We start from the raw sequence: 102333 nt of genomic DNA, 5'->3' as shown, positions 1-102333 counted from the left end.
TAACTAATATAGATTCATGCAGAATGTGTTTTCATTCTAAGGCTTATACAAGACTATTAATTTTTTTTGCAGCTCCAGACATATTTGTTTTTTGTGTTTTTGGTCCAATGGGCTCTTTCAACATTTTGGGTTGCCGACCCCTGGTCTATTACAACAGAAGTTGTCTCTAGGATCTTTCCAGAGACCAGAATATAAACCCCCGAGCAATTATTACATAACATAAACAATGGCAGGTAAAAACTCTCCTAGTGGGAGAAAAACCTTAAGCCAAACAGTGGGAGTCAGTTTATTCAGGGTTCCCATGCATCCTGGAAAACTTGGAAAATGACGGGGGGGAAAAAAAGGTCAAATGCCCTGGAAAATCATGCTCCTCCTGGCCTGTTAGTGAATGTAAACGATTTAAAAGTTCTGCGTATGTACATCTGTCATCCCCTGATCAAGGAAACATTAAGGTGCAACATGGAGGAGAAGGTACAGTTAGAGCCGTTCTTCAACCCAGACTGTCGCTAGATTTGGCGACTTTTCAGACGCCGTTAAGGACTAAACGCTTATGGCACTTTTCCACTAGTACCTACTCGCCTTGCCTCGGTTTGGTTCTTTTCCACTAGGGGTCTAATGTGCCGAGTAGATACTTTTCTGTATCTATTCTGCCGAGGTTCTAAGCGGCTGAGTCGGCTGTATCTGACATCATCACACTACAGGCCACCGATTGGTCGGGGAGTTGGAGTCAGACGTCTGAGTCAGGAGGAGGAAATCAGAGAAAGAGACTCTGACGGATTTTTGTTCATTTTATTCAACAGGCAACGGCAGCAAAAGTCTGTTTCATGATCCAACTCTGAGGGTCAGATGTTCATAAACCTGGTGCTGAGGAGAGAATTAAAAAGGGATCTAGACGGTGATAAGGAACGACCAGATCTACCAGGAGCTCTGTCTCTTCATAACTGCTCACGACTCCAGCTGACTTTTCAGCAGCACAGAGACAAACGAAACAAAAAAAGCGTTGCCGCTTGAATCTTCTCTCACTCTCATTTTTTAACTTGATATGGAACACAAGCCACAGACCCAGCAGCACATCTATCATCTCCTCCAGGTTCTACATCTTTAGTGTTGTCTTCTTCATTTAGATACATAATCAAATACGTCCCAGCAGCTTCTCCAACCTCCTACTTCTGATCCAGGTGCTGAATCGTTACGGAAAAGAAACCAGGCCGAGTTGAGCCGAGTAGGTACTGGTGGAAAAGTGCCATAATAATCAGACAAAACTAGCAACTGAAAGTTGAAAAGTGTCGTTAGAAGTGAGGTTTGAGTTTTACACCGTTACATGTACGTTAGCTGCACTATTAGACCAAGTTACTTCTGTACATCAAAATGACAGAGTTGATCGGAATAGTTTTATGAATTAGTCTAAACATGTTAGTGGGGGGAACGCGGGGGAAAACCTATGCAGACACAGGGAGAACATGCAAACTCCACACGGAACCACCCAGTTGAACCAGGATCCAGTTGAACCGAGACCCAGCCAAACCACCTTGCTGTGGCACTACTACACCATGAAGAACCCAGGAGCTGCAGCAAGAACCAGCATGACCATGAGAGGAGGCGTCACTGCGGTGGGACATTTCAGGAGGAGAATACAGACAATGTAGATGCTATTAAATGATCCAGATCAATGAGTTGAGAGGGACGGGTGCAGATGCATCATGGGAGTGTTCCCAGCAGCCTCGGTGTGTGTGTTCTGACTGCATCTTTTAGTTCTGCTCCTAGACTTAAAGGTTTTATTACAAAGGAACCATTCCACCCTCCAATGCAGAGAGGGAAATTAAAAAGTGGAGTTTAAAAGCAGAAAGTAAAGATGGACCTCCATTAAAAAGAATAAAACAAATGAGATGCAAGAAATAAAGGTTGCAGTGCATTGTGGGAGATTACTGCAATGTAAATAAAGAGGTTTTTTAACTTTGATTTAACGCAACAGAGTTTCAGCAGCCCTGATGCATTCGCTCTGGTTCTGCTGCTGCAACCGCAGTGGACACGCCGTGCCGGGAACCTCCTCGTCACCCACCGCGACAACTGGAGAGTGACTGAGGACACAACAAATGAGTGCCGGGCCACTCTCCTCTTGGCCTCCACCTTCAGATCGCACCACTTCTTTTTTATTTCTGCCACAGATCTGTCCGTGGCACTCACGGCGTTTAGCGCAGCAACGACGTGCTGCAACTCACTGGCTTTATTTTTGTTAGTGATGCCACTACCGTGACCACCAAATAATGTGGTTTTCCTGCCTCCACCTCATCCACACGCATCTCCATCTCAGTCTCCGTGAAATTTAGTGGCACGGTGGCTCGACACGTCTCATTCATCCTGACGCAGCAGAAAAAGGCAGCAGGAAGCCGCTGCACATGCTCAGCAGGCTCATTCATATGCAAATACAGTCATGGACTACTTTGCATTGCCCATTTATGGTATGAAGTGGGCGTGTAGAGGGCGGGATATGAGGAGAATTCACCTGCGCAACCTTCCAGCTGGACTGTGATTTATAAAGAGAACATTGCGTGCAGATGTGCGTGCACATGGTTTTATAAATCAGGATTTTTTTGTGCGCACGCCATTTTCAGCTTTTGAGCGCACGTACACTTTTAGTATGAATCCTACACACTCTTTTATAAAGGAGGCCCCTGGTCTTAATGAGACTTGGGTAGCAGCTTTCTGGACTAACTGCATCTGTTTGCTTCCACCTGCCTGCTGTGTGCTGCTGACGTCCCTGACTCCCCCGGTCTGGCCTTCGGCAGGAGGGTCCCCCCTTATGAGCCAGGTCCTGCCCAAGGTTTCTTCCCTCCTAAAGGGGAGTTTTTCTTGCCACTGTTTGGCTTAAGGCTTTTCTTCCACTAGGGGAGTTTTTACCTGCCATTGTTTATGTAATAATTGCTCGGGGGTTTATGTTTATGTTTGTTTGTGTTCATGTTCTGGATCTCTGGAAAGCGTCTAGAGACAACATCTGTTGTATTAGACGCTATATAAATAAAATAAAATTGAATTGAATCTGTTTGATGGATGTTTGTCTGATAGCTGAAGGCTCTCGTGCCCTTTGTAGACTTCCAAACTCGTGGAACAGCAAGTAAACCAAGTAAAATTTAGGCAGCAGAGTGTTCTGCTGGGGCAGTAAGTTATAGATCTTTTTTGTGTTTGTAAATGATGATTACGTAAACTGTATGCACGCACATTTAGGCAACAGAAGTATGGCGGAGATACACAGCTTGTCAAGCGATACAAGGGGATTATCAACTAAAGATCGCAAACTTTAGCTTAACAAGTTGACTTTTGACAAATGGTGTCCGACTTCCAGATCCGTGTTCTATTAGTGAGTGGGTTAAAGACGTTAGTTTATATCTGGCTACTGTAAATGTGGCCACTTGCTGCGAAACCGAGAGAAATTACAAGCCTGGATGTCACTGGATGCTTATGAAAACATTCTGTGGTCACATACAGAATGTCAAATAACATGGGATAGACTCAGAGTTTTTGTTGTGAGAGCAGATTCTGTAATATATATATATATATACAGGTAAAAGCCAGTAAATTAGAATATTTTGAAAAACTTGATTTATTTCAGTAATTGCAGTCAAAAGGTGTAACTTGTACATTATATGTATTCATTGCACACAGACTGATGCATTCAAATGTTTATTTCATTTAATTGTGATGATTTGAAGTGGCAACAAATAAAAATCCAAAATTCCGTGTGTCACAAAATTAGAATATTACTTAAGGCAAATACAAAAAAGGGATTTTTAGAAATGTTGGCCAACTGAAAAGTATGAAAATGAAAAATATGAGCATGTACAATACTCAATACTTGGTTGGAGCTCCTTTCGCCTTAATTACTTCATTAATGCGGCGTGGCATGGAGTGGATGAGTTTCTGGCACTGCTCAGGTGTTATGAGAGCCCAGGTTGCTCTGATAGTGGCCTTCAACTCTTCTGCGTTTTTGGGTCTGGCATTCTGTATCTTCCTTTTCACAATACCCCGCAGATTTTCTATGGGGCTAAGGTCAGGGGAGTTGGCTGGCCAATTTAGAACACAAATACCATGGTCCATAAACCAGGCACGGGTAGATTTTGCGCTGTGTGCAGGCGCCAAGTCCTGTTGGAACTTGAAATCTCCATCTCCATAGAGCAGGTCAGCAGCAGGAAGCATGAAGTGCTCTAAAACTTGCTGGTAGACTGCTGCGTTGACCCTGGATCTCAGGAAACAGAGTGGACCGACACCAGCAGATGACATGGCACCCCAAACCATCACTGATGGTGGAAACTTTACACTAGACTTCAGGCAACGTGGATCCTGTGCCTCTCCTGTCCTCCAGACTCTGGGACCTCGATTTCCAAAGGAAATGCAAAATTTGCTTTCGTCAGAAAACATGACTTTGGACCACTCATATGCAGTCCAGCTCTTTTTTTCCTTAGCCCAGGTGAGACGCTTTTCGCGCTGTTTCTTGGTCAACAGTGGCTTGACACGAGGTATGCGGCAGTTGAAACCCATGTCTTTCAAGCGTCTCTTGGTGGTGGATCTTGAAGCACTGACTCCAGCAGCTGTCCACTCCTTGTGAATCTCCCCCACATTTTTGAATGGGGTTTTTTTCACAATCTTGACCAGGGCGCGGTGATCCCTATCGCTTGTACACTTTTTCTTACCACAGTTTTTCCTTCCCTTTGCCTCTCCATTAATGTGTTTGGACACAGGGCTCTGAGAACAGCCAGCCTCTTCAGCAATAACCTTTTGTGTCTTGCCCTTCTTGTGCAATGTGTCGATGGTGGCCTTTTGGACAGCTGTCAAATCTGAAGTCTTCCCAATGTTTGTGTAGGCTTCAGAACTGGACTGAGAGACCATTTAAAGCCCTTTGCAGGTGTTTTGAGTTAATCAGCTGATTAGTTTGTGGCACCAGGTGTCTTCAAAATGTAACCCTTACACAATATTCTAATTTTGTGACACACGGAATTTTGGATTTTCATTTATTGCCACTTTTAATCATCAAAATTAAATGAAATAAACATTTGAATGCATCAGTCTGTGTGCAATGAATACATATAATGTACAAGTTACACCTTTTGACTGCAATTACTGAAATAAATCAAGTTTTTCAAAATATTCTAATTTACTGGCTTTTACCTGTATATATTTACTGGATTTTCTGGACTATAAGCCGCACCTGCATACAAGCCGCATCCGCTCTATCTATAAAAAAGATATGCAAGCCGCAGATATTTATGTTGTTAGATTAGATATTTACTACATGTACAGAAGGATTTTGAACTGTAAATGATGTACATGTTTGTACCTAAATAGATCCTTTCCTAACAGTGTCTTTTAACACGGCAGAAACTTTGCTGATTAAAACGGGACAAGTGAAAATAACCGCTATTTATTTATCTATTTATCTGTTTGAAATCTGCTTCTACTTCTATCTGCTAAAGAAAAAGTAGCGTATTCTTTTTTGCATTTATTTTGTCTTAGTTTTTATTCTAATTCCGGTTATCACTCCCCCTAGCGGTGGAAGAAAAATCCACAGAATAGACGCACCTTTGTATAAGCTGCATGGTTGAAAACCTATGAAAAAAGTAGCGGCTTATAGTCCAGAAAATACAGTGTATGTATGTATATGTATATATATATATATATATATATATATATATATATATATATATACCGTATTTTCTGGACTATAAGCCGCTACTTTTTTCCTAAGTTTTGAACCATGCGGCTTATACAAAGGTGCGGCTATTCTGTGGATTTTTCTTCCACCGCTAGGGGGAGTGATAACCGGAATTAGAATAAAAACTAAGACAAAATAAATGCAAAGAAGAATACGCTACTTCTTCTTTAGCAGATAGAAGTAGGTAGAAGCAGATTTCAAACAGATAAATAAATACCGGTTATTTTCTCTTGGTTCTGTCCCGTTTTAATCAGCAAAGTTGCTGCCGTGTTAAAAGACACTGTTAGGAAAGGATCTATTTAGGTACAAACATGTACATCATTTACAGTTCAAAATCATTCTGTACATGTAGTAAATATCTAATCTAACAACATAAATAACTGCGGCTAAATATCTTTTTTTCTAAATAGAGCGGATGCGGCTTGTATACAGGTGCGGCTTATATATCTTTTTTTATTGTTTTCTTAAAAATAGAGCAGATGCGGCTTATATACAGGTGTGGCTTATAGTCCAGAAAATATGGTATATAGGTTGGTGGGACTCTGCGTTGGACTGCAGTTTGTGGGACTTTTATTTATTTATATTTATATAGCACTTTCAAAACAACAACAGCTGACCAAAGTGCTGGACAAGTGGAAGGAAAACCAAAACCAAAGCAGGTCAACGTAAAACATAAAACACATAAATAAAATAAAACAATCCTGGTGAGTTAAATGCTAGGGAGTAATAGAAGGATGCGGGCGTAGGTGCAGCTCGGTCCAGAGCCAGGACCGGTTCCTGCAAAGACCCGGTCACCTCTAGCCGGGAGGGACGAACCCTGGTTCCCAAAACTAAAGTCAAGAAACCACTCCAACACACAATCTCTTCATGAAAGGAGCTGCGTTGAACATTTTTACTGCACAAATGTCATTTCAAGAAAATTCTTAAAGGCAGAGGAGATACAATGTCATTAAATTTGGTTATGGAATCAGATTTACGTGAAGGTGAATAAGTCACAGGTGGAAACATGTACATGATGAAGGTTTGACAGACTGAACTTCCATCTTCTGCCTTCAGCAGTCCTTCCTCCTCCTCCTCTTGGTCCTCCCTGTGCTCCGGTACCCCACCCCCCCATCTAGGCCCCCCCTGCCAGTCTCTTCTCCAGCCGGTCCAGTTTGGCCAAGTTCTCCTTCAGCAGCTTGGAACCCGGGTTGAGAAGCAGAGCTCGCTGGTAGTACATCCTGGCCGTTGCATAGTCGCCCTACAACAACACACACACACATGTATACATTTTAAAAACACATACAAGAAAACTATTCGACAAATATAAAAAATAAGGACATATAAAGAACTAAATTTTCCTTCTGTATGTTTTCCTTTATTATTATTCTGTTCCTTATGTGATACATCATATATAATACAAACGTAACTCCCTGCATTCATGGCTGGTTATGGATCATCAATAAAGTGACTGGGAAATTACATTTTTGAGTTTAGGATGTTGTAGGAGGCTAGTTTAATTATTAATTTATGTTAATGTCACCTCGAAGGTCATTATCCCGCTTATACCACGGTCACTTACCAAAAAACATAAATATTAAATCAGTTATTCATGCTTTAAAGGTATTGTGACATCATTTTTAACATGCTTTTAACACTATTAAAAGTCTTGGCCAACATCCCTCAAATGTGTCTAAAAGAGTGTAACAAGAAAAACTTCACTCTTAGTACTCTTTTCCTGGCTTTTTATTACAGTGTTTTTTTGCGCCGTGAAAAATGCTTCCTTTCCCCCCTTTCCTGTCAATCATTGCTCCGCTCCTCCTCCAAACCTCCTCCTCCTCCAGCCATACGCTCACAGCGGCGTCGGAGCGACAGGCGAAGCATGCACGGAATAGCAGCAGGGAGAACCACAGCAAACAATCATAAAAATAAAGGCATGCAAGCAGCACTGTCCCCTTATCTTAAGTCCAGTCAGTGGCCGCGGGTCTTCTTAGCAGTTTTCCTCCGGTGATTAGAACAAAAGACGCTCTAAACAGCTCCGTGTTAAGCCTCATTTATGGTTCCGCGTTAAATCGACGCAGAGCCTACGCCGTAGGGTTCAGCGTATGGTGCGCGTCGCAGCGTACCCCTACGCCGTAGGCGCTGCGTCGGTGTAACGCGGAACCATAAATCAGCCTTTATGGTGCGCTGGAGAGGAGCGGAGGCAGGGAGCTGGGTGGAGGGGGCGGTGATTTAGCGGATCGTTACGTAACGATCCGCCACCAAACCAGATGAGCCGTTTTTGCACAGTTATGCGGAAAATCCCAGAAAGCACACAATACACTGAATGTTAAAAGTTTGTTGTTTTTTGGGTGTAATTGATGTCAAGACACCCAACAAAACACAAAAAATCAAGAAAAATGTGTTTTTCATGTCACAATCCCTTTAATGTGTTTTCAGTGTAAATCATTAGTTTTATAACCAGCCACAGCTGAGCGACTATTTAATCTCTCCTCTGCAGCCGTTGGAACCTGGTAAGTTACAACGTTTTTTAACAAGCCAGAACTCAGTTTCCTTGGTAACACCTGAGGGTCTGACTAATACCTGGAACCATCACTACCGTCCCATAAGGCGCTGGTGCTCATGGGAAACGTAGTGTTCTTTCTGGTAAAGCACTACCGCTTTTGTCCAAAAGATGCCGCCAAACTCAGAAAAGCTGAAAGTTACGTTGTGCTGCTTTAATGGACAGTGTTGATTCTCCAGAAACTAGGACGGACCTGAGATACGACTCAGCAACAGGAGATATTCTAGTCCGCTCGGCTCCGCTCGCCTAGTTTCTTTTCTCTCCTCTTCTGCATCCCAGTCATCAAAATTGTTAAATTCACCAAATAAATTAAAAGAAATTACAAAATCACTCCTGTCCTGTGGTAGCCGGCTCTTCTTCTCTGAATCTCCGTTGCCGTGGTTACCACCTGGCAGTTGATCCAGCGCAATGATATTAAAGTTATCAGGCAATTTGACCGAACTTGTTTTCTAGGTGTAGGTTATCACTTTTAACCCCCACCTGCCAGCCAATCAGAATCGAGTATTCACACAGACCGTGGTATACATTTTTTGTTATTATTTTGTCTTTTCTTTCTTTTCTTATTTTATTTTAATATTTTCTATGGCATATTATATGATATTGTGAGGAAGGGACAGGAATACATCTGCGTTCTGCTTCCTCCTGTTCCCTCTCCAACACATTATTTGATCTTTATTTCTGGATGAGACTGTTACATTGTTTTGCTTTCTTTTTTTTGACATTTTGACGCTTTTAATTTGATGGTGATTTGTTGTTGTTTGCGATAAAGCCAACAATAAATAAAAAAATAATAATAATAAGTAAGCTGATATGAGGCTGGGGTTTTCTCAGAAGGTTTATGGCCAACAGGATGAAAGGAAACTGGGTAAACCTGCTCAGAGCTGTCACCACCCAGGCTCCTGCAGCTGCTGGAGGTTACGTGGAGGTTACGTGGAGGTTACGTGGAGGTTACGTGGAGGTTACGTGGAGGTTACGTGGAGGTTACGTGGAGGTTACGTGGAGGTTACGTGGAGGTTACGTGGAGGTTACGTGGAGGTTACGTGGAGGTTACGTGGAGGTTACGTGGAGGTTACGTGGAGGTTACGTGGAGGTTACGTGGAGGTTACGTGGAGGTTACGTGGAGGTTACGTGGAGGTTACGTGGAGGTTACGTGGCTCCAGGAGGTACAACCACTACCACTGGTTTTGCTTTCTGGTATAAAATCCATTCAGAGTTAGTGATGATTTTTGAGTCAGATGTTGCTTTTAACTGGGACGAACTTCTTTTTGGGTTTGCGCGCCCTGTATCTATGGTTGTGGAATCAAGATACCTGTTTGGTTTGTGATTATCCTTCATTATATGATTGGTACGACTTCATTTACGATATCTTTGTAATGGAGAGGATAACGTTCTCTACGAGGCTGCAACAATCTGAATTTGAAGCAATCTGGGAAGATTGGAAAAGTTATATTTCCCTGAGACGCCCTGCTTTTGTTTGAGATGTATTTCATTTACCCATTTTTTCTTCACATAAAGTTTTTGTTTTTCTTTCTCTTGATCTTAATGAAAACATCCCTTGTTTACGTTTTATGTTTTTGTTCTTTTTTCTGTTTGCAAGAAAAATAAAAAAATAAAAAAAATGGATCGCAGTAGAGATATAATGTGGGTATGCTTATGTTATACTGCTGTAATGCTCGTGGGATTCTGAATAATAAAAAAAAAGAAAGAAAGGAAACTGGGTAAAACGGCTAAAGTTTCGACAGAGAAATAAATCAGATCACAACAGATGTATCACATTTCTGAAACCTGCTTCACACTGAACCAGAAAGCAGATCTAAGGAGACGAGTGGAAGCAAGGAGGGTAAAGTGAGACAAAGGAGGGCAGGACAGGGAAGGTCAGGCCAAACCCTTGCAGAAAGAAACAGAAGAAAACTGAGCCTGACTAAAAACCAGGGGAGATCTGAGAACGGATGTTGGAAAATGTTTGAGTGTTTCAGAGAGATGTGTCACCTTGATGTGCTGGATCCCTCCCATGTTCATCCAGGCCTGGGACTGGTCCGGGTTCAGCTCAACGGCCTGTTTGTAGCTCTAGCCGGAGACAGAACAGAGACGGTGACTGGAACGGGTCAGAACCAGCAGCATGGAGGTTCTGGATCTGCAAGATACCTACAAGAGGTGGCTTGAATCTAAACGGAACAACTAACCTGGAATAAGTTAAACACGACACCATTCTGTCCATGATAACCTCTCTAAGGTTCTCTGTTCTCTGGTCCAAGGAGCACAGAACTGTAAATTCAATTCAATTCAATTTTATTTATATAGCGTCTAATACAACAGATGTTGTCTCTAGACGCTTTGTAAAGAACCTGGTAGTGGTACCATAATGGAGCCCCGTCTAATTACTATTTATTTATTATTACATAATAAATACATTGTAAACCGGATGAACAGTGTTGAACTTCCCATAGAAGAAGCTCTGCTGGAGCTTCATGAAGGAGAACCTCCTCTTGCTCCATGCTGGTCTTCTCTTTCTTCTCTTTTTCTCTCTCTCTCTATATATATATAAAAACTTGCCTTGCCTCCTCATCATACTGGTTGCCGGTTTTATCTGCAATCTCGTTCTTTCAATCCCGACCCACAGCTCATTACCGTGGGTGAGGGTAGGAACGTAAATGTTCTGGTAAATGGAGAGCTTAAAGAGCATATTGCAGGTTAGAATTTTTTCAAAAATGATACCTGACCTTATGTGAAAATGACTATGTGAGAAGTTAATGTAGGATTTAATAAGTTTTACAAGACATAAGGGCACGTATTCAGAGGAAAAAGTGGCTGATTTTAGCCAAGCTCCTACAAACGCTTTTTTTTTTTCGAACACCGCGTCATATGACGCAGCACCAGGGAAACGTCTCCACAGCTCTGCCCCATCTGACTGCCCAGACCCGTACACACGTAGCCGGGTATCTGCTAAACCCAAGATATTTTCCTACGTTTGGACCTGTCATCCACATGAAAACACAAATAAACGAATGTTTAAAAAAAACTCCGGGCAAAGTGAAGATTTTTGAAAACTCCGTTTATGTAGATGCGTGTAGACCTGGTGTAGACAGAGACAGAGCAGTTCTGCGTTTTCAAACGTCACATTATGCTCCAAAACAACAACAAATCTGCTCTGAGTCTGACGTCTAACGTGCGACCCAGAACTACAGATGATCCACCATCTGTCCTCCAAGCTATTTATTAAATAAATGGTCTCTGCTCTTGACCACCGTTTACTGCGTTACACCGACACAGAGCCTACGACGTAGGGTACGCGGCAACGCAGCCCTACGCCGTACCCTACGGCGTAGGGCTGCGCCGATTTAACACGGCAGCTCCGTGGTGGGACACGGGGGGACTCGAGCTGGTTACCCGAGAAGGAGACGCCGCTCCCGGGGAAACTGCGCCGCGGAGGCCGGAAGACCAGATGATCTACAGGTTTGGAATGCTTATGAATGTGGTCGAAAACGCAGATCTTCGGTTATGTGTGGAAGGTTTTTTTTTTTAACAACGATGCAATGTGGATACACATTTTTTTATAAACGAAGGGGGGGAAGTATTCGGTTTTAAAAATACCCGGCTATTTCGGATGCATTTAATCAGAAAAAAGAGAAGATAATAAGCCTGTTTTCTGTTTAGAAAGTACAAACGTAGACAGATTACAAGTACCCACCCATTTTTAAGGAGTTTCAGAGTTTCTTTCAGGAGCACGGAGCAGGAGTGCTGCAGTGAATAAAGGCGGATTTATGGTTCCGCGTAAAATCGACGGCGTAGCCTACGGTGTAGGGTACGCGGCGCACGCAGCGTTCGGTGCGTCGCCGCGTAACCTACGCCGTAGGGTCTGCGTTGGTGTAACGCGGACCCATAAATCAGCCTTTTAAAAAGCGAGTTTCAGCTGTCAATCAAAAGAACGTGGGGGTCTAACGGGTTGGTAATTATAAGGCTGTGGCCCGTCATATTGGTGTGAACACACATTCACAACCTCTTCAGTGTCACAACTAACATTAAGATCCATCATTTTTCCTATTGTTGAATTCACCGCGCTCCCCAATGCGACGTCACTTCCGGTTCAGCTTTTTCAGATGCGGAAGTAAAATACTCTCACAAAAACAACTCCGGAGGTCACTGTAGTATATATTTATGCGTATTTCAATGAAAATTCAGTTCCTACATTATTTTCCTACACATTGATTCACAGGGGTCTCCAACCTGCAATATCCTCTTTAAGGCTCAAGCAACAGAGAGGAAGAGGAGCAGCAGTAACAGCAGCAGTACCTGAAAGGCCCGGTCCAGCTGCTGAAGCTCCCTCAGCTGGTTTCCTTGAGAGAAGTACAGCTCAGCTCTGACTGATATGTCAGGGGGGTTCTGCTGCAGGGCCCAGTCCAGGGCCTGGAGAGCCTGGTTAAACACACACACCTCAGGTTAGATTAAACCTGCCGTCTGAACCAGTAACCTCTGAAGATCACCTGCTCCGACACTCACCTGAGTGTAGTTTCCACGTTTGCTGTAAATGGCCGACAGCAGGCGGTAACATTCAATACAGCTGCTTTCTCTGGAGATGATGTCCAGAGTCATCTTCTCTGCCTCTGCACCGCGGCCAGCCACCGCCAGAACCTGGGCCTACACAAAAACAGACCATTAACCTTGGCTGGGACACAAATAAAGATCATTATGGTCTGCTGGGTGGCGCAGTGGGTTAACCAAGCGGTCGCAGGTTCGATGCCAGCCCTGTGCACCTTTGCTGCATGTCATCCCCGTTCTCTCTCTCTACCTGTCTGCAACTTTAATAAAAGGGCCACTAGAGCCCAAAATAATCTTAAAAAAAAAACAAAACCACCAACAGAGACCATTATGCTGATGCTGGACACAAATAGACATTAAATATCAATACACCCAAACCAAATGCAGCCGTTGAGCTTACCAAAGCCAGCCAGATGTCAGTACTGTGTGGCTGCAGTGCAGCCGCCTCTCGGTACACCTGCAGGGCCTCCTGGTACCGGCCTGTGTTGTAGTACAGAGCTCCCAGAGGAGTAAGGACGTCCACCTTCCTGGTCACCTGCAGAGCCCTGCACACAGATGTTGGGAGCCTGGTATTAGAGGGTCCTATAAGCCATCCAAACGCTACCTGTACCTGTTCCACATGTAGCTCCCAGAACTCAGTTGCCAGTTTTACCGGTTGCCACATTTGGATCCAAGGCCACGGGAGGCGACTGCAACTGCAACACATTGTCATCCGCTTTGTCATCCTCCTTTTAGCCTGATCTAAAGAGGACCTATTATGGCATCTAATGTCTATTTTAAACAGGCCTTGAATGTCTTAAAAACAAGCTTTTGATTGTTTTTGCTAAATAAATTAGAAATTCAGCCTCTGAGCCATGTCTTTATCTTCCCATTCTCTAACCTCATTATCTATGTGGGATTCTGAGTGGGCGGGGCTATGATAATGAGGCTCTGTGCTGATTGGCTGCCTGAATGACGCGATACACTGCTACGAAAATATGGTGGAAGCTCCGGCCGGCGGAGTTATTTACACCGTGTCCTAATAATAATAATAACTGCATGCGATGCGAGCGAGCACCCCCTACAAAATCAATTTCATTGCTTTATTTTCTATTGGACTGTCCTAACTGGACGTTTTGAGCTGAACATTTGTCGGACGCCCTGTTTCTATTTTCTTCCTGCCGCTCGCATTGAAAGCCGGTTGAAAGCGCTGTAGGAAACAGTCATGGATGAGGAACGGCTCATCCAGTTAGTTGAAATGAGATAATAAAGTAAAGTAATAAAGTGGCAGCTGCTGGAGGGAGATGGACAGAGAGCGTCCGATGTAACGCAGTGCTACGATAGTCGGACGCTCACATGCTGTTACACGGTTTTATAGTTGTGGGCGTGGTTGGCATTTTGGTTACGTAACGAAAATGCGCAGAATCTGAATGGCTCAATCCAAAAAAAGAAGTCACACACAAAGTACCGGAACTGGAAATGTGTTGCTACCAAGCAAACCAATCACAGCCATCTCGTCTGCATCGCCTCGACGCGTAGTTACATTGTTTGGGAGGTGCACGTCAGACTACGTTGTAGGCTACGGAGAAACTCCCGCGTAGCCGCACACCCTACGGCGTAGGTTTAACGCAGAACCATAATTCAGCCTTTATGTGGCTTAAAGTTTAGCTGCAGCAGAGAGTTTTAGGTGTCCAACTACATCAGTACCCCAGACTCATTATGACGGTGTCGTCGCACTTGTTAAGCAAAAGTAACAACAATCTCTTCTTGGAGTGACCTCAAAGATGGAAACCAGAAACTCTTCTTTTTTACTTTCATTTTAGCTAGAAAATGTTCATCGTCACCTGCGACTATAGGTAACTGCTTTTAGTGTTAGAGGTATGGAGCTAGAACAATCTCAAAGGTGACAAATGCACACGCCGATGCACAAATGCACAGGACAAGACTCACAAATGCACGGGATGATTTGCACGTGCGTAGGACAAGATACACAAATGTATTTTTGATGCCCACACAAATATACCTGATTTACAAAGGTTTTTTTGTCTGTGGGCTACGCTGCATTTGTGTGACTCTTGAGACTCCCCTGACGTGACTCGATCCACAAATGGGTTTTTTTTTAACACGGGAAGGATCTGCAACCAATCAGATATCCTCCTTTGTTTCAGCCGATCATAAGAGCGCACCCCACGTGGGGGACGATTTACTCATAAACTGCTGTCTTGTTTATTTATCTTTATTCCACCAGCTGGTTTATTAAACTACTACCAAATATTTAATCACTTTTCTAAGCAAATGGACGTCGCAACCAATTCCTCCACGAGCTCCGCAGACGTTGCTGCTGACGGGAATGGAGCTGTCACTCAAAATAATAATCCTTGTAGGTAGCAAGGGATGTCCATGCTCGTGTCAATGGAGACTGACTCAATTTTTGGTCAATTTCCCCGAGGGAACCTCCCAAAGGGATTTTAAAAAATCGTCTGAATCTGACTCATCTTTTAGAGTTTAAAATCTTACTGCTGGTCTACAAAGACCTGAATGGTCTTGGACCAAAATACATGCTGGATCTGTTAGTTCCTATGAAGCTCCCAGACCCCTGAGCTTCATCTGGATCTGGTTTGTTGTGGTTCCAGAACCAGAACCAAGCAAGGTGAGGCAGCGTTCAGTTATTCTGCTCCTCACCGGTGGAACAAACTTCCTGTAGACCTGAGGTCTGCTCCAACTGTAGATCCTTTAAATCAGGATAAAAACATTACTGTTTAATTAAATACTTACCTGCTGTACTCTACTGCCCTTACTTTTTAACAACTTGTGCTTTTTATTATTTTACCTCTTTTCTTATCATTTGATTTCATTTTATTTTTTATTTACTGTTTAATTGTGTCTTGCCGCTTTTAATGTTGATGTAAAGCACTTTGAATGACCTTGTGTTGAATTTTGCTGTACAAATAAACTAGCGTTGACTTTGGAGCCAGCCCTAGTGGCCAGAAGAGGAACTACAGCTACTCCTACTTTGGCATCACATTTGAAAACCAGAGGCTGATCTTTGGAGAGGAACTACTTACTCTAGATTTCTGAGGAGTGACGTGGAGTAAAACTGTTATTCTCACCTTTTGAACCAAGACTCGGCCTCTTCGTTGTCATTGGACGATCGCAGCAGACGGCCCAGGTTCACCATGGCAACATAATGGGCTGGTTTGAGCTGCACTGCTTGCTGGTAGTGGGCTGCAGCCAGCTCCCCTTCTCCTGGGGGAGGATTGTACAGGCAGAGGGAAGGAATGAACACAAAGAAGACAAAGACAAAGTATAAGACAAGGTGAGGATCATGTTACCAGATCTTCACATGTAAAAGGAAGACAGAACTAGACATTGCATTTAATTGGGACGAACTCTTCCTTGTACGTTCAACCACTGTAAGTTCTGAAACTAAACACTTATTTAGAATACTGAGCTTAGCTGCAAGAAAAGCAATAACAAAGAAATGGCTTAAGCCAGACATCCCATCTATAGATGAATGTTATAATATAACTTATGATATATTTGTGATGGAAAGAATTACTTTCTCAATGAGGCTGCAGCAATCTAAAGTCAAAGACATCTGGGAGCAATGGAAAATGTATATTTCCCTGAAACGCCCTGCTTTTGTTTAATTTTCTCTTCTTAGCTCTTTTAAACAAGATTTGTATCTATTTTCTTGTATTACTATAATAGAAACCACCCCATGTTCAAGTATTATGTTATAACATGTTTTATGAATGAAAAAAAAAACAAATTGGAGCACTGTGTTGAAACAAGTAACTATGCGATAAAGATGTATGTTTTGTTGACATGTTATTCCAAACAAAAAAAAAAAAAAAAAAGTAAAAGGAAGCCAGACAAGTGTTCTGCTCATGAAACAAGCTAAAAAGATGGGAGGCCATGTCTGCAGAAAAACACACTTCTGCTGGTTGGAAATGGACTCGTGCGGTTCAGCATGAGTCCTTCAGGTTAGACTAGTTCTTTCCAATCTCAGGGCTGAACTCTGTGGACAGAGCTCAGGTAAGACGAGGGAGAACAAGGCCCACAATCTTGTACAGCTAAAATACAATCCTTAGAAGCAAATCAAAAAGCAGATGACTGTCACCAATAGAGCTTTTATTCCCTCTAGTATAGCTCTGCTAAATAAATTATAGATGCATTATTAACTTCATAATCCACTAGGTTTGGTGTGAAGCACTTTAGGATCATTGTGTTAAGTTATGTTATTGTATAGTGTTGTATTATACTGCACTTCTCGTTCTCTGTCGAATTGTGTGGTATATTGTTCTGTTTTTCTTTGTTTTTGACCATGTATTCTGACTGCCACAGATGCGAAAAGAATTTCCGAAAGGACAATAAATTGAAACTAACTAACTAACAGCATGCCATGTACCCGGTGGAGTCAACTCACCTGTGTCCACCAGAAACACGCCGTAGTTGTTGTGGAGGTCAGAATTATCGGGGCAGTTCTCTATTCCCTTCACGTACACGTCATTGGCCTCAGCAAAGCGTTTCTGACAGAGAGCACAGGCAGAGTGGTCTTGGGTTAACAGCGGAGAGGAGGACGTCCGGCAGCTCGGACAGTGGGACGTCGCTGCCCAGGAAGTAGTGCTGGGCGATTCTGGCCAAAATGAGAATCTCGATTTTTCTCCACAAGAATCTAGATCTACGATTCTCAAACGATTTTCTGCTCAAAATGAGAATCTCGATTTTTCTCCACAAGAATCTAGATCTACGATACGATTCTCAAAAGATTTTCATTTTTCCATGAAAAATTTATTTTTTCATTCAACTACTTGCAAGGTAGCAGGCAACAACAGTGGAAGAAACATAAATGAACAACAACAAACTGCAAGCCAACTACTGTGGCTTCATTAAACAGTCACATTACTCAGTCAGTGCTGCTCACATAGTACATAATACATAAAATCAAACATCAAATTAAAGTGCTCTCACTCACTACTTGACCAACTACGAAAATGAATACCGGTAAGTAACAAACGCTTACTGTAATGCTGCCTCAGTGTCAGTGCTGCTGAACATAAGTTGCACACACTAGAGGGCTGCATTGGGATTGGCAACGCAAATCTCGCGGGTTCGGGCGGTTTGAATTTTGCTGCGGGCGGGAGCGGGCGGACAAAAAAAACCCCTGCGGGATCGGGATGTAGTCTAGCAACCAGATGGAAATAAATGATGGGAAAAAGAACCTAAAATAAGGTCTTTACAAAGCAAAGACAAAGCAAGGCCAGTCAGATATTTGGAGAAACTGCATTTAGTGTCTGTGGGCGCATGTTGGAAGAGAGACGCACGGGATTGGGACCTCAGTCGGGTCAGCAGCATTCTCTTCCTCCACAGCAATGTAATGGCCAAGTGATTCATTTGTTAAATTACAGTAATTCGTTTCATTCATTAACATTGTTTATTTTATGTTATTTATTAGTCTTATTTGAGCCACTTACAACCTACTCTCGTTGCTGTAACCACATTCACATAATTGATGCGTGCGCAAAAGGCGAGTTTTGCGGGTGCGGGCGGTAATGGTCAGAAATGCAGCGGGAGCGGGATGAAAAAAACAGTCCCGCGCAGGGCTCTACACACACACGTGCAGTAAATTAGTGCGTGTTGCCATAGCAACGGGGTGTTTGCACATGATCATGACAAGAAGAGGAGACGGACACAGAACACAACCACACAACTTTTAGTTTTTGCCTGGGATGATTCAGAAGGAAGGAACATAAATAAATAATGCAGCGTGACGTCACAGAATCCCCGTGATTCGATCTTATTAAAAATGAGATCGCATTAGTGTCTGAATCGAGATCGAGATTTAATAAACGATTATCCCCAGCATTACCAGGAAGTCAGGATGAGTACAAATGTTTTGAGGAGGTTTCACCTGCTCTGCGTAGAGAGATGCCAGACTGGAGTACGCGTCAGCAAAATGTGGGCCGTAATGGAGGGAGTCCTTCAACAGAGCCTGGGCCTCTTGGTCCTTCCCCTGGGACCTGGAACACATCACACCATCATCACCACCATCACCAACTTTTTCTTCTAAAGCCGCGGTGCAGGTGTGTTTTTTCCAGAGAAGAACATAGTTTTGGGTCGTTGTTGTCACTCTTTTTTCTCCTGGGTAAAAAGATTCTTATAACCCGACAAGCCACCATGGATTATATCTGAGACTGTAATGAACGATTCATCAAAGGCTCCCGCTCTTGAGCTGCTGCTGAAGCTCATTGGCCGTTCTCAGCTTGTTGCTAAGCAACCAACATTATTGACACAGGAAGTGAAGAAGCGGGGAGAATGTTTAGCCAATCAGAATGCAGAACACGATGCACAATGCAAATCCGTGAAGCAGAGACGTGAAAGGTGAACCGCGTTATAGCGAGGGACTACTGTACAAACACTTCTGTCTGGAGTTCAGTGTTCTACAGATTAGTGGCAGGTGGAAACATTAAAGACAAGTGCTTTATAAATAAACGTGACTTGTGTGCGTGATACCTGAGCAGGTTCCCCAGGTTGAACAGGGCCCGGTTGTGTTGGGGGTTGATGTCCAGAGCGTTACGGTAGTAAAGCTCCGCCTCCTCTGGGCTGCCGGTCAGAGTGCCCAGGTTGTTCATGGCGCTGGCGTGACGAGGGTACAAACTGAGAGACCACCAAGTGCAGAGTCACTGCTTTTGCTGATCTTTTGTAAGCCAGTTGTCCAACAGATGTTCCCACTCTCTGGACATCTCAGAATGATGGAGGTAAAAGCGTGCTGAGCCGTACCTGAGGGCCGTGTTGTAGTGGTGGATAGCTTCCTCGTACCGACCGCCGTCTTTCAGGAAGTTGGCGTAGTTGTAGTGGACCTTGGCGTTGTGAGGCAGAGTCCTGATACCTGAGCTGAAACAAGAAGAGGAGGTCATCAAAGAGACGACTGACAGCAGTCCCCTTTTGCACTTATTTGTACTATTTTCACTGTTATGTTTTACTGTATTGTTTTTATATCTTAACTTATTAGAGCTGTGATCGAGGGAACCAAAGAACCATTACGATAGTCGACAAAACTACAGAACCAGTAAGATGCTCAAGGTCTTTTTGTCAGTATATGAAGTATTACTTCCAGAGTACTACTTTGAGGTTCTAGAGCAGGGGTCGACAACCTTTTTTTTTTCTTTTTCTTTCTCTCTTTTTTTCTCCTTTTTTTCCTTTTGCCTTTCCTTTTGAATCTCGACATTTCGACTTTTTTCTCGAGGTTCTACTTCAACATTAATCTCGACTTTTTTCTCAACATTGACTTTTTTCACGAAATTTTCACTTTTTTCCCGACATTTCAGCTTTTTTATCGAGATTGTACTTCAACATTAAAGCAGCACAACGTAACTTTCAGCTTTTCTGAGTTTGGCGGCATCTTTTGGACAAAAGCGGTAGTGCTTTACCAGAAAGAACACTACGTTTCCCATGAGCACCAGCGCGTACTGCCGGAAAACTCCTGTCCCGTCGCGTGCATTTGTTTTGATGAGAGAAGACGTTTTTTTCTGTTTCACCAAGTGAACAGACGGAACGCAAAAAAGATGTTAAACTGCTGGAAAGGAACTGGAATTTACCGGGATACCTTAAACAAGGAAGCCAGGGAGCGGTATATGGAGAAAATAATGATTATTAACGGTCTGGATCCATATGAAATCCCTACTAAAGAATGAAGGTCGTCGGAGCGCCACTCTTTAGAAAGGATTTACTGCCGCAGTTCTGCACAACCCACGTCTTACTACCTTGTTTAGGAGTGTTTGGCAGCTGCTTTGGCTTTGGTAAATGTCTGACTCGCCATGTGTTTCAATAAATTTGTATAATAGTAGTACAACATACAGTACATGTTTTGTATCCCTCTTACTTCTCTTTTCTTTTTTTTTGACTGTTATATTATGCTGAAGAGGCTCCGAGGCGTGAGCAATATTTTTGTTTTCCTCGTGAGATTATTTTTTTCCTCTGCAGCTACAAATAAGAGTTAATATTTTTTCCTCAACAAACTAGTTTTATCTGAAGATTGGGGTTAATAGCACCGCAGAGAGCTGGCCAGCAACTGCGTTTAGCTGGCGAAGTGGGGAATAAAACCCGTGTTTTGATCCGACCCGGTGTGTGTGAGTGTTTGTGGTTTAAGGCTGATTTATGGTTCTGCGTTAAATCGACGCAGAGCCTACGGCGTAGGGTACGCGGCGACACGCACCGTACGTTGCGCGTCGCCACGTACCCTACGCCGTAGGTCTGCGTCGATTTAACCAGGAACCATAATTCAGGCTTTACTGTGTGGAAGGTGTTTGGTCGTTACAGCCGCGATCCAAGCGAGCCGACGACTCTTTCACTCTTTTACTTTGTTATATCAGATACTTGGCCTGCGTGGTTCTGCCTCCGAGCAGGAAACCGGTGAAAAGTTAAACCATTAGCGATCTTTTCCCCACGTCTGTTATGTGGAGCTGCTGCAGCCACAACGCAGCTTCTGCGGAGCTGCGCTCCACGCCCCGCCCATTTTCGTCTTGACTGCGAATCGGGAAGATGGGGGAAGTGACGTATGCCGTAAAGCAGTCAAAGTCGTAAAGATTTGTAGTTTTTTAGTGTGGCAGGGTTCCTACCATGCACCTCAAAGTTACATAGTGCCAGTGAAGGTGATACAGACCCCCTCAGACCATGACAGAGGTGTCATTAAACCTGTTGGAAGTTGATGTTCCATCACAATGACTCTGGAAATATGATATTAAGGTGGAAAAGTTACGCAGTGTCGCTTTAATCTCAACATTTTGACCTTTTTCTCAAAATTTTTACTTTTTTCTCAACATTTCGACTTTTTTCTCGAGGTTGTACTTCAACTTTAATCTCGACTTTTTTCACGAAATCTTGACTTTTTTCTTGACATTTCGACTTTTTTCTCAACATTTCGACTTTTTTTCACGTAATTTTGACTTTTTTCTCAACATTTCGACTTTTTTCTCGAGATTGTATTTCAACATTAATCTCGACATTTCGACTTTTTTCTAACATAAATACATGCAGCATGTGTTGCCTTCATTCTAAGGCTTATACAAGACTTTTCATTTTTTGCGGCTCCAGACATATTTGTTTTTCGTGTTTTGGTCCAATACGGCTCTAAAACATTTTGGGTTGCCAACCCCTGATCTAGATGCTTACAGAGTATTACAGAGTAAAACAGAGTGATTGTTTGAAGTCCTACCGGAATAGGGCCTCCCTTGAGAGCCATACGTTGTTCTGGGAGACAGTTTTCCAGGAGAATATCAGAAGGAGCAGCAGCATGGAGACACTGAGGAGTGTGGTGCCCCAACGACCTGCCACCGAACACAGCCGACCCATACCATGGACCACCAGGATACAGTAACCCATACTGGGGGAGTTGGGAGGGTGGAGGCAGAACAGGAGGGGGAAAAGGAAGAACATGGAAAGAAACATGAAGAAAAGAAAAAAAAAAAACATCTTTGGGTGGAGACTGAAAAAACAGAAAACAAACCTCTGTTAGAATCCCCCAAAACGAGTAAAAACCAAACAAAAGAAGATAATGTCTACCACTGGTCCCTGTGCTTAACCCTGTCACATATGTTCGATGGACAAAGTCACAGTCAAAATCATATGATGAATTCACGTAGGTCATACTTCTGGTCAGCCAGCTAACTCGGTTTGGATCCTTATTCGTCTGGGACACCCGGATTATCATCAATGAAAAACTTCTTTGGTATTTTGGAATAAAATGAATTTGTAACAATGTTGTGTAGATCCTAGGCCTGTGTATGATCATAGTTGTGAATAATGTGAGAAAAACAAAATAGTAGCACTGAAACTTTAATGTTTAAAAAATCGTGATGGGTTGTTTTAATTGATATGTAAGATACGATTTTTTCCACTAGTACCTACTCAGCCCGACTCAACTCGCCTCGCCTTGGTTCTTTCCCACTAGGGGTCTAATGTGCCGAGTAGATACTTTTCTGTAATTATTCTGCCGAGGTTCTAAGCTGCTGAGTCGGCTGTATCTGACATCATCACACTACAGGACACCGATTGGTCGGGGGGTTGGAGTCAGACGTCTGAGTCAGGATGTGACATCAGAGAAAGAGATTCTGACGGATTCTTGTTTTATTCGACAGGCAATGGCAGCGCAAAAGTCTGTTTCATGATTCAACTCTGAGGTGCAGATGTTCATAAACCTGGTGCTGAGGAGAGAATTAAAAAGGGATCTAGACGGAGATAAGGAACGACCAGATCTACCAGGAGCTCTGTCTCTTCATAGCTGCTCACGGCTCCAGCTGACTTTTCAGCAGCGCAGAGACAAACTAAATAAATAAAAAAAGTGTTGCCTCTTGAAGCTTCTCTCTCTCATTTTTTAACTTGATATTGAACACAAGCCACAGACCCAGCAGCACATCTATCATCTCCTCCAGGTTCTACATCTTTAGTATTGTTGTCTTCTTCCTTTAGATACACAATCAAATACGTCACAGCAGCTTCGCTCCAACCTCCTACTTCTGATCTGGGTGCTGAAAAGAAACGAGGGCAAGGCGAGTCGAGTCGGGTTGAGTAGGTTCTAGTGTAAAAGCGCCATAACACTCTCCCGTCACTCACATTAGAGTGTGTCAGATGGTAGGGGAGGATGCCTGACCTGGTGGGGCTGAATGTAATGTGATTCTGCTGAGAATGTGGAGCCTCCTGTCAGAGAAAGCTTCAACCACACCCCGAATGTTATTGAGTCCGGGTGGATCGTGTTCCCTGCCTTCATTGTAGAAGGAGCTGACCAGACGTGTGGCCGTAAGGTGGTTGGTGCCTGGCATGGCGGACACCAGCAGTTATGGATGCTGTCAAGTTGAAGAATCTTATCAGGCCTTTTGGTCCTGTTGGACTACAAAGGCAGCTGATAGGTACCAAGCAGAACGTTGTTTCGGGAGTCGCACCACAAAATTTAAAGAAAGAAACAAAATAAATAAAGTAGAGCTGCTGCTCCTCCACATCAAGAGGAGTCAGATGACCTGACTTGGGTACCTGGTGAGGATGCTTCCTGCATGCCCCCTAGTGAGATTTTACAGGTACGTCCCACTGGGAGGAGACCCATGACATGCTAGATGGAAAATGCCTCTTTATGATATCACAACACTAACACAACAATGAGATACAGGTTAACATGAAGACACAGAACAAGCACATGGAGACAAAGGACAACAACATAAAGATATGAAGACACATGGTAACAAGGAGAAGCAATATGAAGATACAGGAAAAAGACGAGATATGACAAACCCCACCCTGAAAAAAGGTTACTGACCTGGGCATGTAGAGGACCCTCTCGGCAACCACAAAGCCCACCCTGAAGAACAGGTTACTGGCGGGAATGAAGGGAAAAACCAGGAACAGCATTCCCACCAACACCTCCCAGCCTTCCTGCCTCTGTGGAAATGTGAGAATATGTTCACACATCACAGTTTTTTAACAAAACTTAACGAAAGCCCCCAAATGAAACCAGTTCAGACTGACTTAAAACCAGAATCAAAGATGAGCCAGAACAACCCAATTCACAGGGCAATAACAAAGGTACAGGACAACATACGAGCAGTCTGTATCTGCTGTGAATCATGGAGGAGTCTCATTTCGGTTCTGGAGCTGCTTTGCTGCGTCTGGTACAGGGGGTTTAAATCTGTGCAGGCACAATGAAATCTCAAGACCATCAAGACGTTCCAGTGACAAATGTGCTGTCCAGTGTCACAAAGTGTGGTCTCAGTCGCAGGTCATGGGTCCTCCACCAGGAAAATGACCCAAACACACAACTAAAACCAGCCAAGAACCACTCGGAACCAAACACTGGACTATTCTGAACTGTCCTTCTATTAGTCCTGATTTAAATCCTGCTGCACATCTGTGGAACCCCCTATAGCAGCCCCTACAGCTGATGACTCCAGACTAGGGTCCTGATCCAGTTACAGACTCAGGTCCAGGCTCGGATCCATATTCAGATACAGACTCAAATAAAGCATGGTGCTTACACTAGCTAGCCGGGAGTGGCTCAGATTTATAAGGGCCAGTCCCAATCCCCCCCCTACCCCTACTTTTAAGCCCTACCCTTAAATATTGCGCGTTCCCGTGATATGAGGGTAGTGGTGTCCCAATTCCTCTTTTCACCTAGGGGTAGTGGGGATATCGAGGGCGAGTGGTTATCAATCTGGCCCTTCACAGCTAGAGATTTCAGATACACACTAGCTGACAGAGGGCTAGAAAAATTTCCCAGAATGCTTTTCGTCGTCATTTGCGAACTGATTAAAAAAAAAAAAAAAACATGGCGGACATTTCTTATTTTTTAGTGAATAAAATCAATATTTTGAGTTAGTTTCTGTATAAAAATGCGTTTTGATTACATTTCTAGCGAGAAATATATATTTTACTTTCATAATATTCACTCAGTGAATGTACATAATCACTCGTTTGCCCGTTGTTGCAAAGTCTTTTTCAAACCTCGCTAGAATAAAGGCTGATTTATGGTTCCGCGTTACACCAACGCAGAGCCTACGGCGTAGGTTACGCGGCGACGCACGCCGTACGCCGTACCCTACGCCGTACCCTACGCCGTACCCTACGCCGTACCCTACGCCGTATCGATTTAACACGGAACCATAAATCAGCTTCCGAGCCGGCAGGCAGAAATCCCAAAATTTTCGGAGCAAATTTCTTAACAGGCGTAGCTACAACTGTTAGATTTCATCTATTAAACCAACATTTATCTTCCTAAATGATTTATTTCAGCCGGCGGTAATTCTCCACAGAGCTGCAGGTTTCTCCCCGGGACGACGGCGCAGTTTGACCCGGCGATCACGTCTGTACGTGAGCTGCCGCTGCGCCCCGGACCGGCGGCTCTTATCATCGCCGAAAATTTCTTAACAGGCTTTATTTGGATAAACTGAGCCCAGGTTGGGGATCTTAGCGGTTACTTTTACGCCTGAAAAAATATTCAAACTTAATAAAGTGGCATATTAACAGCGCTACAGCTGAAATTAAAACAGCTTTTAGCTCTGGGCTTCCTGATATGGTGTGACGTATGTGCAAACGTAACTACGCAGTCGCTTACGTACCGGAACATAAACCACGCAGTGACGTAGCATGCAAAATTTAGGGGTGGTGCTGAAAAGAAGGGGTAGTGGGAGTATTGGGACAGGCCCCTGGGAAGATTTCAAGTGCCCTAAAATCTGTGGCTTCTTTTTTTAGGGGTAGTGGTAGAAAGTAGGGCTAGTGGTAGAAAGTAGGGGGTGTATTGGGATTGGCCCTAATGTCAGCTAGCTAACTACATTCCACTGAGAGGGACATGGTTATGGTCTATAGGGGAGGTTGATGGAGCTTCACTATGAGTGAAGGTCACATTTGGTCCAGGTACAAGGGAGAAGTTGCAGATGCAAATAAATGTTTGGGTTTGGGTTCCGGTTTGGGAACCTCAGGATTTCATCTCTGCTTTTTGCAGATGATGTTGTCCTGTTGGCTTCATCAGACCGGGACCTCCAGCATGTGCTGGGGCAGTTTGCGGCCGAGTGCGACGCGGCAGGGATGAGAATCAGCACCTCCAAGACCGAGGCCATGGTGTGGACGTGGAGAAGTCCTGCCTCAGGTGGAGGAGTTCAAGTATCTCGGGATCTTGTTCACGAGTGAGGGAACAATGGAGCGTGAGATTGACAGACGGATCGGTGCAGCGTCCGCAGTAATGCGGTCGATGTACTGGACCGTCGTGGTGAAGAGGGAGCTGTCGAAAGGCGAAGCTCTCGATTTACCGGTCAATCTACGCCCCTACCCTCACCTATGGTCATGAACTTTGGGTAGTGACCGAAAGGACAAGATCGCGGATACAAGCGGCCGAGATGAGTTTCCTCCGCGGGGTGGCTGGACGCTCCCTTAGAGATAGGGTGAGGAGTTCGGTCACCCGGGAGGAGCTCCGAGTCGAGCCGCTGCTCCTTCACATTGAGAGGAGTCAGCTGAGGTGGCTTGGGCATCTGTACCGGATGCCTCCTGGACGCCTCCCTAGGGAGGTGTTCCAGGCATGTCCCTCCTCCCTAGGGAGGTGTTCCAGGCATGTCCCACCGGGAGGAGACCCCGGGGAAGACCCAGGACACGCTGGAGAGACTATGTCTCTCGGCTGGCCTGGGAACGCCTCGGACTCCCCCCGGAAGAGCTGGAGGAAGTGTCTGGGGTGAAGGAAGTCTGGGCATCCCTGCTGAGGCAGCTGCCCCCGCCACCCGGGAACGGATAAAGCGGGAGAAGATGAGTGAGTGAGTGAGTGAGTGAGTGTTAAAGTGATACCTGCAGAGAGGAGATGCAGCGTAGGGAGAGCACCAACATCACCCCGGCCAGCAGCATGGTGGCCATGTTTCGAACGTCACCGAGAGACTCCACAAGCGGGATGCTGCCCACCTGCCAATCGTAACAGAGGACGACTGGCGTCAGCAGCAGCCAGGCATTGAAGGATAGCAGGTACGAGAAGGTCAGGAACCTGAGAACAAGGAATGACGGATGGAAATGAAGGATGAGGAATGGAATGCCCGTTCATTAATAACAGTATTGAATACATTTAGGTGAATTGCTGAACCACATGAACATTTTTTTATTTTGTTTTTGACTTCCCACTCCTTGAACCGCCACCTTATTGTGGTGGAGAGATTTGTGTTCCCCGTATGCTCACTATGTTGTCGGAGGCATTACGCTTTGGTAGGGTCTCCCATGGCAAGCAGGTCCTAGAGCTTGTGGGGGAGGTTGAGAGGCACTGGATAGAGGCACATAGCTTGGGCTCTGGAACCCAGCTCCTTGAAAGGGGCTGGATCCTCCACTACTATGGAGTTGCCCAGGGTGAGAGGCGGCGGGCTGGTGTGGGCTTGTTTATAGCCCCTCAGCTCAGTCACCATGTGTTGGAGTTTACCCTGGTGAACGAGTTGGTCGCTTCCCTGCGTCTTCGGGTCTGGAAACGATCTGTTGGGCCGAACAGCAGTATGGAGTACCCGGCCTTCTTGGGGTCCCTGGGAGGAGTACTGGATAGTGCTCCAACTGGGGACTCCATTGTTCTACCGGGGGACTTCAACGCTCACGTGGGCAATGACAGTGATACCTGGAGAGGCGTGATTGGGAAAAACAACCTCCCCGATCTGAACCCGAGCGGTGCTCTGTTATTGGACTTCTGTGCCAGTCACAGTTTGTCCATAACGAACACCATGTTTGAGCATCATTCATGTCCGTTTCAAAACTGAGTAACTATGAGCCTCAATATGTGTTTGTCAGCTAACTGTATCATATATTATCACACCTAAAAGCACCATGGCCATTGCTTCTTATCTTTTTACAGATCATAGTGAAACAATTTAGGGCTATGGCCTCAATTCCACCTCTGCAGATATTGGTTAACTTTTCAAGCATTTGTGAGCGGCAGTATGGCTTCATGCCAAGAAAGAATACTACACATGCAGTCAGAGCCGACTGGGAGATTTGCGAGGCTCTGTGCGAAATGGCCGGGGGGGCTCACGCGCGCGAAATTTTTGGGTTTTTCGGGTCGGATCCGGTGTCTATGCGCAATTTTAACTCTCCAATTAGCAAAATACTGGATACCTTCCCCTGCCTCATCATCATCTCGAGTGCCTGGACGCGGGGCCCCACGGCTGCTTGAGACCCGGTCGGATCAGTGATTTTTGTAAAAAATGTATCTAATGAGGCTTTCAGAGAGGCATTAAACTCTTCAATTTTCTTTAGTTTTTTTTCTTTTTTCATCCCCTGATGGAAATTTCCTGAATTTATATCGTTCTCTCGACATTGTGTGACAGTTTGTTCCAACTCCACCCGTCTGGATCAGAGCAGCTTGTGTCTGCGCTTGGTCTGACGCAGTTGTATTGAACAACAGACACGCGCATCATTGCACATATATTTATTGATATGCACAGACTAGTACACATTTAGGTCTGTAATGGAACGTGACTGTTGATATTTATAAGGGAAAAAACGAAAAAAAAAAAAAAAAAAAAAAAAAAAAACGGCCCATAGCGCGAGGCCCCGTGCGGTCGCACGGTTCGCACACCCCTTGCGGCGGCCCTGCATGAAGTATTTGCTTTGAGAGTGTTGATAGAGAAGTACAGAGAAACCCAGAGGGAGCTTCATCGTGTCTTTGTAGATCTAGAAAAAGGTTATGACAGGGTATCGAGAGGAGGAACCGTGGTACTGTTGAGGAAGTCTGGAGTGTTGGAGAAGTATGTTGTACAGGACATGTATGGGAGCTGCAAGACGGTAGTGAGGTGTGCTGCAGGTGTAACCGAAGAAGTCCATGGTAGAGGTGGGACTGCATCAGGGATGAGCCATGAGCCCCTTCTTGGTTGCTATGGTGATGGACAGACTCAGTACGTGCACATGCAGCGATTCAACATGGTTGCAGATCTGATCAGATAATGACATGCAGAAGATTGGATCAACTTGTCTGATTACACATGCTGTTCTGAGATCAGACTGAATCAGATTGAATAAACCACTGTAACCAGAGCATGGCTGACTCCGTGACGCTAGGTGGCGCTGTACCCGAGGTAACCATGGTAACCATTTCAACAAAGAGCCACTTCCGGTTGACCTCCGCTTAACAACGAGGAAAGGAAAAAGTGCATTCTAAGGGCCAATCCCAATTCTCCTTCACTCGCCCTTCTTTTCTCCACTCGCACTTCTTTTCTTCCCTAACCCCTAAAAAAGAAGGGGGAGATTTTAGGGCACTTGAGATCTAGGGCACTTGGCCCAGGTGCCTGTCCCATTTCTCCTACTCCCCCTCGTTTTCATCCCTAACCTGATCAGGAAGCAGAGAGCCAAAAGCTGTTTTAATTTCAGCTGTAGCGCTGTTAATATGGCACTTTATTAAGTTTTAATATTTTTTCAGGTATAAAGGTAACTTTAAGATCCGCAACCGGGGCTCAGTTTATCCAAATAACGCCTGTTAAGAAATTTGACCCGATGTTTTCGGAGATGAGAAGAGCCGCCGCCCCCGGGGAGCAACCTCAGCTCACAGCCCGAGAAGAGACGTGTCCGCCGGGTCAAGCTGCTGCGTCAGCCCCGGGAGAGAAACTCTCTCTGGGACGCTGCTCTGTTGAGAATCACGCCGGCTGAAATAAATCATTTAGGAAGATGTTGGTTTAATAGATGAAATCTAACAGTTGTAGCTACGCCTGTTAAGAAATTTGCTCCGAAATTTAGAGATTTATGTCTGGCGGCTCCGGAGTTTATGCCGCGTTCCATTTACCTCGGAAATCGGAAGTGGGAACTGGGAATGGCAGCCATCTTGGAATGGTAACTCGGGGGTGGTGAAGACTCTCCCACTTTCCCAGTGGGAAACCCCACTTTGAGGGGCGTTCCAGTTGAAAATTCCGACTGGGGACTGGGAAATCCCCACTTCCGAGGATAAATGGAACGCGGCATTAGGTCCGCGTTAAATAGACGCAGCCTACGGCGTAGGGTACGGCGTATTTTGTTTTTTTTATGCCACAGTTTGCAGATTGATTGTTGATGCGTGGGCTAACGTGTCTGCTGGGATTATTTTGCGAGCTTTTGCAAAAGCGTGCATTTCCGAGGCACCGCACGGCACGGAACGTGACTCTGACAGCGAGGAATTCGGACTGGCACAGCTGATTTAGCGGAGCTCTTTAATGCAGAAACAGAGGATGAGACTTAATGGGTTTGATTAATGTAAAAACTGAAATAAAGTAGCCTACAATCAAACAAAGTTTTGCTCCCGCTGTATTTTTAAATATGCACACTCCTGTGCTTGTGTGTGTGTGTGTGTGTTCTTGTGTGTGTGCCGTTTCGGTCGGTGCGCCGTGTGTGTTTTAAATACAGAAATATGACACAAAAGACTGAGGCTATGCCTTTTCACACTGCGCCCGTATGGTCGCAAAAATACAGTATTTATATATGAAATGTCAGAATAGGAAATATTTTGACGACACCCCTGAAGCAGTCACACGACACCCCAGGGAGCTACTACTGAGCAGCGTTGCGTCGTCTCCTTTCACTTCCGGGTGAATCCCCTCCCCCGGGGGAAAACCCCACCCGGGGGAAATTCTCGAGCATGCGCAGACTGTAATATCCATGTCCCCGTTCACATGGCATTAACAAGGCGGTTGCGACTGGCTTATCTAGGTGCTGCAAGCGGGTTGATGAATCCAGTCTGATCAGATTACTTGACTGACTTAAGGTGTTCACATGCAGTTTAAAAGTCAGTACGATGTGTGCAAATGATCTCCAACCAGTTTGAATCGCTGCATGTGCACGTACTGACAGACAGATGAGTAAGACAGGAATCGCCATGGACCATTATTTTTGCAGATGACATTGTGATCTGTAGTGAGAGGAAAATCTAGAGAGGTGGTGGTATGCACTGGAAAGAAGAAGGATGAAGGTTAGATTAAGCAAGACAGAGTACATGTGTGAATGAGAGGAACCCAAGAGGAACGGTGAGGCTACAGGGAGCAGAGCTGAGGAAGGTGGAGGATTTTAAGCACTTAGGGTCAAGAGTCCAGGGCAACGGAATGGCCGGGAAAAAAAAGGAAAAAGAAAGGTCTACAAGACCAGCAATGTTGAATAATTTGGAGACAGTGGCACTGAGGAAGGGACAGGAGGCAGAGCTAGAGGTAGCAGGAACTGGAATGAGTACAACTGAGGGACGACACATGTTAGATGTTTGGACATAAAGTGAGGGAGGTCAGATGGTTTGGAAATGAACAGAGGAGGGTTAGTGAGTTTATTGGAAAAGGGATGCTAAAATGGGAAATGCCAGGCAGGAGGCCTTGAAGAAGACCAAAAAGGAGATGTATGGATAAAGTGAAGGAGGACACGAGGTTGGTTGGTTGGTGTAAGAGAAGAGGATGCAGAGAATAGGGTTAGAAAATAATAAAAGTATTCCACGTTCTGTTCAGCGCTGTAGCCAGGCTGAAAAAGAGTCACAACTCTGTTGAGCCGTGCATTCAGGCAGCTCTTAGTTGTGAAGACTTTATGAGCTTCTTTAACAGAAAATTCAGCAGAATTACAGAAGGAATCAACCAGGCCCACCCTGTAGCGGCTGTGGGTGTTTCTTCAGCTTTTGCAACTTCCTTCGGCTCCGACTTGACTAGATTCTTTTGATCCTCGTCAATAGAGCTAAATGTGTGCTAAGTGTACTGCTGTACTGCTGACAACAAAAATAAGTTTCCCCACTGAGGGAGAAAATAAAGGATATCTTATCTTATCTTAAATCATCCACGTATGTGTTAGCCCCATCCCAACTCGACTACTCAAAAATGTTCTCTTATTGGTACGATAAGATAATACTGGACCAGATCAACTTATCCCTAAACTTAGGATGTGTACCACAGGTTTTCAAAGTTGCAGTAATTAAACCTTTACTTAAAAAACCTTCTCTTGACCCAGACATTTTAGCTAATTATAGAACAATTTCCAACCTTCCATTTGTACCTATTTTTTTAATTATTTGTAAACACAGTTATTAGTTTCACCAAAGACTATAGGAAGAGCTCCTCCGGCTGCCACATGGATACGGACGTGTGTGTGTGTGTGTGTGTGTGTGTGTGTGTGTGTGTGTGTGTGTGTGTGTGTGTGTGTGTGTGTGTGTGTGTGTGTGTGTGTGTGTGTGTGTGTGCTCCTAACCTGGTGAGGACGTGAGGTGAGAAGGAGGCGGGGTTATCCTGTTCAGAAAACAGCGGCATGGAGCCGCCCATCAGCCACAGCCGGACTGACATGATGATCAGCACCTGTTGGAAGCAGGGGAAACACCTGAGCACTCATTTCAGAATAATCATGAGGTATACTCTTAGTAGATTTTGCAGAGGGCAGTCTCTTTTTTGTATATTTTGTTTTCTTTTGATGGGATTTACTTGACTGACCCCCTATTGTCAGGCCAGCTGATACAGTCGGTTTTATTTCATATGGTAGACGGTGAAATTTGATGGTATACAAGATGAATTTCATGGTAAAAAACTGTTAATATTGTGCAAATATCCTATTGTGAAACTCAATTTTAATCAATTTTCGATGTTAAGCCGGATTCCTGAGCAGTGAAAATGTCCAAATTTGGTCTAACTAAGATGTGGGCTCTGTAGAGCATCTGGACAAAGTCTAGCCTACAATACAAGTTGTCTCTAGGATCTTTCCAGAGACCAGAACATGACCCCTGATCAGTTATTACAATACAACAGCAGGTAAATACTCTCCTAGTGGGAAACCTTAAACCAAACAATGGCAAGGAGAAACTGGGGTGTGTGTTGCTTTTGGAGGTTCTTAGGTAGTAATGCAGGCGGGATCCTCACAGCGCTGCTGCTTTGTCCAGATGACTGTGGGTTGGTTGAAGCAGGTGTATGATGGGATCTTAAACTCCAACCCCACAAGGATAAGTAAACTGCAGTGGGCCGTGGAAGGTGCTTGTTTGCTTATTCGGGTGGATCAATAAAATTCTCTTCAGAACTTTCATGACCTGAGATGTTAGGGCTACAGGTCTGTAGTCATAAGGACATGATGGATGAGATGTTTTTGGTACTGGAACAAGGCAGGATGTCTTTCTCCAGGCTGAGGGGGAGGTTGAAGAGGTTCTGCAGAATCCCCCATACAATTCTGCTGCTAAAATGACATTGGTGACCTCTCAGTAGAGGATAAGGGTTGCTTTTGGGGGGGGGGCTCTGCCCTTATGAGTTGTTTGTTTGTTTTCTTTTCTTTTTTGTATATTGTTGATACTGATATATTAATTTATAAATGGGTATATTTATATCAGTGTATATAGGTGTGAGGGTGTGTTATTAGTGATATTCATATAACATTTGTGTGTGTGTATGTGTATATATATAAAAAAGTGCATGTGTATATATGTATTATATAATAAAATATAATTAATTTTGATTATAATGAAATGGAGTTTAGGGGGTAGGATTTTATACGTTTTTGCTTCTTCCTATTCCTTTTTTGAGCATATTAATTATGATGGATGCATGTTTTTATTTATATTTTTGCCTTTTTTTTCTTATCTATTTATTATTGATTATTATTGTTTGGTTTCGTTTTCACTACTGTTTCATGTTCAAAATAAAATTTAAATTTAATTCAATTCAATTCAAGGGCAGAAATATTTCTCCATAGAGACCATGAAGATGAGCCTCGAGGTTATGACACAACTGCCTGCATATATTCAATTCAAATCTACTTTGTTAATGCCCAAAGGGAAATTAATGATCACAGAAGGAGGTAATCCTGACACAGCAGACCAGAACCAACTGGGATTCAGCCTGAAGTTCTGCTTGTGTGGATCAACACGTCTACACCATCCACACATCACTTCACGTTGTGTATGATCACCATGGAGACCTGTTTCCAGAACAATATATCTCTTTCTCGGGTTCCTCAGCTAGACTCCTTTATGATAGGTGATATCTGAATTGGAATTAAGTTCCTAAATACAGGTCTAAAAATGTATTTGAAATATGAAATACCTCCTGCAAAAATGAGCTGGTTGGATGTCAATGGGGTCATTACTTACATAGCCAGAGATGAGGGCGGCTCGTTTCATGAAGGGGCTGCAGATGTTCACAAGGCCACTGGGTCTGGAGCTGGACAGGTGACTGAGGAACAGACAGACAACCAATCAGGCGGTACCCTTCACTGCACCCTTCATCGTCTGTCGGGCCGCGCTCTTCATCGTCTATGTTCCTCATCGTACATACAGCCTTGTTTAGTAAAATGAGGTTTCATAATTTAGCTGTGAACCTTTTACTCCAAACTACCTTTTTTACCTATGGCGCTTTTCCACTAGAACCTACTCAGCCCGACTCACCTTTGCGCTTTTCCACTAGGGGTCTAACGTTCCGAGTAGATACTCCTGTAACTATTCTGGAGAGGTTCTAATGGCACTTTTCCACTAGTACCTACTCAGCCCGCCTCCACTCGCCTCGTCCTGGTTTGTTTTTAAACACCCAGATCAGAAGTAGGAGGTTGGAGAGAAGCTGCGGTGACGTATTTGATTGTGTAATCTAAACGGAGAAGACAACACTAAAGATGTAGAACCTGGAGGAGATGATAGATGTGCTGCTGGATCTGTGAGCGGCGCTTCAAGCGGCAACGTTTTTTTTTTTTTGTTTGTTTGTGTCGGCGCTGATGAGAAATCAGCTGGGAGCCGCGAGCAGCTATGAGGTGACAGAGCTCCTGGTCCAGAGTTGGATCTAAAAACAGACGTCAGGAGGCGAAAATCAGCGAAAAAGCGACTCGCGGCTTCTTCATTTTATACGACAGGCAATGGCAGCGCAGAAGTCTGTTTCATGATCCAACTCTGAGGGTCAGATGTTCATAAACCTGGTGCTGAGGAGAGAATTAAAAAGGGATGTAGACGGAGATAAGGAACGACCTGATCTACCAGGAGCTCTGTCACTTCATAGCTGCTCGCAGCTACAGCTGACTTTTCAGCAGCGCAGAGACAAACTAAATGTTTTAAAAAGCGTCACCGCTTGAAGCTTCTCTCACTCTCATTTTTTAACTTGGTATCGAACACAAGTCACAGACCCAGCAGCACGTACAGGACTGTCTCAGAAAATTTGAATATTGTGATTAAGTTCATTATTTTCTGTAATGCAATTAAAAAAAAACAAAAATGTCATACATTCTGGATTCATTACAAATCAACTGAAATATTGCAAGCCTTTTATTATTTTAATATTGCTGATTATGGTTTACAGTTTAAGATTAAGATTCCCAGAAATTCAAATTCAAATTTTTTGAGATAAGATATTTGAGTTTTCTTAAGCTGTAAGCCATGATCATCTCCTCCAGGTTCTACATCTTTAGTGTTGTCTTCTTCATTTAGATACACAATCAAATACGTCACAGCAGCTTCACTCCAACCTCCTGCTTCTGATCTGGGTGTCTCAAAAGGTCAAAGCGAGTGGAGGCGTGTCGAGTCGCGCTGAGTAGTTACTAGTATAAAAGCGCCAGAAGTGTATAATATAAAGTATTACCATGTGTCTGAAATGTAGAATACATTGTTATTTTTCCCGTACGTCACTATATCAGAGAAGGATGGTCCTTACTGAGTGAGGGAGCGGCGGCAGAGCACCAGGGCATCGTAGACCACGCAGACTCCAAACACGGTGATGCCCGTCTCCTTGACCAGCATGGCGCTGGTTCCCAGTAGGAGGCTGAGCAGCAGAGACCCCGGAGACTCCGTTGATGGCAGGGCGTCCTCCGAGACACAGCGTCCCACACTCCTGAGACAACAGAGAACAGAATGGATGAGGACGACTACATGCAGACTCACCAGAGACAGAACTCGGACATCTCCAACAGGTTCTGGTGCTGTGGAGATCAGAAATGTGCCTCCAACACGTTCTGTTCCCAGCATTTCTTATCAAGCTTTTTTTGCACAAGTTCTTAAGAAATGCAGTTTGGGTTAATCCCAGCCAAAGAATTATTTAGCCATATCAAAGCTGCGTTCATTTCTAAGATTTCGGATAAAGACAAAGTTTCCATCTGTGCAGGCAAGGCAAGTTTATTCGTATAGCACAATTCAACATAATTCAAAGTGCTTTACATCAACATTAAAAGCAGCAAGACACAATTAAACAGTAAATAACAAATAAAATGAAATAAAATGATAAGAAAAGAGGTAAAATAATAAAAAGCACAAGTTGTTAAAAAGTAAGGGCAGTAGAGTACAGCAGGTAAGTATTTAATTTAAGAGTAGGCCTGTGTGAAAAAAATCGATTCTAAATCGATTCTCATATTAATTCCTAAATATCGATTCGTATGTCTAAAGATCTATTTTTTTTTTCACCGTTACATTTTCGCCCGGTGAACTTTAATCCCAGTAGTCACATGCTCGTGGTGTGAAAATATCAAACAATGATGGCATCGAAGAGTAGCTGCAGCGTTAACAAAGCGCTGGTTTTGAAAACTGAACTAAACTGAACTAAAACTTTTCTTTAGAGAAAATGCTGGATATTTCAGCTTAAATTTCTAAATGTTATATTAGTTCAATGAAGTTCATATTATCTATATTTAGTAAAGCTTGTTTGGTTTCTCTATTATCGGACAGTTTGTCTTGACATACCTGAAAAATGCCTGGTGCTTCATGGCAAGCTGTGTGTCTGGTGACAGAATAAATTAGACAAGCTAAAATTATTTGTTTACTGCATGAGCTGTTGCAATTTCTCTCTTTTTTTGCACTTTAAATGGATATTTATTTCTTAGTTATTTCACAATAATTATTGTGAAATTATTAGTTATATAATATAATCATATAATTCAGGCAACAGCTGAAAAAACATTTTTAATAACACTAACCCAAATCAATATCGGATCAAATAGAATCGGATCAAATCAAATGGTGATAATCTATTCTGAATCTTAATAATCGTAATCGAATCGATTCTTGACATTTGAATCGATACCCAGCCCTATTTAAGAGTACGCTTGAGTAAACAGTATTGTTTTTATCCCTGATTTAAAGGATCTACAGTTGGAGCAGACCTCAGGTCTACAGGAAGTTTGTTCCACCGGTGAGGAGCAGAATAACTGAACGCTGCCTCACCTTGCTTGGTTCTGGTTCTGGAACCACAACAAACCAGATCCAGATGAAGCTCAGGGGTCTGGGAGCTTCATAGGAACTAACAGATCCAGATGAACTTCAGGGGTCTGGGAGCTTCATAGGAACTAACAGATCCAGATGAATCTCAGGGGTCTGGGAGCTTCATAGGAACTAACAGATCCAGATGAAGCTCAGGGGTCTGGGAGCTTCATAGGAACTAACAGATCCAGATGAAGCTCAGGGGTCTGGGAGCTTCATAGGAACTAACAGATCCAGATGAAGCTCAGGGGTCTGGGAGCTTCATAGGAACTAACAGATCCAGATGAACCTCAGGGGTCTGGGAGCTTCATAGGAACTAACAGATCCAGATGAAGCTCAGGGGTCTGGGAGCTTCATAGGAACTAACAGATCCAGATGAAGCTCAGGGGTCTGGGAGCTTCATAGGAACTAACAGATCCAGATGAACTTCAGGGGTCTGGGAGCTTCATAGGAACTAACAGATCCAGATGAATCTCAGGGGTCTGGGAGCTTCATAGGAACTAACAGATCCAGATGAAGCTCAGGGGTCTGGGAGCTTCATAGGAACTAACAGATCCAGATGAAGCTCAGGGGTCTGGGAGCTTCATAGAAACTAACAGATCCAGATGAACCTCAGGGGTCTGGGAGCTTCATAGGAACTAACAGATCCAGATGAACCTCAGGGGTCTGGGAGCTTCATAGGAACTAACAGATCCAGATGAACCTCAGGGGTCTGGGAGCTTCATAGGAACTAACAGATCCAGCATGGATTCTGGTCCAAGACCATTCAGGTCTTTGTAGACCAGCAGGAAGATGTTAAACTCTATCCTTTGACTCACTGGAAGCCAGTGTAGCACATTTCTTTCTGCTGCAGAACACTTGAGCCCGTCCTGAAGCAGCCCTACTCACATTATGATGGCCGCACACTCTGGTGGATACACAGTCCTGTTTGCGTTGGACATCAATGATACTGATGACCATATGTTAATAATAATGTAAAAGGCTTTTAGGCACCACCTCTGAGTCTATGAATGACTGGTACCAGACAGCCAGCAACGGATGGAGAGTAAAATCACCCTTCTGGAGCTGGGATGAAGTGGACCAGAAGACGGTTTCATCCACACATTCCAGCAGACCTCTGAACAGGCCGCACAATCTGGTGACACAACTTAAACACTGCCAAAGTCCCATCATCTGGTTTTCTGATGGACCTTGTTACAACCAAAAACGTAATAATGGCCAATAACGTAATAACTGCCAATAACGTAATAATTTTGGCCATTTCAAATGTAATAAGGCCAATAGTGTAATAATGTGCCAATAATGTAATAAAACTTTTGAGCCAATAACGTAATAACTTTTTGCCGATAATGTAATAAGGCATTACATTATTGGCTGGTTATTACGTTATTGGCATGGTATTAAAAAATGATTACAAAATTATTACATTATCGGCAAAAAGTTATTACATTATTGACTCAAAAGTTTTATTACATTATTGGCACATTATTACACTATTGGCTTTATTACATTTGAAATGGCCAAAATTATTACGTTATTGGCCGTTATTACGTTATTGGCCGTTATTACGTTTTTGGTTGTAACAGACCTCATCAAGACTTATGGTGCCTATTGGTCGGGGGGTTGGCAGTAGGCTTGCCACCCGTCCCTTGAAATACGGAATGGCTACGTAATTGGGAATTAAAATTTGCAAAGTGAGATATTTCAAGCCTTGATTTGTTATAATTTTGATGATTATAGTTCACAGCTTATGAAAACGCCAAATAAAAAATCTCAAAAAATTGGAATATATTATGAAATCAATAAAGAATTAAATCATCAAAATTATAACAAATAAAAGGCTTAAAATATAGTGCTTTGCTGAGTGAAGCTCATGAAGAGTGAGCAGACCTGTTCGGAGACACCACAGTTCTGAAAGACAAGCAGCTGCTCAGCTGCAAGTAGTAACAAGAATCCTGGAAGAAGAAGTGAGAATGAACTGTTTAAACCTTGCCTGAGCAAAAAAAGGACATAAAAAGGAGTTGAGGGAAGCTATGCACTTTATTTTTTTTTTTTTAATGTTTATCAGTTTTATTTAGTTTTCTAAGCAAAAGATTCTAAGTCAGGCTTTGTTACAGCTGTTACAGCACTTTATTATTTATATAATAGAATAGCATGTTCAGTCTATAAGTGTGTTGAATTTAAAGGAGCATGAGGCCGGATTGTGGCAGGACTTATGAAAAAAATTCGTATACATTTTAAGTTTTCTAGTAATAATGTCAGATGAAGCGTTCCAAACCCAAAAGAATGATTCCTCTAGTGTATCTCTCCGTTGCCTTGAACAGGCTGTGTGCTGCAAAATGTGCTGCAATTCGGTCCAGAATTTCCCGCGCTGTCCTGCGGATGTGACGTCACATGACGCTGCATGCACGTTCTCCCCGTTCTCCCGTGCCGGCTTCTCTGTTGGCTGCAGTACCCCCAACGGCCGTCGTGGTGAAGGGTGGCGCTAGAGAGTCTCATTTCTTAAAAGGAGCCTCAAGCTCCTTTAATTGTTTTCCCTCTTGAAAGTGTTTATAACTTTATACACGTTACATTTACAGAATATTCTAGTGTTGTATTGTCATTTAATTTAGGTGCAGCTCTGTTTAACTGCCCAATGCAGGCAGACTTTGTTTCATTTATGATGACCATGCTCAGGTTCAGGCTGTCTGTACAGTCATGAAAGTTCAATGCTATTAAAGCACTTTAAACTGAGCATTTTGTTTTTTCATATTAAATATACACATTTCTATGCATTTTAGATGTTTTGGGGATGTCCCTTTTTTTCTATTTCTGAAAGGTGGCAACCCTAGTAGGCAGTCAGACATCTGAGTCAGGAGGAGGAAATCAGAGAAAGAGACTCTGACGGATTCTGGTTCATTTTATTCAACCAGCAATGGCAACAAAAGTCTGTTTCATGATCCAACTCTGAGGTGCAGATGTTCAAAAACCTGGTGCTGAGGAGAGAATTAAAAAGGGATCTAGACGGTGATAAGGAACGACCAGGGGTCCGTTTCACAAAGCAGGTTCAACAAACACTGAGTCTAATCCTGAACTCTTAGTTGATCTACTCTGAGATCGGAAACTCTGAGTTTTTGGTTCCAGAACAGCGGATTTGAGGTAATTTACTCAACTCTAAGTAGTTTCACCTGGAGTTAAGCGCGAGCGTGAGGGAAATAAAAAGCCAGCATCAGTAGCTCGCTGATACAAGGATTCACCATGGCAACCGGCGACACAAAAGAGCGACATACATTTTATTTTTTTTAATTTTTAACTTTATTTATCTTTTCAATTTACAAAATCCCTTTGAGGAAACGTTAGTTTGCATCTGAAGATCCACATACTTCACGCCACTGGAGTTAGAAGCATTAATACGTGCATATGGCGAGTATGAGAGCATATTTTTAAAAAGAAAATGAAATTTTATTGTCAATTAGATCAGGGCTGTCAATTGGGTACGGCAGCTGCCACACCTCGGCTTCAGGGGAGAATGTAAATGTTTTTTTTTTAAAATACATTTATGGAATTACTCTGTATCTATTTGTATTGATGTATTCTATTACTTCATACATATAAAATAACTACAAATGCATATCAGAACAACATGATGGATTTCAGTAGGTATTATCTATCCCAACACTTGTATACCCCCCTCATATCTGGAAATGTCCCAGCGTCCCTGACGACAGTGGTCGCTATCGATCTCGTTTTTAGTGCGCTCTGCAGATATAATATATGTCCTGCCATTTTCTTTTATTTTTATTTAAATTGATTTATTTTATTATATTTATGTTACTTATGTAATGACTTATGCACTTCATCCACTTTATGTCTCATACTGTATTTGTTTATTTAATTCCTTGATGCCTGACTGTCCACGGTCAATGTTCTGACTGTAATTGGAACTTTTAAATAAAGTTTTAAATAAAGTAAAAAAAAAAGTGCGCTCTGCAGTGTTACTAACTTACAAAAATTAAAATGAAGCAGACCACCACGCAATAAAAAAAAAAGAAAGAAGGCAAGTGATGGGTCCAGAAGATATTAACGAGGCTGTTAGCCACTGATGGATTAATTATGCAAGTTCATCTCAAAGTAAGATATAAATCCTCTTATACATCTGTTTAAGGGAAATATTTGACATTTTTTTACTCTCCCTCTCCTTTTTGCATTTGGACTTTAACTGTTTGAAGTTAAACTGGGATGTCCCTGTGATATTGTTGCACTGACATAGTGAATAAAATACGTTGCGTTTGTCAGATACGCCTTTTCTGCTCTCTAACTCTGCTGCTTGCTGTCCGTGGTGCAGAAAACGGATGTGTATTGCGTAAAGACCCATTGGCTGAATTGACGCCACTGAGGGAGGAGACGGAGAGAAACTCCAGGTTCGCTGAAATAAACCTGGTCCCGACCAGGTTAGGTTCAGAGAGTCTGTTACTACGGTAACTGACCAGGTTAGATTCAGAGAGTCTGTTACTACGGTAACTGACCAGGTTAGATTCAGAGAGTCTGTTACTACGGTAACTGACCGAGAGCTTAAGTTACCTCTCTCTGTGAAACAGGCTAGAGTTACCTCTCTTTCTCTGGTTTGAGTTACCTCCCTTTGTGAAACGGAAAACTCAGAGTTTCCCTCATTTCAGGGTTAACAGACTCAGAGTTCTCACTAAACCTGCTTTGTGAAACGGGCCCCAGATCTACCAGGAGATCTGTCTCTTCATAGCTGCTCACGGCTACAGCTGACTTTTCAGCAGTGCCGAGACAAAAAAAAAAAAAGCGTAGTCACTTGAAGTTTCTCTCACTCTCATTTTTTAACTTGATATCGAACACAATCCACAGATCCAGCAGCACATCTATCATCTCCTCCAGGTTCTACATCTTTAGTGTTGTTGTCTTCTTTGTTTAGATACACAATCAAATACGTCACAGCAGCTTCTCCAACCTCCTACTTCTGCTCCAGGTGCTGAATTGTTATGGAAAAGAAACCAGGCTGAGTTGAGTCGAGCCGAGTAGGTGCTGATGGGAAAGCGCCATTAGGCGGGGACATGCGTCTCACCTGACATAAGACAGGAATGTCAGCAGGAACAGCAGGCAGGCCAGGATGTCCGCCCTCCCCACAACACCCGACACCTGCAACACACGCAACAGAGACTCCTGAAGACACAAACACTCCAACCTCCATGAGAAAACTTCAAAGATGTCAGAGAAAACCTTTCATGCACCTTCCATTTAGAGCACAATGACGTTTTGATTGCAAATGGTTATCAGAACATTGGGTGGGACAAAGGGGAAATTTGAGGCATAAGGTGGACAGCTGGAAACCACATACCTGTCATTCTAGTCTTCCAAATGTCCCAGTTTAACGTTGGGACATTAGGGACACATTTCAGAGATGTTGTCTTTGTTGCCATCAGTTATTATAGTTACCGAAAATTAATACTAAAACTGAAAATTTGCATAGCATTTTTATCGAACTTAAAAAAAAAAATCTAAACTAAAACCCTAAACCTGACCCAATGAAACAAAATTGCAGGTAAAATTAACTTTTTCATTTCATGACTTGATTTTTTTGTTTACAGATTCATTTTTCTAGTTGATTCTTTTTTTCTACTTCAAATTACTCAAAATAACCCCAGAATAACCCCACCTAATCTGCGCCAAAGTCGACCGCACCTAATATACTTTATTAGGTGCACCTGTCCACCTGTCAGCCAATCACATGGCAGCAACTCAATGCATTTATGCATGTAGACATGATCCAGATGATCTGCTGCAGTTCAAACCAGCATCAGAATGGGGGAAGAAAGGGGATTTAAGTGACTTTGAACGTGGCATGGTTGTTGGTAGCAGACGGGCTGCTCTGAGTGATTCATAATAGGGCTGCAACGTCGACAATGAATTCCATTGTCGACAATTGTCGCCAGACGTGTTTTTCCAATGGAGTGAGGCATCTCACTTCAATACAATTTCTGCGTCTCAGCCGAGCAGTAGCGGGTCAACAAAAATGACGGCATCCTGTACAGCAGCTGCATGTAATAATAATAATAATAATGATGGCTTGGTTTTATATAGCGTCCTTCAAGGCACCCAGAGTAGGGCTGCAACGATTCGTCGACGTTGTCGACAAAAATCGATAATCAAAATTGTCGACGATGAATTCCATTGTCGACAATTGTCGCCAGACGTGTTTCTCCAATGGAGTGAGGCGTCTCACTTCAATACAATCTCTGTCGAGTCGCGCATGCACGACTGCGTCTCAGTGCAGCTGCGGGTAATAAAACTTCAAAAGTTTGGGAACATTTTAGCCTCGATACGGTGAATAAAAAGATACCTGCAAGGTTTGCAAAGCCGACGTTGCTTTTCACGGGAGCACGCCGGTAATGCATTTGAAGAGAAAGCACGTCGGAGTGTTGAACGAAACGGACTCGCCTTGGTAAGATTAAGCGTATTTTGGCTTTAAAAGACAGCTTTAACGTTATGCCTGACAAAGTATTAAATTAAGTCAGATATTTGGAGAAACTGCGTTTAGTGTCTGTGGTGCATTTTGGAAGAGACGCACGGGACCGCAGTCGGTCAGCAGCTTCTCTTCCTCCACAGCAATGTAATGGCCAAGCGATTCATTTGTTAAATTAATTCGTTTCATTCTAAACTTTGTTTATTTTATGTTATTTATTAGTATTATTTGAGCCACTCACAGCCTACTCTCGTTATAACCTCAGTCACATAATTGATGCAGCGCAAAGGGAAAAAAAAGGCTTGTGCGCTGATGACAATGATGGATTTGCATGTAACTTTCAGTCAGGTGCCTATTAACTGTCAATTATTCATCAAGCTCCACAATGATCATGTTAACATTAAATCAGATAGATTTGTCTGGACTTTTCTCTTGCGGGACGGGAGAAGACACTAAATCAATGCATCTTTATTGTGCGCTGTGTGGGCATGAATTCTCAGAGTTTTGCGGGAGGGGCGGGAGTGGAACACACACGTTGCAGGCAGTAATGGTCAGAAATTCAGCGGGAGCAGGATGAAGAAAACAGTCCCGCTATAGCAGGGCTCTAGTACGGAGCCCCTCTGGTGACATTTGAAAAAAATAAAGTAATGCGTGGCCACGCATTAATAACTCGTGGCCATGCATTGATTATCTCGTGGCCACGCATTATGTATCATGACATGACAATACTCTTGCTCTTTAATATAAATAGACTATAATTACCGTTATTAATGATGATGAATACCCATCCCACCAAGGAAGTTGCATCCACGAAGTCCAGACAGTAGGTTATAATGCCATCCACATTCAAACACATTCACACGGGGCAAGGTGGGTAAGGTGTCTTGCCCAAGGACAATACGACAGCAAACTGGGACAGAGCGGGATTTGAACCGCCGACCTTCTGATCATTGGACGACCCGCTCTACCACCTGAGCTACTGCCGCCCTCTAAAACTTCAAAAGTTTGGGAGCATTTCAGCCTGGATACGGCGAATAAAAAGATTACTTGCAAGGTTTGCAAAGCTGACCTTGCTTATCACGGGAGCACGTTGGTAATGCACGAGCATTTGAAGAGAAAGCACGTCGGACAGTTGAACGAAACGGACTCGCCTTGGTAAGATATTAAGCGTATTTTGGCTTTAAAAGAGAGCTTTAACGTTATGCCTGACTGTGCCTGACAAAAGTATTTTAAATTATATAAATAAATATACAGTCTAAGGGCTAGATGGACCAGTCAGACATAGAATTAACATTTTATTCATTTGATTTTCAGTGTTTTAAGACTCATTCCAAAGTCAGATATTTGGTTGTAATGCTTTTCTTCATTTTCATTTGAAATTAAAACACCTGTTTTCTCCATATCCCAAGATTTGTATTTTTTTCTCCAATGAGGTGGGGTTACCAAAGCACTCCATCCATCTGCTCCTGGTCCGGCCCCTTTGTTAAATGTTAGAACCCATTGTGGCCCACGAATCAAAAAGTTTGCCCACCCCTGGTCTAAGGGCTAGATGGACCAGTCAGAAATAGAATCAGCTGTAGCAGTGGAAGCAGTAGTAGCAGCAGCAGTAGAAGTGGTACTTTGAAATGGAGCAGGAGCGATCTCTGCTATAACTGAAGCTGTTTTCTAAATCACCACAAGAGTAAAAGACACAATGCTGAAGTAAGTTTCTGAATCACAGCAAGACCAAAGAATGTTCCTGCGCATTTTAGAGGAACCAGGCCTTACACCAGAACCAGTTCAGAAGCCACAATACTTAAACTGCTCAAACTAGGATTAAATTAACTATGGGATATGTTCAATTTATTTTATTATTCGATTTGTAAAAAATCTTAAATAGTTAAATTTCACTGTTTTCATTGGTCCCAATATTAGATATGTTGTAAAATCTTTGAAATCGTAGATCTGTTGGGATGTGGTGTTGATTGTGGTATATTAAATGTATATACCATTTTATAGAATTAAAATCATCCATTAGGTTTTATTGGACAAAAACAAGTCTGGTTGTGGTCAGGTCTGGTACTGGTCAGGTCTGGTACTGGTCAGGTCTGGTACTGGTCAGGTCTGGTACTGGTCAGGTCCAGCTGTGGTGACTGAGCCTGAATCAGACCTCCAAGGAATGTGGTTAATCACAGTTAGTTATTCACATGGGCCGAGGTTAGTTTGGATAGCTTTTGTCCCTCATAAGAAACAAAACAATGGTTTAAAAACTGCATATCTTCGTTATTTAGGTCATGTTTGTCTGATTTCGAATTTTGTTTGATTTAAAACATGTGTAACAAAAAAACAGAAATGTAGAGGGCAGTTAAAGCATATTCCCAGCTCTGCAGCTGTGCTGACTCTAGAGGTTTATGTGGGCGGCGTTGCGTACTTCCTGTTTCCAGACTGTGGATAAACTGATGAGGTCCAGCTGGTAAACCACAGCTGTATGGGCTCAAATTAATGCCATAAGTATTTTGTATCTGTAAATAAACTTTGTACTTGTAGAAATATTTTGTGCGTGTGCAAAAAATATTTGTACTTGCAAAAAATATTTGTACTTGTAGAAATATTTTGTGCGTGTGAAAAAAATATTTGTACTTGTAGAAATATTTTGTGTGTCTGCAAAAAATATTTGTACCTGCAAAAAATATTTGTACTTGCAAAAAAAATTTGTACTTGTAGATACAAAGCTACAAACTTTTTTTACAAGAGCTACAAACGTTTTACAAAGCTACAAACTTTTTTTTACAAAGCTACAAACTTTTTTTTACAAAGCTACAAACTTTTTTTACAAAGCTACAAACTTTTTTTTACAAAGCTACAAACTTTTTTTACAAAGCTACAAACTTTTTTTACAACTACGAGTTTTGGCAGTGTTTTGACGTGCCAAAACTAACAGCCAATCAGCGACCTTTAGCACGGGTTTCAAAGGGTTTCTGGAGAGCCAATCAGATCATTGCATCGCCTACTGACGTCGCCGCCATATTGGATGTGGCAAGACTGGGCTGCAAACTAATACAAGTAAATTGACTTATTTTCATAAAGCACCTTTCTACAAAGAAACTTACGTTTTCTCTTTTATTCATTCACACATGCACTAATATACTTGGGAAACAATTAGGCACCAAATATAATATATTTAATTTTCTCAGATGGATAAAATAAGAACTTTATTGATCCCACACAGTGGCGTCTTTGCATTAGGGGCCGGTGGGGCACGGCCCCACCAGAGTGCGCAGCTGCGCAGGGGAAGATTATGTGTCATTAAACATAAGTTCATAATAAATTTGTCTCCAATGAAATGTCCGCAGTTTTCATTTGATGCAACTTAATTTGATCTGCTGACACTTTTTGTAGTGTAACTGTGTGTAAATAGTTCGCCCTGCCTGATCCAGCCTCCTCTGTTTCCGCTCGGTGGGGCTCAGCGGAGCTGGCCCCTCTGCCTGTAATGTTGTTACTGGTAAACTGCTGCGCGCGCGTGCGCGTGTACAGCGCACACACTAGCTTGGACAGTGGGGCCGCGAGCTCAGGGCCCCAGAGCGCCTCTCATTGGCTGCTCTGAATTGAAGCAGACGGCGGTCAAACAGCTCACTCTGTGATTGGCTGTTCCCAGAATTTCCCAGAATGCTTTTCGCCGTCATTTGCGGACTGAATAAAAAAAAAACTATTTCTAGCGAGAAATATATATTTTACTTTCATAATATTCACTCAGTGAATGTACATAATCACTCGCTTGTCTTTTTCAAACCGCGCCAGAATAAAGGCTGATTTATGGTTCTGCGTTACACCAACGCAGAGCCTACGCCGAGGGTTACGTAACCTACGCCGGCTACGTACTTTGATTGATAGGTGACGTTTCATTCTTTCTATTTGAATGAAGTTGATTATTTGGTGAGTGTGCGATTTAGCACTTTATCAATTGAGCAGAAGTTGGAAATAAAACGTTTGGGACCACATCGACCGGATGATTTAACCATTTGTCAAGCCGGAAAAGACAAAACCAGGACATTTAATAAGGAATGGTTCAAAGGAAACTCTGGTTAACCGGGAGCTCGTCAAAAAAGGCGCTCTACTGCTTTCCTTGTGAGTTCCGGTGAGTCTAACAGATTTTTATAGTGGAACTGACCATGTACTTATATTCTTTGAATTATAGTGGACTTTGTGTAATGCGCAACTGGTGATACATGTGTGGGTGTGGGTGTGGGGGGACACAACCTCACGTGGGCTCCCCGACGCTGATGGAGCTGTTTACCTGTCTGTGGTGCTGAAATGGTTGTTTGGCTGTGGTATACTCTCTGTGGTGGCTTTATTAATTGCTGTGTATTGCATGTGCGCCGTACACGCCATGCTCGTGCACGGTCGTGCTTGTGCATTGTGTTTTTATTGTTGTCACGTTGCTGTTTCGATCTTGAGTATTTGATATGAGCTCTTGAACAGTGCCCATTTGGTAGCGCTATTGATATGATAATATATGTCGTTAGATTGGCACTGTTTGTGTGATGATGGCATTATTCAGCTTCAATTTTGTGGTCAAAGGTGCTGTGGTCCCTTCTCTCACTTGATACTGATTGCATAAGATTTTCCAGCATGGCCCCACCAAAATTTACAGACCAAAATCGCCACTGATCCCACATAGGAGTAATTCATGTTATATCAGCTATAGAGAACAAGGTAGTGCCGAAAAACAATATATATCCCCCCTCACAAAAATACAGAAACATATTCTCTCATTAACAAAGCATATTTTACATCTTTACACATTACATTACATTACATTTTATGTTATTGTTATTTTATTGTCTGAAAAATTGTTCAAATATGTTATTTTGTTATTTTAATTTTTTTTTATTCGTTTTGTTGATAAAAAAAATATGTCTCTATTTTTGTGAGGGGGGATATATATAGTTTTTCGGCAGTACCTTGTTCTCTATAGCTGATATAACATGAATTACTCCTGTGTGGGATAAATAAAGTTCTTATTTTTGCCGTCTGAGAAAATTAAATATATTATATTTGGTGCCTAACTGTTTCCCAAGTATACTAGTGCGCATGTGAATGAATAAATGAGACGTAAAACGTAAGTAAATTTACTTGTATTAGTTTGCAGCCCAGTCTTGCCACATCCAATATGGCGGCGACGTCAGTAGGCGATGCAATGATCTGATTGGCTCTCCAGAAACCCTTTGAAACCCGTGCTAAAGATCGCTGATTGGCTGTTAGTTTTGGCACGTCAAAACACTGCCAAAACTCGTAGTTGTAAAAAAAGTTTGTAGCTTTGTAAAAAAAGTTTGTAGCTTTTGAAAAAAAGTTTGTAGCTTTTGAAAAAAAGTTTGTAGCTTTCGTAAAAAAAGTGTGTAGCTTTGTAAAAAAAGTTTGTAGCTTTGTAAAAAGTTTGTAGCTTTGTATTTAGAAGTACAAATATGTTTTGCAAGTACAAATACATTTTGCACATGCACAAAATATTTCTACAAGTACAAATATTTTTTTCACACACACAAAATATTTTTACAAGTACAAATATTTTTTGCAAGTACAAATATTTTTTGCACACGCACAAAATATTTCTACAAGTACAAAGTTTATTTACAGATACAAAATACTTGTATCTGTACTAATGGCATTAATTTGAGCCCATACAGCTGAACCTTAGACTGGGTATGGAAAATGTTGTTTTGCCACCAGCTGGTCCAGGTTTGAAGACATCCTGAGGAGTCACGTGACCTGAAACCCTGTGATGTCATCATCTGGGATGTATCACCATCTCAGCTGATGGAGGAGGAGCTGTAGCACCCGTAACTGCTGACATTATAATGTATATGTGAGTTGTGTGTCATTTGCATAGTTATGGTAACTTATCTTGTTGTTTATTATTATTTGAGCTGGCAGAAGCATGTAGATGTTAAATAGGAGGAGTCCTAAGATAGAACCATGGGGAACTCCACATGTTATTTTTTAGTCGATTCTGATGTAGTTACGTCAATGGAATGGGTGATATTTTACCGTTCACGATATACCGTCAAAAAAATTCCCCACGGTAAGAATTTATCATCTCGCGGTAAAAACGATAAATTCCCATTGATGATTCATTCTTAGATAGCCTCAACTTTCCTGTTATAGGCTCCGATGCTGCTAAAAATCTTGACTCGCCATTAACGGTAGAAGAAATTAATCTCGCTGTGAGAAGTATGCAAAATAACAAAGCTCCTGGCCCTGATGGATTTCCAGTGGAATTTTTTAAGAAATTTCAGGATAAATTGTCCCCTTTATTGCATGCTGTTTATAAGGAATCACTGGAACATGGCACTCTCCCTCCCACTTTAAGGCAAGCCTCCATAAGTCTCCTCTTAAAAAAAGATAAGGATCCAACTCTCTGCGGCTCATACAGACCTCTTTCGTTAATAAATGTAGATGCTAAGATCCTTGCTAAAGCCTTGGCTTATCGCTTGGAGAACATTGTGCCAACTATTGTCTCAAATGAACAGACAGGGTTTGTTAAGGGGCGACAGTTATTCTTTAATGTGCGGACACTTTTAAATATTATTCACTCTAAAACTATCACCACAACACCTGAAGTCGTAATCTCAGTCGATGCTGAAAAGGCATTTGATAGGATTGAATGGGACTATTTATTTACTGTACTGAAGAAGTTTGGGCTGGGGAATGGGTTCATTTCTTTGATTCGTCTCCTTTACACGTCTCCACAAGCAAGCGTTTCCACTAATGGCATTCAGTCCAATTTTTTTACTCTAGCCCGTGGCACCAGACAGGGGTGTCCCCTCTCTCCCCTATTATTCGCACTAGCTATAGAGCCCCTGTCAATCTTTCTGAGGTCCTCCCCCACTTTTACTGGGATCTCCCGATTGGGAACAGAATATAAGCTGTCACTTTACGCTGATGACTTACTGTTATATGTCTCGGATCCTGTCCTCTCCATTCCTTCAATTTTATCTGCTTTCCAGAGATTCGGGTCTTTCTCAGGCTATAAAGTGAACGTATCTAAAAGTGAATGCTATCCCATTAATGACTCAGCAACACAGCTCGTACAGTCAGATATCCCTTTTAAGATTAGTCCTTCCGGCTTTAGGTATCTTGGGATCAACGTAACCAGAACGTTAAGCTCTCTTTTTTCTGCTAATCTCTCACCTTTAATGTCTACAATTAAATCTGACCTCCATAGATGGAAAAGCTTACCTCTTTCATTAATTGGAAGAATTAACGCAGTTAAAATGAATATTTTGCCCAAATTTCTATTTCTGTTCCATTGTCTTCCACTTTTCTTACCAAAACACTTTTTTAAAATAATTGATCAAACTATTTCTGACTTCTTATGGTGTGGGAAGGCTCCTAGAATCCGCAAATCCACACTTCAGAGATGTAAATTCAATGGCGGACTGGCACTTCCCAATTTCCAACTGTATTATTGGGCAGCACATATTCAAAAAATTTCATTTTGGTTCAAATCGGTGAATATGCCATGGTGTAAATTGGAGGCACAGTCATGCATTTCATCCTCTTTACCTGCTCTACTTACCTCATTTATTCCATCCAACCTCTCTGTCTTTACAAATAATCAAGTGGTTCACTCCACACTTAAAATTTGGTATCAATTTAGGAAACACTTCAAATTTAAGTCAGCATCTACTTTAGCTCCATTACTGAACAATCATTTATTTCGACCTCCGCTTACAGATTCAACCTTTCTCATATGGCATAATAAGGGCCTGAAAAGTTTTGGAGATCTTTACAAGGATGGTATCTTTCGCAGCTTTGCAGATCTCTCAGGTGAATTTAATCTCCCGCCTTCTCATCTCTTTCGATACTTTCAGATTAGACACTGCGCTAAAGCTTTGTTTCCAGTTTTTCCATCCTCTCCGCCGACTCTACAGTGGGAGGTGCTTTTAAACCATGATCCACTTCAAAAATCACTGATCTCTAAGGTTTACGATGACCTTCTGTCTTTCGATCTCTCTCCAGTTATTAAAGTTAGGGCTGCCTGGGAAGATGAACTGGATCTAAATTTGGAGGATGACTGGTGGGACGCTGCTCTTAAAAAAATTTACACAAGTTCATCCTGCGCTCGTCTTACACTTATACAGTTTAAAGTACTGTTTAGAGTCCACTTTTCTAAAGCTCGACTCTCACAGATCTATCCCAGTGTCACTGACGAATGCGACAAATGTCATGCCTCGTCCTGCAATTTAACCCATATGTTTTACTCTTGCCTACTACTTTCTCGCTTTTGGTCGAATTATTTTGACACCATGTCAAAAATACTCTCAGTGAATATAAAAGTCTCCCCCCATGTTGCCATATTCGGGCTCCCAGAGGACCATGGCCGGTTTACTTCAAACCAAAAAGACATTTTGGCTTTTACTTCCTTACTGGCAAGACGCCACCTTCTTCTCCACTGGAAGTCGACTAAGGCTCCTTCTAGTACCCAGTGGCTCAACGACACCATGTTTTTTCTGAAGCTGGAAAAGATTAAATATTCACTGAAGGGTAGTTGCAACAAATTTTATAATAAGTGGCTTCCCTTTCTTACATTCTTCCACTCTCTCCAGTCCCTGCCTCCTGATTGACGGATCCCCCCCCCTCCCTCTCTTCTCTCATTCCTTTCTTTCTTCCTCCTTTTTATTTATCTTTTTACTTTTCTTTTGTTTTTGGGGTTTTTTTTTTTTTTTTTTTTTTTTTTTTTTTCCCCTTTTTATTCATCTATTTTTTTAATTCATACTGTTTAGCTTAAATACTTAAATATTACTTGTATATAAGAATATAATAATTTTCGTGTATTTGTCATTGTTTTGTGTGGATTTTTTGTTCTGTTCTTAATTCCAAAAAAAAAAAAAAAAAAAAGGAGGTAGACTGTATATCTTTTTTTTGTTTATTCCTGTTCAACTGTGCCTTACCCCCTAATAAAAATATCAAAACAAAAATTCCCATTGATGACGTTTTTGTGTAAAGCCGGATTTACAACGTACGTGTGCGTGAAAGAAGGAAGGAAGGAAGGAAGGAAGGAAGGAAGGAAGGAAGGAAGGAAGGAAATGAGCCAGAAAAGAAAGAAAGAAAGAAAGAAAGATATGAGCCTGAAAGAAAGATATGAGCCTGAAAGAAAGAAAGAAAGAAAGAAAGAAAGATATGAGCCTGAAAGAAAGATATGAGCCTGAAAGAAAGAAAGAAAGAAAGAAAGAAAGAAAGAAAGAAAGAAAGAAAGAAAGAAAGAAAGAAAGAAAGAAAGAAAGAAAGAAAGAAAGAAAGAAAGAAAGAAAGAAAGAAAGAAAGAAAGAAAGAAAGAAAGAAAGAAAGAAAGAAAGAAAGAAAGAAAGAAAGAAAGAAAGAAAGAAAGAAAGAAAGAAAGAAAGAAAGAAAGTCATTCCAGTTTTGCAGTACAGGTGTACTAATTTAATTGGTTTTTATTAATTCAATTTAATTGGTGTAGTTTAGTAGTATTTAGTATCTTTTAGAGCAGTGTTTTGGGGGCTCCAAAGACTGAATGTGGTGATAGATTTATAGTTAAAAAGGTGGAGTTGAATTGGTATTTCTTTTTTTATCGTCATTTTTATCGTTATCGTGATAAATGCCAGAAATTATCGTGATAAATGTTTTAGTCCATACCGCCCATCCCTACTATTGACACAAAGCAGTCCCGGTCCTAACTTAGACTCAAACCAGTCAAGTAATGCGCCAGGAAGTCTGACCCAATTCTCCAATCGCTTTAGCAAAATACTGTACTACCGTCAATGGTGTGTAATGCTGCGCTGAGGTCAAATAATACCAGCTCTGTGGTTCTCCCACAGTCTATATTTATGTGGATGTCATTGAACACCTGGACAAGGGCAGTCTCAGTGCTGTGGTGAGCACATAAAACCTGGAAGAAGTCAAATCGGTTGGTCAAGAAGGTATTTAAAGCGACACTACGTAACTTTTCCACCTTAATATCATATTTCCAGAGTCATTGTGATGGTACATCAACTTCCAACAGGTTTAATGACACCTCTGTCATGATCTGAGGGGGTCTGTATTGCTTTCACTGGCACTATGTAACTTTGAGGAGCATGGTAGGAACCCTGCCACACTAAAAAACTACAAATTTTACGACTTTGACTGCTTTACGGCACATACGTCACTTCCTCCTCCTTCCCGATTCGTAGTCGAGACAAAAATGGGCGGGGCTTGGAGCGCAGAGGCTGAGCTCAGCGGAAGCTGGTGTTGAGCTAAACGAGGAGCTGGTATCATGGCCGAAGCAGCGAAAAAAACGAAGAAAATAAAAGTTTTAACGGAGCGGAGGAGGCGAAAAAAAGAAAGCGGGAGAGTAACAAGCTAAATGCCCGGTGGAGAATAAACATTGGCCCGGCGTTCTCTCGCTACAAGCCCTTGCAGCCGTCGTCTTGGACGAGATGGTTGAAGGATGTAAAGACGTTCATCACCTCCAGGTATGTACTTTTGTCAACACCTATGTCAGTGTGTTTTACAAAAACAATTATCCTGAAACTACTACAGCTGGTGTAAGTGTTGTATCAAATGTCAATATCTATGTAAACCTTTTGACTCTTCAGGTCTGTATATACAGATACTTATACACTGATGGTAAAAGCAACACATTTGTAGATATAGTAAAATATAGCCAGAAAAATGAAATATATAGGCAAAGTATACACTTCCAGATGAAAAAAAATACAATATAAACACCATATAATCATAAAAAATAAATCTACTTTGTTGGAATTATATTAAAATAATAACAAGAGTAGTAAAAGAAACCTTATGGTGTTTATAATGTGTCGTTTTATCTTGTGAGTGTATAAATATATACATTTCTCTAATTTTTCTATAGCTATACATAACTTGCTTTTACTTTCTGCATAATTACAGTGACTTCAACAAAGAAAAAAATTCAAACTTGTGATCAACAAAATATGTTGAATGATTTATAGGTCAGTAATTATCAGAAAGACATAATGCTTTTGTATCTTTATTCTCACACTCTGCAGGACTACATCAGATCTGGAAAACTTCCAGAATCACATCCTCATGCAGGGAAGCGTTTCTCCTACACTCCAGCAGTGAATCGCACGCGGACTCTCCCAGCACGAAACATGGACGGACACAAGATGCTACTGCTACTATAGTCATTGTATTTATTTACAGTAACTTCTTACACTGTTTCATAGTTCAGTTTTTATTATCAGTTCATTATTTTTAGTTTATTTTTCTACTACTCTATTTACACTTGTTTACTTTATTCACAGTAATTTATCCTGTCATACAGTTGTTCATTACTGCTACTGTGATACAGATTACTTATTGTTTATAATAATGTATGGGATAACTGCTGTCACTATGCAAATGACAAAGTTCAAGAATGTTCTATTTTCTGAAAGGTGTGTAAATAAAAGTATGTCTTGTTTTGCACAAATGTCTTTATTTTAAACACACAAAGACAACTGTACAGGAAAAAATGGAACAAAACAAAAAAAAAACAATATCAAAATATTTGCAGTAATCCTCATAAAGGTTCCATTCTAGAGAAGACGGGGATCCCTGAAACCAGTGTACTGTCCCATTGGGTCTGGAAAGGTGTCTCTTATTTTCCAAACATCATGCTGCCAGAGCACTGGCGATATGTATATATATGCATATATATATGATATATATGCTGCGTGTCGGTTCTGTCTTTGTGGGGGTTCAAACTCTGATGAGGTAGAGGTAGAGGTGTTCTCACGAACAGCAGATTCCTGATAAAACAAGAGACAGAATTGTTATGATACAAATGTAAATGTAGAATTCTATGATCAATAAGAATCAAAATTAGAATGTTTTCACATACTGGGGATTCGTCTTGGGTTTTGGTAATTCTAAAATTACTGACAATATCAACAACAGACAGAGAAATAATAGTGATCATAAAAATGTGTAATTCGCAATGAGGAAGCTTTATAAAATAATAATACAATTGAATAGAATTACAGCACTAGAGGAAATAATGCAATGCGAAGAAAATGTATAGAAATTTTCTAGTATTTTTCCTGAGAGCTGTAAAATTGTGCAGGGCTGATCTGCGAAATATAAGGAATGGGCATTCAGTTATTCACAGGTTATAAAGTATTTTTTTATTTTGTCAGTAAGTATGTTGGACTACTAATTTATGACGAAGTCCCTCTAAAAACCCTGAAAGGAAAAAGGTGCAGAGCGTATGAGTTTGTAGGGCGCATTATCTCGCTGAAACAACTTAATAAAACCAAGTTGAACTTAGTGTTTTTCAACATCGTCATATTATATTGTTTAGCCAAAAATAGATACATTACCTCTTCATTATCCATCCTGCAAACGACCGCTGAAAACAGAAAAGTATTTTTGAAAGTCCGTCCCGTCTTCTCTCATCAAAACAAATGCAGCGGCGGGGACGGGGGTTTTCCGGCAGTACGCGCTGGTGCTCATGGGAAATGGAGTGTTCTTTCTGGTAAAGCACTACCGATTTTTGTCCAAAGGAGGCGCCAAACTCAACAAAGCTGAAAGTTCCGTTGTGCTGCTTTAACTGTTGAAAGAGCTTTATCAATAACCTTACTGAGCTGCTGGAGGAGGACCTGGGATAGATGTGTGGGGTGTACTTACGGCCTCCGTGTGGACGGGATGAACAGCGAACAGGAGCGCTGTGAGGAAGGCCAGGTGGGTCTCCTGGAAGACGCACCGCTCACAGGTGTACATGAGCAGGCAGGTGACGGCGGTGTGCAGACACATGTTTACAGCGTGGAAGTACACAGGCGTCATTCCTCCCAGCAAGATGTTCAACCTGACAGACAAACAGGAGAACATCAGTCAACGGAAACATCAGTCTTCAGGCGCAAGAAAAGCATTATTTCACTACGGCATCCACTCTGGACAGAGATATAAACTGGGAAGAGTTTGTCTTACCAAACTTACTTGTAGAAACACAAACGATTCATATGAAATGTTTCATCCTAACTATGACTGAGGACCCCCTGTAACTAAAACCGCCCTGTAATAATTAAAGGTTCATAAAAGCTGAATGCTGCTTCTCCATGTTTGGTTCTGGTTCTGGGGCACAGAGCAGACCTGAACCGGATGGTTGCTATGGTAACAAGTCTCTAATGTATTTTGGTCCTAAAAAGACATTCTAAGTCTATTTTCTGAGGAACAGGGAGCCGTGTAAAGATCTCAGGACCGGAGTGATGCGATCCATTTTCTTATGGCGCTTTTCCACTAGTACCTACTCAGCACGACTCACCTCGCCCCGGTTTGGTGCTTTCCCACCAGGGGTCTAACGTGCCGGGTTGATGCTTTTTCTGTATCTATTGTGCCGAGGTTCTAAGCGGCTGAGTCGGCTGTATCTGACATCATCACACTACAGAACACCGATTGGTCGGGGGGTTGGGAGTCAGGAGTAGGGCAGAAACGATTCCTCGAATAATTCGAGTAATTCGATTACAAAAAATGATCGAGGAATCGTTTAATTTTGCAGCTCAAAGCAGGTACTTCGCCCGGACTACATTTAATGCGGCACAACGTGCTGACGCCGCGCACGTAAAAGTAGGGCTGTGCGATTAATCGATTTAAAATCTAAATCGGATTTATTAATCAAAATCGATGTTAAAAAAGGAAAATCGGAAAATCGATTTTCCTTGTTTGCAGCTGGCTGCATTACAGACGGAGCTCGTCTAGTCATCTTTGTTTGGTCAAGAAAATTGTAAATGTTGTCACTTTACTAAACTTAAGGAGGATTTACAGTATCTTTCAATTTCACTTCATTCCCAATAGGGAAATTTGTTTGCTATTTTTCTTTAAAAATAAAGATAAAATATTTGAAACAATTTATTCCATTGTCTTTTGTAGTTTTACCAAAAAAATCGAAATCGAAAATCGGGTTTTCAGAGAAAAAAATCTGGATTTTATTTTTGTCCAAAATCGCCCAGCCCTACGTAAAAGGTAGAAGAAAGAGGCAGCGGATATGTTTGGTTTTAGTAACATGCCATGCTCAGCCAGTCTGCAATGGTCCAGACGGGAGACACATGTAACTCAGTGCTTAACTTTTATTTTTAATCCACGCTATATTCTTCTGGTCTGTTCTCCTAAATGTTCCCCCTCTAACCCGGTACATACATAGGTTCCTCTAAACATCTGTTCCCGCCAGTGTTTCCGCTAGAAAAAATTGGCACCGGACAATGTGACCGGTGGGGTTTCAATTTACCGGACAAATGTTTGAAATTCCGGTCACATAGGCTATATGAATTTATTGAGGTTAAAAATAAATCATATGCAGTAGTACGATATCAATGCAAGTCATTTAATAGTATTTTTATTGAAAAACAGGGTATTTAAAATAAAATAAGTCCCGTCAATTGACTCGTGAGCGTAACTTCAAAAAATAAATAAATATTGCAGAAGCTTGCGCGTAACCTACGGCGTAAGGTACGCGGCGACGCGTTCCTTACGCCGTAGGCTCTGCGTCGGTGCGACGCGGAACCATAAATCAACGCACACGTGGATGTCGGCGCCGCAGCTCCGCTTCCTCCCGGCTCCCGGCACTGAGGCTCGGCGTGTCCCTCCGCCGAGGCTCGGCGTGTCCCTCCGCGGTACTCCCGGGGACTCTAGTCCCGCAGCACCAGTGAGTATTTTCACCGGACATTTTGACCGGAGAGATTATAAAATACCGGACTTCGGCATATTTTACCGGACAAAGTCCGGTAAATACCGGACAACGGAAACCCTGGTTCCCGCTACAGTTTTAACTAAAAGAACATGTGCTCCAATACAGCAGGGCTCATAATTTTATTTTGAACACTGCCAAAACTCAAAATCTTAAAGGCTTTAACTTAAAACTTAACTAGAACTTAAAATTTGCTTGACACAAATGAAAGTTCAATTGAAACACGTGGGAAAAACACCTAATCTTTTAAGTGATGTGTGTTATCAGGTGTAATGGCATTTTTAGGTTAGAAATAAGAACATTTCTTGGTAAGATCCTTGAACGCAAGTGTTAAAGTATGAAATGCTTAGTTTTGTTGGGTTTTTTTGTTTGCTTTGTTTTCTTATCTTCTCTTTAATTGTTGTCTTTTACATCAAATCAAAATCAAATCATATACACTGTGTTCCGAGAGCACTATTTTTTGCAGCATACACACATTACATTGTATGCTTATAAAATAAACCTGCAGCTACATATCAGACATGCACCTCCCTGCCAAACCTGCAACTGAAGATTATTTCCAGCCCTAGTTGAAACAGCTTTTGATTTTGAGTTTTGAGTTGGGTCTATAATTTTGCATTAGCAACTTGTCCAGATTGTTCTTTTTCAGCAGTGGTTTGAGACAACATGTAACTGTATCCCCCTGTAGGGCTGGCCTACAGGGACTTCAAGCTCCAATAATCAGGCGGATAAATCCACCAGGGACGTCAGAATGCCTAAACAGGAAGACCTCTTTAATGTCAGTAACACTCTCACATGTGGATGAGCGTGATGGCTAACACGACGGATAACTTGGTGGCAAAGCTTAATGTTACATCATCCATTTGAGCACATCTTGGCTTTGAGCCCAATGAAAGAAGGCTCCCAGCAAATTCAGATGAGCCTATTTACTGGCTTTGTCACAAAATCGTGCCAGTTTCACACGCAAACACTACAGATTTGCGAGCTCATATGTGAGTCCGTCACCCGGCAAACATTCACGTCCCTCCCCCCCTCAGCTCACGGTGTCTCAAAGCCAGCCTCTCTACTCCCCTGCTCCCTCTGTATCATCTGTGTTTCAGCACAACTACATCACAACTACATCGGTACGTCAGCTGACTTCAGTCCATCAGCTGATCCTGGTGTAAACAATACAGGCTCTTCTGTTCAGACCGACATCAACAACAGGTTACAAAAACAAGTTACAGTTCAGCTATATCCATAAAAATACAGTCACGGGGGGGGGGGTAACTACAACCTCCGGTAACTGTCACATCCCGCTGTGACTTCAACCCCCCCAATAACTGTGACCCCCGTGTAACTGTGACATCCACCAGTAACTGTGACATCCCCCTGTAACTGTGACATCCACCTGTAACTGTGACATCTCCCTGTAACTGTGACATCCACCTGTAACTGTGACATCTCCCTGTAACTGTGACATCCCCCTGTAACTGTGACCCCCCCAGTAACTGTAACATCCACCTGTAACTGTGACATCCACCTGTAACTGTGACATCCACCTGTGACTGTGACATCCACCTGTAACTGTGACATCCCCCTGTAACTGTGACCCCCCCAGTAACTGTAACATCCACCTGTAACTGTGACATCCACCTGTAACTGTGACATCCCCCTGTAACTGTGACATCCACCTGTAACTGTGACATCCCCCTGTAACTGTGACCCCCCCAGTAACTGTAACATCCACCTGTAACTGTGACATCCACCTGTAACTGTGACATCCACCTGTAACTGTGACATCCACCTGTAACTGTGACATCCCCCTGTAACTGTGACCCACCTGTAACTGTGACATCCCCCTGTAACTGTGACATCCACCTGTAACTGTAACATCCACCTGTAACTGTGACATCTCCCTGTAACTGTGACATCCACCTGTAACTGTGACATCTCCCTGTAACTGTGACATCCACCTGTAACATCCACCTGTAACTGTGACATCCACCTGCAACTGTGACATCCCCCTGTAACTGTGACATCCACCTGTGACTGTGACATCCCCCTGTAACTGTGACATCCACCTGTAACTGTGACATCCACCTGTAACTGTGACATCTCCCTGTAACTGTGACATCCCCCTGTAACTGTGACCCCCCCAGTAACTGTAACATCCACCTGTAACTGTGACATCCACCTGTAACTGTGACATCCACCTGTGACTGTGACATCCACCTGTAACTGTGACATCCCCCTGTAACTGTGACCCCCCCAGTAACTGTAACATCCACCTGTAACTGTGACATCCACCTGTAACTGTGACATCCACCTGTAACTGTGACATCCACCTGTAACTGTGACATCCCCCTGTAACTGTGACCCACCCGTAACTGTGACATCCCCCTGTAACTGTGACATCCACCTGTAACTGTAACATCCACCTGTAACTGTGACATCTCCCTGTAACTGTGACATCCACCTGCAACTGTGACATCCACCTGTAACTGTGACATCCACCTGTAACATCCACCTGTAACTGTAACATCCACCTGCAACTGTGACATCCCCCTGTAACTGTGACATCCACCTGTGACTGTGACATCCCCCTGTAACTGTGACATCCACCTGTAACTGTGACATCCACCTGTAACTGTGACATCCCCCTGTAACTGTGACATCCACCTGTAACTGTAACATCTCCCTGTAACTGTGACATCCCCCTGTAACTACACCCCCTGTAACTGTAACATCCACCTGTAACTGTGACATCCCCCTGTAACTGTGACATCCCCCTGTAACTGTGACATCTCCCTGTAACTGTGACATCCCCCTGTAACTACACCCCCTGTAACTGTAACATCCACCTGTAACTGTGACATCCCCCTGTAACTGTGACATCCCCCTGTAACTGTGACATCCACCTGTAACTGTGACATCCCCGTGTAACTGTGACATCCCCCTGTAACTGTGACATCCCCCTGTAACTGTGACATCATCCACCTGTAACTGTGACATCATCCACCTGTAACTGTGACATCATCCACCTGTAACTGTGACATCCCCCTGTAACTGTGACATCCCCCTGTAACTGTGACATCCCCCTGTAACTGTGACATCATCCACCTGTAACTGTGACATCATCCACCTGTAACATCATCCACCTGTAACTGTGACATCCCCCTGTAACTGTGACATCCACCTGTAACTGTGACATCCCCCTGTAACTGTGACATCCACCTGTAACTGTGACATCCCCCTGTAACTGTGACATCTCCCTGTAACTGTGACATCCCCCTGTAACTACACCCCCTGTAACTGTAACATCCACCTGTAACTGTGACATCCCCCTGTAACTGTGACATCCACCTGTAACTGTGACATCCCCCTGTAACTGTGACATCCACCTGTAACTGTGACATCCCCCTGTAACTGTGACATCCACCTGTAACTGTGACATCCACCTGTAACTGTGACCGACCTGTAACTGTGACATCCCCCTGTAACTGTGACATCCACCTGTAACTGTGACATCCACCTGTAACTGTGACATCCACCTGTAACTGTGACATCCCCCTGTAACTACACCCCCTGTAACTGTGACATCCACCTGTAACTGTGACATCCCCCTGTAACTGTGACATCCACCTGTAACTGTGACATCCCCCTGTAACTGTGACATCCACCTGTAACTGTGACCGACCTGTAACTGTGACATCCCCCTGTAACTACACCCCCTGTAACTGTAACATCCACCTGTAACTGTGACATCCACCTGTAACTGTGACATCCACCTGTAACTACACCCCCTGTAACTGTGACATCCACCTGTAACTGTGACATCCCCCTGTAACTGTGACATCCACCTGTAACTGTGACATCCACCTGTAACTGTGACCGACCTGTAACTGTGACATCCCCCTGTAACTGTGACATCCACCTGTAACTGTGACATCCACCTGTAACTGTGACCGACCTGTAACTGTGACATCCACCTGTAACTGTGACATCCTACCTGTAACTGTGACATCCACCTGTAACTGTGACATCTCCCTGTAACTGTGACATCCCCCTGTAACTGTGACCCCCCCAGTAACTGTAACATCCACCTGTAACTGTGACATCCACCTGTGACTGTGACATCCACCTGTAACTGTGACATCCCCCTGTAACTGTGACCCCCCCAGTAACTGTAACATCCACCTGTAACTGTGACATCCACCTGTAACTGTGACATCCACCTGTAACTGTGACATCCACCTGTAACTGTGACATCCCCCTGTAACTGTGACCCACCTGTAACTGTGACATCCCCCTGTAACTGTGACATCCACCTGTAACTGTAACATCCACCTGTAACTGTGACATCTCCCTGTAACTGTGACATCCACCTGCAACTGTGACATCCCCCTGTAACTGTGACATCCACCTGTGACTGTGACATCCCCCTGTAACTGTGACATCCACCTGTAACATCCACCTGTAACTGTAACATCCACCTGCAACTGTGACATCCCCCTGTAACTGTGACATCCACCTGTGACTGTGACATCCCCCTGTAACTGTGACATCCACCTGTAACTGTAACATCTCCCTGTAACTGTGACATCCACCTGTAACTGTGACATCCCCCTCGTAACTGTGACATCTCCCTGTAACTGTGACATCCCCCTGTAACTACACCCCCTGTAACTGTAACATCCACCTGTAACTGTGACATCCACCAGTAACTGTGACATCCCCCTGTAACTGTAACATCCACCTGTAACTACGACATCCACCTGTTACTGTGACATCCCCCCTGTAACTGTGACATCCCCCTGTAACTGTGACATCCACCTGTAACTGTGACATCCCCCTGTAACTGTGACATCCCCCTGTAACTGTGACATCCACCTGTAACATCCACCTGTAACTGTGACATCCCCCTGTAACTACGACATCCACCTGTAACTGTGACATCCACCTGTAACTGTGACATCCACCTGTAACTGTGACATCCCCCTGTAACTGTGACATCCACCTGTAACTGTAACATCTCCCTGTAACTGTGACATCCCCCTGTAACTACACCCCCTGTAACTGTAACATCCACCTGTAACTGTGACATCCCCCTGTAACTGTGACATCCCCCTGTAACTGTGACATCTCCCTGTAACTGTGACATCCCCCTGTAACTACACCCCCTGTAACTGTAACATCCACCTGTAACTGTGACATCCCCCTGTAACTGTGACATCCCCCTGTAACTGTGACATCCACCTGTAACTGTGACATCCCCGTGTAACTGTGACATCCCCCTGTAACTGTGACATCCCCCTGTAACTGTGACATCATCCACCTGTAACTGTGACATCATCCACCTGTAACTGTGACATCATCCACCTGTAACTGTGACATCCCCCTGTAACTGTGACATCCCCCTGTAACTGTGACATCCCCCTGTAACTGTGACATCATCCACCTGTAACTGTGACATCATCCACCTGTAACATCATCCACCTGTAACTGTGACATCCCCCTGTAACTGTGACATCCACCTGTAACTGTGACATCCCCCTGTAACTGTGACATCCACCTGTAACTGTGACATCCCCCTGTAACTGTGACATCTCCCTGTAACTGTGACATCCCCCTGTAACTACACCCCCTGTAACTGTAACATCCACCTGTAACTGTGACATCCCCCTGTAACTGTGACATCCACCTGTAACTGTGACATCCCCCTGTAACTGTGACATCCACCTGTAACTGTGACATCCCCCTGTAACTGTGACATCCACCTGTAACTGTGACATCCACCTGTAACTGTGACCGACCTGTAACTGTGACATCCCCCTGTAACTGTGACATCCACCTGTAACTGTGACATCCACCTGTAACTGTGACATCCACCTGTAACTGTGACATCCCCCTGTAACTACACCCCCTGTAACTGTGACATCCACCTGTAACTGTGACATCCCCCTGTAACTGTGACATCCACCTGTAACTGTGACATCCCCCTGTAACTGTGACATCCACCTGTAACTGTGACCGACCTGTAACTGTGACATCCCCCTGTAACTACACCCCCTGTAACTGTAACATCCACCTGTAACTGTGACATCCACCTGTAACTGTGACATCCACCTGTAACTACACCCCCTGTAACTGTGACATCCACCTGTAACTGTGACATCCCCCTGTAACTGTGACATCCACCTGTAACTGTGACATCCACCTGTAACTGTGACCGACCTGTAACTGTGACATCCCCCTGTAACTGTGACATCCACCTGTAACTGTGACATCCACCTGTAACTGTGACCGACCTGTAACTGTGACATCCACCTGTAACTGTGACATCCTACCTGTAACTGTGACATCCACCTGTAACTGTGACATCTCCCTGTAACTGTGACATCCCCCTGTAACTGTGACCCCCCCAGTAACTGTAACATCCACCTGTAACTGTGACATCCACCTGTGACTGTGACATCCACCTGTAACTGTGACATCCCCCTGTAACTGTGACCCCCCCAGTAACTGTAACATCCACCTGTAACTGTGACATCCACCTGTAACTGTGACATCCACCTGTAACTGTGACATCCACCTGTAACTGTGACATCCCCCTGTAACTGTGACCCACCTGTAACTGTGACATCCCCCTGTAACTGTGACATCCACCTGTAACTGTAACATCCACCTGTAACTGTGACATCTCCCTGTAACTGTGACATCCACCTGCAACTGTGACATCCCCCTGTAACTGTGACATCCACCTGTGACTGTGACATCCCCCTGTAACTGTGACATCCACCTGTAACATCCACCTGTAACTGTAACATCCACCTGCAACTGTGACATCCCCCTGTAACTGTGACATCCACCTGTGACTGTGACATCCCCCTGTAACTGTGACATCCACCTGTAACTGTAACATCTCCCTGTAACTGTGACATCCACCTGTAACTGTGACATCCCCCTCGTAACTGTGACATCTCCCTGTAACTGTGACATCCCCCTGTAACTACACCCCCTGTAACTGTAACATCCACCTGTAACTGTGACATCCACCAGTAACTGTGACATCCCCCTGTAACTGTAACATCCACCTGTAACTACGACATCCACCTGTTACTGTGACATCCCCCCTGTAACTGTGACATCCCCCTGTAACTGTGACATCCCCCTGTAACTGTGACATCCACCTGTAACTGTGACATCCCCCTGTAACTGTGACATCCACCTGTAACATCCACCTGTAACTGTGACATCCCCCTGTAACTACGACATCCACCTGTAACTGTGACATCCACCTGTAACTGTGACATCCCCCTGTAACTACGACATCCACCTGTAACTGTGACCCCCCCGTAACTGTGACATCCACCTGTAACTGTGACCCCCCCGTAACTGTGACATCCCCCCGTAACTGTGACATCCACCTGTAACTGTGACATCAACCCGTAACTGTGACATCCACCCGTAACTGTGACATCAACCCGTAACTGTGACATCCCCCCGTAACTGTGACATCCACCTGTAACTGTGACATCAACCCGTAACTGTGACATCCCCCTGTAACTGTGACATCCCCCCGTAACTGTGACATCCACCTGTAACTGTGACATCCCCCCATAACTGTGACATCCACCTGTAACTGTGACATCCCCCTGTAACTGTGACATCCACCTGTAACGGTGACATCCACCTGTAACTGTGACATCCACCCGTAACGGTGACATCCACCCGTAACTGTGACATCCCCCTGTAACTGTGACATCCCCCTGTAACTGTGACATCCACCTGTAACTGTGACATCCACCTGTAACTGTGACATCCCCCTGTAACTACACCCCCTGTAACTGTAACATCCACCTGTAACTGTGACATCCACCTGTAACTGTGACATCCCCCTGTAACTGTGACATCCACCAGTAACTGTGACATCCACCTGTAACTGTGACATCCCCCTGTAACTGTGACATCCACCTGTAACTGTGACATCCCCCTGTAACTGTGACATCCACCTGTAACTGTGACATCCACCAGTAACTGTGACATCCACCAGTAACTGTGACATCCACCAGTAACTGTGACCCCCCTGTAACTGTGACATCCACCTGTAACTGTGACATCCCCCTGTAACTACACCCCCTGTAACTGTAACATCCACCTGTAACTGTGACATCCACCTGTAACTGTGACATCCACCTGTAACTGTGACATCCACCTGTAACTGTGACATCCACCTGTAACTGTGACATCCACCTGTAACTGTGACATCCCCCTGTAACTGTGACATCCACCTGTAACTGTGACATCCACCTGTAACTGTGACATCCCCCTGTAACTGTGACATCCACCTGTAACTGTGACATCCACCTGTAACTGTGACATCCCCCTGTAACTGTGACATCCACCTGTAACTGTGGCATCCACCTGTAACTGTGACCCCCCTGTAACTGTGACATCCACCTGTAACTGTGACATCCACCTGTAACTGTGACATCCCCCTGTAACTGTGACATCCACCTGTAACTGTGACATCCACCTGTAACTGTGACATCCACCTGTAACATCATCCACCCGTAACTGTGACCCCCCCTGTAACTGTGACATCCCCCTGTAACTGTGACATCCCCCTGTAACTGTGACATCATCCACCTGTAACTGTGACATCCACCTGTAACTGTGACATCCACCTGTAACTGTGACATCATCCACCTGTAACTGTGACATCCCCCTGTAACTATGACCCCCTGTAACTGTGACATCCACCTGTAACTGTGACATCCACCTGTAACATCATCCACCCGTAACTGTGACCCCCCCTGTAACTGTGACATCCCCCTGTAACTGTGACATCCCCCTGTAACTGTGACATCCACCAGTAACTGTGACCCCCTGTAACTGTGACATCCCCCTGTAACTGTGACATCCTACCTGTAACTGTGACATCTCCCTGTAACTGTGACATCCACCTGTAACTGTGACATCCCCCTCGTAACTGTGACATCCACCTGTAACTGTGACATCCTACCTGTAACTGTGACATCTCCCTGTAACTGTGACATCCACCTGTAACTGTGACATCCCCCTCGTAACTGTGACATCCACCTGTAACTGTGACATCCACCAGTAACTGTGACCCCCCTGTAACTGTGACATCCACCTGTAACTGTGACATCCCCCTGTAACTACACCCCCTGTAACTGTGACATCCACCTGTAACTGTGACATCCCCCTGTAACTGTGACATCCCCCTGTAACTGTGACATCCACCTGTAACTGTGACATCCCCCTGTAACTGTGACATCCACCTGTAACTGTGACATCCCCCTGTAACTGTGACATCCCCCTGTAACTGTGACATCCACCCGTAACTGTTACATCTCCCTGTAACTGTGACATCCCCCTGTAACTGTGACATCCACCTGTAACTGTGACATCCACCTGTAACTGTGACATCCCCCTGTAACTGTGACATCCCCCTGTAACTGTGACATCCCCCTGTAACTGTGACATCCACCAGTAACTGTGACCCCCTGTAACTGTGACATCCCCCTGTAACTGTGACATCCTACCTGTAACTGTGACATCTCCCTGTAACTGTGACATCCACCTGTAACTGTGACATCCCCCTCGTAACTGTGACATCCCCCTGTAACTGTGACATCCTACCTGTAACTGTGACATCTCCCCTGTAACTGTGACATCCACCTGTAACTGTGACATCCCCCTCGTAACTGTGACATCTCCCTGTAACTGTGACATCCCCCTGTAACTACACCCCCTGTAACTGTAACATCCACCTGTAACTGTGACATCCCCCTGTAACTGTAACATCCACCTGTAACTACGACATCCACCTGTTACTGTGACATCCCCCCTGTAACTGTGACATCCCCCTGTAACTGTGACATCCACCTGTAACTGTGACATCCCCCTGTAACTGTGACATCCACCTGTAACATCCACCTGTAACTGTGACATCCCCCTGTAACTACGACATCCACCTGTAACTGTGACCCCCCCGTAACTGTGACATCCACCTGTAACTGTGACCCCCCCGTAACTGTGACATCCCCCCGTAACTGTGACATCCACCTGTAACTGTGACATCAACCCGTAACTGTGACATCCACCCGTAACTGTGACATCAACCCGTAACTGTGACATCCCCCCGTAACTGTGACATCCACCTGTAACTGTGACATCAACCCGTAACTGTGACATCCCCCTGTAACTGTCACATCCCCCCGTAACTGTGACATCCACCTGTAACTGTGACATCCCCCCGTAACTGTGACATCCACCTGTAACTGTGACATCCCCCTGTAACTGTGACATCCACCTGTAACGGTGACATCCACCTGTAACTGTGACATCCACCCGTAACGGTGACATCCACCCGTAACTGTGACATCCCCCTGTAACTGTGACATCCCCCTGTAACTGTGACATCCACCTGTAACTGTGACATCCACCTGTAACTGTGACATCCCCCTGTAACTGTGACATCCCCCTGTAACTGTGACATCCACCTGTAACTGTGACATCCACCTGTAACTGTGACATCCCCCTGTAACTGTGACATCCACCTGTAACTGTGACATCCACCTGTAACTGTGACATCCACCTGTAACTGTGACATCCACCTGTAACTGTGACATCCCCCTGTAACTGTGACATCCACCTGTAACTGTGACATCCACCTGTAACTGTGACATCCACCTGTAACTGTGACATCCCCCTGTAACTGTGACATCCACCTGTAACTGTGACATCCACCTGTAACTGTGACCCCCCTGTAACTGTGACATCCCCCTGTAACTGTGACATCCACCTGTAACTGTGACATCCACCTGTAACTGTGACCCCCCTGTAACTGTGACCCCCCCTGTAACTGTGACATCCCCCTGTAACTGTGACATCCCCCTGTAACTGTGACATCATCCACCTGTAACTGTGACCCACCTGTAACTGTGACCCACCTGTAACTGTGACATCCACCTGTAACTGTGACATCCCCCCGTAACTGTGACATCCACCTGTAACTGTGACCCCCCCTGTAACTGTGACCCCCCCTGTAACTGTGACATCCCCCCGTAACTGTGACATCCACCTGTAACTGTGACCCCCCCTGTAACTGTGACATCCCCCTGTAACTGTGACATCCACCTGTAACTACGACATCCACCTGTAACTGCGACATCCACCTGTAACTGTGACATCCACCTGTAACTGTTACATCTCCCTGTAACTGTGACATCCCCCTGTAACTGTGACATCCACCTGTAACTGTGACATCCATCTGTAACTGTTACATCTCCCTGTAACTGTGACATCCCTCTGTAACTGTGACATCCCTCTGTAACTGTGACCTCCACCTGTAACTGTGACCCCCCTGTAACTGTGACATCCCCCTGTAACTGTGACATCCATCTGTAACTGTGACATCCACCTGTAACTGTGACATCCACCTGTAACTGTGACATCCATCTGTAACTGTGACATCCATCTGTAACTGTTACATCTCCCTGTAACTGTGACCCCCCCTGTAACTGTGACATCCCCCTGTAACTGTGACATCCACCTGTAACTGTGACATCCACCTGTAACTGTGACATCCACCTGTAACTGTGACATCCACCTGTAACTGTGACATCCCCCTGTAACTGTCACATCCCCCTGTAACTGTGACATCCACCTGTAACTGTGACATCTCCGTAACTGTGACATCCTCATAACTATAACCCCTTGTAACTACACCTTCTGTAACTACACCCCCTGTAACTGTGACATCCCCCTATCTTTTAAGTTAGGACCCCCCGCCCCCCCTGGAACCATGAACCTCAGTGACGTCACTACTTGCGACCTTTCAAGGTCCCGTTGATGACGGATCTGTGACGTCACTGGCCCAGGTGCGGGGGAACCTACTTGAATGAATAGAATAGAATAGAATAGAATATCCTTTATTTTCTCCCTCAGTGGGGAAACTTATTTTGTTGCAGCACACATATACACACATATAGGGGAGGGGTAAAAGGACTGAAAAGTCAGAAATAAAAACTATATAAAAAAATACAAAAGATATGTATAAAATATGTATAAAATATGTATAAACAGGATATGAACAGTATATGAGGATGCAGAGGATGCACAGAGGTCTGTGACGTCACTAACACCTACTTGAATGAAAGGATGCACAGAGGTCTGTGACGTCACTGGCACCTACTTGAATGAAAGGATGCACAGAGGTCTGTAGGACTTGTGGCTGGTGTTGTCCCCCATCCTCTTGCCCCAGAAGTCGTCGCTGAAGACGCTCCAGAGGCTGGAGCCGGGACGCACGTCCGGGTTGTTGACGATGGCCCACACGTCGTCGTGGACGAGCTCCCCGCGCAGGGAGTTGCTGTAGCAGAGGACGCAGAGCGCCGCCAGGACGGCGTGGCGCGCCCCGGGCTGCAGGGGCGGCAGCCCCGGCACCGCCGGCCTCTTCTCCCGCCACCCAGCCGTCATGGCGGCCCCGGTCTGCCCCGCACAGCCGCCGGGACGGAGCTGCGGACGGACGCCGAAGACGAGCGCATTGTGGAGGGAGAGAGAGCCGCGGACGGAGCGGACGGAGGAGACGCCGAGGGGCCGGGAGGCGGCGCGCTGCCTTCATGGCCCGCCCGGAAATCAGAGACGCGGCAGGGGTATGGTAAGCCCCTGGGTCAGAAAATGGTATTCAAAATACAGGCGGTGCAGGAGAAATGGCAGAAAACAAGAATAAAAGCCACCAAAACAGGAAAAAATGGTTCTTTCAAACAAGTAAAAAAGATTTAGAGGCCTGCATATAAACACTAATTGGGTGAATGGGTAGATTTGTTTATATTTATGTATAGAAATGGGCAGCTAATTATATATGTATGTATGCATGTGTATGTGTATGTACATATATATGTGTGTGTGTGTGTGTGTGTGTGTGTGTGTGTGTGTGTGTGTGTGTGTGTGTGTGTGTGTGTGTGTGTGTGTGTGTGTGTGTGTGTGTGAATATGTGTGTAAGTAGATATATATAGATATAGAGCAGATGGAGTTAATATCGAGATAGTATGGTGTAAATAAGTATATTTATATGGGCATGTGTGTACAAATATATAGAAATACTTAACTATGTGTGTGAGTATAATTATAGTATAGTTAGTTATTATAAATACGTGTTAATAAATGATTAGTGAATGGGGGTAGGATTAAATAAGTTTACGTTTCTTCCTACTCCTTTTTGCACATATAATTAAAATATTAAGTGTTAAAGTATGAAATGCTTTGTTTTGTTGTTTTTTTTTTGTTTGCTTTGTTTTGTTTTCTTATCTTCTCTTTAATTGTTGTCTTTTACATGTACAAAATCAAAATCCAATCAAAATCAAATCATATACACTGTGTTCCGAGAGCATTATTTTTTGCAGCATACACACATTGCATTGTATGCTTATAAAATAAACCTGCAGCTACATATACAGACATGCACCTCCCTGCCAAACCTGCAACTGAAGATTATTTCCAGGTGGCGAGGACTGGAAAATACCTTCCCTGAAGAAGTTTGAGGTCTTGAGTTTGTGGCTCCAACACCATGCAGCAACCTCAGATGAATTTGAGTGGGAACTCGTGTTTTTTTTTATGTTATCCACACTGAACTCTTCTGTGAACGGTGAGTGATGACAATGATATAAAAGCCTCATCAAGACAATGAATGTAATTATTCTTTAAAGTGTTTTACTGCTGGAATCTGCTTTTCTTCTTTACAGACTTGCCCATTCAGTTTTAGTGGCTGTGAACACCAACAGGCATCATTATGCTGTAGAAACCGTTCTTTACAAATGTCCCTGAATGCCACAAAAGCAACGTTCTCTGTCCGCAGGCAGTGTTGGTTGTCTTGCAGCTATAGTTTTTTTTTAAATTAATTACAGAACATGTTATAAAAGTGGTGTTATGTGACTGTGCTGGAAATATTAGCCTGGGTACAGTTTGTTCTGACTAATATTTTGTGGCTCTGTTGTCACACACAGCTGCAATTACCTGTTATGACAACTTTAGTGTTTAGTCTTCATCATTTTGTGGTGTTCAAAGTACTATACATCCTAAAACTCTGTCCCTTCTGCATCCAGACACCTGATGTATGTTTGAGCCACTTGCAAGCAAATGATGTATTAAGTCTACTAAACTTGGATCATCTCTCTACGGAAGAAGAAAATGTCAAGGCTAACTGACTTGGACTCTTATCTGCACATGTTGCACTTTGGCAAACAATTACCAGCACTTCGTGTTTATTGGACCAGCAGGGTGTTTATATGTATTGTTGCATTGTCGACTCTGTTTTTCTGTTTGTCTTCCTCTTTTGAATGTCATGATATGTTTGGCAACTCATTTTCCATAAAGGTTTCAATCAATCAATTCTTAAGATTCAGAATCGATTATCAAGATTTGGTTCGATCTGATTCGATTCCAATATTGATTTGGGTTAGTGTTATTAAAACTGTTTTTTCAGCTGTTGCATGAATTATATGACTGTAATTCTGCAACATATTAATACTAGTATTATATTGAGATTCAATAGCAAGTATTGCAGCTAATGATGCTGTAAGGACCAATCAGCTCCCAGAATGCTGATAGAACTGCTTTCAGAAACATCTGAGGGGCAGAATCACCAAACAGATCCAGGGCAGCAAACAGAGACGGATGAAATTGCTTTTATTTTTTCCCAGATTCCGGTTTTATTTTTTTCCATTTTCGGTCTTTTTTGGGTTTTTTTATTTTTGAGAATTTGGTTTTTAGCATTTTATGCAAATGTAACCCCAAGACAGTACGGTATATAAAGCAATGAAATATAGACAATTTATGCAATTATAACTGAAAACTTTAATGTTTTCATACCTTTAAACATATTCAAAGGCAAAAACATTGTGTCCAACAAAACATCCTTTTTTGGGCATAAACACAAAAATACCAAAAGTTGTAATGTAATGATGGAAAAAAAAAATCGCTCTTTAGACATTTGAATCGATTTTTAGGAATTAATGAGAATCGATTTTGAATCGGAAAATCAATTTTTTTCAACACAGGCCTGTTTGAGTAGATATAATGACTGTATATTGTTCCTGTTATATTGATTGTTTAAAGAGTCCAGTAAGGAAGCGGTGGAGCTCTTTAAATTGTTTTTTGAGATTTTAATTTGAGCATTTAGTGCTTGAATTGTTCTGTTTTTGCTTTATGACATTTGTTTTGGCATTCTTCCTGCTACGACCCAGTGGGACTGGGGAAATATTCTGAGTATGTGACTAGTACAGGCTCATCCTTGGAGATTCCAGTGTGCGAGACTGTGTTCAGTTACCCATCAGTTTCTGGTGGAAGAGCGGTTTGAAAAGCAGTGACAGAAGTAAATGAGAAACAAATGCTAAAAGTTCTGAAATGCCTTTAAATACCTTACATAACAGGGGAGTTAACTTAGGAGAGAACATTTTATAGAACTCGACTGGGTACCCGTCCGCACGCCTGCCGATAGGGGGGGACAAACTGGTCTGTTGTCGCGGGCCCAGGGTAGGGGGGGGGCAGAACTGGACCCTCATTAAATTATGGAATCATTTTTCAAAATGTTTCAAAATATGCCTATTTGTGGAAAAAATATGTAGTATTTGAGTGACATAAAAGCTTGTTATTTGTTTTCTTCCTAATTGTCCTTGAAATAATGGTCAAGAACCCCCCCAACCCCAACACAAAAATGGTTGACCGCTGATCAAAATTTGATGTTATCATTTAATTTGAAGTTCAGTGCGCTCAAAATGTCCGGTCAGCACAACTACGGTGCTCAGAAAAGAAGAGAAAAGAGAAGAAGAGAAGAAGAAAATAGAGGCCTCAGAGATTCTCTACACAAATATTTAAAAAAAAAGGTGGTGACGGTGAAGCTGGAATAAATAAAATCAGCGTAGAGCAAGGTAAGAAACAGCGCAGCCAATCCGGGCGCAGTCGGCCCATCTTAGATTATTTTATCCGGGTCCAGGCAAGACTGTCAGCTGGCCTGCCCGTCCGGGCCTGGCGCTTTCCCTGACTTTAGTTTCTTGACAGCGTTATCAATGTCAGCTGCTGTTATATCACTTTCAAGATTGGATTTATCTGGTTCGTCCAGAGACGGCATCTCAAGACTAGTAAAGAACCCCTCCACCTGTTCACTGTTTCCCTCGGAGGAGGTGTACAAATCCTCACAGAAGAGTTTAAACTGACTGTTAATCCCTTGCTGGTCTGTCACAATGAGCCCCTCACTAGCTCTAACTGCAGCTATAAAGCTGCTGCCGATTGTTTTAGTTGGTGGCATAGAAGCTTACCAGCCCGCTTACCATGTTCATAGTGAGTATGCTGTGATTTCAAGTGGAGGTCTTCGGCATTCTCGCTGTTTAATGTCGAATTCAGTCTGTAGTTATAGAGGGAATGTGCATGACGTCAGAGTGTCCGAAAGACTGAGTGTCAGAAAGACTGAGTGTCAGAAAGACTGAGTGTCAGAAAGACTGAGTGGCAGCGTAAACTTTCAGTTTGAGCAACTTGAAAACATCTAAAATGGGAAAGAGCTGTTGTGCGATTGACTGTACTCATAGATTTAGCAAGAAATCGGAGTTATCGTTTTACAGACTGACGAAAAATAAGCTTAAGAGAGACAAATGGATCGCTGCAATTCACAACTGGATTCCAGACACCGAAATGTGGATTTGTGGTTTCCATTTTGTATCAGGTAATGTTGGTGTAGCACGGTGAGTGCCACGGGGGCCCGACCGACAGGATGGAGAGACACGGAGCTTCGTGCAGAACCCTTTTTATTAGATCAGATCACCAACACACAGTGCACAAGCACCTCACGCCAGCCTTCCACTCCTCCGAACCAGCTCTGCCTTATAAGGCAGGCAGGGTGGAGAGCGCGCCACTCAGGCGGATGGGACACAGGTGCGCGTGTCCCATCAACCTCTCCACCCTGCCACAGTTGGATTTTTGGGTAGCTAACGTTAAACGGTCAAATCATAAAGTTCGTTGTCCTCATCACTTTAATTTCGCCAACAAATCCTGCCTTAAAGTCGGACCAAGCGTCAAGACTTTTGTAAGCCTTTAAGCTTTGCTTCGTGTATTTCCCCGGTCTAGAAATTAAGTATACATACATATATACATATATATACATATAAATATCAGGAAACTGGATTTGTGGCCAAATATTAATGTCCATGGACCACTGGTTCTTGGGGTAACTGTACCAAATATTAATGTCCATGGACCACTGGTTCTTGGTAACTGTACCAAATATTAATGTCCATGGACCACTGGTTCTTGGTAACTGTACCAAATATTAATGTCCATGGACCACTGGTTCTTGGTAACTGTACCAAATATTAATGTCCATGGACCACTGGTTCTTGGTAACTGTACCAAATATTAATGTCCATGGACCACTGGTTCTTGGTAACTGTACCAAATATTAATGTCCATGGACCACTGGTTCTTGATAACTGTACCAAATATTAATGTCCATGGACCACTGGTTCTTGATAACTGTACCAAATATTAATGTCCATGGACCACTGGTTCTTGGGGTAACTGTACCAAATATTAATGTCCATGGACCACTGGTTCTTGGGGTAACTGTACGGGTCACTGTCAAGTCCAACTGCCTTTAATTTAAGCCCATAATCGGCTGTTATCCCGTCTTCTCCACTAGTTGCAGCTGTTTTTGCTGATGTTTTGCCACTCAGTGTGAGTAAGGGGGCTGGTCCAGTGGGGAAGTGACGTCAATGCAGACCCTTTATATTCTCTCCCTATGTAACTCCTCAGAAGGTGCTGTTGAATGTAACTGGTCAATCGTTTTAATTCAATCCCTTATTTCTATGGTACGCTTTGATTTCCTCTTATTTTCACTTACCTGATATGAAATGATTTTTTCCCCTCACGTATGCTTTTAAGGTTTCCCACAGAGTGGCGTAGCTTGTCTCTGGGGATCCATTAATTTCAAGGAAGAGGTTCATTTGAGCCTCTATGAATTTAACAAAATCCTGATCTGCCATAAGTCTTGAGTTGAGACGCCATGTACGCTGGGGCCTGGGGGAGCGAGTTTTCTGGAAAGCGAAGCTTCAGTAAAACTGGACTGTGGTCCGAAATGACTATACTGTCACTCTCCACCTGTGTTATTAAGGGAAGTAGTTCACTGTCCAGTAGAAAATAGTCAATCCTGGAGTATGTTAGATGCACCGGTGAGTAAAAAGAAAACTGTTTGGATGACGGGTATCTAAATCTCCAGGGGTTACACACACCATATGCCTGGAGAAAATAATGAATGCATTGTGCAGATTTATTGATTGTGGTAGCTGTAGGGCTAGAGCGATCCAAAGTTGGGTGTAGAACGCAACTTAGGTCTCCTCCTAATAATAAGTTATATTTGTCCAAGTTAGGTAGGAGTGAAAAGAAATTGCTGAAAAACTGTACATTATCCCAGTCAGGAGCATACACATTCTTGATCATACAAGATCACAGGCATATTAAATAATTTGCCCTGAATTATTATGTACCGACCGTCCCTGTCCTTTATAATAGCCTCATCTATAAACTGTACATTTCTATGCATAAGGAACTCCCCTACTTTTGCTGTTAAGAGTGGAGTGATAGACTTGTGTAAAACCTCCTTTGCAAAGTTTAGGACGGTCCTCGATTAGCAGATGGGTTTCTTGTAAGTATGCTATGTCAGTTTTAAGTTTGCGTAAGTGTGTGAATACCTTATTTCGTTTTACAGGGTGATTTAGTACATTCCAACTTGTCAGTATTGAGTCCACTCTGCCTACAGTATATTACCTGAAGCCATCACCAGAGCCCTTCAGACGATGCCATTGAACCCCCTAAACATGTCACCAATTGTGTCGAAAGAGGCATAAGACCTCTTGCACTTTTTGCACCCCCGTTTCTGGCAGTGGAAAATAAAAGGATAGGAGGCAGAAATGAGAAGAAAGAAGAGAAAAAGAAAAAAAATATTAACACAGTCAATCAATGAATCAAATAAAATGTAATCTCTCTAACTTCAGATACATTTGAAATAATTTAACTGTTGATTCATCCAAACTGTTTCTTAGTAGTAGCATATCACCTACTGTATAACAAGCAACAAGCATGCAATGGCATGTACCGTAAATCCACACTAAAGCCTGTAGAGATTGCATAGAAACAGTCTTTGAAAATTCTAGATAAAAAGTCCAACACATATCACCATTGTGCAATCTTCAAGAAATATGAACTTTTGAGCTGGGACAATATAATTAAATACTCAGATTGCATCCTTGTATATAAAATCATCCATGGTCTGGCTCCACCTCCATTAAATATATTTATAAAGAAAAACATGAACAGGTTAACCAGAGCAGGATCTAGAGGTGACTGTATTGTCCCATTCAGAAAAAGTGCTTTTGGGCAGTCAGCGTTTTCATACTGAGCATCTCATACATGGAACACAGGAACAAATGCCATACGAGACACACCCACCCTAACCCTCCTTCATTAAACACTTAAGAACATGGCTTCTAGAGAATCAAGTCTGCACTCATATTACATCTTAGTGTATTTTATTGTATTTTCTTCTATTGTGTATTTATTATTGTATTTTACTGCTGTGTGTCATCATTTCTTGGACTGTATGTATGTGTGTCTGGAACCTTCTTTTACATCAACCTGCCCCAGGGACTAAAGATGCAAATTAGTCACTGGCTATAATCTAGCATATTTACATGAAAATGTTATTATTGATATTTACTGTCCCTGGTTCTTTTCCTTTAAAAATAAAATACAATACAAATACAACTATATACAAAACTAACATAACCCAGCATAATATAGTGCTGTTCTCTCACGAGAGAGACTGCATTCTCTTCCAATTAACCCTAAACTTAAAAAACTTACCATGTGAGCCCACACTTAAGAGTCAGAACAAAGAACTTGAATCATATTGCTCTTGTAGTACTCAAAGCTTTAAGCTTCCAAGCTGCTCTATAGACAGAAAAAAAAGGCCTGGCATACATTGTGTCCATATTAGGGGTGTAACGGTATATGTATTTGTATTGAACCGTTCGGTATAGCGTGTTCGGTTCGGAACGGAGGCGTACCGAACGAGTTTCCACACGGACATATTAAGTAAAGGACCGCACGTTGTGGAGCAGAGCGCTGCTGCAGTTGCGCTCACACCGAGAAATTATTAAGATTAAAGAAAAAAGCACTAACTAATGAAGAACTAAAGAGCTAAGCACATAATTGTGACAAGTCCAGTGTTTCCCCTACCATTGCTTAGGCCTGGCGGGTCCTGGCCAGGCCTAAAAAAAAAAAAACTGATCATTTACGTTTATGAGCGCGTCTGCAGCGCTGTTCTGCAACGTGAGTCAACCTCCTTCGTTGCCTAGTAAAGCCTGAATTATGGTTCGGCGTTAAATCGACGTAGAGCCTACGCCATAGGGTACGCAGCGACGTGCACCGTACGGCCGCTCGCTGCGTACCCTACGCCGTAGGCTCTGCGTTGGTGTAACGCAGAACCATAAATCAGCCATAACGATGCGAGTACCGCTGCTGAGAGCGCGGGCATATTATTATACATTATGGGATGTATAGAGTTTGTAGCCAGCCAACTATGGCGCCGTCCAAAAAAAGAAAAAATATCGCGGGCGACAGACAACATTATATAAAGAAATGTTTCTGCCAGGTACGTGTGTTTGTGTTTGCATGTGATGCTGCAGGGAGGCATGAAGGAAAAAACCGCCCAACGACACACCAGGCATCCGCGGGGTCCTAGCGTCGGCACACGTAGAGCCAATGTTATTTTGTGTGTGTGTAATAAACAACTAGCACGTTTATATTTTGCATTTTGTTTTCTTACTGTACCGAAAATGAAACGAACCGTGACCTCCAAACCGAGGTACGTACCGAACCGAGATTATTGTGTACCGTTACACCCCTAGTCAATATAGCCCAGGGGTGTCCAAAGTCGGTCCTCGAGGGCTGGTGTCCTGCATGTTTTAGATGTCTCCTTGCATCAACACACCTGATTCAAATTAACGGCCGTCACCAGCTTGCCATCAAGGTCACTGGACAACTCTGTTGGTGACACAGCTACTTTTATCACGGTGTGCTGAAGCAGGGAAACATCTAAAACCTGCAGGACACCGGCCCTCGAGGACCGACTTTGGACAACCCTGATATAGCCTATCTCGACCCATGTATAACCCATTAATAACTGAACATGTAGGCTTAGACAAATGAATCGTACAAACGAACATCATAGACATAGCTCAAGATTAGCAACATTGTTATAGTACAGGCTGCTGTAAATGTCCCGTTCTCAACTGAGCTTATAATGAAGAGTGGCAACAACGGAGGTGAGCAGGGAAAAGCGTTACAGCGATAACAAGTGCCGCATTCATTCCCCAGTTAGGTATTGTGCGCCACCGAGGCAGCTATGCATCCACATTTGGTCTTTAATGTCCGGGTTGCTCCTTGTTACATGACCAACATTTCTACTACAGGCCATATACTACAAAACAAAATCCTTAACACAATTTGGCTAAAAGTCCATCTATGAGCAACTTAAGAACAAGTAGCCACTATTAGTATTTAAGCAACCCTGTCTTAACATAAGCCATCACTTATTATGAACCTGAAACTGATGTTGGCACCACTGTGCTTGTCCTAAACATAAGGCTGTCATTAACAATAACAATAATTAATGCTACGTTACCTGACCATCGGCAACTCACTTTACAGGACTTAAATCACCATGGCAGTCAGTGTTAATCTGATAACCACCGGGCGCCAACATGTCCAAGGCCGTCACTTGACATTAGTCAGGCTCTTCAGGATGAAATCCTTTGCTCGCGCCGGGTCTTTGAAGCTCGTCTCCCGGCCGTCTTGTGTTGTAATCCTCAAAACCACAGGGTATTGCAGTCCGAAGCGGACTCCCTTGCAGTTCCGCAGCAGACCCCTCACCTCGTTGAAGGCGGCTCGCTGCTTGCTCACTGCCTGGGTGAAGTCAGGGAGGATGCGACTTCATTTCTATGGCTTTCTTCATGATCTCCTCAGAAAAATATTGACAACCTGACTACGAAGGCTTGTGGTGGTTCGTTGTCATCGGTCGGTGTGCTGCGGAGGGTGCGGTGAGCCCGATCCAAGAGCAGCGTCTTCGAGGTTCAAGGCGTCTTTCAGCAGGCTGGCGATAAACTCAGTCACACGGCCGCCATGTTCTCGTCCCTCTTTCACTCACGTAATGCGGATGTTTGAGCGTCGTGACCTCTCCTCCAGATCCTCACTCCGTTCCTTCAGCATGGTTAACGGTGGTCATTTTTTAGCATGGTAGAGTCTAAATGGCCTCCCATCGCCGACTCCAGTTTGATAACACGCTACTCCACAGCACTTCGTAGTTCGGCCCGGAGCTGGTCAAACTGGCTGCGGAGTTCTGCAGATTGGGCAGCCGTGACCTTTCCCTCGATCTTTGCCAGCAAATCCATTTTGAGTGAAGTGATAGCTTGAAGCACCACATTTTGGTCGCTGGCTGTGACTGTCTTTTCGAAGTTGCTACAGGCTCAGAGCTAGCGTTAGCATTTTGGCTTGCAAGGAACAACTTGAGGATTGGAGATTGATGAAATACAGCATCCCTAGACCTATGGATGCAGCAGTGCTACATTGAATATTTGTTGCCGTTGTGCAATATCCCAAACCTGGTTGAGTCACCCACATGTAATTACATGTCCCTGGATTCTATAGCCAGGTTGATCTCCTAGCATCAACCAGGGTTGAGTGTTGTGGTCATGGAGGAGCAGTCAGTGTCACATGCAATCCAGAACTGAACATTTGGTATTTGCTAAAACTGCAAGGATTTTGGGTGAAATCCATGCACCTTTTGAACACAAGGCCCCAGGCCTGGGCAAGTTAGGTCTGAGGATTGCCAATAACTGCTAGTTCCAACACCAGAGTCATTGGACTCAGGCATGCAGACCTTGCAAGGTCTGCCAAGCAGGGTAACATGCAGGACTGCCTGTCAACTTGAGGTACTCCACATGGAGAAGCTCCACCATCTCACTGGTGACAAAACAAAGGCCACAAAAATTACAAAGTTCCCACAAGACAGTTTAAATTCCTTAAAAAGCCATTTATTTAGTCAGCTGGAAGCAGCATCGCCTCTGGAACATAAGGACCTGCAAGACAAAGATGAGTCAGCCATTATAAGCACCAAAGTTCATAGTAGGAAGGCAGCCTCACCAGACCCATGTTCAGAATCCATGCTTGCTTTGTTGAGATGTCTCGCCAGGGTATGGGAAGACTGGCTCCTGGGGGTGAAGTGGTTCTGTTTTGGTGTAGCGTGACTGGCTGAACAGGAAGCGGTTCTTGTTGTAGCGGGACCGAGACTTGTAAGCGTACACTTGATCCTCGTCACTTACAGGCGTGAAGACCGGCTCCTCCCCATCAGATGAGGTCCAGTTCTCCTCTGCAACCTGCTGTTGGCTGCCCGGCACACCAAACTGCCTCTTCTGGGAACCATGTTGTCCATAACCAGAGGAACCTGCACCCCCAGCAGTATTGGTGCTGTAAGCTGCTGGCCCAGAACCCCCAGCAGTGTTGGTGCTGTAAGATGCTGGCCCAGAACCCCCAGCAGTGTTGGTGCTGTAAGATGCTGGCCCAGAACCCCCAGCAGTGTTGGTGCTGTAAATTACTGGCCCAGAACTCCCAGCAGTGTTGGTGCTGTAAAATAGTGGCCCAGAACCCCTAACAATGTTGGTGCTGTAAGACACTGGCCCAGAACCAGAAGGGCTAGCAGCTCCAGCGATGTTTGTGCCACTGCTGTAGTGAGAGCCTGGTAACCGGTAAGTGCCAGAACCACTTGCTTGTCCTCTGGGTTTCTCAGGAGTTGGCCTGGCTGGATCTTGGTTTGAAGTCAAGTACATCCATGTGGAGTCACTACCTGAGGAGATTTCAGGAATTGCAGTTACACTGCAAGTTCAGATGCAACTGCTGTTGGGGATTTCAAGGCAGCTTACCTCCTTGAGGAGCACAGGTGATACTTCCAATCAGTAGGAAAGAAGTCCACAACACCCTGTATACAGAGCAGGTATGATCAAAGTTCAGAACACATGCACTCAAAATGTGTAAGGCTGCCACTTCTTTCCAGTATGAAGTCACTAGAGGTACAAAGACAACTTTTTATCCCAACCACCATTTTAAAGAGAATAAAAGTTACAAGGGCAACACCAGCTTTCTGAAACCTGATAGCATTTTACTCACCTCATTATGAGGCAAATGAATACAGACACCTTCAATGCTAGCCTAGCTGCAGCCCTTACAAATTGAGGGTAACACAAGGTTCAGATCACAGGGACAATGATCTGATCCTGGAAGAGCTGCTTTTATATGATGTTCAGTGCCAAAGGAAGTGATTGCTCAGTGGTAACAGCTGCTACTGATTAATACAAAGCTGCAGTTGAGTTCAAACAGTGGACTTGCACAACTTGTTTTTGATCTCATGGCCCTTTGTTTTGTCCACTCAGATCTCTATTACGTCATGTAATCATTCACCTACAACAGTTTGCTTATTAGGGCCCGAGCACTGACAGTGCGAAGGCCCTATTGTATCTGTAGGAATTTTCCTTTTTTTTTTTTTTTCCGATGAAAGGAGGGCCTTTTTGCCCACCTAAACGTGCCCCAAAAGTCACCAAATTTTGCACGCAAATCAGGCCTGGCGAAAGATTTTATATTTAATGGTTTGCATTAATGGGCGTGGCAAAATGGCTCAACAGCGCCCCCTAGAAAACTTTGTGACTCAAGCCCCACCGTACGGTTTGACGTACATGCAGTGTCATCCGCTAAATGTCCAGGCCTGAAGAATCTACATGCAAGTCATACAAGCGCTTCCACTGCAGCACGCCTGAACGTGCACAAGGGTGCGAGGGCCCGTTCATCGCTGCTTTTTTTTTCTCAGTATTTTTATTTTTCCGACGAAATGAGGGCCTTTTTGCCCCCCTAAACGTGCCCCAAAAGTCACCAAATTTTGCACGCAAGCCAGGCCTGGCGAAAAATGTGATATTTAATGGTTTGCATTAATGGGCGTGGCAAAATGGCTCAACAGCGTCCCCTAGAAAACTTCGTGCCTCAAGCCCCACAATACAGTTTGACGTACATGCACGAAAATCGGTACACACCTGTATCATGTCACAACTTAAAGAAAAGTCTCTTGGCGCCATGGCCGAAACCGAACAGGAAGTTGGCCATTTTGAATTAATGCTGTAATTTTGGCGTTCCCCCAAACCGTAACGTGCACCCAGGTGTGTTATACATCAAAATGTGCGTCTCGATCCTGCGACAATGCGCGTTACTTTTCTCAGTCAAAAGTGTTACCATGGCGACGATAGACGCCAAAAAGCGCGCCCCCCCCTTCATCTGATCATCTGCCATAACTTTTGAATGGTTTGACATAAAGATTCGTGGGTGGTGTCATCGGACTCTGTTTTGAGTCCTTGAACATAATTGGGGCAAATTAGCCCCGCCCCTTCTTCTGATTGGTCAATATTTGATAGTCCCTATTTTCTGCTATAACTTTTGAATGAGTCGTGGGTGGTGTCATCTGACTCAGTTTTGAGTACTTGACCTTCATTGGCATGAATTAGTCACGTTTTCTTTGCAATACATAAGGGAGTGAGAACCAAGTGAGCCAGGTTAGGCTCCATGTGGATGTCCCCCAAGTGACCTAGCATTCATAGTGTGGGGCACACTGGAATTCTGTAATTGAGCCATGTGGATAAATCCTCACTTATCTCCATCCAGAACTTCCGTATCGGTGCACAAAACCATAAAGCATGCATATAATTATCAGGGATGTTCTCTGTGCTCTGTTCAGATATTAGAAGTCACAAAACCCATCTGGAACATCCTTTGTCCTGTATAATGTGTTCTGTAAAGAACTTTGTACTGTATTAGTTGTAAGTTTGGATTTTTGGTCATAGCGAATGTATTATATAACATATTTGTGACCAAGAGATTTGATTAGTGTTAAGAGATAAGTCAGGCTCCCATTTTGAGATCGGAAGAGAGACTGAGTTATCTATTTTGGACATTAATCTGTATAGTTTTGATAGTGCTTTTCGGGTGTTGAGATTAAGTAATTCTGTTACCCTAATTAGGAAGTTGCAGATCCAGTTGGTTGAGTTTATATTTTTTACTTATTATGAACTTGAGTTGTTGGTATTCTAAAAATGTGTTACATGTAATTCCATATTGAACAGTGAGTGTGTCAAAAGGTACATTTCCACTTATCAAATCAAATCAAATCAGATTTATTTATATAGCACATTTCATATGACAAGCATAAACTCAATGTGCTAACACACATAAAAACACATAAAAAGTACAATAAAACACAAAAACATAAAACATGATAAAAGAGATGATGGAAATTAAAAGATATTAAAATTAAAATTATAGTACTGATTCCAACAAACTAGCTAAAAGCTTGTGAAAAAAGATATGTTTTTAATTTACTTTTAAAAGAGGCCAGTGATGAAGCAGAGCGTAGTTCATGTGGTACAGAGTTCCAGAGTGTGGGACCGTAATGACTGAATGAACCATATGCTGATTGAGAATTTATCCTGGGTATGATTAGGAGATCTTTGTTCAGAGATCTAAGGGATCTTTTCGGTACATATAAACTGAGCATGTCAGAGACATAAGAGGGGGCCAGACCATTAAAACATTTATAAACTATAAGAAGAATTTTAAAATCAATTCTTTGTTTTATTGGGAGCCAGTGGAGTTTTGATAAAATAGGAGTGATATGGTCAGATTTCTTGGTTCTGGTCAGTACTCTAGCGGCCGCATTCTGGATGAGCTGTAGCTTATTGAGTGACTGCTTTGGCAGTCCAGCGAATAGCGCGTTACAATAGTCCAGTCTACTAGAAATAAAAGCATGCACTAGTTTCTCGGAATCAGACTGAGATAAAAAACATCTAACCTTTGCAATATTTCTCAAATGATAAAATGCAGTCTTAGAAATATTACAGATGTGTCTGTGGAAACTCAGGTCAGCATCTAAGTGCACACCCAAGTTTTTGACATTTTCACATGGGTTAACAGGTAGATATGTTAGATGAGGTTGAATTTTCTGCCTCAGGGCTTTGGGACCAACTAACAGAATCTCGGTCTTGTCCTGGTTAAGCCGGAGAAAATCTTTTACCCATCCAAGAACTGATGTTTGTAATACACTGGATGAGGTTGTTTACTGGGTCAAGGTTGTTGGCCGAAACAGAAATATATAACTGTGTGTCATCTGAATATGATTGGTAGGAGACATTATGTCTTTGAATTATGGCTCCAAGAGGCAGCATGTATATATTAAATAAAAGAGGACCTAAAATTGACCCCTGAGGGACACCATATGGAATGCTCATCTTATCCGACTCATGACTACCAACAGACACAGAGAAAGATCTTCCAGTAAGATAAGATAAAAACCAGTTAAGAGCTATACCCTTAAGGCCTAAATAGTGTTCTAAACGGTGTAAAAGAATTTTATGGTCCACAGTATCAAAAGCTGCGCTAAGATCAAGAAGTACTAAAATAGAGACTCGTTGGTTATCTGTGCTAATTTTAAGATCATTTACCACTCTGACTAAGGCAGTTTCAGTGCTGTGATTCACTCTAAAACCAGACTGGTTAACATCAAACAGATTGTTGCTTGACAGATGCAAATACAACTGTTTGTAGACAACCTTTTCGAGAATCTTCCCTAAAAATGGTAGATTTGATATGGGTCTGTCTTATGATTATATGTTGTAAATACTTTTATATTCTTTGGTCTCTGCACTGAGTGAAGTTTACCATCTTTTTATGTGTCTATTGTATCAGCCAAAGACCTACAAAAAGGTCTCTTGGACCCATGCTCTACCTCACACAGGAAGTCCTGCATTTTGAACAGAAAATGTCATTTTTCATGAATTCTGGTCATTTCCAGGCCTTGTACTTTAACAAACTCCTCCCATGGATTTGATCAGATTGGCTCATAACTTCGTTTGTACAATCTAGACACATGGCCGACGCTAAAATGCACTTTTACTAGAGAGCTTGACCATAATGATTTGGCGAAGTTTGAGGTCATTTTGAAGACTCGCCATGAAACACCAATTTGCTGTAACTCAGCAATACATTCTATTTCATACATTTTTGTGGGATTTATGTGAGTGACATCACAGGGAAGGAGTTAAGTTGATGTTCTGATGCTGGACTGCATAAATGACAATTGAGTATTTTAGTTACGTCAGCTGTGATTTGGTTGCATGTTATCATGAGTGTTTATTGCATGTGTCAGTTTTGGGAATATTCTTAAATTTATTTACTTTATTGACGGCGTCTGCTCCAAATGCACACCAGTTGATTAGCCACCTGGCCAACCGGGTTCTGCTGTTATGGTAAATGCGGCATATGCTGGTCAATTTATACAGCTTTTTTGCTGGTTGGTTCGGAGCATTATAAAGAATGTAACCGCTGCATGGTAAAGCAATGAGAGACGTTTAGTTTGCATCTTTAATCCAATATTTGGCACCGGAAGTGTCCCGTTTCAGATTTTCAAAATAAGGGTTAATTACCGGATGTATGACGTTTATATTGCTGGGAACTTGACAGAAGAAAATATGATTGTCAAATTCAAAATTCTTTATTTCGAACATGATAGTGTAATGTAACCGACATCCATCCATCCATTTACTATACCGCTTTATCCATTGGGTCACGGGGGTCTGCTGGAGTCTATCCCAGCTTATTTCAGGTGAGAGGCAGGGGTTCACCCTGGACACTGTCACCAGTCCATCGCAGGACCATGTAATCATGATTCACAGGGAGAGTCGCCCTCCGGAGGGTCGGCTGTACGGCGCTTCGAGAAGTGGCATCTGTCTCCGCTGCAGCTCTAATCATCTGCTGCTGGAGGCAGAGCCGGATTAAATAAATGGACTACACTAGGCAGATTGTGATTTTTGGGCCCCCCTCCATTGATGTTATTCATGAATTGAAATCTTAAACTTCCCAAAGTTACTAATAAAAGTGAATTAACATTTTACATAGCATAGTCATAGTCAAGTTGGTTCTTTGTATTCCAAAATAAGTTATGTGTTGTATATTAAACAGTCTATCAGACTATTTTTTGATTTGTATTATTTATACGTTATTACACCGCTCTATTAAATGCTATTAAATTATCCGTATCTTATCGATTGCGAGTATCATTGTTAAGGTATTAGTACCAGCAAATCACCAATAGGTGTCAGCATTGCTATGTAAAAAGAGTAAAATAAGATAAATGTTTTAAGCTATTGCATTTTGCAGAAAATCTTAATTAAATGTGTTGATTAAATTGAATAGTTAAATAAGAAGTCAAATCTACAAAGACCAATAAAGTTTGTAGTAAGACAAAATGTGCTGTAGTATGTATGTCTGTATGTGTATGTGTATGTGTATGTATGTGTATGCGTATGCAGAGCCGTCTGGGAGATTTGCAAGGCCCTGTGCGAAATGGCCGGGGGGGGTTTTGGGTTTTTCAGGTCGGATCGGGTGTCTATATGCGCAATTTTAACTCTCCAATTAGCAAAATACTGGATACCTTCCCCTGCCTCATCATCATCTGGGCTTGCCTCGACGGGCATCTGGGCCACACCGCTGCTTGAGACTCGGTCGGATCGGTGATTTTTGTAACAAATTTATCAAACGAGCCTTTCAGAGAGGCATTAAACTCTTGCATTTTCTTTCATTTTTTTCTTTTTTTCATCCCCTGATGGAAATTTCCTGAATCTGTCTCGTTCTCTCGACATTGTGTGACAGTTTGTTCCACACTCCACCCGTCTGGATCAGAGCAGCTTGTGTCTGCGCTTGGTCTGATCAGTTGTATTGAACAACAGACAGGGGCATCATTGCACATATATTTATTGATATGCACAGACTAGTACACATTTAGGTCTGTAATGGAACGTGACTGTTGATATTTATAAGGGAAAAAAGGAAAAAAAATGAAAAAAGAAAAAAAAAATGAAAAAAAAAACGGCCCACAGCGCGAGGCCCCTTGGGGCGTGAGGCCCCGTGCGGTCGCAGGGTTCGCACTGTGCCCTGTGCGTATGTATGCGTATGTATGTATATATATGTATGTATACTAAATATAGTAATAATGCACATATATATATATATATATATATATATATATATATATATATATATATATATATATATATATATATATATATATATATATATATATATATATATATATATATATATATATATGCCTTAGGTTTTTACCGCCATGGTATCAACCATAAATATGTGTGCAGACAAAAAAAAATAATAATAATTTGTCCTTCTGTCTGGGCCCCTCCCCTGTCAATCGGGCCCTAGGCACATGCCTAGTTTGCCTTTGCGTTAATCCGGCTCTGGCTGGAGGGCAGTGGACCTCTCGAGGTTTCCCTCTATACGCCGCAGCACTCCGAGCTTCTCCCTCTCCAGCTCCACCAGCGTCTCGCTGCAGGTGCAGGTGCTGATAGCAGGCCGCTGTGTGCGGCCGCCACGCATGCGGACGCCGGTCCTTGCTGGTGCAGGTTGGAGCTCGGGGACACGCGGGAGTGCGTGTAGGGCGACATATTCCTCGGACTCGGTACTTGGAGCTGGGGAGGTTGGTGGTGCTGGTCTGTCCCCGCTCCCAGATGGCTCATCCACCGGTTGCGACAGGTCAAGCAGCTAAATAAACTTCAGAATATTTTTTTGAGGTGAAGGATTCTGTTTACTAGTCACGAGAATACAATGTGGTCCTATATGCTGATCGTTAAGATAATTTGTCCTAATCCGTCCATCTTTCACATTTAATAAAAAAACAATACATTTCCTCATTATTCTCTTACCAAGACTACTTCTTATTTAGTTGCAGTCTTGTTTTCACCATGAAAAAGGGTCATTGAAGTATATTTATCATCTTACTTTTTCATTATAACACACATAACGCACAGGCAGCAGGGAATTAGTGCATTAGGTAGCAGTGCTGCGTGTGAAAATGCGCTGATAGTGATCGGTGATCGACTTACCTGGCATCGATTGATTTGGTTTCAGAACCGGACAGCTCCTCTAAAGAGCTTCTGAAAGAGAGAAACTAAAGGACGGTGTTAAGAAGTCATCTGGGAGTTTTTTTTCTTATTTCTTATTGATTATTATTGTTTGGTTGTGTTTTCACTACTGTTTCATGTTCGAAGTACATATATATGTATACAGTATATACATATACATATACACATATAATTATACTTACATATACATATAAATACAGTATATACACATACGTCCATACATATATATACATATACTTACATATACATACATATATATACATATACTTACATATACATATAAATACATATACATATAAATACAGTATATACACATACGTCCATACATATATATACATATACTTACATATACATACATATATATACATATACTTACATATACATATAAATACATATACATATAAATACAGTATATACACATACGTCCATACATATATATATATTGATTATATGATTATATGATATGATATATTGATTTATAATTATAATATAATAATATTGAAATATTATTTCAAACTAAAAACTTGTTATGAGGTTCTACTCCACCCTGGACCGGGAGGGTCGTGGTGGCTGCAGTACCAGCTCCCCGCCAGCAGGAGGCTGTAGTACCAGCTCCCAGCCAGCAGGAGGCTGCAGTACCAGCTCCCCCCCAGCAGGAGGCGGCGCTGAGCTGTTCTCGAGCTGCCGGAGGAGAAGCAGCAGCAGCAGAAGAAGAAGAACAGCGATGTAAACAGAGGAGAAAAATATCTACATATCTTCTTATTTTTCGTCTTCTAGCGAATCCAAATCGAGGTAAACCCGCAGTTCGTGGGTTTAGGACGTGTTTAAACCCGCAGTTCGTGGGTTTAGGACGTGTTTAAACCCGCAGTTCGTGGGTTTAGGACGTGTTTAAACCCGCAGTTCGTGGGTTTAGGACGTGTTTAAACCCGCAGTTCGTGGGTTTAGGACGTGTTTTCTCGCGGCTGACGGGACCGTTGACGCGGCATGGACGACAGCAAGGTGGGGAGCTAAACGCTAACGGCTAATTCACCTTTTTATCCACTATTAACAGAGTTTATTCACAAATAATGTATGTGTGTGTACATATATATATATATATATATATATATATATACATATATATATATATATATATATATATATATATATATATATATATATATACATATATATATACATATATACATATGTGTGTGTATGTATACTGTACATACATACACACACATATGTACATGTCCATAAGTACATGCCAATGTGTATTATTCCTTTGTTTTATACGTATTAATCATTTTGTATTTATAGGTGCTTTTGAATTGTAATAACGTGCTCCACATTTTCATTTCTGTATTTAAGCTGTTCCACAGATTAACTCCTAGGGGCCCAGTCACACAGCAAAACAGCTATAAATTACACAGATACATATAATAACCTTATTACCTAAAAAAAAAACCCGAGACCTCCTCAGATTTCCCAGATGCAAAGATATTCTTGTAAAAATAATACATCAGGTATTGGTACATAAACATTCACAGATAGTTTTAGAGTTAGACATAATTTGAGAATGAGTCATAATTTAATAAGAAGAGACATAATTTGATAACAATTTTTGTTTTAGTTTCCTTTTGAAAATCTTTTATAGCATACAACACCATCTTACTTGCAAAATATAATTAATACATTATTTTATTAAGTCCTGATTTAAAAAAAAAAAACTGAAGTAGTACAAATCCTCAAAAAAACTACTTAAGTAGTGTAACGAAGTACATCTACTTCTGTCTGTCATCGAGTGTAAACACTACATTATACATTACACATTATACATTACACAGACATCGTGGAAAATGTTCCACTCAGTAAGTTTCAGAAGCTTATATCCATAAAAAGGAGGATCAGAGGGAGCATTAAATTTGCTCCATGATATAACTCGGATCACTTTCTTTTGTAAGATCTGTAATTTGTCAACATACATAACTTGGATATGTATTACACCATAAAAACATGACAATAATTTAAATGAGGCTCAAATAGAGACTGGTACGGAGTTGGGAGAGTTTCAAGAGGAAGAAAATGTCTCAGCCTATAAAATAAGCCGACATATTTAGATAATTTCTTTGATAGTTTATTTTTTTATTCTTTATTTCATTTATTGATAAAATAAAACGACAAACAATTTAATATAAACACAAACGTTCCTAAATTCTGAATGAAAGGGAGCAGAAAGAAGAAGAATCTTATTTAATCTGCCCCTTTTTCCCAAGAAATCAATTTACAAAGAACGTAAATTAAAAAACAACAACAAAGTGAACAAAAGGCTAGCGGTGCGTCCGAAATGCCATACTAAAAAGTGTATACTTAAATTCGGCACACTTTTGAGTAAATATCAGTAGTGTGCATTAATTCGGACGTACTATTAAGAGCGGGAGGGGGGGGTTGTTACCATGGTAACCTGTCACAGCAGCGGTAGCAGCGGTAGCAGCGGTAGCAGCGGTAGCAGCGGTAGCAGCGGTAGCAGCGCTCCGCTCCGCTCTTTCCCGTTTATTCTGTTCGAAACAAGATGACATTATATAATATTATTAAATATGAATATTATAATATCAATATTATTTAATAATATTGTTATACATAATATTATACTTATGACATATGTATCACTTAGCAACCAAACGCCGCTGCATTGCATTGTGGGAAGTTTCTGCTCAGCTAGTGTCCATCAATCCACACTAATACATTTCTCCAGAATGAGTATGGATAGAGCATACTATTGAGTATGTTCTAATGTTTCGGACGCACTAAAAAATCTCGCATACTCATTTTGCATACTCATTAGGGTGGAAGTATGCAATTTCGGATGCAGCCTCTGGGTGCTTTCACCTCTGTCCTGTTTGGAGCAGTTGTTCTGGAACAGGGAGCATTTCCCCCTGAAGATCGGTTGGTTTGTATATGTGAATACAGCAAACGCGCTCGGATGCGGCACAAAACAAGCGAGCCGAGATCACCTAGGAGAGGTTAGGGTTAGGTTCTCGGCTCGCTTCCATTCCAGACCTTTTTTTATTTGTAGTGAAAACATAATCCACACAGCAACCGACACAACTCCATTCATGTGTATGTGCTCCGCGGCGCAAGGAGAAGAGTCGGCGCAGCCTCCACCTCCTTCTCTCCTATTGGATGTGCCGAGATGTCGTCACAGCGCGGTGAAATAAAAAAATGTTCAATTCGGGCAGGGTTTGCACAGCGCAAACGCCGCGGCAGGCGGCCTCTCGCCCGCCGCCGAGCTCCACATAAATGAATGGGAAAGCCGGCGGCAGCGGTCTGTGCTTTGCTCTATGTGAAAGGGGCTTGTTGTTTTTCCCGGGGTACGGAAGAGGAAACTCTTTCTGCTTTCATTTCTTACCAATGAGAGAGCAGCTGGTTCATGGCATTTGTTAACAGCTTTGAACCGGTACAGACATTTGCCTTGTGAACACAAACGCCACAAACGAGAAACGAAACAACTGTATCGATTTAGCCCCTGAATCGGAACAAAACAAACGGGCCACAGGTGTGAAAGCATCCTAAAATAAAATAGTTGCCGGCCAACACAGACAGTCACATTCCTTTTAAGTTCCCAAATTACAATTCAGTTAATCCCATTCAACAACAACAAACAATGTTTATGGGTCAAAGACGTGACGCTTACTTTTTCTGTCCGATGGAACTTTTTACCTAATAATAAACATAAAAATGAATAAAAAATATAACATGTATGTCTACTACGTTCCTTCTACATGTGCCCACTCTTATTTTATTTAAACATGTTGGTTATTTGTCATTTTCTGCCATCTGAAGTGTGAAAACATCATTTGGGGTGACCGTCCGGCCTTGACTTTGGTTTGGACAACTGGTTTTAAATCACATTAAAACAATTTAAAAATAATGTTTGCCCTATTGGGCATACTTTCAAACTTGTTTTAGATTTATTGACAAAGTTATGGAACATTTGTACACACATTTCAATCATAATACACAAACTAATCTTGTCCGAATATGTTCATTGTCTGAATAATCATCTGGGGTGACCATGAAAAAAATACAATTGAGGGACTTTTATATTGACAATCATCTCAAAGAGGATGTTGCATCAGCCAGTTACTCCATGAGGGTCCCAGAGAGACAACCTGCAGGCCAGTAGTCTCTCTCTCCTTTACAAATAAATCCTCTTTCTAACTGCTGCAGTGTATACGTCACATTTTGATATCATTGTGGGGTGACCACCCTAAAACTGTAAATAATTAGTTTTATTTGCAAATCTATATTTTGAAGGTAAATTTGTTAGTGATTTGTGGTGAGAAGTAGCTAGCTTAGATCATATAGCTAACTGTTAGCCTGTTATATTTGATTAAACTTGAAAGCATCATGTGGGGTGACCACCTGTCATGTGGGGTAACCAACAAATGGCAATTCTGTATCAAATTCAAAATTGAATGTCTATCAGTTTTGGTTCAAATATAAATTATTGGTATAGCATGCATAAGTGGATACACCTTGTACACATTTTAAATCAGTTTTATGAATTTTAGAGTAAGTAAGAGGGTGACACTGCCATTATGGATAGAATGTATTTAAAAATGGTTTTCAAAAAATGAAAGGAAACATGTGTCTCTTTCTTGAACAGTTAATTTAATTACTGATACTTATTAAAATATAAATTTGGTTATGGAAATCTATTAATTTTGAGATTTGAGAATTACGGTCGCCCCAAATAACGGTTTAAAGGTTTAAAAACACTAAAATACCATTGTTTGAAGTTTTCACATACATGTATGTGTACACTACATTTCAAATGTTTGGAAAATGGCCAAAATTATCTTTATTTTAAGTATTTTAAAAATGGGCTACTCAAAGGCCTTATACGTCTTTGACCCTTATACCTTTCATAACAATGGGTCTGTCAATCAAACGTAACTCAAATATTTCATTATATTTCCTTAACATATTGGCTTTAATTGTTCCTTTGAATGTAATGTTTGATTTGGATTCTTGGGTTTCTTTGTTCAGATTGTTCCATAAACTGATTCCTTTCACAGAAACACAACGTTCCATCGATTTAGTCCTGAATCTTGTTTTTTTTAAAGATCTCTGTTCCTTTTTAAGTTATACTTGCTTTCTCTTTTTTCAAATCTTTTCTGAATGTTACTATAATCTACTAATTCATGAAATTTCAACAATTTTAACTGAAGGAATAATGGATTTGTTGGATCTCTATATCGTTTTCTACTGATTATTCTATTCATCAATATGTTCCCTAAAGTTTAAAAATTAATCCACATATATTCCCAAAAATTTAATAAATTCTACTCTCTCGATAGCTCTACCATTTATCTCTTTGTATTGTATATGTTCAATATTACTACTTACTGCACTGATAAGATCCAGAACTGTGATCTAATGTCCTGGTTCGGTTCTGCTGGTTCCCCAGATGCCGGCGGGGAAGGTGAAGAATCCCGGGAAGCGCGGCAGGAAACCGTCCAAGATCGACCTGCAGGAGGAGCTGGACCTGGTGAGCAGGGCTGGGGATCCATTCAAATGTCAAGAATCGATTCGATTCAGAATCGATTATCAAGATTCGATTCAATCCGATATTGATTTGGGTTAGTGTTATTAAAACAGTTTTTTCAGCTGTTGCATGAATGATATGACTGTAGTTCTGCAACATATTAATACTAGTATTATATTGAGATTCAACAGCAAGTATTGGCAGCTAATGATGCTGTAAGGACCAATCAGCTCCCAGAATGCTGATAGAACTGCTTTCAGAAACATCGTGGGGCAGAATTACCAAACAGATCCAGGGAGGAAACAGAGACGGAGGAAATCGCTTTTAGTTTTTCCCACATTCCGTTATATTTTTTCAATTTTATGTGTTTTTCGGTTTTTAATTTTTGAGAATTTGGTTTTTAGTATTTTATGCAAATCTTACCCTAAGGCAGTATATAAAGAAATGAAATATAAACAATTTATGCAATTATAACTGAAAACTTTAATGTTTTCATACCTTTAAACATATTTAAAGGCAAGAACATGGCACCAGTTATTCTCGTGTCCAACAAAACATAAATCTTTGGGCAAAAACAAAAAAATTCCAAAAGTTGTATGAAATACATAACTAAGAAATAAACAACTCAAATATTCCTTTCAATATCCATTTAATGTGCAAAAAAAGAAAGAAATTGCAACAGCTCAACAGGACATGTGTAAATTAAATGATGTGACTACTGGGATTAAAGTTCACCGGGTGAAAATGTAATAATGAAAATAAATCGATCTTTAGACATAAGAATACATTTTTAGGAATTAATATGAAAATTGATTTAGAGTCGGAAAATCGATTTTCTTTTTTCAACACAGGCCTAATGGTGAGGGAGGGGGACCGGCTCGGGGTTGAGATGGGGGTTCTGAAGCCCCAGGTCCTCTACAGACCACTAGGGTCCAGATCCAGACCTGCAGTTCCTCTACTGACCACTAGGGTCCAGATCCAGACCTGCAGGTCCTCTACAGACCACTAAGGTCCAGATCCAGACCTGCAGGTCCTCTACAGACCACTAGGGTCCAGATCCAGACCTGCAGGTCCTCTACAGACCACTGTCCAGACTACTGTAAAGTCTGTGAACCCTCTCCATACGGATAACCCGGTTAGCCAGTCAGTACGTTTCCATGCAGCAGTTCAATCGGGTTTCTGATCGTATAAGACATCGTTCGGACTTTTAAACTGCATGTAAACACCTGAACCCGATTTACTTCGGACCTATGTCGGACATTTAGTAATCGGGTTGCAGCATCTAGATAACCCGTTTGCAGTCGGAATGTTAACGCCATGTATACGGGGGATCGGATATTGCAGTCTGTGCATGCTCGTCAATTTCCTCTGGGGGGGGTTCACCCGGAAGTGAAAGGAGGACGGAGGACGGGGACACCGGACACCGAGCAGATCAAATGACATCAATAAAAAGGGACAAAAGTGGAGAGAAATCTCCCAGAATTTGGACATACCAGGTGTGTTTATAAGTGGTAGATGGTGATATTCTTTTGCTCTTTTAACAATTAAATGTTAGTTTAAAATAAAATATAGCATTTCGATGCCTCATATCAGGATCAATTGAATCATTTATCAATATATGGTTATGAAAAGACCACGTGTCAATACTTTTGAGGATGTCGTTGACCGCTTCTTTCACTGAAGACTGAATAAACTCGCTGAGTTTCTGCTGCTGCGCTAGCATAGCAGAGCTAACAGCGTTAGCTATGGCGTCATCCAGATCCTCTCTCGGCATCGTAACCATTGTTTTTTTCTTCAACGGTGACATGCTGTTTCCTTCTCGTTTACTCCCAGGCTTCCCTTGAGACATTATGCTGTGATGACTTGTCAGTTTAGTCGGTAAAAAAAAGTAAAAATGAGGATTTGAGAGGTTGTTGAAGGCGAGCTGTTAAGCTATGCGTGCATCGCAGTCAGGCGCCACCCAGAAGTCATGTCACCTTAATTTTATACATATTTTAAACTTAACGTTAGCGTAAGTAAGTCATTTTAGCATTCATGTTAGCAAACGTTACCTTCCCAGTTAATGTTTAACCCATTTGACCAGCCAATGAGTTGGCTTAAGACACTTTTACAGCGTATTTTATTGAGAAGTACAGAAACCCTTTGGTGACATTTGAAAAAAATTGAAAAAGAAAAAAAAAGAAAAAGAATAGAGTTAATCAATGCGTGGCCATGAGTTAATATCTCGTGGCCACGCATTGTGGTAATATCTCGTGGTCACGCATTATTTTGATAAAAATTAAATAATTCAAGATCGTGGCACTATTTTATTTTTTTTCAAGTGTCACCAGAGTGGCTCCGTAAAGAATAATAATAATACTGTCATTTTCTCCCTTCTCTCCTATTGGAAGCGCCGAGATGTCGTCACAGCGCGGCACGATGAAATTAAGAAATGTTCAATTCGGGTGGGCAGGTGCGGCGCAACACCCTCTCGCCCGCCGCTGAGGTCGGCGGCAGAGCGGTCTGCTCTTGCACCGCGGTAGGACATACACAATGAATAGGATCACCGGCGGCGGTCTGGGCTTGGCGCCCTCTATGTGAAAGGGGCTTTAGTTCGTGCAAAAATGTAAATAAGTGCACGGTTGTACCTGTGGGTATCTCCAAAGACTGACCAGCATCCCAGTCTTTGGACGTAAGGGAGGATGTTGGGCCACAGCCCTGTGTTGAACAAAGAAAGCCCTAAGATCAACTGTAAGGCCTGACCACATGGTTGGAAACAAAGATATAGGTGAATGAGTGAATCCCCCAGCAGGCTTCATTTATGATACTTGAGTGATGAGGAATAAGCACCTGATTGAGCATGGAACTCAAAACCCAGCAGGGGTCCCCGCTGATGCGCAGCAGCCAAGGCCCGGCTATAAAGAGCCGCTGCCCCTCACTCTCACTATCTTCTCTCTCAACTTCAAATTTATTTATATAGCGTCTATTACAACAGAAGTTGTCTCTAGGTGCTTTCCAGAGACCCAGAACATGACCCCCGAGCAATTATTACATAAACATAATATAAACAATGGCAGGTAAAAACTGCTACCGACTCTACTAGGGCTGCAACTAACGACTATCTTAATAGTCGACTAGTCACCGACTATTGAAACGATTAGTTGACTAATCGGATAATTAGTCATTTTTTCTTAAATTTAGTATGATGTTGCTTTAATTATGTGGCAAATGATAAACACGAGAAAGATGGGTACTTCAATGATAAATAGATATTTTATTTAACTTTGCTGCTGTTCATACAAAAAGTAAAAAAAATGTCCTATCTAAAACCAAGGACAGGCACAGTGATCAGTCAGTATAGACATAACTCCATAAATAAATAAACCTCTGTCCATTATTTTTCTTTTTTTTTAAGGCCAGGCAATTGTGTTATATAAAAAATAAATTATAAAATAAAACGTCTCGTATTTTTTCTCCATCAAGTGGGTAAATGGGTTCTGGATGGCAGGATGTATCTGGGTTGAACTGGTGTATCATTTGTTGAAACCCGTCACCATCAACCATGGAGAGCTGCTCATATCACAGATAAGCTGCAGTATTGACTCAGTGAGGGCAGTCGCTTGTTGCGGGGAACACGTCTGCTTCATTTTCAGAAAGGGGTCCATGGTGGCTCTCTCCTTCAGACTGCATGTATTTAATATAAAATACTTTTGTGAGGCACAGTCAGGCATAATGTTAAAGCTCTCTTTTAAAGCCAAAATACGTTAAATATCTTACAGTTTCGTTCAACTGTCCAACGTGCTTTCTCTTCAAATGCTTGTGCATTACCAACGTGCTCCCGTGATAAGCAAGGTCTGCTTTGCAAACCTTGCAAGTAATCTTTTTATTCGCCCTATCCAGACTAAAATGCTCCCAAACGTTTGAAGTTTTGTTACATGCAGCTGCTGTACAGCCGTCATATTTTTTTACCCACTACCGCGCGGCAGAGACGCTATTGTGCATGTGCGACTCTTGGCGGAGATTGTATTGAAGTGAGGTGCCGCACTCTATTGGAAAAACACGTGGAATGGAATTCATTGTCGACAATTTTGATTATTGATTTTTGTCGACAACGTCGACGAATCGTTGCAGTCCTAGACGCTACTACCTCTCATCCACACATACCCCTTTTCCATCAAAAAGGGTCATCAGATCATCAAACAAATTTAAATATTAGACAAAGATAACAAGTAAATACAAAAGGCAGTTTTTAAATGAAGGTTTTTATTAGGGATGCCCCGATACCAGTTTTTTCACACCGAGTATGAGTACGAGTATTTTAATTTGTGTACTCGCCCATACCGAGTACCGATACGATACTTCTACCACAAAAATAACTAGGCTAAAAATGCAATGATAAATGCAATGAATTGGAAGACAGGTTTTATTTGCAACAGATAAATTCAATAAAAATAAATAAAATGAGTAGAATGACTGACTATTTTAAACAAAACTCAGCCCGCTGGGCTTCCTCCGCGGCCCGGTGTAGCTGGGAGCGCTAGCCCCCCGGCCATGCGCCCCGCCGACAGCCCGCTGAATCCCAACACGGCCCGTGGGTTGACTCTTTCCCATTGTCTGTCGCCTTCGCAGAACCTGAGCTAACGTTGGCTGTTGTGGTCTTGCAGTAGCATTAGCCACCTCCGTATATTCAGCTTTATGATGCGCCTTGAGATGTTTTATCAAGTTGCTGGTATTAAACAACGTATTCTCCTTTCCTCCTCTTGACACCTTAGCAGCACGTAGCTTGCAGTCTGCCTTGCTTCTGACGTCGTCCTTTATTTTGAAATATGTCCACACTGCTGACGTCCCGCTGCATTAATTGTCATTATCTTGCCTGAAACGGCGCTGCCCGTCTCACTCATGTATCAATCTCTTCTCATCGCCACGCTAAGCTTAGCCGACTAGCGGCTAACCGGAACAGCTGGCTGAGCAGCGGCGGCTCGGCGGCTGCTCCGCCGCCAGGCTGCACACTCACCCGGGGAGCCGTGGGACGGCTCAACATCTCCCCCTAGAGTCACTAATCAGTAACTACAACAACAATGAAGTGGTACCGGAGAATTTTTGCGAGTGCGAGTATATGAGAGCAGTATCAGCCCCGATACCGATGTATCGGGGCATACCTAGTTTTTATATAAAGGAAAATCCAAACCTACATGGCCCTGTGTGAAAAAGTGATTGTCCCCTAAACCTAATAACTGGTTTGGCCTCCCTTAGCAGCAACAATTGCAATCAAGCGTTAGCAATAACTAGCAATGAGTCTTTTACAGCGCTGTGGTGGAATTTTGGCCCACTCATCTATGCAGAATTGCTCTAATTCAGCCACATTGGAGGGTTTTTGATAGTGATGCACCGAAATGAAAATTTGTGGCCAAAACCGAAAATAATAATAAACACTTGGCCGAATACCGAACAATACCGAACATGGTTCTTCGCAGTTTTTCATTTATTTTGCCAATTTTTTCACCATTGCATAAATCAAATAAATTTGATTTAGGCATGCTTTTAAAAGAAAAAAATCTTTTCCAAATTACAAGGTAGAAAATATTTGTTGAACATAAAAAACTGAACATTTTTTAATTTCCCAGCATTTCTTAAATATTCCAGCAGACATTATACCAGCAAAGAACAATAACTTGTAAATAAAATAAATAAATTTAGCAAAATAAATTTTTTGGCCATCTTTGAGCTTACGTTAGGCTTAACTGACTGAACGTTGTAACATAGGCCTTAAAACAATAAAAATGCATTAAAGCGCTACTTTAGCGTTACTTTTACGCCAGATGTAATAGGACATGCACCTTCCAAAAAGTTCAACTTCTGTCTTTTCAGTCCACAAAGTATCTTCCCAAAAGTCTTGGGGATCATCAAGATTTTTTCTGGCAAAACTGGGACGAACCTTTATGTTCTTTTTGCTCAGCAGTGGTTTTTGTCTTGGAACTTGGAACTTTTGTCTTGGCAGGTGAGGCCTGCAGGTCTTTGGATGTTGTTCTGGGGTCTTTTGTGACTCTTGGATTGTGGATAATGGCTCTCACTGTGGTTCGCTAGAGTCCCAAAGCTTTAGAAATGGCTTTGTAACCTTTTCCAGACTGATAGAATTACTTTGTTTCTCATTTGTTCCTGAATGTCTTTGGATCGCAGCAAGATGTCTAGCTTTTGAGGATCTTTTGGTCTACTTCACTTTGTCAGGCAGGTCGTATTTAAGTGATTTTTTTTTTTTTTTGATTGAGAACAGGTGTGGCAGTAATCAGGCCTGAGTGTGGTCGTAGAAATTTCATACAGAGCTATATATGTTTTTTTTTTCCCTTTTAATAATAAAAAGCTTAATTTAAAATTTGCATTTTGTGTTTACTTGTGTTATCTTTGTCTAATATTTACATTTGTTTGATTTGAAACATTTAAGTGTGACAAACATGCAAAAAAATAAGAAATCAGGAAGGGGTAAACACTTTTTCACACGTGTGTGTGTTTGTGTGTATATACACAATAGTTCATGTTCAATATTATGTTGAATATAAATAGTTAATGAATGGGTTTTGAGTGTGTTTTTTCAGCAACTCTCAATTCTTACACTTATTACGTAGACGTATAAGAAGTCTCATCTGAAGGTGTCGTACTGTTAAGAACTAGTTGTAACAAAATATGTTTAACATTAGTCCTCAGAAAATAAACTTAATTGTCTCACAGGAAAAAACCTGAGAGGCAGCACTTTATTGAAACTGAAAAGGCTATTGATAATGCAGCCAAGATAATGTAAGTCATCTTCTCTGTTACAGAATCATAAAGGAAGACCCAAAAGACACTGCTGTGATGATTGCGAGCAAGTCTTCACCACATCATCAAACCTGAAGAAGCATAAGAAAACTCACACTGGTGGTAAACCGTACAGCTGTGATCAGTGTAGAGCAGCTTTTGCCCAACAAAGTCATCTAACGAAACACCGACGTATTCACACCGGAGACAAGCCTTACAGATGCGATCAGTGTGGAGCGTCTTTTGCCCAGCAAGGTGATCTTACGAAACACCGACGTATTCACACCGGAGACAAGCCTTACAGATGCGATCAGTGTGGAGCGGCTTTTGCCGAGCAAGGTGCTTTAAGGAGTCACCAACGTATTCACAC

General features: G+C 42.6%; 2 protein-coding genes across 3 annotated transcripts in view; one reads left to right on the top strand and one right to left on the bottom strand.

Annotated features, from left to right (window-relative positions):
- Positions 1–6340: 6340 nt before the first annotated feature.
- On the bottom strand, positions 6341–71153 carry tmtc1 (transmembrane O-mannosyltransferase targeting cadherins 1). 2 transcript variants are annotated; one of them, XM_061714744.1, is made up of 19 exons: positions 70735–71153; positions 56477–56654; positions 42449–42522; positions 35846–36022; positions 34306–34387; positions 32430–32533; positions 27078–27267; positions 24070–24191; positions 21979–22146; positions 19545–19658; positions 19278–19421; positions 18676–18784; positions 17191–17293; positions 15872–16007; positions 13183–13327; positions 12744–12881; positions 12537–12659; positions 10236–10313; positions 6341–6944 (listed from the first exon to the last, which is right to left on the bottom strand). In XM_061714744.1, exons 1-19 carry the CDS (start codon positions 71013–71015, stop codon positions 6819–6821), a joined length of 2592 nt encoding a protein of 863 aa, XP_061570728.1. In that variant the 5' UTR covers positions 71016–71153; the 3' UTR covers positions 6341–6818. The 2 variants fall into 2 exon arrangements, with proteins under 2 accessions (XP_061570728.1, XP_061570729.1); XM_061714745.1 differs by lacking the exon at positions 70735–71153 and adding an exon at positions 70689–70709.
- Positions 71154–90418: 19265 nt separating this feature from the next.
- LOC133423980 (zinc finger protein 501-like) overlaps positions 90419–102333 on the top strand; it is a 12746-nt gene continuing 831 nt past the window's right edge. The window contains exons 1-3 of the mRNA XM_061714331.1: positions 90419–90661; positions 95118–95198; positions 101987–102333. The exon at positions 101987–102333 is cut by the window's right edge and continues 831 nt beyond it. Coding sequence (XP_061570315.1) covers positions 90647–90661; positions 95118–95198; positions 101987–102333 — 443 coding nt within the window. The 5' untranslated portion in view covers positions 90419–90646. The remainder of the gene's footprint in view (positions 90662–95117; positions 95199–101986) is intronic.

This window comes from Cololabis saira, chromosome 23, assembly GCF_033807715.1.
Source record: "Cololabis saira isolate AMF1-May2022 chromosome 23, fColSai1.1, whole genome shotgun sequence".
In the NCBI taxonomy this organism is placed as follows: Eukaryota; Metazoa; Chordata; class Actinopteri; order Beloniformes; family Belonidae; genus Cololabis; species Cololabis saira.
Note: the sequence above shows the minus strand (reverse complement) of the source record. Positions and strands in the feature narration are given on the sequence as shown.

Bases quoted from the DNA above. Each gene is read 5' to 3' on its own strand.
- tmtc1 (XM_061714744.1), bottom strand. From the start codon at position 71,015: ATGACGGCTGGGTGGCGGGAGAAGAGGCCGGCGGTGCCGGGGCTGCCG. The intron at 27,268-32,429 runs GTTAGGAGCACA...CCTTGTTCTCAG, and splicing joins TCACCTCACGTCCTCACCAG to GTTCCTGACCTTCTCGTACC. The intron at 22,147-24,069 runs GTCAGTAACCTT...CAACTCCCCCAG, and splicing joins AGGGTCCTCTACATGCCCAG to TATGGGTTACTGTATCCTGG.